This window comes from Neofelis nebulosa, chromosome 17, assembly GCF_028018385.1.
Source record: "Neofelis nebulosa isolate mNeoNeb1 chromosome 17, mNeoNeb1.pri, whole genome shotgun sequence".
NCBI classification, from domain to species: domain Eukaryota; kingdom Metazoa; phylum Chordata; class Mammalia; order Carnivora; family Felidae; genus Neofelis; species Neofelis nebulosa.
In genome coordinates this window covers 3067616-3202703 of record NC_080798.1, presented here as the reverse complement: position 1 = coordinate 3202703, position 135088 = coordinate 3067616, and the positions used below count along the sequence as shown (strand labels likewise).

General features: G+C 56.7%; 12 protein-coding genes and 2 long non-coding RNA genes across 27 annotated transcripts in view; 6 read left to right on the top strand and 8 right to left on the bottom strand.

Moving 5' to 3' along the window:
- Positions 1–976, bottom strand: part of UBE2S (ubiquitin conjugating enzyme E2 S) — a 4629-nt gene extending 3653 nt beyond the window's left edge. The window contains exons 1-2 of the mRNA XM_058706761.1: positions 762–976; positions 1–148 (exon numbers count right to left, since the gene is read on the bottom strand). Of these exons, the coding sequence (XP_058562744.1) occupies positions 1–148; positions 762–764 (151 nt within the window). The 5' untranslated portion in view covers positions 765–976. The remainder of the gene's footprint in view (positions 149–761) is intronic.
- Positions 977–1432: 456 nt separating this feature from the next.
- Positions 1433–11757, top strand: LOC131500097 (uncharacterized). The gene is made up of 4 exons (XM_058708837.1): positions 1433–1567; positions 1917–2123; positions 2734–2853; positions 11385–11757. Exons 1-4 carry the CDS (start codon positions 1433–1435, stop codon positions 11700–11702), a joined length of 780 nt encoding a protein of 259 aa, XP_058564820.1. The 3' UTR covers positions 11703–11757.
- A 2183-nt stretch (positions 11758–13940) lies between these two features.
- On the bottom strand, positions 13941–30460 carry SHISA7 (shisa family member 7). The gene is made up of 6 exons (XM_058706857.1): positions 30220–30460; positions 22589–23319; positions 21198–21352; positions 19573–19638; positions 18944–19093; positions 13941–16684 (listed from the first exon to the last, which is right to left on the bottom strand). Exons 2-6 carry the CDS (start codon positions 23266–23268, stop codon positions 16041–16043), a joined length of 1695 nt encoding a protein of 564 aa, XP_058562840.1. The 5' UTR covers positions 23269–23319; positions 30220–30460; the 3' UTR covers positions 13941–16040.
- Positions 30461–30537: 77 nt separating this feature from the next.
- Positions 30538–37368, bottom strand: ISOC2 (isochorismatase domain containing 2). 3 transcript variants are annotated; one of them, XM_058706860.1, is made up of 6 exons: positions 37236–37368; positions 33456–33593; positions 32970–33179; positions 32685–32755; positions 32433–32550; positions 30538–30943 (listed from the first exon to the last, which is right to left on the bottom strand). In XM_058706860.1, exons 2-6 carry the CDS (start codon positions 33588–33590, stop codon positions 30863–30865), a joined length of 615 nt encoding a protein of 204 aa, XP_058562843.1. In that variant the 5' UTR covers positions 33591–33593; positions 37236–37368; the 3' UTR covers positions 30538–30862. The 3 variants fall into 3 exon arrangements, with proteins under 3 accessions (XP_058562843.1, XP_058562844.1, XP_058562842.1); XM_058706861.1 differs by having other exon boundaries at positions 37173–37289; XM_058706859.1 differs by lacking the exons at positions 32433–32550; positions 32685–32755; positions 32970–33179; positions 33456–33593; positions 37236–37368 and adding an exon at positions 31488–32202.
- Positions 37369–38885: 1517 nt separating this feature from the next.
- Positions 38886–44580, bottom strand: C17H19orf85 (chromosome 17 C19orf85 homolog). Its single transcript, XM_058707781.1, has 2 exons — positions 44362–44580; positions 38886–39356 (listed from the first exon to the last, which is right to left on the bottom strand). The coding sequence occupies exons 1-2, from the start codon at positions 44532–44534 to the stop codon at positions 38900–38902; spliced, it is 630 nt and encodes a 209-aa protein (XP_058563764.1). The 5' UTR covers positions 44535–44580; the 3' UTR covers positions 38886–38899.
- A 7259-nt stretch (positions 44581–51839) lies between these two features.
- On the top strand, positions 51840–59143 carry ZNF628 (zinc finger protein 628). Of its 4 annotated transcripts, XM_058706827.1 has the most exons (3): positions 51997–52050; positions 55274–55671; positions 55912–59143. In XM_058706827.1, the coding sequence occupies exon 3, from the start codon at positions 55917–55919 to the stop codon at positions 59025–59027; it is 3111 nt and encodes a 1036-aa protein (XP_058562810.1). In that variant the 5' UTR covers positions 51997–52050; positions 55274–55671; positions 55912–55916; the 3' UTR covers positions 59028–59143. The 4 variants fall into 4 exon arrangements, with proteins under 4 accessions (XP_058562811.1, XP_058562809.1, XP_058562810.1 ...); XM_058706828.1 differs by lacking the exon at positions 55274–55671 and having other exon boundaries at positions 51840–52050; XM_058706826.1 differs by having other exon boundaries at positions 51841–52050; positions 55562–59143.
- Positions 59144–60034: 891 nt separating this feature from the next.
- On the top strand, positions 60035–62670 carry NAT14 (N-acetyltransferase 14 (putative)). Of its 3 annotated transcripts, none has more exons than XM_058707372.1 (3): positions 60035–60148; positions 60802–60918; positions 61565–62670. In XM_058707372.1, exons 2-3 carry the CDS (start codon positions 60847–60849, stop codon positions 62111–62113), a joined length of 621 nt encoding a protein of 206 aa, XP_058563355.1. In that variant the 5' UTR covers positions 60035–60148; positions 60802–60846; the 3' UTR covers positions 62114–62670. The 3 variants fall into 3 exon arrangements, with proteins under 3 accessions (XP_058563355.1, XP_058563353.1, XP_058563354.1); XM_058707370.1 differs by lacking the exon at positions 60035–60148 and adding an exon at positions 60309–60420; XM_058707371.1 differs by lacking the exon at positions 60035–60148 and adding an exon at positions 60328–60449.
- Positions 62671–63334: 664 nt separating this feature from the next.
- SSC5D (scavenger receptor cysteine rich family member with 5 domains) lies at positions 63335–86309 on the top strand. The gene is made up of 15 exons (XM_058708836.1): positions 63335–63731; positions 64274–64300; positions 64597–64912; positions 65079–65197; positions 65454–65567; positions 65920–66228; positions 67895–68212; positions 68466–68660; positions 68755–68867; positions 71414–71882; positions 73293–73901; positions 73975–74289; positions 74412–74579; positions 81441–81587; positions 84499–86309. The coding sequence occupies exons 1-15, from the start codon at positions 63707–63709 to the stop codon at positions 86220–86222; spliced, it is 4968 nt and encodes a 1655-aa protein (XP_058564819.1). The 5' UTR covers positions 63335–63706; the 3' UTR covers positions 86223–86309.
- A 7074-nt stretch (positions 86310–93383) lies between these two features.
- On the bottom strand, positions 93384–98216 carry SBK2 (SH3 domain binding kinase family member 2). Of its 5 annotated transcripts, none has more exons than XM_058706455.1 (5): positions 98130–98215; positions 97465–97600; positions 96875–97129; positions 94841–95043; positions 93384–94465 (listed from the first exon to the last, which is right to left on the bottom strand). In XM_058706455.1, the coding sequence occupies exons 3-5, from the start codon at positions 97125–97127 to the stop codon at positions 93887–93889; spliced, it is 1035 nt and encodes a 344-aa protein (XP_058562438.1). In that variant the 5' UTR covers positions 97128–97129; positions 97465–97600; positions 98130–98215; the 3' UTR covers positions 93384–93886. The 5 variants fall into 5 exon arrangements, with proteins under 5 accessions (XP_058562438.1, XP_058562440.1, XP_058562439.1 ...); XM_058706457.1 differs by having other exon boundaries at positions 97465–97617; positions 98130–98199; XM_058706456.1 differs by lacking the exon at positions 97465–97600 and having other exon boundaries at positions 98130–98216.
- A 918-nt stretch (positions 98217–99134) lies between these two features.
- SBK3 (SH3 domain binding kinase family member 3) lies at positions 99135–110384 on the bottom strand (the record flags this gene model as incomplete). Its single annotated transcript, XM_058708835.1, has 4 exons — positions 99135–101186; positions 102754–102956; positions 103469–103619; positions 110283–110384. Coding segments are annotated over 4 exons (1170 nt in total), but the record flags the coding sequence as incomplete, so codon positions are not given.
- Positions 103724–106118, top strand: LOC131498929 (uncharacterized). Its single transcript, XR_009255643.1, has 2 exons — positions 103724–105103; positions 105181–106118. It is a non-coding gene; the product is annotated as an uncharacterized LOC131498929 (long non-coding RNA).
- A 1681-nt stretch (positions 110385–112065) lies between the features above and the next one.
- LOC131498928 (uncharacterized) lies at positions 112066–116148 on the top strand. Its single transcript, XR_009255642.1, has 3 exons — positions 112066–112256; positions 114237–114374; positions 115867–116148. It is a non-coding gene; the product is annotated as an uncharacterized LOC131498928 (long non-coding RNA).
- A 7189-nt stretch (positions 116149–123337) lies between these two features.
- On the bottom strand, positions 123338–126316 carry ZNF579 (zinc finger protein 579). The gene is given in 3 exon segments (XM_058707104.1): positions 123338–123715; positions 123717–125161; positions 126196–126316. Coding segments are annotated over 2 exon segments (1689 nt in total). The 5' UTR covers positions 125160–125161; positions 126196–126316; the 3' UTR covers positions 123338–123469.
- Positions 126317–133982: 7666 nt separating this feature from the next.
- Positions 133983–135088, bottom strand: part of FIZ1 (FLT3 interacting zinc finger 1) — a 5327-nt gene continuing 4221 nt past the window's right edge. For all 3 annotated transcript variants that reach the window (XM_058707098.1, XM_058707097.1, XM_058707099.1), the window contains exon 3: positions 133983–135088. This exon is cut by the window's right edge and continues 1161 nt beyond it. In XM_058707098.1, the coding sequence (XP_058563081.1) occupies positions 135062–135088 (27 nt within the window). In that variant the 3' untranslated portion in view covers positions 133983–135061.

Below are 135088 nucleotides of genomic sequence, written 5' to 3'. Positions count from 1 at the left end.
CAGGGCCCTCGATGGTGACCTGCAGGTCAGTGAGGTCTTCCTCGTTGGGGAACACCTTGATGCCATCAGGCGGGTCAGCAGTCAGCGTGGTCACCTCCTTATACACCAGGCGAATGATGTGGGGGGGCAGGTTCTCCACATTGGAGTTCTGGACACAGAAGAGAAGGGGTGGGTAGCTGGCGGAGCCGGGGCTTCCTGGATCTAAGGATGCAGTGGCCACCCTGGTGTTGATCCCGCAGTCCCCAGATCCCCCACCCAGCATGCTCCAGATGGCCGTCCAAAGCTGACCTCCCACTAGAAATGGGGACGGGCCTTCCAAGGGGCTTGTGGATGGTTCTGCCTTCTCCAGAGGCCCCCAAGTCTTGCTCACAGTCAGGCATGGTCCCCAGTGTTTCGGGGTACGCCCGAGGCCTACCCTGGTCCCCCTCCCTACCTAACCTTGGTGAAACCATCTTCGAAACCCCAGCTCGGGCCTGGAGATGGAGGCGGAGCGTCCTTGCTCCCGGAACACCCACGGGCGAGCCACAAAGCCCCAGAGCCCTCTCCGGGACTCAGCCGGGCCTTCCCCTCTGGGGAACCTGCGGGCCGCCCAGGTTCCGCTCCTGCCCCGCCTCCAGGAGGGCCCGCGGGCCCATCCCAGGCCCGGGACCCCAGGCGGGCCCCCCGATACCCCAGTGAGTCCGCGAGAGGCTCCTGAGACCCCGCCTCCTCCTCCAGGGGGGCCCCTGACCGCCCCTCCCGGGCCTGGCCTCCGCGCTCACCATGACTGTGGCCAGCCGGGGGCGGGTCCCCCCGGCCCCCTTCCTGCGTTCTGCGGGCCGCCGGCTGGGGCGGGGGGCCCAACTGCTGCCGCTGCGGCCCTAGGGAGGCCCCGGCAGCTCCGCTCCACTCCCCGCTGCCTCCGACGCCCGCCGCGCTGAGCGCCTAGAACTCCTCCTGCCCCGAGCGCCCAGCCGCACTGAGCCGGTCGCGCGCGCACCGCCGCCCTTTTGTAGCCGTCCGTAGGCCACACCCCCCCCGCGGCCCCGGAGCGCCGCGCCTCGACCCGTGACGTCACCGCGCAAGGTCCTCGGCGTTCGGGGCGCTCGCTCCCTTCCCGCAAGCTGCGGGCAGAAGCAGGAGAAGTTGGGGAGGGGGGCGCGCGGCAGGTCGGCCAATGGGGACGCACGGGGGTCGTAATGGGGTCCCCGGAGAATGGGGGCTCTGAGGCGGGAGAGTAGAGAAGGAGAGGAAGCGAGAGGCAACGCGACCGCTGATTGGGCCGTTTGAATGAGACGCCTCCTCCGCCCGGCGTACGCGCGCGTGCCCTGACGCCCAGGAAATCGCGCACGCGAGTAACGGTCGGCCGCGGAGCCGGGGAGGGGCATGGGAGGGAGGGACTCGGGGGGTTTAAACGGATGACGGAAGGCTCCCTGGCCAATGGGGACACGTAATGGTGGAATGGCGTCACGGGGCTCGTAAGCGCCAGTCCTTGATGGAGAAGGCGGTGCCAGGGGGGCGGGAAGTAGTGGAGAGTAACCAATGGGAACCTTGTCTAGGTCGGGCCAAGCCGTTCGTAGCCAACGAAGTTCGTCGGTTTTGTATATGCAAATTAGGTGTGCGCGGCCCTCCGCGCCAGCTCCTCAGCCCGCGGTAGGGATGGGCGCTGGGAGTCGGCTGCATTTTTCTACGAGGCGCCATTTTGTGCGGGCACTGCCCCGTGACCCGTGTCGTGTGTCGCGGGCGGGGCAGGAGCAGGTTGCACGGCCTTGAGGGCTTGGCCGTCTGTGGCCTGTGACTCTGGCCAGGTGGCAATCACGACGTCGGGTTTCTGTTTCCCCACGCGGGAAGCGGGTGCCGGGCTCCCTCGGGATGTGCCGGAAGGAGGTCGGGGCCTGGCGCTGCCCGCCAGTGGTCCTCGGGTCTCCACCCTGTAGCCCCGCGGCGGTGTCCCCGTGTCCCCGACGGACCTCGCCACCCTGCAGCCCCGCGCCGGGGAATGGTGTCCCCTTGTCCTCGCCGTGTCCCGGGCGCCGGCCCCGGCCTCCCATCCCTGCCTGCCACGTGTCCCGGGAAGACCCCTGAGCCGCCTCCCTCGTGCATGCGGCCCGAGCTCCAGCAGCAGGGACCCTACTGTTGTGGTCGTAAGCAGCACCCATGGAGGATCCGCCGCGTACTGGCGAGCCCCACCTGGTCCTCAGTACCAGCCAGCCGGTTGCAGGGGACTCTGACCCGAGGGGCGCTCAAGGACACTGAGGGAAGAAGCAGGGGCCTTGCCCAGGTTCCCCCCACCCCCCCAAGCAGAGACAAGGTCGAGGTGGTATGGTAGTCAAGCCTGGCCCTGCTGCAAGGATGCATCCAAAAGACACAACCGTGCTGATAGTGACGGTCATGATGCAGCTCCTGTGAGCTGTGCGCCAGGCACTGCCCTCGTTCCATTGCAGGAGGCAACCCTGTCGGGTGGAAGCACGATGTGCACGCACGAAGCTTTTGGAATAGGCGGAGGGTAACAAGGGGCAAAACCCCTGGCGGCGTGGGGCTGACGCTCTCCTGGCGGTGCCAGGCAGGCAAGCAAATATATAATGTGCTGTGGGAGTGTGATAAAGACCGGAGGAGGGAATATCAGGGCCTGCGCTGGGAGGGCGGGGGAGACAGGGAGTGATGGGGTGGGGGGAACCTTTAGAGAAAGGGAAGAGGCAGGTCTTGGGTCCAGGCCGCAGTGAGCAGAACACTGTGTTCTTTCCTTCGATGAAGGAGGAGCCGCGGGAGGCTCTGAGCCGAGCGCGACTCCGTCTGACTTCCAGTCGAGAACAGAGAGGCCGAGGAGGAGGTGCTGGCAGCCATGGAGGTGGGGATGAAGACCGTGCTGAGCAGGTTTGTGGCAGTCGGGGTGGGTCGAGGGGTTGGGATTCGGTGAAAGTCAACAGGACCTGCTGTGGGGGAGAGGGAGGGGTCGCCTACCCCGTGAACGGTCATCTTGAAATTGAGGTCAGCAGACCTTTTCACAAAAGGCTTTCAGCTTTGTGGACCGTGGGTCTCTGTCTCAACCCACTGCTCAGCCCTGCTTTAGTGGCCTCGCCAACATGAAGAGGAAGGGGTGGCCGTGTTCCGCTTAGGCTTTGTTTACAAGAACAGGTAGTGGCCCGAGTGGCCCTTGGGTAGGTCCTTGTTTACCATCCCCTGGAATCCCAATCCCAACAGGCACTGTCCCTGCTGGAAACTTCGCAGGACCCTTCTGCCGCGCTACATTTTGACTAGACCCCAAGCTTCCAACAGCACACTCCCCAAAGCCCCCTGGGCTGCCTTTCTGTTGGTCCCTGGTATCTGCCAAGCTGTCTGACCTGAGAACATTTGGGCGTGGGTCCCTTGTACCTGGAGAACTTTCCACTGCCTTGCTTGCTGGCATACTCCACCCTCTTTGATCCCGGTCTGTCGAAATTTGTCATTTCTTGATCACTTAGGACGTGTTTATTGCTGTCACCGCTGATTAGGTGAGCTCCAGGAGATCAGGGACTCTGTCCTCAGCCCCCAGCAGGATGCCTGACAAGTCAGGGGTGTTCATTCACTCAGCAGGTGTTTGCTGAGCACCTAGTGTGTGCCGGGGACCATTCTGGGTGCTTAGGGTACCTCAGGAAACAGACAAAGATCTTTACCCAAGTGGGGTTTGCTGTAGTGGGCCAGGGCAGACATAAAACAGTCCAATAAATTCATAAGACTTGGAGTATGTAGAAGGAACAAGAACCGTGGACAAAGAAAGAAGCACAGGAAGGGGCTTGGGGCACTAGGTCCTGCGAATGTTAAGCTAGGTGGCCAGGGTAGGCCTCGGCAAGCAGGTGCCATTTGAACCCAGGTCGGAAGGAAGGCAAGAAGTGAGCTATAGGCTTATCAGAGAGCATTCCAGGCAGCAGCGGGAACAGCTGGAACATCTGAGGAACTGCATGGAGGCCAGTGTGGCTGGAAGGTAGGGAGGAGTGCGGGGGGGGGGGGGGGGGAGATGCGGTTGGGGTGGGAGGTCTCATGCAGGGTCTTCCAAGCCATAGTTAGAACTCTGCCCCTTTCTCTGAGGTAGTAGGGAGCCACTGCAGGGTTTTGAGCAGAGCAGTGCTGTGGTCTGACTCGGGTGTTTGCAGGTTACTTGACTGCTGGGTGGAGAAAAGAATGAACAGCCCTGCCTCCCTGCCAGGGAGGAGACCGTTGCAGATCCTGAGAAGGGACTGTGGTGGCAGGGAAATGATCTGTAAGTGGCCAGTAAGCATGTGACAAAAATGCTCAACAGCATTAGCCATGTGGGAAATGCCACCTAAAACCACAATGGGATCCCAATTTACACCACCAGGGTGGCAGTTATAAAAAAAGTCAGCCTATAGCAAGTGTTGGAGAGGGTGTGGACAAATTGGAACTCTTTTTTTTTTTTTTTTTTTAATGTTTATTAATCTTGAGAGAAAGAGAGAGTACAAACAGGGGAGGGCAGAGAGGGAGAGAGAGAATCCCAAGCAGGCTCCATGCACTGTCAGCACAGAGCCCAGCATGGGGCTTGATCCCTTGAACTGTGAGATCACGACCTGAGTTGAGGTCAAGAGTTGGACCCTCAGGATGCCTGAGTGGCTCAGTTGGTTAAGTGTCCTACTGAGGTCATGATCTCACGGTTCGTGGGTTCGAGCCCCATGTTAGGCTCTGTGCTGACAGTTCGGAGCCTGGAGCCTGTCGTGGATTCTGTGACTCCCTCTCTGTCTGCCCCTCCTCTGCTCACGCTCTGTCTCTCTTTCAAAAATAAGTAACCATTAAAAAAAAATTTAAAAAGAGTCAGACACTTAACTAACCAAGCCACCCAGGTGCCCCAAGAGATCAGAACTCTCACACATGGCTGGTGGGAATGATAAATGGTACCACTGGTTTGGAAAACATTCTGGCAATCCCTCAGATGTAAATACAGCTACCGTGTGAACCCATGGTTCTGATTATTACTCCAGATAATTGAAAACAGACGTTTGCGCAAAAAGTCACACTTAGGTGTTGCCAACGGCATTATTCACGATGACCAAAAGGTGGAAAAACCCAGAAGTTCATCAGCTGAGGAATGGCCACACCAGCTGTGGTGCCTCCCATACAATGGGCTGTTCTGTGGCCACAGAAAGAATGAAATTCCTGCACATGCTCCAAGATGGAGAAAATTCAGATGCCTCATGCTCAGGGAAAGAAGCTAAAGCGGTGGCCTTGGCAGTTGGAGAGAAGAGGACAGATTGGAGAATTAGTCGGGAGGTGGCCTAGTGATGGCCCTGAGTCAGTTTGGGAGAGGTGGGGAAGGGTGGGCATAGGGTGCCTTCCCTTTGCTAAATACTGGTGACCCGGAAGCTTACTCTTTTTTTGTTTGTTTGTTTTATTTTTGAGAGAGACAGAGCACGGGGGAGGGGCAGGGAGAGGCGGACAGAGGATCCGAAGCTAACTCTGTGCTGACAGCAGAGAGCCCCGTGCAGGGCTCGAACTCACAAGCCCCGAGATCATGACCTGAGCCAAAGTCGGAAGCTCAGACCGAGTGAGCCACCCAGGTGCCCCGGCCCAGAAACGTCTTCTGCATTGAAACCCAGGTTGTCCCTTCAGCCTGAATTCTAGCCTCACAGATCGATTTTCATTTCTCCTGTTTGTTTGTATTACATGATGAGAGAAGTAGGTTCTGGGGGGGAACTCGCATGGCTACTGAGGTGCAGGAAGGAAAGACGGGAGGTGCAGCTCTTGTCCTCCCCCCCAGTCACGCACACCCCCTCGGCTACCCCTGTGAGCACCCCGGGGGTCCCGGAGCGGCTGTGCTCACATCTGTGTGCGCACGTCCACACACACCTGCCCTGGGGGGAAGAGCGCCCACACTTTCTAGCACTCTCCGACCCGTGAGCGTTTACTCCAGGTCCAGTCCTTGGCTACAAGCTGCAGGGAGCACACGTGAGCATTTACCTTTGGGCAGTGTCCTGAGCTTTCCTGAGGGAGAAGCGCCTAGAAGTGGCCCTTGTTTGGATCCTCACCTGTTTAACAAGTGTTTTACTGTTGTTGTTGTTGTTGTTGTTGTTGTTTTTAACGTTTATTTATTTTTGAGAGAGCGTGTGAGCGCAAGCGAGTGGAGGAGGGGCATTGAGAGAGAGAGACAGACAGACAGACAGACAGAATGTGAAGCAGGCTCCAGGCTCTGAGCTGTCAGCACAGAGTCCGTCATGGGGCTTGAACTCACAAACCGTGAGATCATGACCTGAGCCGAAGTGGGACGCTCGAGTGTCTGAGCCACCCAGGCTCCCTAACAAGTGGTGTTTCTTTTTTCTTTTTCTTTCGTGAGCACCATCCGTTTGCCAAGCGCTGTTCTACGTGCTTGGGACAGATCCAAGAGCAGGACAGGAGACGAAACCCTGCCTTCCCGGGGCTTTCGTTGTAGGGGGAGATAGGTAGTAAACGCCAAGCACAAAACCCAGGTGCTCAGCTGTCCTGGTTTGCGCAAGACACAGGACTTCCGGTGCTAAAACTGGGAAAGTCTCGGGCTAGTGCGTAAGGAAGGTTGATGGTGTGAAATCAGAGCAGGGTAAGGAGCATTGGGAATGGCGTGGGAGGGCAGTTTAGGCAGGGTGGCCACGCTGGGCTTTCTTGAGAAGGAGGCTTAACGGCGGTGAGGGAGCAAGTTTTGTGGAAATGTGGAGAAAGCCGTTCCGGGCAGGGGTGCAGCCGACGTCGATGTCCTGGTTCAGGAATGAGCCTGGATATCGGCGATCTTCAAAATGCATGATCGATCGCGGGCAGACCACGGTGCTTTCCCCTTCAGCCCTGTCTCCTTTCCTCCCGGTGTGGCTGAGCATTTTCCACGTGTAAATACCCCCATCTTCATTTCTGAGGCCACCGTCTGTGGTGGTCAGCAGGTCCTCTGCCCCTGGGGGGCTTCGCACCTCTAAGCACTTGGCCGTCTGCGGTTGACTCAGTAGCTGATTAACAACACCGCGTGCCCTTGTGTCCCAAGAGCAGGAGTTCGAGCTCTCCTGGGTGGGAGGGACCTTCACTGATTGGAAGGATGCCCCGAAATGGATCAGGCAATGGACACGCTGGCAATGACCCGCTTCTTCCGCCGGCTAGTTCCAGGCACTAGAAACCCTAGAAAGCAGTGCAGACATCACGTTGGCTGAAAACACACTTTCGTGCACCAGGGCCTTCCTTTACTGGCTGTAAAACCAGTACAGACCAAGCAGGGTAATGATCAGTGCCGGCGAGGACGGAGGCAGAGAGATGTTCTCACATCCACGGACCCGGCAGGACTTCTGAGGCTGCAGCGTGGCATTTGAGTAGCAAATGTGTAAAACACACCACCGTGCAACTCAGACATTCGTCTCCTGGGAGCTCATCCTAGGAAACAAGAAGCGAACGCACCAAGCGGTTTGTGAAAGATGTTCCTCCAAGCATTGTTTACAGTAATGGAAAAGGGGAAGAACCCAAACGTTGTGTGGGTAGGGACGGGAGTCTGTCACTTCCATGTGCCATTGAGAGTCCTGGTGAATTTGTTGTTGGAATCAGTGGTGTCTCACAGAGTCTGACGGGGGTACTGAATCCTGTTCCCCTGGAATGATCGTGTGCAAATGCTAAGTAATAAATGCCAGAGGAATGGTGAAATTAGAAAATTATCATTCGGCAGACACCACAGTAAGAATCACCCAGATTCTAGGCAAGAGAATCACCCAGGGAGGCTTGAAGCAGCAGGTACAAGTTTGAGGAGGAACAAGTCCGAGGGCCCTCAGGCAGGGTACTTCCTGTTTACCGAGGGGGAAACAGCCCCTCCTCGGTGCCCCGGCCAAGTGGTCCAAGCCAACAGCAGCAGTCCCAGCTGGTGGCCAGCACAGGCTGTCCCCATGGTGATGTGCCAAGAGGTCGGTGTCACCGCTGAATCTCCTGCCGGACGTGCACAGCCTGGACCTATTCATGAGGAGACCTCGGACCGGGTGCAGGGACATCCTGCAAAAGAGCCATCCTGGACTCCTGAAAAGCATCAATGGCGTGAAAAAGACAGAGGGACTGATCAAACTAGAGGAGCCTCAAGAGACATGACAATCACATGCAATAGCTCGTCCCCAGACAGCACGGACTGCAGAGAAATTGCTCCAAAGCAGGGTTGGGACAGTTGGTGAAACCGGAACATGGGCTTCATCAGCGTGAAGTGCTTGGTTTCGGTCCCTGTGCTGTGGATGTGGAAGAGAACGTCCTTGTTCTCCAGAAATGCCCCTTCGCGACAAAAGGGTAGGACGTGCGCAACTCACCCTCACGTACCTCTGGAGAAGAAAAAAAAGGTGTTTATATGGAAAGAGAATCCCGAAGCAGTGTGTTGCAACGTTAACTGGTGAATTGGCGAAGGGTGTACAGGTGTTCTCTGACTTATTCTGGTAGCTGTTGAGCAAGTTTGAAATTATTTCAGAACCCAAAGTTAATGGTGGCAGAGGGGAAGGCACATGGACACGGCATCTGGTGTAGATTTCAGGAGCTCGCAGGCCCTCCCTGTCAACGGGTTAAGAATAGTCTCGTGGGAGCTGTATTTATTGACACAGCGGAGTTGCAGACTGAGCAAGTGTTAGGCTACGAAGGCAGAAATGCTCACGTCAGACCATAGCCTTGACTTGCCCATCCAAAGCACGGTGTGTGTGGATCAGATTGTTCTTTTCTGGGTGGAACACAAGTGAAGAAGGTGACTGGACTGGCACACGGAGGCCGTGTCCAATGAAAAGTACGTGCCTTTAAGCCCTGGCCTTGCAACTCAGTGTGGTCACTCTGCAGGGCTGAGGAGTGAGACTGGGACCTCCCATCTTGCAGTCCCTCCTGGGCACACGCTCAGCGAGGGGAATGCCAGTCAAAGCTGACACCATTTAGGGGCGCCTGGGTGGCGCAGTCGGTTAAGCGTCCGACTTCAGCCAGGTCACGATCTCACGGTCCGTGAGTTCGAGCCCCGCGTCAGGCTCTGGGCTGATGGCTCGGAGCCTGGAGCCTGTTTCCGATTCTGTGTCTCCCTCTCTCTCTGTCCCTCCCCCGTTCATGCTCTGTCTCTCTCTGTCCCAAAAGCTGACACCATTTACATTTAAATTTATATTTGATTTTAGGGGCGCCTGGCTGGCTCCGTCGGTCGAGCGTCCAACTCGATTTCAGCTCCGGTCATGATCTCACAGTTTGTGAGTTCGAGCCCTGCGTCGGGCTCCCCACTGACACAAAAATTCAGAAGCACAAAAGAGGATATGTCGAAAAGCCTCTAGGCACCCATTCCCCCCCCCCCCCCCCCCCGCCACAGGCAACCTGTAACAGCCAGAATGGACTACACTGTGCTGCAGTAACAAGTAGCCCCAAACCCCCATTGTTAAAGGAACAGGGTTTATTTCCCACTCACACTGCATGTCCATCGAGGTTTGGCTGAAGTCGCTATTTGGGGCCCTGGCTGATGTGTCTTGGATGCAGGCCCACAGAGTAGGCATCACCTGAAACATTGCCAGTGGGGAAAGGAAGAGTGTGGGGATCTGTCTGCACATGGGCTCTCAGAAGCTTCTACCTACCTCTGTTCCTACTTCAAGCATATCACGTGGGAACATCTGATCTCAAGGGGACAGGGGAGTACTGTCCTTCTGTGTCCCTACGGGGAGAATTGTTGCGTGCTCAGGGAACCCATACTTGGATGCGCAGCATGGTCACCTCTCCCCCACCCCCTCCAGTTATCTGCAGACAAAGACGCCAATGAGAAGAGGTGATTTCTAAGAATATGCAGCCAACCCTTGCGCTCACCAGGTGACACATTTAACGAGGGAGCATAACACCAAGATTCGAGTGCACTGCACGCGTCCCTCCTGCCCCACTAATCTACAGCCAAACAAATAAACCTGACTAGGTGAGCTCTGGCCAGTGCTGAACAGTTGACCACACAGAAGGGGATGAGGCTTTCTCCAAAGCAGATCACACTGTCCCTCCAGCAAGCTAGGAGTGACCACTTCCCCACAAGGACAGTGCAATGGTTAGATTTCATGTCCACTTTGCCAGCCTACTATTCCCATTTGCTGGGTCAAACCCCAGTCCAGATGTTGCTGTGAGGTATTTTGTAGATGTGATTAATGTCTACTATCCGTTGACTTCAAGATCACATGGGTGGGCCTCACTCAATCAGTTGAAGGCCATAAGACCAAAGATAAAGTATCTCAGAGAAGAAGAATTTTGTGTCAAGGCTGTAACATGGAAAGCCTGCCTGAATTTCCAGCCTTTGACCTGCCTCACAGACTTTGGATTTGCCAACCCCACAATCACAGGAAGCAGTTCCTTAAAATGAATACACACACACACACAGTCTTATTGGCTCCAGTTTTCTGGAGAACCCTGACTAATCAAGTAAAATCTAAAATTTGGGAAACGGGCTCCTGGGTGGCTCAGTTGTTTAAGTGTCTGACTTCGGCTCAGGTCATGATCTCCTGGTTTGTGAGTTTGGGCCCCATGTCAGGCTCTGTGCTGACATCTCAGAGCCTGGAGCCTGCTTCGGATTCTGTGTCTCCCTCTCTGTCTGCCCCTCCCTCGCTTACACTCTCTCAAAAAATAAATAAATGTTAAAATTTGGGAAACAAATGCACCAGAGAGGAAGGGATTTTCTTTTCCTTTTTAATAAAGGATTTTATTTTTAAGTAATCTCTGCACCCAACATGGGGCTCAAACTCACAACCCCGAGATCAAGTGTCACACACTCCCCAGGAAGTGTGTTATCTTCGAGATGAAATTAGGCTTCCCAGGAAGGGGTTATCTTTGAGATAAAGTCAATACGGGAATGAACCGCACACACAATCCACCCCCAGAGGGATGTGCAAATGAGCCCTTCAATGTAAGATGGAAGTCTACGATTCATGAACAAACACTTTGGTGCCCCTAGGGGACAGGTGTCCTAAAGTTCATAAAGCCTTGCAGGCACCTACTCTCCCCAGTGTGGCTTATTGTCAGCTCTTGTCCTCATTATGCAAATATTTTAATGTACGGGGGGGAAAAATCCTTCCTTGTTATCACAAAAACTGGTAATTGAAGGAACCGTGCCATGTAACACCCCCTGTTATGGCTTGAATTGTGTCTCCCCCTCCCCCCAGAATAGAGACATTGAAGTCCTTCCTAATCTCCAGGACCAGTGAAGGTGACCTCTTTTGGGAGTAGGGTCTTTACAGATGATCGGGTTTAGAAGTCACTGAGGATGGGCCCTATTCCAACATAACTGGTGGTCCTTAGAAAATGGGGAAGTTTGTACCCAGAGATAGAAAAGTACAGAGGGAAGATGATGTGTGTGTAGAGTGCCAGCTGTTGCCAGCAAGCCACCAAAAGCTAGGAGAACGGCACAGCACCAGTTCTGCTCTGCCTCAGAAGGAACCAACACGGAGACCCTTTGCTCGCAGACCTGCAGCCTGCAGAACCAGGAGGTGGCACATTTCTGTTGCCTGAGCTGCTCGGTTCAGCGGCCCCAGCAAACCAACAGCACGGAGCACCCCGCTTGCGCCAGACTCAGCCAAAGGCCTCAGGTAGAAGGAGGTGCAAACACATGCTTAAATGCACAGGGGGAAGAGGCTTTCTTTGGAAGAAACCGAGGACTTTTCAAGGTGCTGTACCGGTCCCTCCCACACCCAGCTCCTTTCTTGGTGACAGACTGGGGGGGGGGGGGCAGCCCTGACCACCTCTATGGACTCTTAGATGCCCACCCCCGCCTCGGCCAGTGACACAAACGCAGTGGTGGAAACCCATTTCTTCTCGACAGTAAACCTTGAGACTGGGGCTCAGGAAACATCTGTTTATTCCAAAAAATACCAAGTTACCACTCCACCGCTGTCCTCACCAAGGAACTGGGGGGGAGGGGGGTCTGGTGTAGAGCCCGGGAGGGGCAGGGATAAAAAGCTGTCCAGCACTGTCTGGTCCAGAATTGTTTGGCTTCCCTCTGCACCCCTCCCCTTGCCCCCTCCACCAGAAGTGGGGGGTGGGGGAAATGTGTGAGTGCGCGCGCATGCGCATTTATCAGGGGCGGAAGACTCAAATGGCGAGGTCCCGGCTCCGGAAGCATCGAGGGTGATCTGGCAGGGCAGGGCTGCTTCCTCACCCCCTTGAGACCTCTCCCCACTATGGCTTATTTGAGATAAGAGGTCAAGGCCCCGAGGTCAGGCGGCCTGTGGCAGAATGAGTGCGGGGAAGGGGGAATGAGATTCCTGGAATCCAGGCCAGGAGAGCGCAAGTTGAGGTGTGTGGGGGCGAGTACAAAAGCTGAAAGATCCCAAACCCCCAAATTCTGGGGGCTGGAGAAAGCTGAGTGCTCAGTGGGGAAGGTGAGCAGAGGGTCTGCAAGGGGGGGCAGGTGCCCAAGCTGGCTCCTTTCTTGGGAAGTCACAGTCTGCCTGAGGGGCACTGGGCGCGGCGAGGCCCTAGGAGGGATTGGAGGAACCCAGAGGAGCAGCCATAAGCATGGAGTCAAAAAACTGGCACTGGGGCCCAGGTAGATGGGGGTGGCGCCCCAGTTCCCTCGGTGTGGTGGGAGCTGAGGGCCAGTTCTCTGCCCCAGGCTCCTGACGGGAAGGGATGAGCTGAGGTGCCAGTATTGGGGGGAGAGACAAGAGGGAGAGGGACGGCCCAGAGAAGGGAGAAGAGGCCCCCTCGCCTTGCCTTGGGGGCTGGGGAGGGGGTATGTAGCCCTTTAAAAGTGGGGGAATGGCCGCCCCCCTGCAACATGGCTATATACAAAGGGAATTGGGGCAGATTGTGCATTGGGTGTTGAGGAATCCCCAAAAACCCTGGAGGCTCCCTGGTGTGTGAGGGGGAGGGAGGGGGAGAACACTACCTCTCCGGCGTCTTGAGATGATGCAGATCACCACCCCACCATGGCACTGGCAGTGGCTGTGGCCCTCAGGATGGGCCTGCTCCACGATCAGGCCAGCAGAAGACATGATTGAAGGCCCCAGAGGGGCCACAGCTGCCCACCCAGCCCATGGGGTCAAGTCTGGCCCAAGCCAATGGAGTGCTGATTTGGATAGGGGTCCAGGTAACAGGGGCAGTGATATCACCTGAGACCTGTAAAGCCCCCCCCCCCCCCCCCACTCCCTGGTGATGATAAAAGGTATCTGTGTTGACCCTGTCACCGATGAGATGGTTGGGTGAAGGGCTGTGAGTTACCAGGAGGGGCCTGGATGCCCTCACCAGGGGGGTGATGGGGTCTGGCCAAGACCAGGTCTGTGGTGGGGTTGATGCAGGCATCAGCTTAAGCCAGGGGAGAGGCAGTGACATCATTAAAAAGGGGCAGACTAAGGATGATGTCATCAGAGGGGTCCTCGCCTTACTCCATTTTTGAGGGAATAGGAAAATGGTGTGTTATTGTGCTAGTTCCCCTCACGGGAACGATTATGGGTGCCGTGGGACCCCAGAACACAACTGAAATGCAGCCATTGTCGTGCTTGGCCCTCAAGACGATGGATCCTGGAGGATGACGATGTGTATGGTTGAAATGGATCCTAGTAAACGATGACATATTTGGGCGTCATGGGTCCTAGGAGATGATGATGCTATGGTTATGGTGGGTCCCGGGGGGTCATGACCCCATTAGCTCTCATGGGTCCCGGGGGGTGACGACACCACGGTGGGAGTGGATCCTGGGGGGTCATGACCCCATTAGCGCTCATGGGTCCCGGGGGGTGATGACACCACGGTGGGAGTGGATCCTGGAGGGTCATGACCCCATTAGCGCTCATGGGTCCCGGGGGGTGATGACACCACGGTGGGAGTGGATCCTGGGGGGTCATGACCCCATTAGCTCTCATGGGTCCCGGGGGGTGATGACACCACGGTGGGAGTGGATCCTGGGGGGTCATGACCCCATTAGCGCTCATGGGTCCCGGGGGGTGATGACACCACGGTGGGAGTGGATCCTGGGGGGTCATGACCCCATTAGCGCTCATGGGTCCCGGGGGGTGATGACACCACGGTGGGAGTGGATCCTGGGGCGTCATGACCCCATTAGCTCTCATGGGTCCCGGGGGGTGATGACACCACGGTGGGAGTGGATCCTGGGGGGTCATGACCCCATTAGCTCTCATGGGTCCTGGGGGGTGATGACACCACGGTGGGAGTCGGTCCTGGGAGGTTATGACATCACGGTTGAAATGGATCCTGGGGGGTGATGACTCCATTAGCGCTCATGGATCCCAGGAGGTGATAACCCCATGGTTGAAATGGATCCTGGGAGGTGATGATAGCATTGGCTTTCATGGGTCCTGGGAAGTGATGACACCACAGTTGTCAGGGACTACGGGAAATGGTGGCATCATCAGTGCTAGTGGATCCTGGTAGAGGATGCTACCATCAGCCATTGAGGATTCTGGAAGGTAATGACATAACATGTCATGATGGGTCCTAGGAGATGATACAATGGTTGTGGTAGATCCTGGGAGATGGACACCGTAGGTCATAGGGAATCCTGGGAAATGATGTCATCATCAGACATGGTTAGCATTTGACCCCAGGTGCAATGCCATCACGAGTGGTGGAAGTCTTATGGCACCGACGATATCATCAGCCAAATCAACAGTGGGCACACCCCAACCGACCCCATCCCACCTCACCCCCAACAGAAATCCAGGAGTTTGTTGACAGAGGCAATGATGTCTCTCGTTATGGCAGAAAGAGACGAGGCCAGCTTTCGGGCCACTGTGAGTCCCACGACTCTGGGAGGCTGGTGGGCCAGAGTGGCCTCCTTGAGGAGTCACACAGGAGGTGACATCACTGCACAGGGATGGGGTCTGAGGCCCAGCCACCCTTTAGAGGGAGAGTCTGGTGGAAGTCCTGCAGGGCATGTCCTTGCTGTCAGGGACAGGAGTGACCGAGTGAAGTCATGGCAGGACAAGGCAGAAACTCGGGTGACACCATCACAAATGATGGCCCTCCAGAGCAGGCAGTGTCCGTGGTGATGTCATCACAATCCCGGGACAGAACCTCAGCGGGGGCCTGCTGCCAACAACCTGCAGTCAGACCATTCTCTCCGGGTGGCGTTGCCTCTGCAGCAACAACATCCCTCAGATGTCTCAGCTCAGGGCACTTTCTCTGGTGACCCTGGGGGGGTTGTCATGGATTCTGGGCGTGCCCTGCCTTCTCATGATAGGGCAGGAGCAGTGCAGGTGTCTTACAGCATCATCTCCGAGCAGGCAGAGTCCAGTGGTGATACCACAGAAGGGGCCTCATCCTGGAGTGCCCCAGGGGCAGGTTGTCACCTCTGGTGATGACATCACGGGAAGAGGCACGGTCCCTCTGATAATGTCATAGGGCAAGGCACCTTCTCTGGAGATGGCATCACAGGAAGGAGGCAGAGTCCCTGTGACAATGTCGTGGACAGTCCTATCGATAGCGAGGACACAGTTGGCAAGGCATTTTGTTTGCGATGTGTCCCAGGAAGATGGCTTTGTCTGTAGCGACAACATCATAGACACAGGCATCTTCTCTGGAAGAAAATATTTTCCTGGCGATGATGTCAGAAGAGGCCTTTTGGTGCCGGAGATGACATCATAAGGGTGAGACTTGTCTCTGCAATGACATTCACAGGAAGGAATCTTTGTCTCTAGGGATGATGTCATAGGGTAAGGCATTGCCTCTGCTGTGACCTCCCAGGAAGAAAGTCTGTGATGACTTCATGGAACATAGACATGGCCGCTAGTGTTGACTTCAGGAGCGGGCCTATTCTTCTGTGACGGATTAATGGGGAGGAGGTTTTGTCCCTGTGATGACATCACAGAACACAGACATTTTCACTAGTGATGAGCTCACAGGCAGGGCTCTTCCTCTGTGATAACGTCATGGGAAAGAGGCCTTGCCTCAAACGGTGACATAGGAGGAGGGATCTTATCTACCGTGACATCCCAGAAGGAGGTTTTGTCTCCGGTGACGATTTCATCCAAAGCAGTGTCCTCGGAGGCAGCCCCCTGGCCACAGGCTGATCCTGGGTCCCAGGCCCCTGGAGTGTGTTGAGGGATCCGGGCTGGGATGGGGGCCCCCGCGAGGCCGCAGCCCCCAAGCCCCCGGGCCTGGCCTCAGACGGTCACCTCGTTCTTGCTGGCGGTGCGCAGGTGCTGCGGCAGGTGGTGGCCGGGGATGAACTGCAACTGCTCCAGCGTGCCCTGGCGCTGGAAGGGCGGCCTGCGCGCCAGCGTGCCCCCTCCCCCGCCGGCGTCCGACAGCCAGGCGGGCTGCGGCGAGCCGTGCAGACCGTGGTGGTGGTGCGGGTGCAGGCCGGGCGGCGGGGGCAGCCCGTGCAGCGGCGTGGGGGGCCCCCCGGGTCCCAGCAGCAAGTTGGAATGGGACGCGGCCAGACCCGCGCGGGCGGCGGGCTCGGGGGGCAGCGCGGGGCTGCGCGGGGGCGACAGCAGGTGCTCCCGGCTCTGGCGCAGGGCCTCGGGCGACGAGAGGAGCAGGTGCTCCTGCGACACCAGGCGCGCGCGCGGCAGGGTGAATTCGTAGCGCGCGCGGCCCGCGTCGCCCAGCAGGTGCTCCTGGGACATGACGCGCCGCGGGTTGGGCGCGGGCGCCAGGCCCAGCTCCTCGGGGCCGCCCCAGGCATCCATGCGGTAGCCGCCCCCCGTGCCAGGTCGCCGAAGAGTGTGCAGGGGCAGCGTCCCGCGGGGCATGTCCCCCAGGTGCCGGCGCTTCAGGTAGGCCTCATCCAGATCCTTCTCGGCTGGGGGAAGAGGGGGAAAGGCCATACAGGTAAGTCCCCAACCAGTCCAGAACGTGCCCCCGCCCCCTGGCTTCCGTACATCCCACACCCACGAGGACCCCAGGGATCACCAGAATGCCCTGGTCATTATTAGCCTGGGCACAGGTAGGTGACATAGGTGACATAGGTGGAGGGATCTTATTTAAATAAAAAAAATTTTTTTTAACATTTATTCGTTTCTGAAAGAGAGAGAGAGAGACAGAGTGCAAGCTGGAGAGGGGCAGAAAGGGAGACACAGAATCTGAAGCAGGCTCCAAGCTCTGAGCTGTCAGCACAGAGCCTCAGGCGGGGCTCGAACTCACAGACCGCGAGATCATGACCTGAGTCGAAGTCGGCGCAACCGACTAAGGCACCCAGGCGCCCAAGTGAGTCTCAAATTTTAGTCGGCCAAAACCATCAGGCTTGCTGTGTGACCAAACGCACATTCCTAGGCCCGACACAGATGGTGGGCCAGTAGATGTGGGGGGAATTTCCTTCCCCCCGCCCCCCGCCCCCCGCCCCAAATTTGGAGATGTGACCTATTCGTGCGTTATGAAGTCAGTTTTGTAGAGGGTGAATGGCATTTTAAAATTAACTAGAATAGAAAGTTTTCAGAAAGCATCCACACAGGGACGCCTGGCTGGCTCAGTCCGTGAAACATCTGATTCTTGGTCTCGGGGTTGTGCATTGGAGCCCCACACTGGGTGTAGAGATTACTTTAAAAAAATAAATAAACATTTTAAAAAGTTATTAAAAAAGAAGCATCGGTATACTAGGGGAATAAGGGTAAGTAACCTGTTCCTAAAATTTTTATTTCAGTTATGTTTGTGTTATTGAAATATTAATGGATGCAGTGATAGTACCTGGGGTTTGTTTTAAAATAATCCGCTAAAAGTGTGCTGAAGGGAGTCTAGATTAACAAAATGTTGCTCATTGTTGAGTTGAGCGATGGGAACATGGGGATTCGTTTTACAGTGTCTTCTAATGCTGGGCATGTTTGAAAATGTCCATAACAAGTTTCAAAGTTTTGCTGTAACTAAAAATTATACATATTGTATGTGTCTCAGGGGTCATGATATAAAAAGCATTTCTTAATGTGGCTCTCAGTTTAAATCTTTTTTTTTTTTAATGTCTATTTTTGAGGGGGTGGTGGAGGGCCAGAGAGAGAGGGAGACAGAGGATCCAAAAGCCAGACTCAGGGCTTGAACTCAGGAACCGTGAGATCATGACCTGAGCTGAAGTCAGATGCTTAACCAAGTGAGGCACTCAGGCGCCCCTGGCTCTCAGTTTAAACTGTTTGAAGGCTTAGGGTGCTTGAGTGACTCAGTCAATTAAGCGTCTGACTCTTAATCTCGGCTGGCATCATGATCTCGTGCTTTGTGGGTTTGAGCCCCACATTGGGCTTTGCACTAACAGTGCGGAGCCTGCTTGGGATTCTGTCTCTCCCTCTCTGCCCCTCCCCCACTCTCTTTCTCATAAATAAATAAATAAATAAACTTAAAAAATAATAAAATGTGGGGCGCTTGGGTGACTCAGTTGAACGTCTAACTTTGGCTCAGGTCATGATCTCATGGGTCATGGATTCAGGCCCCGTGTCAGGCTCTGTGTTGATAGCTCGGAGCCTGGAGCCCGCTTTGGAGTCTGTGCCTCTGCCTCTCTCTGCCCCTCCCCTGCTTGTGCTCTGTCTCTCAAAAATGAATAAATGTTAAAAAAAATTTTTTAAAAATAATGAAATGTTTGAAGGCTCTTGCCACTGACCCAGAAATGTCCAGAATCACAGTGATTGGTCCAGGGATGAGCGTGTGACCCAATTTGGACCAGTGGGATCTAGACCTGGGAATGCTGGAATCATTGGGAAAGACCCTTTTCTGCTGGCAGAATAGCATCTTGAAATTTCTCAGGTCAGTCTTTGCTACCACTAAAGAAGAATCTGTCTGAAAATAAAGAAGAGATGTAGAATCCTGGAGATAGCTTTTGAACCCCTGGATCCAGCCATACCTGAAGCTCATGATTCATAGACTTTCCCGTATCAAGCCAATGTAGTTGCCTTTTGTTTTTGGCTTAAGTTGTATTTCTGTTAATTGTAAATACAAGTCCTAATGAATACAATAGAGCTTAGGGGGGCACGGATATGCATTTTTAAAAAGCACTGTCAGAGGCCTATTGGGCCACTGTCCACACTCCTAAACCCAGACCCTGGCCCCACCCCATCACCTTCGCCCTCCCCTTCCTGGGACTCACCCAGTCTCTTGAGGGAGGAGTAGCGGTTGAGTTCAGATTTCACAGCGGCCTCATAGGACGGGGGCAGATGTGAGAGGTTGTGGAAGGACCGAGAGCAGGACAGCGTGGAGTAGTGCAAGGAGGGGCTGGGTGGCGGAGCGGCACGCCAGTCTGGGGCAGAGGGGCATGGCAGGGGTCAGTCCAGCCCCTCCTCCCTCAGACCCAGGAGTCCAGGCTCCCAGCCCCTTCTCCCTTTGACCCAGCAGTTCCAGCCCCCAGCCCTTTAGGGAGTGGAAACCAGGGATTCTGGCCCTTCAGGGATACTTGCTCCCCCGACCTCAGGAGACAGGCTCAATGCTGGGGAAGCAGGTCATGTCACAGGAAGAGAGGTAACTGGCACGTGCTCAGCACCTGCTGTGTGCCTGGCCGGAGGCTGGAGGGGCCGTCCACTCCACACATTTCCCCACAAGCCCAGGCAGGAGAGAGATGAGACTGGGAAACTGAGGCTAGCTTGGTCACCTGGCTGGACTGGGAGGCCAGGGCTCACAGGATCTCACACCTGCTCTATCCTGGGCACCCAGCTCAGGCTTAATACAGGCAGGGAAGGAAAGGAGCCTTTGTCCTCCCCCCAACCCAGCCCCAGTCCCTACCCATCGTGGCGGCATGGTGCTTGGGGCTGTTGACGTTGAGGTGCAGGTAGTTGTGGTGCAGATTATCTGTGGGGACCAAGAAGGGAAGTGGTGTCACTGCCATCACCCACTCCCAGCTGGCACTGCTGTCCTGGTCTCATGGGAGGATTTCCACTCATGTCCACTGGGTTCCCAGCTCTGATCCCTCCTATCTCCTGAATCTCTGCTCTGACCTTCCTCACCCTTCTGGATCATCAAATCGGCTTCCTGGCCATTTGGCCAGCCCATCTTCCAGATCAGCACCTCCCCCCCCCCACCCCCCCGCCGCCTTGGTAGTACTCCTGACACCCACACCTGCCCCTGCCCCTATGCTGCTGGAGTCTCTTCCCACAGCTGACTGTCATCCACAGGACAAAATCTAAGCCGGGAATGGTGTTTGAGGCTTACTCGGCCCTAGCTGATGCCTTGCCTGAATGAGCCTAGCTCAGTCCTGCCACAGAGCCTTTGCAGATACTATTATGCTGTTCTCTCTGACTTGAATTCCTTCCTCCCCTTCTTTGCCTGAAGAACTACTCATCCCTCAAGATCCACCTCAAATGTCTCTTCCTTATATTACGATTCAAACCCATCTCTTCCCTACAGTTCTGACCCCAGCTCAGGCCTTGTCCTGTATAGCCTGCATTACTACCCAGCCTCCTCCTGCACCTTCTTCCTCTCATCTCTCCCCCTTCACATGAGTTCCAGAAATATTCTTCCACTCACTTCTGACTTTGTGGCTCCCCTGTTCTAAAGTCCTCCGTGGCTCCCATTGCCATCAGGACAAAGACAGGGCTCCTCAGCTCAGCCTGGTGCTCAGGTCCTTCCTGAGGTGTCTGCCCACCCTCTCCCTGGCCTCACAGACTATGCTTCAGAGGCTCAGACATTGCCCGGCCCAGGTAGGCCCCTCACCCTCCAGGCCACTGCTCAAACAGTATCCTGGGGGAAGTCTTCCTCCTCCTCCTCCTCAAACCAGACAAGACTCTTTTTAACCTGTTACAGCTCCCTGGACTTCTCCCTGGTGAACTCATCATAAAATATGAGAACAGCTCATATTTACATGGACCTTTTTTCTGTGCGAGGCACTGCTCTAAGCCTTCCGTCGTTAGTTCATTTGAGCTTTGCAGTAACCCTATGCGGTGGGCGCCGCGACGCTGCTTGTTTTATGGCCGGGGGAAGTGAGGCCCAGAAAGGTGAATCGTGTGTCCCAGGTAGCCAGCGGCAGAGCCAGGGTTCAAACCCAGGCAGTGTTCAGGACATTCTAATTCAATAGTTAGGTGCTTTCTTGTGTGTGTGGCTGTTAGGAGCTCTGACACTGGCTTTCTCAAGTGCAGGGGCCGAGAATGTCTACATTGAAATCACTGTGGCGTCCGTGGTACCCACCCAGGGGGTTCACGGGAGGGCAAGGAGGGGTCCTGATTCACAGCAGGGTCCCTCCAGCCTTGCCGGGAACTGGTCGGGTTCAGAGCAGGAAGAGGCTGGAGGGTGGGCTGGGGACGTGGGCGGGGCCTGGGCACCGGGGGGTGGGACTACCCGGGGGGCGGGGCTACAAGGCAGATGGGCGTGGTCAGAGGCCGCAGCGGCATTCCCGGCTCCCAGGTCCCACTCACCGAGATTGGAGGGCTTCACGGTGTTGTAGAGGGTCTTGGGCGTCCTCGGGGGCATGCTGTCGGGGCCCCCGACCCCCGGGGTCAAGGAGCTGCTTCGTGCCCGGTCCGGGCGGGTCCCAGGCCCAGCCTGATGCCTCAGAATGTCCACCAGAGCCCTAAAGGTGGCAGAGAGCCGGTCAGCGGCCTGGGGACGGGGGTGGGGGCAGGGAGAGGGAGGCCCCGGGCTTCTTTTCCCTCCCTGCTCTCCCCTTTGGGGGAGTCGGTCAGCTCGGCGGGGCTCCTCGTCTTTGGCCACGCCCATCGCTAATGTCCATCTGAGCACCGCCCGCCCCAAGGTTCCTCCGACCACATTTCTTGCTCGAAGCGCCCCTTCCCCAATTCGTTGGGACCCAGCCCCTTCTGTGGTCCTTCCCACACCGTCCTCCCTGGGCCCCCACCCCACCCTGAACCTGGGGCCTCCCTCCTGTTCCTTTAATAGCCTTCCCTTGGCGGTAAAGTGTGCCTCTTCCGTCCAGTTGTGCGGACCGAAACCCTGAGACTCGCCCCTGGCTCCTGCTTCTCTTTCTTTTCATGGCTCTCAGCCATGTTGGACTTCCAAAATAAATCCCTAGCGGACCACTTGCCACCTGTGCTGCCCCCAGTGCCTCCTCTCATTGCTGGCTCATTGCTAGTGTCCTAAGGGGCCTCCTGCTTCCACCCTGGTCCCCTGCTGTCCCCAGAGACTCCTCTGGAACCATCAGATGGCTTCGTGCCTGAGCTCCGCGCCCTCCAGACCCCCCCCCCCCATCACTCTTAGAATAAACCTGCTTCCGCCCACTGCTCCGCAGGCTCAGAGGCTCCGTCGCTGTCCCGCAAGTTCTATCAGGACGTTTATACGTGCTGTTCCCTCAGCCTGGAATACCCTTCCCACAAATACCCGTTTGACTTGCTTACTCTCCCCACCACTCACATTTAATGATAACGGGAGCCAGCGTTTATGGAGGGCTTACTATGTGCCCAGACTTGACATGAATCAACTCAGTTAATCCTCATTACAGTCTGACCTGGGATTGAAAGCCAGCTTCACCCAGCAGGGCAGGGACCTGGTTTGGTCCACAGCTGTATGCCCAGCTTCTGACCCACACACAAACGGTGCCCAACAAATAAGTTTGTTGGGTGGATAAAGGCCTGAGCCTCTCCCGTCACTCAGCAGCCGGGCCGGTTCTGTCGCCCCTATTCTTGGGACCCCTTCGGTCTCCCTGGGTATCTGCTCCCGCGCTCGCTGTGGCTGCCTCCCGCATCTCTAAGCAAGCCCGGTTCCCTGTAGCCCTGCCCTCTCCAGATGGCTCCACCCCTGATAGCCCAGGCCCCGCCCCCAGGCGCCCTGCCCTAGGGTCGCAGCGCTCACACACCTGGGCACGTTGATCTCCCGGTGCGCCCTGGGCGCACGGGACGCCTTGCTGAAGGCCACTTTGGCGCCGACGCCCACGGCCAGGGCGAAGCTGATGACCCCGCACACCACGTAGGCCGTGCTGCCCCCGGGGCCCTCGCCCCCGCGCCCCCCTGCGCCCCCCGCCCGGCCCCCTTCCAGCCACCCGGCCTGGCCGGGCCCGGGCCCCCCGCCCGCACCCCCGGCACCCCCGACGCCCCCGGCCAGCGGCGGCGGCGTGGTGGCCCAGCGCGGCGTGTCGTAGTTGGAGCAGGACGCCTGTGCCAGGCGCATGTGGCGGTGCTCGCAGCAGAAGCGGTAATGGCAGGTGCCGCAGCAGAAGCGGTAGGAGCCGGTGCTGCAGTTGAAGGTGGCGTCGTACTGTCCCATGACATCGTAGTAGCCGTGGCAGAGCTCGGCCGGAGGGGGCGCCCGCGCCGCCGCGCCGGTCCCGCTCGCCGTGCTGGTCCTGGTGCCGTTGGCGCCCGGGCCCGCAGCGCCCCCGCCGCCCGTCAGCGCCCCGGTCAGGCGCCGCAGGTGCGCCAGCAGGGCGGGCAGCGGGCCCGGGGGCTCGGCGCTTGTGGTGTTGGACGGGCGCGCCCCGGCCTGGCGGGCGGTCGAGGCCAGGAGCAGGAGGGTCCCGAGCAGCAGGAGGGACGGCATGGGGCGCGCAGGAGGTCGGACCGGGCTGCCAGGCCGGGTGGAGAACCGAGGCTGCAGCGGGGGGCGAGAGAGAGATGGCCAGAGGTGCAGACATGTGGGGGTGGGTGGCCGGACGCGAGGAGGAAGGCAGAAGAATGGCGAGAATCATGCCGCAGGGGACAGAAAGGATGCGTGGAGAGGGAGATGCCCGCGCGCCGAGTTAGCAGCCCCCCAGGGCAGTGGACGCAGGGGTGTTTGGGGAGGGGGCGGAACGGAAATACGCCCCGGACGCGCCGCAGGAGAATGGCCGTGATAATGGGCAGACGCCGGTAGGGTCAAAGCGAGCGATGGGGGGGTGGGGGGGGGATTGGGAAGGTCCGCGGAGATGTCAGACGGGCGCACAGAAGTAAAGGATGGGCAAAACCCAGAGGAAAGATGTGATGTGGGGAGAAGAAACCGGGGAGAGGAGCGAGCGAGCGATGGCAGGGGGAGCGTAAGAGGGCGAGGGGGGGGTGATATGGGGGCGTGGAGAGCGGGGGAGGAGGTTGTGGTGGGTCAGTGCGGATGGGGGAGACAATGGACACAGATGTGGGGTGGGCGGGATGGGAGGGGGGGAAATGGGGAAGGTGAGAGGAAGAGGTGTGGGTGGGGAGAGAGAGAGAGAGAGAGAGAGAGAGAGAGAGAGAGAGAGAGAGAGAGAGAGAGAGATTGGAGTTGAGAACTTGAGTTTACAGAGCAGGCAGGTGGACCCAGGTGGTCAGGACTTCTCAGCCTGACACCGCTCACGTTGGGCCCCACCTGTGTGCCACTGGGTGCCAGGAGAGTTCGCATTCTCCGCATGGTGACGACATAAGATGCCTCCAGGCAGTGCCAAGCGGTCCCCTGGGGTCACAGCTGCCCTGGTTGAGGAGTGCTGGCTCAGACCCGGCTGGTCCTCGGTCGCCCCCAAAGGCCCCTCTCTCTCCTTTATTTAGGTCTGGTAATTCAGGGGCCTCAAGCTTCTCTCTCCCTCCCTCCCTCCCTCCTCCACCCTCTCCCTCTGTCTCTGGAGCACACACACAGTTGTAGGTCTGAAGTGTCTCAGGACAGCAGGCGACGCAGGGTGGCAGAGCTGATCATGTGCCTCAGTCTCCCCATGTGTGAAATCGGGGTAAGGATGGTTATCAGGGGGTGGTTAGAAGGATGAGCCGGGTTGATCTTTGTAAGGAGCTCAGAATGCCCTGGTCTGTTGCAGTGCCGCGCACTGTGCACACTGCAGCCGCTAGTTCAGGGGGTGGCCAGGAACAGGGCCAGGGAGGAGACGGCAGAGTGAGGGGCCAGATGGGGCCGTTTCTAGGCAGCAGAACGGCAGGACAGATGCTTCCACAGTGTGTCCTGAGCCCTGAGGGTGCAGCGGTGACTAAGCCACAGCGTTCCCGCCTTCACGGGGCTTATATTCCAGGGGCGGGAGAGGGCTGGGCGCACAGACGTACACCAGGGTGACGCTTGTTGAAAACTGTTAAGGACAAATATGAAGAAATTTTGCAGGAAGTCATGACCAAATGAAAGCAGCATGAGAGAATGGGAGGGTAGGAGCGCCTGGGTAGCTCAGTCGGTTGAGCGGCTGACTTTGGCTCAGGTCATGATCTCACGGTTTGTGAATTTGAGCCCTGTGTTGGGCTGTGTGCTGACGGCTCAGAGCCTGGAGCCTGCTTCACATTCTGTGTCTCCCTCTCTCTCTCTGCCCCTCCCCTGTTCGTGCTCTGTCTCTCTCACTCTCAAAAATAACCATTAAAAAAATAAATTAAAAAAAAAAAAGAGGATGGGAGGGTGGATAGGACGAGTTGAATGAGCATCATTAGGTATTAGGTTTATCTGCTCCTTTCCACTGGGGGTGTGTGTGTTTGGGGACCATACCATTATCACCAAAAGGAGTAGGGGCTGGGCTGGGGAGAGGGTCATGGGAGCCGAGGCTCCCCACGCCTCAGTCAGCTTGCCCTGCTCCTGCAAGGGGCCTCAACTTCCCTTTTAGCTCCAGCCCTGGCCCCTCCCTTGAATCTGGGCTAGAATATCCCACTCCCTGCTTAATAGGCATCTTAGCAGTGGCTTAGCTCACACCGTGCAAAGCTGTTTGGTGGCTCCTCGAAAGTTAAGCAGTTATCACATGACCTGGCAATTCCACGCCTATGCATCTGCCCAAAGAACCGAAAACGTACGCTCACACGAAAACTTAACACGCGAGTGTTGATAGCAGCACTATTCGTAACACCCCCAAAGCGGAGACCACCCGGACATTCACCAACAGAGGAACAGATCCACACAACGCGGTCTATGCGTACAATGAAATATTATTCCGCCTTAGCGAGGAACGGGGCACTGATACGTTACATCACGGGTGAACCCGAAAAACAGCACATGAAAAAAGCCAGACACAAACAGTCACATGCGGTATGATTGCTCTTACACGAAACGTCCACAGGAGTCAGATCTATAAAGCCAGAAAATCTGGTTAGCGGTTGCCTGGGGCTGGGGGAAAGTGGAAGAATGGGCTTTGGGGTGATAGAAATGTTCTGAATTGGTGGCAATGGTGGCACATTCCCGGTGTCCTAAGTATCATTGAATGGTACACGTAAAAATAGTTTAAAGACTATCGGGCGCCTGGGTGGCTCAGTCTGACTCTTGATTTCGGCTCAGGTCATGATCTCGTGGTTCATGAGGCCGAGCCCCGAGTGGGGCTCTGCACTGACATCTCAGAGTCTGCTTGGGATTCTGTCTCTCTCTGCCCCTCCCTTGCTCATGCACGGTCTCTCTCTCTCTCAAAATAAACACATAAACATTTTTTTTAATGGTTAAAACAGTAAACTTTACGTTACGTGTATCTTGCCACAATTTTAAGAAACGAAAAACCCACCAGCATAGGTCAGATGACGTCAAGCGTTGCCCTGTCGAAACTGCCCAATGGCTTCCTATCACACCCAAAATAAAATGCAAACCCTTCTCCCTGTCCCTGTCCCTTCATGCTTTTCCAGGTCCCATGTCCAAGAGGGTCCCTTCTTCCTGCCTGTGCATTTGTTGTTCCTCTGGCCTGGGACACCCCCCCCCCCCTCCTTGTTGCAGATATCGGTCTGACCCACCCCCTTCCTTCCTTCAGGCGCCCTTCACATGTCTTCTCAGTGTCCCTCCCTGCCCTGTCTAAACTAGCACCTCCAGCCACTCTGCTCCCTGCACCTGCTTTCTGTCTAGTTATGGGTGCCATCTCTTCCTGCCGCATTATACATGCAGTGGCCCCATAGACTATGCACTGCATAAAGGCAGACTTTTTTTTTGGTCTTTCTTGTTCATGGTTGTGTCCACAGCACTATGGCATTGATGAATGTTGAAAGATGTATGACAGGTGGGTCTTCTCTCTCTCTCTCCCCCTCCCCCACTTCAGACAAAAACACTGAGGTTCATTTGCCTAAGCCTTACAGTGCCCAAGCATTGGAGCTAGGCTTTGAACTCAGGGCTCAGGGCACTGCCACCTGTAGGGCATGGGTCCCTTTATTCCATGCAGACAAACGTGGGTTGACATGCATACAGACACACCTCTTTTATCAGTGAATCCACATGCATGCAGCGATGTGGATTTCTTCATTCATTGAGGGCTGCCACATACGGTTGGGCAGGTTGTGCACTGCACAAGGAGCTCTGGTTGCGAGGCTGGAATCCAGCCAGGCTCTCCTCCTTAAGGCGTGCTGATGGGGCTGCATCCATCTGGGGGAAGGTGCACCCTTTAGAACTCACACGAGGGTGCCATCTGCCTGCCAAACCATAGCCGCAGGGGAACTGCATTGGACCAGGGGGTACCTTTGTCTCATTTGCATAAAGGCACCAAATGGGCTAGCGGTTTGCTCACTCAGTCCCCATTCTGTGCCAAGCTTCCGGCTGAGCTCCACGGACACAATTCTTCCCTCTGCTAACAGAGTCCCATTATCTCCTCCAACTGCTTACACATGCACATACCCAGGGAGACACAACTCCAGGCCATTGACAACTCTGGGGAGTGGGGGAGGGGCCACAGCATACATCCCTCAAACCCAGCAATGCACCCAGACACACACACACACACACACACACACACACACACCACCTCTGTTAGTGGAGGGACCCATAACCTCCTACCCTGTCTTATGCCTCCGGAAGGAAAGTGGACACACACCTAGGGACACAGTGGCCTGTCCAGACACAAGGATACAGGAGGACTGATTCTTCCCTTACACAACACACATACACACACACACACACACAACATGATATGCACGCAATGACGGAGAACACAGGACACCCACGCCATGTGCCAGACACAACGCACAAGGACACCCAATGTCATCCTGGCGGCACACCTGTAGACCTCCTCCCAACACACAGATACACAGCTCCATGAGGACACACAACCGTTCCACCCACAGGACACAATCTCAGTTGTGACACCCTGGGACCACACATAGCTCCCAATACAGCCAGAGACCTGCCCAAACCAGCTCTACATGGACACACGACCATACACATCACAGCCCACAGTCATGCAACCTCATGGGCACACACACACACACACACACACACACACACACACTTGCAAACACACCCTCACCCAGCGGTGGAGTCTGGAAGCAGGCACTTGACAACTCACCCCCCGCCACCCCCCCCAGCCCTTCTCGCACCCCTTACACACGCAGGCACTTTCCTCCCCCCACAGCTGAAGAGAAAAGGGGCCCTCACCCCAATCTCTTCCCTCCCTGCACCCTAGTCTCCTCCCTGCACCCCAGTGTCCTCCCTTTCTGCCCCATGCATGCTCAGCAGCTCAGGGCCAGAGGTCTGGCTGTGTCCCTTCCCCAGCCCCCCGCCTAGGACCCGAGAGACATACAGAGATCTGGGGAGCCAACTTGAGGAGGGTTTCCCGAGCAGGCTCCTGGGACCCTCACAGCACTGTGCCCCACACTCCACACCCTGCTCCTGTGCCCTCTCCAGATTCTGCCAGCTGGGGTGGGGGCCAGGTGAGTCGCCTTCTGAGATGTGTAGCAGCCGAGAGAGATGGAGCAGGACAAGGAGAGAGACTTGGGGGTTTGGGGGAGACTCAGAGAGAGGAGGAGAAAGACCCAGGGAGAGGGACACAGAGATGTGAGAGCAGGGGGAGACCCCGGGAGGACAGAGACCCAGGGAGGAGGACAGAGACCCAGAGTGGGGGGGCAGTGAGGGGGAAGACAGATACTCACAGGAGGGGCAAAGACTCAGAGAAGTGGGGTTCTGAGATCAACAAACAGAGAGAGAGAGAGAGAGAGAGAGAGAGAGAGAGAGAGAGAGAACAGAAGCCCACAGAAGGGTGAGACCCAGGAAGTCAGAAGCCCTGAGCTGGTGAACTGGGGGCCGGAGAGGGGTTTGGAGGTGGTGGTGGAGGGGGGCTGAGGGTGCACGGCAGGTATGGAGAGAGAGAGAGAGAGAGAGAGAGAGAGAGAGAGAGAGAGAGAGAGAGAGAGAGAGACGCTGGGGGCACGCAGGGTCCGGGGGGCATGATATTCCCCTAGGAATATCTGGGATTGAGGTGAGGAGTCGATCTGGGGTAGGGATGTGGAAAGCAGGAGAGGGGAGAGGGTGTGGGTTCAAGTCCAGGTGCTCGGGCTGGGGGAGCAGAGCGAGGGGGAAGGGGAGGGGTCCGGATGGGGGGGCGGGGATCGCAGTCCTGGGCGCCCACGCGGAGAGGACTCAGAGACAAGGACCCTCCCTGGGCACGCTCCCGGCGGCCGGCCCGTCCCTACACCTTCCTGTCTCTGGCACCTCTCTGACTCCGGATATCTCCGCTGTCCACCCTTCTCCCGGACCCCGCCTCCCACCGGCCCGCCGGCGGCCTCTCCTCTCCTCTCCAGCCGGATCTGCCCTGGGTCATGGTCCTCTTAGCCTGTGTCTCTCTTTCCAGGTCTCATCGCTTCCCTGTGTCCCGAGTCTCTGTCACACGTTCGTTTCCCGCCCCCCCCCCCCCCCGGCGGTGTCCCGTTCTCGGAGTCTGTTTTCTGTGTGCCAACACTTCCCTTCTTCCCCTTGTCCCATCGTCTCTGTCTCTCTCCGGCCTGTCTCTGTGCCCCCCCCCGCCCATCCCCATGTCTCTCTGCCTCTCTGACTCTGTCTCTGTCTCTATGTCTCTTTCCCAGGTTTGCTTTCTACAGATCTCTGTCCCTCTGAGTGTCTCTGTGTCCCCTACCCTCACCTCACCCCGGTCCCCGGTCTCTCTCCCCGGTCCCCCTACTCTCACTCAGGCCCAGGTTGGAGGGGCGGGGTGGGGGGGCGCTGCAGCGGGAGCTGTGTGTTCCCAGCGCAAAATAGACTCCTGTTGCCATGGCGACGCGAGCGCGGCCTCCGAGACGCGAGGCATCAGGCTGGGGGGTGAGGAGGGGGGACACCTGGATCCGGAAGGCGGGGGCCGGGGGGGGGGCCTGGAGGAGCGGGGAGGAGGGGACTCCTCGGTCCCCGGGGAGAGGGGGTGCTGGGCGCTCTGACGCCGGGTTCCGCGGACGGGGCCTTCTGGGAGGGGTCTGGGATTCCAGGATTGGCGGGGGTGGGGGTAGGGGTGGGGGCGGACTCTGATTCCCCGGTGGGGGCGGGCTGGTGAGGGCTCCGACTCCTGGGTCTCTGGGGGATTCAGAGGTTGCCTTCTTAGGTCCCCGAGGTTGGAGGCGGGGGCTGGGGGCCAAGGGCTGCGAATCTCAGGGGTTGGGGGGCCTTGACTGGGGGCTCCGCGGAGTTCCGACTCCCAGATCTCCACGGGGGCTGCAGAATTCTGGGAGCCCCCATGTGGATCCCCAGACTCCTGCGTCTTAGGGGAGCAGGAAGCACTCAGAGGAAGCGGTCTGTCCTTCCCAGCCATTCATCCACTCACCCGCATACCTGCCTCTTCCTTCCTCCCCGTCCCCGTGTCCCCGTGCCTCAGTTTCCCCCTCCGCACCGGGGTGCGGTCGCGCTCACCTCACTTTCCGGAGTCGGGACCCTTGGGGAGTCGGGGGCGGCGGCGGGCGGCCGGCCGGGGAGGCAGAGCGAGCGCGTGTCTGCGAGCCAACCGGCTGGGCGTGTGCGCGCCGGTGGGGGGCGGCAGGCAGCGTGCGGGGCGGGCGACCCGGCCGGCAGCTCCTGTCCGCGCAGATGTGGCTGGGCCAGCCTCGCCTTTGCCTCGCGCCGGCTGGGAGCAGGGGAGAGGCACCTCCCCCTCCCCACCTGCTGGGACCCCTCTTCCCCCCACCCGCAGCCCCCACTCGCCCCCGGGATACCCCCCAAATCCAAGAATGGTTCGGCCCACAGCCACATCAATGTTTATTCGGCAAGTCCGGGTCCCACAGCCTGTGACACTCCCTCCCCCTCCCCTTCCCGCCTCTTGAAGTGGCCCGGGGCCGAGCCCCGCCCCCAGCTCTGCTCAGCCAACTGCCGCCCAGCTTCCACGAGTCTCATTTGCATTTCCGGGAGCTCTGGCCCAATGGCAAGGTAGCTCTCCACCTCCCCTCCCGAGGGGGTGGCACTCCCGGTGGACTGCACCACTGTTGGGATTCCAAGGATGGGGGCAAAGTGATTCCACCGAGGTCCAGATGACAGGAGGGTGGTCTTCGGGGTGAGCAGTTCAGCGGAAGAGGGGGTTCTGGCCTTGGAAGAGGCCCAGCAGCCCGCTGTCTGGCGCGGGCTCCTTGATGATCTTCTGGATCTGTAGGGGGAAGAGGAGGGTTCAGGGAGTCAAGAGTCCCCATGTGTGTGACAATCTGGAAGGGCACTTCTTCATTTTCATCCGCCTTGCCCTCTTGGCAGCGACAGGCCAAACCAACCACTCCCTCTTCTCAAAACTTTTCCTCGGCCTCCCTTCCACCATAGCCGCCTGGGTTATGATCACCTGCCATCTTGGTCCACTTGTCTGGCTTGCTGCCAGTAGGCTCTGTCCTGGAGCTTCTGGTCTATACCCTGCTCCTGTCTCACCTCTCCCATCCCTCAGCTCCCAAATCCGGCCCACGCCTTGCCCCTCAACTCCAGACTCTGATCCAAGTGCCTCTTACACGCTAGTGTTCCCCCAACCAGTAGACCACAGGAGCATAGATGCTCAACCCGCCTCTCTGGGGCTGCCTTCTCCCAAAGCCCCACATGGCACCCATCAGCAAGCCCCACCCTGCTTGCCTCCAGAAATATAAGCACAATCTGTATCCCCACTGCCTCCACTCTGGTCTCCCGCCCACATCCATGGGCCACCCGGGACCAACCTGCAGATCTGACTCTGGCCAGCTCCCTTGTGCAAACCCCTCCACTCCGGGAAGACACGGATCTGGCTCCTCTCTGCCTCCTCCCCTGTCACGCTCACCGAGCACTCGGCATGGCCCACTCTGGTTCTTTGAATAGGGCGAGTTCTAGTCCACCTGCAGCCCTTTGCCTCAGCTGCTCCTTTGGCCAGGAACACTTTCTGGACGGCCGCTGCCCCTCCCACTGCAGGCCTCCGCTTAAGGGCCATCCCTGCTGTGAGCCCCGTCTTCTCTCTCACACACCCTGAACACTCCCTTCCAGCGCCTGACCACAACGTGGGACCGAATACACCCTGGCTTTGGCTGCTGCCCCAGGACCTGCCCCATTGGTTGGCCCATAGTAGGTGCTTAACAAATAACTCAACAGAGCTGGCCTAAGAGGAGGCACAAGGGCGGACCTCAGAGGGCTGGGGCATGTCCCTTCATCCTAAGGGCCAGCAGTGTGACTCAGCTGGGGCTACCTAGTCAGACCCGGGCACTAGCAAGGCCACCTGGTGGTGGTGGCTGCGGGGGACGCAACTGAGGGCCAGAGACGGGAGGAAGGGACGGAGGTGGGGGTCAGGGGCTCCCACGCAGGGCTTCTGGCGGACTGTTTGTTCCTGTCCGCCTCCCACCCTCACTTCGCTCTAAACCCACCTTTCACCAGGAGGCCTCCCACACCACCCGCACAACCCCTCCTCTGCACCCCAACACTCCCAGCCCCTCCCCTGCGTTCTCGCTCTCTCCCCCGCCCTCATGGCCACCGACAGCTTCCCTTGCCCTTCACGGTGTTGACGGGACTTAGAACTCGGCCGCCAGGAGGCAGCAGCCTGCTGTGCTCCCAGATGTAGGCTGTCAACCACCCCGTGGCGTGGCGGGCGCTGAGAAGGGAGACCGGGGAGGGTGGGGTGGAGGGTGCGGGGCCAGTACCTCCTTAAACTGGGGGTGGGCGGCGTCACCCACAAGCTGCAGAATGAGTCCCTCACTGGTGGAGAGGAAGGCACCGCTCTGCCGCATCCGGGCCAGCGCCACCAGCCTGTCCACCTGGCTGCGCGGGAGACGGAGGTTGTTGGTGCCTTGGCCCGCACGCCCAGATGCCCGGCAAGGTTGGCAGGGATCCCACTCCTCCTAGACACCCTACCTGCGCCCACGTGCACCCACCCCTCAGCAGGACCCCCTCACCTGCGGGAGGAGCAGGCATCCACCACCACATGGACCTGCAGCCCCCGGTCCAGGAGGTCCAAGGTCGTGTTCTGGGGGCGAGACATGTCAAGGGCAACCTCAACCCCAGACAAGAGCAGGGGCCTGGGCAGGGGGACGGGGATGAGGGAGCCTCAGATGAGGGCAGGGGGCCCCCATGTTACAGCAGGGTCCTCGGGCCCCCACGGGACCATGAGGCAGAGAGGGGTCCTGGGAGGGATGGAGGCCCCGGGATGGAGGTGCCCAGGGGTCGGCTGGGGGTCTCACCAAGATGCAGGCCTGGGTCTCAAAGCCGCAGAGGAGCACGGAGCGCAGCTGGGGCCGCGCGTCTAGCTCCTGTAGCACCGCAGGCACCATGCTGAAGCAAGTTTTGGCCACTGGCCGCAGGCCTTCAGCCCCCAGCTCGGGCACCGTGGGACCCAGGCCTCCTGGGTACTGCTCCGTCAGCACAGCGGGTACCTCCAGCAGCCTGGCCACCTGCGCTAGGGAGGTGAAACAAAGGCCTGAGCCTGACGGAGGGGCCCGTGGGGGCAGGACTTCTGGGTGTGAGGGAGGAGGGGCTGGGGGCCAGGACTCCAGGGTCTGAGGGAGGAGGAGCTAAGGGGTCTGGACTCCTGGGTCTGAGGGAGGAGGGGCTGGGGGCCAGGACTCCAGGGTCTGAGGGAGGAGGGGGCTGGGGTCTGGACTTCTGGGTGTGAGGGAGGAGGGGCTGGGGGCCAGGACTCCAGGGTCTGAGGGAGGAGGGGGCTGTACCTTGAGCATGCGGGCGGCCACAGAGACTATCTGGGGGAAGTAGGCGACATGGCGGAACTTCTCCTGCATGTCACACAGGAAGAGGATAGAAGACCCAGGGAGGACTCGGCCCAGGTTGGGCCTCACAGCTGCCATGTCCTGGGGGTGAGCAGAGGTGCGAGAGGGAGGGGCCAGTCAGGGCAGGGGCTTTGACTCCCTGCCCAGGGTCTGTGCACTCAGACGCGTGAGGGTCCCACACAGTCCTTTGGAAACCTCCCCCTTCCCATGTGCAGCGTGTCCGCAGATCCCTGGGCCCGGAATCCATTTGTTTCTTAATACGTCCTACTCGGCTGGGAGGTCACTTTCCCTGGGAAGCCTTCTCTGACCTTGACCAACTGGTGCTCCCAACCTCACTCTCCCAAGGTCCCTGGGAAAGCCTTTTCCTTCCAAGATACACGGCAACATCAAGGTCACCCTCTGCCCTCCACAAGGAACACTCCAACTGTGATCCTCACCCTGCCCTTCGGGGTGGGGGTGGGGAACAGAGGAGGGAGGTGAAGGCCGGAGGGCCCACAGCAGGTAACAGGGCGCGGGTGTGATTCTGGATGAAAACCAGAGTCCAGGTGCAGTGGCAGTGTCCTGAGTGAGGCTCTTCAAGTCTGACTCCCCCTACGCAGCCTCTGAAACTCAGTTTACCCTCATGCAACATGCAGGCTGCACATCCCTGCAGGTCGTAGAAGGAAAGGCCGGTGCACCTGCACAGGGGACTGTTATTCATCCGCAGAAAGAATGAGACACTGCTACATGCTACATCACGGGTGAACCCCAAGATCGCCGCGCCCACGAGCGAGGCCAGTCACCAGAGGCCACACGTTGTGGGAGCCCATTCGCATGAAACGTCCACAGGGATCCAATCCAGAGACAGGGAGCAGACTGGTGGGGGGCTGGGGAGGGGACAATGAGGGCTGACTGCCTCCTGTGTGCGGTGTTGCTGCTGCGCTGATGAGCACATTCTCAAACTAGGTGGTGGCCACGGTTCTGCAACATCACGAATATTTGTTAACTGCCACTTAATGGTACGCTTAAAAATGGTCAAAATGGTCAATTTCGTGACTTGTACTTTAGCACAATGAAAAAAGGGGGGGGCGGGGCTGTTGGAATCACCTGCCCAGCAGCCCTGTTACAGGGGAGGCCACTGAGACCCGAGGGGTCCACGACTTGCCCCCGGTCCCGCAGGACTAGAGGACAGAACCCCCCCCCCCCCCCCAGTCAGAGCGGCTCCCTCTCCAGCATCTGGGCCCCGCCTCCGAGAGTCTCGGCATGTCCCAGCCCATGTGCCCAGGAGGCTTGAGTCCCGGGGTCCCCAAGTTGCTGCTCAACTGGGGGTTCTGGCCCCGCTTATGTCTGCACGTCTCACGCCCTCGGCGTGTTCACTCATTTACTCGTTAACTTATGTGGGACATGGGAGACCCTGCAGACCCAGGGGAAGGTGAAATGGTTAATACGGGGGAAGTCTGGAGGCTGGCTGGTGGGCGCACAGGCTGTTTATGACGATTCTTTCAAATGAACACATCTACTGTAGAAAATGTTTTCTATGGGCAACATAGTGCAGAAACAGTGTAAAAACTCATGGGTGGTTACAAGGAAGAATTTTATGCTATGTGAATTTTGTCTAAAAAGAAAAAAAAAAGGAATGGAAACTCCCGCAAAAACAAAACCACGCTGAATGAATTAATCACATTAATTACGACTGCGATCAGTGCTGGGATTTCGAGGGAACCTGATATATCTTGGCAGAGTCTGCAAAAGTCTCCCCCGAGGAAGTGGAGGGAGAGAGAGAAAACAATCTTTCGGAAAACCCAAGGTTGACTCTGTTACTCCCCTGTCTTAGCCCCCACCTTCCAGGGCTGCTCTCAGGTCTTCAGGACTAAAATGTAACCTGCTCAGGCAAGGCGCCTGGAACCATCCCAGTCAAGTCCTTCCCCTATGTGGTTCCCTCCACCCGCACTGCTCTCCTCACTTCCCTTCTAACTTTTCAGGAGACAGGAGGGACAGGGTCAGATCAGGGCTATCATGGCTGAAAGCCTAGGTAGGGCAGGGTGTCTGAAGCCACAAAGATCTCCCTTTCAGGCTGGTAGGAGTGTGTTTTGCAAGAACCCCCAGGGAAACACATGTGGCCAAGGTTTCTCAAAATTCTAGTTACATGAACCCTGTGACCCAGAAAACGTGCTAAGTATTTACCCTGCAGACATACACATGAAATGACACAAGGTTATTCCCTACCAGACTTTTTGGTTATTCATTATGGGACTTTTCCGCTGAGCAAAGGAATGGAAATACATGTAAACGTCTATGGTTAGGGTTCTGGTTATGTAAGTAATGGTATAGCTGTACTATGGAATTCTTTGTAGCCAGGGAAAATTACAAGGAAGCTCTTTGAGTAACAAGAGATGTTAACAGTGAAAAGAAGCGGAACAGTATACACAGCAATGCTTCCCTCTTCGTCTCCCCAAAGAAGAGAAAACGTGAGTTTTCTGCTCCTATATTTGCTGTCTCTGGTGGGTACACGTGGAGGTGCTTCAGGTGGGGGGGATGGGTCACTGAGGGACAGGGTATGAAGGAAATCTTATTTTCACTGAGTACTGTTCCTTTTGAAGTGTGGACAGTGTGTGATAGGTTGTCTGGTCCGTAATATATACGATAAAATACTTAGATAAGCTGAGAACCCAGCAAAACCAATCTGTGTTAGTAAAGTTATAATGGTTATCATTGGGCAGCAGTAAAGAAAGGGGCACAAGGCAGGGGGGCTTCTGGGATGCAGTGGGGAGTTCTACTTCTGGATTTGGATGTTGTTTACACCAGAGCGTTGGCTATGTGAAAAGTTATTTGAGGTATTTGTGATTTGTATGTATGGCTTTCCCCCCCCTGGATATGCAGTATACCTCCATAAAAAGTTTTTAAAGTATCAGATAAAAGGGTGGAGGCGAGGAGAAAACCGGGGCTGGAGTCTAGGTGGACAAAGGTGAGGCCTGGGCTCCACTTTAGGCAGAGAGAAGAGAGAGGAGGAGGCAGGACAGAGAGATTCAGGGGGCAGGTGCCGCTGGCTGTGGGGGAAGGGGCAAGGAGGAAGATCTACAGGTTTCCGGTCCATGGGTGGTAGGTCCTAGGGACTAACTGGGGACCTGGAAAGGGGAAGTGGTTTGGGGGAGATGAAATACTGAGGGTGGAGGGTGGGGAGTGTGTGTGTGTGTGTGTGTGTGTGTGTGTGTGTGTGTGTGTGTGTGTGTATGCGCGCGTGTGAAGGTGGAGAGGTCTGGGCTGGAGACTGACTTAGAAATGCTGTTAGGGAGAGAGAGATCTGAGCTCCAGGTGGGGGGAGTCAAAGGCCGGAGGAGGAGGGGCAGTAGCGGGGGAGGGTGGGGCGTGCAGCCCTGCAGCCAGGATTCCCTGAGTGTGACCCTGGGCAAACTTCACGCTGTCTGAGCCTCAGTTGCGTCATCGGAGAAATAGGGGTCAAACTAACCCACCCCATAGGGACGATGCAAAACTCGGCCAGTGATGCACAAAGGGCGGGCGCGACCCGTGGAAGGTTCGAGTCCCCGGTCAGCCAATTCTGTAGGGCCGGCAGGGGTCCTCGCCCTGGCTGTGTCACCTCGGCCCGGACGTCCTGGCAAAGCCTCAGTTTCCCCACTTGCAAAGCGGGAAGGTCAGCGCCCCCGAGGCGCTGGGGGACCTTACCCGGAAGGCGCTGGTTTCCAGCCTGGCCCGCCCCTCCGCTGGAGAGGCCTGGGGGACACTCACCGCTCCGAGCCGGGACTCACGCCGCTCCAGTCCTCACGCCCCTTTCCAAGGCAGGGTCACCGTTTTGCACTGTTCCGACACGTGGCCCGCCCCCGCGGTCCGCGTCCCGCCCACCCAGGCCGAGCTGCCCAATCGGCGCTCGCCAAACTCTGCCCCGACCCTGAGTCCGGCCAACCTACAAGCGGAGCTGCTTAGCCCTCCTTGGAGGGGCGGTGCCGGGCAAGATGTCCATCCTGAGAGCGTGATTGGTCCGCCGGTGGGAGGGGGCGGAAAGGCAGCGCGTCCGACCAATGGGGAGCCGGGAAGGGCGTGAATGGCGGGCCCGGGACAGAGCGGCTCGGTGGGTGCAGAGACAGCGAATTCCAGCTGGGGCGGTGGGTCGCCCTCCTGTGGTCTAGAGGAGACCCCTGAGGCCCAGAAAGAGGCAGTGACGGGTGTGCCCAGGGTGGAAGCAGGCCTGGGGTTCCAACGCTGGCCTTTGAGTCAAGAGTCAGAAGCTTATCAAGAGACCCAAGCACTTTACCAGAAAGGGAACTTAAGTCCTTGCAACCCCGCTCAGTCTCAGTTTCCCCATCTGTACTGCACCTGCCTCCCAGGGTGACGTTTGTAATATTTAGACTCTGTGCTTGGGAATGGGGTTGAGAAAAAAATCTCGGAATGAAATCCAAACTACTCCCAATTCATGTCGGCCCTTTTGATCTCTGTGACCTCATCTCTTACCGCGATCCCCCTGCTTACTCTGCTTCAGCCACCTCAGGGCCTTTGCACATTCTGTCTCCTGTGCCCAGAACCCCAGACCTTTTCTCAGCCAGCTCCTTCTTGTCATTCAAGACTTTCCCTGAGCACCAGATGTCAGACAGCCACTCCATCAGGTCTCTGCTTTATTTTCTTCACAGCACTAATTCCAATCTGAAATTGGAAGTTTATGTTGCATTTAAAAAAAAAATTTTTTTTTGACGTTTATTTATTTTTGAGACAGAGAGAGACAGAGCGTGAACAGGGGAGGGGCAGAGAGAGAGAGGGAGACACAGAATCGGAAACAGGCTCCAGGCTCCGAGCTGTCAGCACAGAGCCCGACGCGGGGCTCGAACTCACAGACCCTGAGATCATGACCGGAGCCGAAGTCGGACGCTTAACCGACCGAGCCACCCAGGTGCCCCTATGTTGCATTTTAAAAAGGTACCGGCATATTCATTTATTGTCGATCAACCCTACCTGTGCCCTGCCCCCCAAACCCCTTAAATGTTTATTTAACAGTTTATTCACTGCCGAATCCTCAGCACCTAGATGGGGCCTGACACGTAGTAGGTGCTCAGTACATATTTGAGAATAAATGAGACAAGGCCAGACATTAGGCAGAGATGAGCCAAGGTGAGAGGGAACTGGAGAGGCAGACACTGAGAAGATGGGGCTGGGGAAAAAGAAGAGAGAAGTTGGGGATGTGGGAGAGTGTAAGGGGCCCCTCTGGCAGAGGCGGAAGTGGGGGACATGCACCGGGGAGCCCTGTGAGGCCGTGGTCATAGGTGGGGGTCTGGGCTTGATTCATGTTCCCAGGGGCTTCCGGGAGGGGAGTGGATGGGACAAGGGGTTCCTGGGGGTGTTTGCTGAGCTATCATGAAGGGGACCTCTGATTTGTCCCGGGGTGGGGGTGGGTGGGTTGGGCATCATGGGGAGCAGCCCCCCCAGCCCTCAGGGGTTCCCTGAGAGTGACAGGCACAAGGCACCTCCCACCTGCCCACCCAGTCCCCCTCAGGAGCCCAGAGCCCGTCCACTTCCTCCAGTGCATTCGGGGTAGGGGGCAGGCAGTTATAGAAATGTGAGGCCTGCCTCAGGTCTGGCTGGCCCCAAGCACAGTGGGATAGACCAGATGGCACTGAGGGACACTCTGGGGTGAGTGCAATGTCATCAAAGAGGTCGAGGGTGGAGGCATCCAGGGCGGCGAGACTTGGGCCGGGGCTGGTGCAGGGCTCCTCAGTGGGGGCCACAGCACAGGCCACCCCCAGGAAGGGGGACGGAGGCGGCAGGGGCGGCCTTCGGGGTGGCGGTCTCTGGGGAGGTGCCTTCTGAGACAGGATAGACAGGGCCAGGCGCTGGGTGGCAGCCTCAATGTTGGCAAACTGCCTGCAGAGAGACAGACATATGAGCTGTGTGGCCGTCAAGCATTCGCCTCCTGTTTGCCCTCCCGGGAGTGGTTTCCCTCTTCCCTTCCTCTCCATCTTTTTTCTCTGTGCTAGTCTCCCCGCCCCTGGGTCCATTTTCTTGAGTCTGACAATTCAGTTTTTCCAATCCCGTTCATAGGGGAGCCCTGAACGGCTGTGGGGTTTGTGTACTGCACAAGGCAGCAAGTCCAGTTCCGCTATAATGCACGTCTTTTGTCATTTACATTTATTATGGCCACATTCCAACATATAAAAGTGAAAAACGGGGGCGCCTGGGTGGCTCGTCGGTTAAGCGTCTGACTCTTGATTTCGACTCCGGTCACGCATGGTCTCACGGTTTGTGAGTTTGAGCCCCGCTTCCGGCTCTGTACTGACAGTTCAGAGCCTGCTTGGGATTCGCTCTCTCTGCCCGCCCCCACCACCCCCCCCCCGCCCCCACCCCCTGCTAGCTCTCTCTCTCTCTCAAAAAAACAAACTTAGGGGGAGAAAAGTAAAAAACATCAGAAGGAAAGGATGCTGTAACAAATGTTTTTCACACAAAGGCGCACTGTGGGCTAGGGGTGCACCTGTAACACTGATGCCCTGTGACTTCTACTTCCGGCAGAGCTCTTAAATCTGCCCACCTCTCATCTCCACCAATTCTTGGTTCAAGTCGCCAGCATTTCCCACCTGGATGACTACAGCTGCCACTGCACTGGCCTCCCCCACCCAGCATTCCTATCCCTCAAGAACTATACGGATGGATCTGACAGCGATGGGCTCAGTATTGTCCCCCTAAAATTCGTATGTTGAAGTTTTAGCCCCCAGTACCTTAGAATGTGACTGTATTTGGAGACCCCTGAGGGTAGTCTCTCATCCAATGAGAGATTAGGGCCCGTAGAGGGAAGACCACGTGAAGACACAGGCCACCTACAAACCAAGGAGAGAGGCCTCACCCTGCCAGCACCTGGTCTAGGATTGGGTGAGAAAGTAAATTTCTGTTGTTTCAGCCGCCCAGCCTGTGGTGCTCGGTTCTGGCAGGTCGATTTCTGTCTCTCAAAGCTAAACATTAATTTTTTTTTTAAATGGGGTGACCCAGTGACAGAGAAATCACGATGGCAGCTTCTGGGAAGGAGACACGATGAGGGCCTCCAGGGGCCAGAAGTGCCCTGTTCCTGGATCTGAGTGTTGCTTACACGAGTGGGCTCCTTTTGGGAGCATTCATCAAGCTCTATGATGACAATGTGTGCATTTCTTGTAGTTGTTTTTTTTTTTTCCTTTTTTTTTTTTTAAGTTTTGTTTATTTTTGAGAGACAGAGCACAAGTGGAGAGGGGCAGAGAGAGAAGGAGACACAGAATCCGAAGCAGGCTCCAGGCTCCGAGTTGTCAGCACAGAGTCCGACGTGGGGCTCCAACTCACGAACCGTGAGATGGTGACCTGAGCCGAAGCTGGACACTGAACTGACTGAGCCACCCAGCCCCCTCTCCCCCAAAGGTTTTATTTAAAAATGAGTCTGATGGGGGCGGCTGGGTGGCTCAGTCGGTTGAGCGGCCGACTTCGGCTCAGGTCACGATCTCGCGGTCCCTGAGTTTGAGCCCCGCGTCGGGCTCTGTGCTGACAGCTCGGAGCCTGGAGCCTGTTTCGGATTCTGTGTCTCCCTCTCTCTCTGACCCTCCCCCATTCATACTCTGTCTCTCTCTGTCTCAAAAATGAATAAATGTCAAAAAAAAATTAAAAAAATATATATATATATTTTCTAGGGGCACTTGGGTGGCTCAGTCGGTTAAGCGTCCGACTTCGGCTCAGGTCATGATCTCACGGTCCGTGAGTTCGAGCCCCGCGTCAAGCTCTGGGCTGATGGCTCAGAGCCTGGAGCCTGTTTCCGATTCTGTGTCTCCCTCTCTCTCTGCCCCTCCCCCGTTCATGCTCTGTCTCTCTCTGTCTCAAAAATAAACGTTAAAAAAAATTAAAAAAAAATAAAAATGAGTCTGATGTTGTATGTTTCTGTTTACATGAAATGTCCACAATAGGCAAATCCCTAGAGACAGAAAGCAGATTGGTGTCTGTCAGGTTCTGGGGAAGGAGGGGTGGAGAGTGACTGCCTACTACTAATGGGTATGGGATCTCCTTTGGGGGTGATGAAAATGTTCTGGAACCAGACAGAGGTAATCGGTCGCCAAACATTACGAACGTAGGAAACACCCACGAAGCGTCCACTTTAAAATATTCGAAACGGTGAATTTCACGTCGTGTATATTTTACCACAAGAAAATAGGCTTATAAATAAGTTAGTAAGAGCTGACACTCTGGAATTGTCTCTGGAGCTAAGGAGGATAGTTCTACTCTGAGTGCCCCTGGGGAAAGTTCAGAGAGGGCAGGTCAGGTTAAATGACAGAGAATGGGAGGGGCAGAAGGGGGAGCTGATTTGAACAAACTTAAGTGTAAATGACACTTAGGGCCGAAGAGTCATGACGTCTGTGACTTACTACAGCTCTTTTAGGACGATAGGTGAAGGAAGTAGGCTAAGATGTCATCGGCAGTAAAGTGTAAGCAGTGGTGCGTGAGTGGCAGCATTTCTCAAACTTGAGTGCCCGGCCTAACACCCGGAGGGCTGACGGGAACACAGGTCCTTGGGCCCCGGAACTTTGGGTTCTGCAGGCCCCGGGGTGGCGTCCAAGAAGCTGTGTTTCTGGCACATCGCCACGCCATGCTGAGGTGCTGACGCTGCTGGTCTGGGGTCCAGATGCAGACCAGATGCCGCAGGTCTGCTGCATCAGACAACTGTCGTGACGTTTCTGTGGGCTGGAAATCCTTCACAACGAGAAGCCAAAAATCCATGTCCAGGGTGGGAGGGGGGCTCCTGAGGGGGCAGGGCCTGAGGGGACCTGGGGGGAGGAGGAGGAGGACGTGGGTGGGAAGATGTGGAAGGTAGTTTGCCTCTGACCTGGATTTTCTCAGGGTGAGCCCAGGCGCGCAGGGGAATATACTCCATAGCTGCCTGTGCCGCCTCGTGGGTGGCCTGGGTCTCTGGGGAGTATGTGGCAGGGCCAGGCGTGGGGGTGGGAATATCTGGGATGCTATAGGAGAGAAGCTGGCCCTGGGGAGTGGGGAAGCTGAGCTGGGGAGGGTAGAGGGGGGACGTGGGAGGTGAGAGACAGGCATTAGCACAGGGTCCAGACTGGGAGTGGGCAGGGAGCCCTCCAGGTTGGGGCTGCAGATGGGGAGGGGTCCTTGAAGTGGTTGACAAGGGGGGCTGGGGAGGAGTTAGAAGGCTCGCTCTGGGACGAAGGGCTGGACCGTGTTTGGGGAGATGCATGTTTTCCTCTTCGATAATGGGTTTGTAGAGTGGTGGTGGTGGACATTCTGGGCTGGTCAGGGCTGGGCATTCTGGTGGGAGGGGGTTTGCAGTGTGGAGGCAGGAGTTAGGCTGGACGAGGCACCTATTTGCTCAAATTTGGTCCCAAGACCTCCTGGGACAAGATTCTGGGCTGGCTGGGAGGAACAACCTACTTGCAGAAAAGCAGGTCCTTGGACGAGTAACTTCGTCTCTCTGTGCCTCAGTTTCCTCTTTGAGAAATGGGGATTGTAATAACATCTACTTCCTGGGGTTACTATGGGGGATTAATGAGTTCCTATTCATTGTGAGTGAGTATTACCAGTTACCACTAAAGTACTTAGAACAAGCACCCGGCACATATGAGTGTTGATCACCACCATCATCACCATTATTATCACCACCATCACTATCACCATGATGAGACTCCTTGTCTGCAATGTAAGGACAAAGTCAACCTACTGTGCAGGTCTCTTGGGAGCATTAAGTGACATATTATATGTCAAAGCCTCAGTGTGGTGTACCTGACACCTGAAAGTGCTCAAAAAATGGTCACTGTCACAGAGTGAGGAGAGAGCACAGGGTAGGGTGGGATGGGGCTGAGCGGGGTGTGAGAGCGGGGACAGGCTTGAGCAGAGAACTGAGGAGCTGAGGTTCCCATCTACACTCCCAGAGATGGCGAAGGACATTGCCCCACAAAGCGAACAGGATGGGCAAAGGCCAAGAAGTTGGATGGTCAAGTGCTAAATGGGGAGCTCCTGTTTCTTTAGAACCTAATTCCCTCCTCCCTGTCCCCCTTTCACCCTATTCTGGCCACATTGGTCCTCAAACATTCCAGGGATGTTCCTGCCTCAGGGTCTTTGCACTTGCTGCCCCTTGCCTGGAATGCTCTTCCCTCAGACATCCACAGGTCTTATCCTCTGGCTTCAGTCAGGTCTTGGCTCTGTTGGCACCTTCTCAGCCGAGCCTTCCCTGACACCTTACCCAGTCCTTCCCCCACCCCCGCGTGCCCTCCATAGCACTTATCACCTTATAACATGCCATATCATTTTAAAAAATTGAAGTGAAATTCACATAACTGAACCCCTTTACACGTGCAGTTCAGTGGCATTTAGGACATTCACAGTGTGCAACTACCACCTCTAATTAGTTCCAGAACTTTTCGTCACCCCGGGAAGAAACCATGAACCCCCTGCCAATCACGCACCACCCCCACTTGCCTCCAGAGGTGCCTCCTCTGGCCCCGCTACCCCGCTTTCTGGCTCTGCCTGTTCTAGACATTTCACACAAATGGAGTCATACAACAGGTGGCCTTTTGTGTCTGGCTTCTTTCACACGGGATCGATTAGCTTTCCAAGGTTGGTCCATGTAGCGTCATACTGTGTCACTGACATTATGTGGCTGTCCCTTGCCGGCCACCTTCCTGCTGGAACACAAGCTCTATGAAGGCAAGGAATTTTGTCCGCCTTGCGCTAATGGATCTCGGGCCTGGCCCACAGTTTATGCTCAATAAATGCATCCTGAGTGTTGATTGCGTCCAGCCCTGGGGTCCCCTTCTCTCTGTTCTGTCTGAGCCTGGTCTCCCCGACTCTGAGGTGTCTGACCCCCGACCCCTCCCGCTCTGCCCATCTCCCACCCTCCACCCCTCCTCACCTGCAGATCTGGTTGTGCAGAAACCTCCTGTGGTTGGGCCTCCTTTTGGGGGGCCGGGTCCTCCGAGGGTGTAGGGCGCGTAGCACGTGGGCGGCTGCCCCACTCACGAAGGCACACAGCTCCCGAGGGCTGGGCTCAGAGCCCCCAGAGGCTGTGGGGGCCCCGGGGTGCATGGCTGGGGTGATCTGGAATAGCCCTTCCACAGTATTGCTGCTGGTCAGAAAGCTGCTTTCACATCTGAGGAGAGAGGAGCAGCCGGGGCTGGGGGCTCGGGGCTGGGGAGGCAGACAGGAGGAGAGAGGGCTCTGGGCAGGGTAGGCCGACTCTGGAGGGGGGCCACCGCTCTGGTTGGAGGAGACAGGGCCCCGAGAATTAGGGCAGGCCCTCCCTCCGGTGCCTCATCCCCACCTCCTGGAGGCTGGATGCTGAGCTTTGAGGAGCCCGTGGGTGGAGGCTGATATAGGAAGGTGGGGGGGGGGCTTTATGTGTGCCCCCCAGGGGCCCAATTAGCACATAGTTGGACCTGGGATATGGGACAGGGCAGCATGGTGGGGGGCAGAGAAAGGCGCCTGGAGATAGCCAATTAAGGGGACAAAAGCCTCGTTAGGGAAGCGAGGCCAGGGGCTGAGTCAACCGGCAGCGATTAGCGTGGAGGACCTTTAATTGGAGGGGAGGGGAGGGGGCGGCAGGAGGCTTGGGTGCAGGCTGGGAAGGAGGGGGGGGGAGATGACCCCCGGGAGGGCTGCCGGGAGCCTTCAGCTGTGGAGCCCGATGCTTGGACACCGACTCTGCCCACCTACCTCCAGACGCACCTGCCTGGGCCTCCCTGCCTCTCTGTGCCCCGGGCCCAACCTCCTGGGGAAACTGAGGCTCAGAGAGCAGGGCTTGCCTGTGCCCAAGGCCTCCAGCCAGCCGGAAGGGCTGGCTTCTGTGCAAGAGGGTTGATCCCCAAACCCTGACTTTCCGCCAGAGCGGCTAGTGAGTAGGGGAGAGGGGAGGATACACGTGCTGGCCCAGCTGGTTGCTCAGGTGGGTGACGCTAGGGACTGTTTTTGGCGCAGCCTGGCTGTGGCCGTGGGAGGGGAAGACAAAACATGGGTGTGTGGTTTCCCTTCAGGCATTTTACTGAGGGACTGGGGGGCCCTTGGTATTCGGGGAGGCAGAGAACAGACTGGGGCATGGCGGGGTGGAGAGGGTGGCTCCGGCGGGGGCGGGGGTGGGGGTGGGAAGGGGGTCCTCTTGTCTCTGGAAGGGTGCTGGCCGGAGTGGGGGGGACCCTGGTCTGGGCTGGTGTGGGGATAGGTGCTGCGGCGCTTGTTGTGAGGGGCCCGCGCGGAAGGTTCGCGTTGGGGGGCGTGCGGGTCACCTGTGGCTACACACTCACACACACCTAGTGCCTCATAACCACGTACACTGATTGTCTTGCACTTCTGGAGGTCAGAAGTCCGAGGCGGCTCTTACGAGCTGAAATCAAGGTGTTCCATCTGGAGGCGGCGGAGGGAGAATGTATCGCCCCCCACCCCCACCCCCAACCCCGTGACTTTTCCGGCTGCCAGAGGCGCCGGAGACTTCTCCTAGCTCACGCTGCGAGTTAAGTGGCAAAGCCCGGACCCGGAGGTGGCTCAATGTGGGCCCCACACCGTGTGTTTGCACGGCAGGTCTGTCTGCTGCAGGGCCAGCAGCAGGGGGTCAGCGCAGGGCTCCGACGGGGACCACCAGGCAGGCAGGCTGTGCCAGCAGCGGGCGGCCGCTTGGCCTCCCTCCTCAATCTCTGTCTTGGCCTGGGCAAGTCGTGTGTGTGTGTTTGCCTGTGTGCGCACAGCCTGGACGCGCATGTAGTGTTGTGGAATCGCCTGGAAGCTTTCCCGTCCTGTTACTTTCAGGCCCCGCGGGGAACGCAGAAGGTCGCTTGGCAGGGGGCTGTTAAGGGAGTGGACCCCGGGTCTCTGGAGAATTGGAGGTCAGCGCTCAGGCTCAAGGACGGCCGCCACTGCGTGGCGGGGGCCCGACCTTTGCTAGCCCACCTCCAGGAGCGGGCTTGCACCCATGCCACTAGGAGCCGAGGGCGACATCTGCTAGCCAGCCCTGTCCCACCGACGGGCAGGGTCGGGAACACACGTAGGGCCACTGACCATTCTGGCTCTGGCCTGGGGACGCGCCACCAGGGGGCGCCAACATCCCAGGCAGGGCCGGGAGGCCGTGCGGAAGCAGGCTCACCCTCACTCACCCTTGGGCCCCCCTCCTCTTCTCTGGTGGTGGATAAGAGCCACCCACAGGTGGGGACTGGCTTCATCTGATGTTTGTTGAGGACCCGCCCTTCCCGCTATTACAAGATATATACACAGGCTCCCTTCCCCTCGTCCCAGCCCTTGCAATCAGAGGCGGGTTATTTCATAAACATTTATTGAGCACCTACAGTAGACCGAGAATGTAGCAGTGAGCGAGACTAGCACAGTCTGTCCCTGGAGGAGTCTGGGAGTGAGATGCCGACAAACAAGAAAAGACCGGTTCAGGGTGTGCTGGACAGTAAGTTGGATGCTGGATGGGGGGAGCGTCCTGCTTCAGATGGAGAAGCCCTCTCTGAGAAGGTGACAACTGTCCTGCAACCTGAGCGGAAGAGGGGGCAGCCAGGAGCTTCCCAGGCAAAGGGCACAGGGCATGCAAAGGCCCTGAGGCAGGAGCAAGCTTGAATGAGGTGAGAGAGAGGGAAGGATAGGAGGAGGTGAAGTCAGAGAAGGGGACAGGGGCCAGACCTGAAGGGCTTTGTAGGCCAAGTAGGAGTTGGGTTTTGAAGGTAAGAGTGACGAGGGCCATGCTGAGTTCAATGTAGGGGTAGCGTCGAGACCTCAGGGCCCTGCCCAAAACTTCCTTTGCTGTCTTTACACCTAGAATGTGGAGACCCCACTCCTAAACCCCCCTCTAATATGGGGAGGGGGAATCGAGAAGCTGAGATGTCAGGGCCAGGCCAGGAGCCCAGGCAAAACTTGTCTGTCCTTGCCCCCATTGTGCTCATCTCCCAGTCCCAGAGGGACTCTGGTTCCCTTAAAATTTATTGTGAAAATGTACAGGTGGCAGGTTCCTGGTGTTTCCAACCCAGAACTCTGAGAGGCCAACACTATTATATTTATTTCCCATGTTTTCTTCTGAGAAGAGGGATGTTATGGGCTAAATTATGACTCCCCAAATTCGTCCGTTGAAGTCCTAACCCCCATATCTCAAAATGTGACTGTGTTCAGAAATAAGGTCTTTATTTTTTAAAAATGTTTATTTTTGAGAGAGAGAGGTGGGGAGGGGCAGGGAGAGAGGGAGACAGAATCTGAAGCAGGCTCCAGGCTCTGAGCTGTCAGCACAGAGCCGGACACGGGGCTCAAACTCACAGACTATGAGATCATGACCTGAGCCGAAGTCGGACACTTAACCAACTGAGCCATCCAGGTGCCCCAGAGATAAGGTCTTTAAAGAGGTGATTAAGTTAAAATGAAGTCATACGTCTGAGCCTAATCCAATTTGCCTGGTGTCCTTATAAGAAGAGGAGATTTGGATACAGACAGGTGCAGGTAGACCATGTGAAGACACGAGGAGAAGACAGATGTCTACAAGCCAAGGACAGAGGCCTCAGGAGAAACCAACCCTGCCCACACCTTGATCTTGGACTTCTAGTCTCTGGAAATGTAAGAAAATAAATTTCTGTTGCTTAAGCCACCCAGCCTGTGGGACTTTGTTAGGGTGGCCCTAGCAAAGTAACACAGAAGTGTATTAGTTATCTATGCTGTGTAACAAACCCCCACAAATACCATGGCATGGAACAGTGTACACTAATTTTCTCCCAGTTTGCATGGGTCAGGAGTCCAGGCACCACGGCTCACTGGGTCCTCTGCTCAGGGCCTCGCGAGGCTGCAATCAGATGTAGGCGGGGGCTGCAGTCTCATCTGGGGTTCAGGTCCTCTTCTAGGCTCACAGGGAAGTATTCATTTCCTCACATCTATAGAATTCGTGGAGGTGGATGGCTTCAAGGCCAGCAGGAAAATCACTGATGTTTCACATCTCTGACTTCTCGACCCAGTTTTAAAGTTTGCCTGATTATATCAGGCCCACCCGGAACAACCTTCCCGTGTTAGGGTTCTTCGGGGAAGCAAAACTAATAGGATCCATATATATCTGTATCTACATCATCTATATCTATATCTACAGCTATCTGTATCTATTCTATCTATACATACAGTCAGAGACACACAGAGATGTTATGTATTTTTTATATATAAAGAGATTTACTATAAGGTATTGGCTTGTGCCATTATGGAGGCTGAGAAGTCCCATGATCTGCCATCAGTGTGCTGGAGCCCAGGAAAGCCGGTGGTGTGGTTCCAAGTCTTAAGAGCCAGACAGTCCATGGTGGGGATCCCAGCGTGGGTCTGAAGGTCTGAGAACCAGAAGCGCAGAGGGCCGGCAAAGATCAACGTTCCCGGCTCAGTCAGGTAGAGAGGGAATCCAACCTTCTGCCCTTTTGTTCTAGTCAGGACCCCCGTGGATTGGGTGATGCCCACCCACCCTGGGGAGGGCCGTTGGCTTTACTCAGTCTACTTATGCAAATGCTAATCTCTTCCGGAAACACCTTGGCAGACACGCCCGGAAATCGTGTTTCACCAGATACCTGGGCATCCTGTGGTTCAGTTGGTGGACATGTAAGATTAATCATTACATTTCTTTTTGATTAACATCAGCTGATGGGGAGCCTTGATTGCACTTGCCAAAATCCCTTCACCTTTGCCAAATCACATAACCTATCGCAGGAGTGCCATCCATCATGTCCGCAGGCCACCTGAAGAAAAGGCACTTGGTGTACAAGGACATGGGTCATTGGGGATCATCACGGAAAGTGGCGGCCACTCCTGGGGAGGGCAGTTAGTGTGTATCTGTCTCTGGCCACATTTCTGTACTTAAAACAGATGAATCTGTTTTCTTTCCTTTTTACTTTTATTTTTATTTTTATTTTTTTTAAAAATTTTTTTTTCAACGTTTTTTATTTATTTTTGGGACAGAGAGAGACAGAGCATGAACGGGGGAGGGGCAGAGAGAGAGGGAGACACAGAATCGGAAACAGGCTCCAGGCTCCGAGCCATCAGCCCAGAGCCCGACGCGGGGCTCGAACTCACGGACTGCGAGATCGTGACCTGGCTGAAGTCGGACGCTTAACCGACTGCGCCACCCAGGCGCCCCTTTACTTTTATTTTTTTAAGTTTATTTATTTATTTTGAGAGAGACAGGGACAGCGCAAGTGGGGGAGGGGCAGAGAGAGGGAGACAGAGATTCCCAAGCAGGGCCCCCCCACACTGCCAGTGCAGAGCCCGGTGCGGGGCTGGAACTCACCAAACCGTGAGATCATGACCTGAGCCGAAACCCGCAGTCAGGCGCTTAACTGACTGAGCCACCCAGGCACCCCCGGAATCTGTTTTCTAGGTACAGATGGGACTGTGTGACCTGGTGTCAGCCCTGGTTCCCCCAGGGATGGGCGAGGAGGCTCCTCTGGCTCCCATGCACTGGGCCATGACCAGGCATGTGGGGACCTGCCAGATAGGGCTTGGATGGGGGCGGGTAGACTCTGGGGCTGGAGACACCCTCAGTAAATCACTTCCGGGTTACAGGAATCACTTCCTGGCTGTAGGATGTATATCACTTCCTGGTCCTGTGTCTGGCCAAGAGACTTTAGAGGGCCTCTATTTGCCACCCCCTCCTCTCACCCCCGCCCCGCATTGAAGTGAGGATAACACCCCTTCCCTGGAAAGAGGCCCATTCGGGCAGGGCTGGCTGGGCACCCATGGGAGCCACAAAAGATGTCAAAAAGGAGCATCCTTAGTCTGTGGGAGAAACAGGCCAGCCCTCTTGGCTCCTGCCCACACCCCAGCCCCCCTGCTTAAAGTGCATCTCTGCTCTCTTCCTGCACTAGGGTGAAAATGGATATTTTACTTTTAGTCTTTGGCCCTGGGAATCCTGTCTTTGGTCCAGATACCTCCTGTTGTGTGTCAGGGGGAGACCGGTGCTCCAGGACAACCCCCACCCCAGCCCCTAATCCTCTCCTCTCTAAGCGCAGGTGGCGCCATTACCAAGGCAACGGACTGAATGGCCCAAACCACGATCCAGTGTCCACTCAGCCCAACACCACACACCTTCTCCTTCCAGAGGGAAGGGATGTGGGTTGGAGGGCTTAAGCATGTGGGGACCAGGAGCATTGGTGCGGGCACAGCGAGTGGGGTCTGAGCCCTTCCCCACCCTGTGATCAAAAAGACTCTAGTCCTTGTTGGACCACCTTGGAGCTGGACTGTTCCAGAAGCCCAGGACACACCTCCCACCACCCACAGTATGGCTGGCAGGGTTGGTTGGGGGGGGGGGGGCGTCTAGTGTGAGGAAGAGGGAAAGGTCCAGGTTCCCCACTTACTTCCAGGGTTTCTCTTCTCCTTTGACTACCAGTGAGGGTGGGGCTGCCTTTCTCTGGAAGTGTGTGTATGTGTCGCCCTTATCAACTTTTCTTTGGCTGACAGCTTTAGGATGGGGATAGAGAGGGACAACCCCCCATGCACACAGGCCTTTGGGGCACGAGTAATAGCCTAGGTCCCTGGGAAGGGTCAGGTAGGTTTGGGCTGCCTTCAAAGCCTGCAGTCCCCACTCCCAGCTCTGTCCTCTGGGATGAATGGTTCATCTGGCTGGCCAGGTGGGGGAGAAGGGTTCAGAGGGACTGGGCTGGATAAGATGCCTGATCTAGTTGGACGGGGCTAGTATCCCCTGGAGAGAAGGTGGAGGTCAGGGACAGGGGCGCTGCTAACCACCCTACGGTGCACAGGACGGCCCTCAAAACAAAGAACAATCTGGCCCAAGCGTCACTAGTGTCAAGGCCGAGAGACTGTTGGGTGACATGCAGAAGTCACCAAGGCTGAAGCCGTGGTGGGGTGACTTGGAAAGGAGGGAGAGGGGATCCGGGACAACTCAGTGGTTCCCTAAGCCCCCAGGCCTCCAAGGAGCAAGCACAGCAGGGTCCAGCTTCCCGGGACAACCGCACACTCCCGGGAACTGCGTGCACGTGGGACCTCTGCAGGGTGGGGGTGTGGGTGTGAACAGAAGCCCTGCGGGCCTGTTTCCCCGGCAGGGAAATTTTAGAGATCCAGGGACTGGGCGTGGCGGTCAGGCCAGGAATGACCACACCCTTGATGGGCTAGGCCCGTTCGGAAACCGCGCAGCTGGAGAGCAATTCTAGGACAGACGAGAGGGAATCGGTAGTAAAACACGGGGAACGTGAGACCCCGCCTCCGGGCGGGTCTTCCCGGGCCTTGGGCTGACTTCGGACACAGCCGAAACGACGGGGCCGTCGAGGTCCGGGGAAGACTACAACTACCACGATGCCGTGCGCCGCCTGCGCCGGGGAGCGAGCGACGGCCGCAGGCTAGCGGGAGGGGTGGGGCGGGGCCTCGGCGCACGTGGCGTCGTGACGCGCCGACGGCGACGTCGGGGTTTGTGTGCGCGAGAGGCTGCCGATAAAGGTTGGGTGCCTCGCGCCGGGGGCTGTTGGGAGGGAGCGCGCCCCCGCCCCCCTCCCACGCCCCCACTCCTCTCCCGCCGCTGCCGGGGCCCCGTCTTCCCGTCGGCCCCCGCGGGAAGGCCCTAGGTCTCTCCCGCTCATTCCCCGGGTCGGGGCCGCAGGTGAGAGACCGGAGGGGTGGGGGTGGGGGGAGGGACCCGAGGGCGGAGACGTTGGGGAAATGGGGAGCGTGAAACCGGAAGGGATGCCTTAAAGGGAAGGGCGCTACTTCACCTCCGATTTTGGTCCACTAGGCCGGCTCCGCCCTCTTAAAGGGCAAGGGGCTGCTTTTCAGAGGGGCGGGGCAGGTTCTGCAGTTCCCCGCAGCTTCCCGCTTTTTATTCTCTGAGGAAGGATTATCTCGCGAAGGAGCACTGGCAGTGCCCCAAACTTTGAAGGAAGAGCCTCTGAGTCCCGGTGGCTTCCAACCAGACAGTAGCTTAGCTCAACAAAGGTGGAGATTGGTGTGCCCTAGGAGCACCCTCTTAAAGGGGAAGTCGGGCCTGATGGAAGGGTGTGGTCCGGCCTTTTGAAGGGGATGCTCTTTATTGGACTAGATGGGTCCAGCTCTTCCAGAGAGCCGATGGCTCCTGTCTAAGGCGTGCTCGGCCTTCTGAAAGGCACGTGCAGCTTCCTGGGATAATTAGTGTCTTAAAGGACTTGCTTACATTTTAAAGAGGATGTTCATCTTGGTTTTTTTTTTTTTTTTTAACTTTTTTTTAACATTTATTTTTGAGAGAGAGAGACGCAGAGAGTGAGCGGAGGAGGGACAGAGAGAGAGGAACACAGAGAATTTGAAGCAGGCTCCAGACTCGGAGCTGTCAGCACAGAGCCCCACATGGGGCACAAACTCACGCAAGATCATGACCTGAGCCAAAGTTGGACGCTCAACCGACTGAGCCCCCCCAGGCGCCCCGAGGATGCTAACTCATCTTTTTTTTTTTTTTAAGAGAATCTTTATAGCCTGTCCAGAGGGGATGCCCAGCCCTTTTACATTCAAGATGTGTGCTCACTCTGTGCCAGACGTTATTTTAGGCTCTGGGGTGCAACAGTGATTGAGATGCCACTAACATTTAGAGGGGAGAGGCTAGGGATGCTGCTAAACACTGTGCAGTGCTCGGGACTGGTCCCTCCACACTGGTCCAGCCCCGGATCGCAACAGTGCTGAGGTTGGGAAACCCTGCTTAAAAGCAGGTTAGAAGGTGCTGAGTGCTAGAGAGAACAATAGAAAGAGGGGAAAGAGAACGGGGAGTGTTGGAAGGGGTTGCAGATGTAGGTCCAGTGCAGGGAATGTCTCCCTGAAGCGACCTGTCAGCAAGGACACTGTCGGGAAGGGGCTCCAGGCGCCGACTAGATGGCGTGGGGGGAGAGGCTAGAGGAGGTCAGGGAGGGGAGGAGGCTGTGGGCACGTATGAGATGTATCTCCTCTGAAATGGGAGCTGTAGAAGCTTGTGGCACGTTCCCTGCAGCCTCTGTGTTGGGAACATACCAGAGGTAGGAAAGGAAGAGGGGTGGAAACACGGAGATCTGTTTTGGGAGACTGTTGCAGCTGTCCAGGAGGGACACGTTGGTGCCCTGGACAAAGGTGACAATGAGGGGCTTGGAGAGAAGTGGCCAGGTTCCAAATATGTCCCTGCTGGAACAAGGGAACTGGCTGACGGATTGGTCATAGACGGTGAGAGAACGAGAGGGTGGTGAGGAAGAATAGAGGAGTTTTCGGGGATGGAGAAGAAGGGAGAAAGCAGGAGCAAAAAAGAAAAAGAGATTTGGGGCATGTTAAGTGTGAGTTGTCTGCTAGGCGTCCCTATGACAACTGTAGCAGGGTTTGGAGTTCAGAGGAGAGGTGTCAGATCTGCATTTTGGAGTCCTTCTGTTTAGACGGAGATCCTGAGGGTGAGTGAGGGCTCCCAGGGACAGAGTGTGGATGAAGAAGGAGTCCAAGGGTCGGCAGAGCCCTGGGCTCTCCCACATTCACAAGTCAGGGAGACGAGAAGGAACCAGTGCCCGAAAGCGAGGAGAGTGGCTTAAGGAGGGAGGGACCCCGTAGGGATTGAGGAGGGGCCGTGGAATTTAGCACCAGGGAGGCCATGAATGGAGTGGAGGGTCTGAGTGGTGGGGTTTGAGATGGGAAAGAGCATGTATTGACCGCACGTTTGAGTTGCTTTGCTGCAAAGGGGATGGGGAGAAATAAAGCCATAGCTAGAGGCAGTAGTGGGGTGAAGGCTTTTTTTTATATTTTTAATTTTTTTAATGGTTGTTTTTGAGAGAGAGAGGGAGAGAGCATGAGTGGAGGAGGGGCAGGGAGAGAGGGAGACACAGAATCTGAAGCAGGCTCCAAGCTCTGAGCTGTCAGCATAGAGCCCTGTGCGGGGTTCAAACCCACAAACCACGAGATCATCAGCTCTTAACCAGCTGAACCACCCAAGCGCCCCTGAAGGGTTTTAAGTTTATTTTTGAGAGAAAGTGTGAGCAGGGGAGGACAGAGGAAGAGAGAGAATCCCAAGCAGGCTCTGAACCGTCAGCACAGAGCCTGACGTGGGGCTCAAACCCACGGACCATGAGATCATGACCTGAGCCAAAATCAAGAGTCAGTGCTTGCCAACTGAGCCACCCAGATGCCCCTGTTGGTTGTTAAGGGAGGTGCAGCTTGTGGGTACCCAGATGGGAATGGCCCAGGAGAGGAGGAAAGTAGGTGGGAAGTCCGAGTCCGTGGGCCAGAGGCAGGCAGGTGGGAGGGTGGTGCATGGATTCTCAGCCTCAGCACTGCTGCCGTTTGGGACTGGAGCATTCTTTGCTGTGCTGGGCCGTCCCATGCACTGTAGGGTGTCGACCAGTATCCCTGGTGCCCCCCTCGCTAGATGCCAGGAGCACCGGCCCCTCCAGTCGTGACAACTTAGCGTCTGCAGGCTCTGCCAGATGTCCCCTGGGGTGGGAGAGTCGATCTCCTTGAGAATCACCGCTACAGTGGTTGGGATGGGGCGACATTCTCTTCTGATTGCATTTATGTTTTCAGTGACCAAATCAATGGCAGGATCACCTGCTAAAAGCAGGAGGGGAGAGGAGAGGTTTGAGGGGAACAGAAACATGTCTGAGTACCACCTGTTGGGTGGGAGTGAATGGACTAGAAAAATGCAGGTATGAGCAGTGCCGGGAACTTGGAGATTCGTGGGCATGAGTGCAGAGGGAGACCCGGACTAGGGGTGCCTGGCTGGCTCCGTGGTAAAGCATGTGACTCTTGGCCTCGGAGTTGTCAGTTCGGGCCCTATGCTGGGTGTGGAAGTTATTTAAAAAAAACAAAAAACAAAAAAAATTTTATTTTATTTATTTATTTATTTTTTTTTAAAGGGAGACCGAAGGCAGGCAGGAAGCGAGGAGGTGGATGGGTGTGGAAGGTGCAGCGTGGCTATGGATCTGGTGGAGTCTAGGGATTTTCGATTAATGTGGAGAGGAAATAGGCAAGCAGCAGTGGGGGGTGGAGTGTGGAATGCTCGAAGGGGCTCTAGTTACAGTGGCTGGGAACTGGCGTTGAGGCAGGGTGGACGATGAGCTCCTCAGAGGGAGCGGGCTCAGGCATCAGAAGCCGGGGTGGTAGAGAGAGCCCAGGCCATCCTCAGGGACAGTGTCTGTCTTTAGAGGGGAGGAGCTTGGCCCTAAAGTACGTGCTTGGCCTCCTAAAGACCACGCCCAGCCTTCTCACACTTGTCCAGCCTCCTGGCGAGGGGATGACCAGCATGCTGTAGCCGGTGAGCACTCCTCCCAGTTTGCCAGAAGTTTCTGCGTTGGCACCTAAGGTCTTGCTTTGGCGCAGCCCTGGGCCACCGGGGGCCCCTAATCCTGAGGGAGGCGTCCTGCGGCACGCGTGGGCCGGGGACGCACCCTCTGCCGCTTCCAGGGCGAATGTGTGCGTCCAGGTTGAGAGGACCGGTGTTGGGGCGGAGGTGGGATGGGGTCCCGCCTTCCCCTGACGCCGAGTCCCCCACCAGGTGTGATGGTCGGCTCCCACGCGGACATGGCGCCCGCCTCCACCTCCGAGGGGCCGGCGGAGAAGCCGGGCCCCGCGGCCCCCGCCCCGACGGCCCAGTACGAGTGCGGGGAGTGCGGCAAGTCGTTCCGGTGGTCGTCCCGGCTCCTCCACCACCAGCGCACGCACACCGGCGAGCGGCCCTACAAGTGCCCCGAGTGCCCCAAGGCCTTCAAGGGCTCCTCGGCCCTGCTCTACCACCAGCGGGGCCACACGGGCGAGCGGCCCTACCAGTGCCCCGACTGCCCCAAGGCCTTCAAGCGCTCGTCGCTGCTGCAGATCCACCGCAGCGTGCACACCGGCCTGCGGGCCTTCACCTGCGGCCAGTGCGGCCTGGCCTTCAAGTGGTCGTCGCACTACCAGTACCACCTGCGGCAGCACACGGGCGAGCGGCCCTACCCGTGCCCCGACTGCCCCAAGGCCTTCAAGAACTCGTCCAGCCTGCGGCGCCACCGGCACGTGCACACGGGCGAGCGGCCCTACACCTGCGGCGTCTGCGGCAAGAGCTTTACCCAGAGCACCAACCTGCGGCAGCACCAGCGCGTGCACACGGGCGAGCGGCCCTTCCGCTGCCCGCTCTGCCCCAAGACCTTCACGCACTCGTCCAACCTGCTGCTGCACCAGCGCGCCCACGGGGCGGCGGCCGCCGCCGCCCCCGCCCCGCCGCAGCACGAGCCCGGCGCCAAGGTCTTGGTGTCCGACGCCTACCTGCACGCGCCCGCGCCGCCCCCGCCCCCCGCGCCCCCGCCCGTGGTGCCCGAGCTCTTCCTGGCCGCGGCAGAGACCACGGTGGAGCTGGTGTACCGCTGCGATGGCTGCGAGCTGGGCTTCGGCAGCGAGGAGCTGCTCTTGGAGCACCAGCCCTGCCCGGGGCCCGAGGCGGCGACGCCGCCCCAGGACGGGCAGGCCACCGCGGCGCCCAAGGCGGACGCTGCCCCGCCGCCCTCGCGGTCCCCGCCGGCCCCTCCGCCGCAGCCCCCGCCTGCCGCCGCCGCCGCCCCGGGCTTCGCCTGCCTCCCGTGCGGGAAGTCCTTCCGGACGGTGGCCGGCCTCTCCCGCCACCAGCACAGCCACGGGGCGGCCGGCGGGCAGGCGTTCCGCTGCGGCAGCTGCGACGGCGCCTTCCCGCAGCTGGCCAGCCTCCTGGCGCACCAGCAGTGCCACGTGGAAGAGGCGGCCGCGGGGCGCCCGCCCCCCCAGGCGGAGGCCGCCGAGGTCACCTGCCCCCAGGAGCCCCTGGCCCCGGCCGCCGCCGCCCCTGCCGCGCCGGCGCCCGCGCCCGCGCCGGCTTGTGCCGAGCGGCCCTACAAATGCGCCGAGTGCGGCAAGGCCTTCAAGGGCTCCTCGGGGCTGCGCTACCACCTCCGGGACCACACGGGCGAGCGGCCCTACCAGTGCGGCGAGTGCGGCAAGGCCTTCAAGCGCTCGTCGCTGCTCGCCATCCACCAGCGCGTGCACACCGGCCTGCGGGCCTTCACCTGCGGCCAGTGCGGCCTCACCTTCAAGTGGTCGTCGCACTACCAGTACCACCTGCGGCTGCACTCGGGCGAGCGGCCGTACGCCTGCGGGGAGTGCGGCAAGGCCTTCCGCAACACGTCGTGCCTGCGGCGCCACCGGCACGTGCACACGGGCGAGCGGCCGCACGCCTGCGGCGTCTGCGGCAAGAGCTTCGCGCAGACCTCCAACCTGCGGCAGCACCAGCGCGTGCACACGGGCGAGCGGCCCTTCCGCTGCCCGCTCTGCCCCAAGACCTTCACGCACTCGTCCAACCTGCTGCTGCACCAGCGCACCCACTCGGCCGAGCGCCCCTTCTCCTGCCCCATCTGCGGCCGCAGCTTTGTCATGGCCGCCTACCTGCAGCGGCACCTGAGGACGCACGCCCCGGCCCCCGCGGCCCCTGCCGCCGGCTCGCAGCCCCCCGCCCCGCCGGCCGCCGCTCCGGCCCCACCTGCCACCCAAGACGTCCACGTTCTCCCCCACCTCCAGGCCACGCTCTCCCTCGAGGTGGCCGGGGGCCCGGCCCCGGCCCCGCCCCCGGGTCAGGCAGCCCCCAACTCCCAGACGTTTCTCCTGGTGCAGACCGCCCAGGGCCTCCAGCTCATCCCCAGCAGCGTGCAGCCCCCCGCGCCCCCGCCCCCACCCGCTCCCGCCAAGCTCATCCTGCTGCCCTCCTCGGGCACTGCGGCGGGGAGCAGCCGTGGCAGGCAGGGCCCACGGGCAGCTGGGAAATCTGGGCAGGGGCCTGGAGTCGTATGGCTGCCAGGTCCTGGGGGACTAGGGGTTCAGGGAGGGGGCAACGCAGGGGCCAGCGGGGGAGGGCAGAGCCTCATCGTCCTGCAGAATGTGGGGGGTGGGGAGGCGGGGGCACAGGAAGTGAGCGGGGTCCAGCTCCAGCCCCTCCGGCCAGCCCCGGAAGTGACCACGGTCCAGCTCCAGCCGGCCCAGGAGGTGACCACGGTCCAGCTCCAGCCGGCCCAGGAGGTGACCACGGTGCAGCTCCAGCCTGTGGCAGGCCAGCTGTCCAATCCCAGCGGGGCAGCTGTGACCACGGAGGCCCCCAATCTGCTGGTGGTTCAGAGCGGTGCGGCCGAGGATTTGCTGGCCGGTCCCGGCCCTGGGGAGCCAGGTGACGGTGAGGCCGGTACTGGTGTCGTCCAGGATGTGCTCTTTGAGACGCTGCAGACGGACGAGGGCTTGCAGAGCGTCCTGGTGCTGAGCGGGGCAGATGGGGAGCAGACCCAGCTGTGTGTGCAGGAGGTCGAGACGCTACCCCCTGGGCTGGCTGAGCCACCTGCCCCTGGTCCGCCGGGACAGAAACTGCTCATCATCCGCAGTGCTCCCGCCGCTGAACTGCTGGAGAATAGCAGTGGTGGGGGAGGCGGTGCCACGCTGCAACTGCTGGCCCCACCCCCACCTGGCCAAGCCTCTGTCCCAGTGGGCATCTCCACGGCTCCCGCCTCCCAGATGGTACAAGTGGTACCCACCGGCACTGCACCTGGGGGCATGGCCCCGCAGACCCTCCCCTCCATCCAGATTGTCCAGACTCTGCCCGCAGTCCAGCTGGTGCACACGTTTTGAGTAGAACCACTGGTATCTCTTCTTGCCCCACACAGAGAGACCCGGACTCACTGCTTGGGCTGGGCTGGGGGGAGGGGAGCTGCAGGCTGGGCTTACTAATAAAGACCAGAATCTCCTCCCCTGTGTTTTGTTTTCTTGGCGATGGGTGGGATGAGGGGGAATGTCGTGGTCATAGCCACCGCTTGGGAGCTCAGAGTCTTGTAGCTTTTGCTTCCTGGCTCCCAGGTGACTGACTGCGATTTGGGGCCAGCCACTTCTATGTGAGGTTCAGTTCATCCTTTTAAAAAGATGCAGTGGGGGGCGCCTGGGTGGCTCAGTGGTTGGGCGTCCGACTTCGGCTCAGGTCATGATCTCACGGTTGGTGAGTTCAGTTCGATCCCGCATCGGGCTCTGTGCTCACAGCTCAGAGCCTGGAGCCTGCTTCAGATTCTGTGTCTCCCTCTCTCGCTGCCCCTGCCCCTCCTCCGCTCTGTCTCTGTGTCTGTCTCTCAAGTAAACATTAAAAGAAAGTAAAAAAGGGGCGCCTGGGTGGCGCAGTCGGTGAAGTGTCCGACTTCAGCCAGGTCACGATCTCGCGGTCCATGAGTTCGAGCCCCGCGTCAGGCTCTGGGCTGATGGCTCGGAGCCTGGAGCCTGTTTCCGATTCTGTGTCTCCCTCTCTCTCTCTGCCCCTCCCCCGTTCATGCTCTGTCTCTCTCTGTCCCAAAAATAAATAAAAAAGCGTTGAAAAAAAAATTAAAAAAAAAAAAAAGAAAGTAAAAAGATGCAGTGGTCACCATAGTGGGGAAGCATTAGAGTCTAGAATCCTGGTTCTGTTTGTTCGCTGTAAGTCACCCCACCGCTCCCCTCATCTGAAAAATGGGTGGGTGGGAGTCCTTATCCCGAAGGTCCTCCCAGAGAGCCCAGGTGGGCTGGGGTGGAGGTTCCTGGGGCGGGTCCTCTGGGAGCTGGTGGGCCCAGGATGCGGCCCCTCCCTCGAAGGCCCCGGAGCCAACGAGAACTAATCCGCTCCCATCACCGCCTCCCCTCCCCCGCCCCCTGTCCCCCACGCTCGGCTCTCCGCTTGTTTAGCAACCAGGGAAGGTCGGGAAGAGACCGTGCGCTCCTCCTCTGCCGGCCGGGTAAGTACCTTGCCCGCCGGGACCCGCCTGCGGCTGCCCCTGTCTCCGCCCCCTACCCCACCCCTGGCGGGGTCGCCGCGTCCAGCTCTGGTCCCTCCCGCCCCCCCCCAACCCCCCGCGCAGAATCCTGCCAGGACGCTTGGCAACCGTTGCTAAGGCCGAGTGCAGGCCCCGCCCCCACTGTGCGCGAGCTTGACGTCACTTCCGCAGGCGACCCCTTCCCGACCCTGCCGCCCCCACACCTAGTGGGAAGATTGCAGCCACCTGCAGAGGTTCTTGCGGGCCTGCTCCTGCGGCGCGGGTCGGGGACGACTGTGGGGCAGGGAACGGGGTCCATGCCCTGGCTGGGGCGGGGGGCGGTGTTCCGCTGACTCCCCAGGGCAGTCCCTGAGCCTGGGAGCGAGCCCCGGCTTGCAGGGTGCTGACGTCCGCGGGCGTTTAGGGGGAACCGATTGAGCACCGCGGCGGGCGGGGGCGAGGGGCCGGGAGACTTGACAAAGGTCGCTGGGTGGAGGGTGCATCCCGAGCTGCGCTCGCTTGGGGGCCCCGAGCGTTCCCAGTGTCCTGATCTGGGACACGCTGCTGCGGGTCCCCTTCCCTGGGGCGCGGTGGGGACCAGAGGTGCCCTTTAGTGACCTGCTTGTTTTCACCAGGTGCACGCCTGCTCCCTTGGGGGGCGCGGGAGCCTGGGGGTTGTCATGGCCCCCAGCCACCTGTCCGTGCGGGAGATGAGGGAAGATGAGAAACCCCTGGTGCTGGAGATGCTGAAGGTGAGAACAGGCGCGAGGTGGGGGGCGGGGGGGGGGGGGCGGGCGGCGGCATTGGGGCGTCTTCAGCCACCTGCCTGAGCCAGCCCGGGCTCCTGGGAAGGGATCTCTTCCTCCTAAGCGTCTTCTTGGCTCGGTCCCTTTTTCTAGTGCCTTCTTCCCACCCTTAGGGTCAGAAAGGTTTTCACAGCTGGAGGGCCGTGGGGCGACCCTGGCACACTTGCCTCCTCGTCTCAGACTTTGAGTCTGCCCTGCACCAGCCCGCGGAGCCCGTCCTCCTGCCCACACTCTGCAGAGCAGAGCCCTGGGGCCCCCGCCTGGGACCGCATCTCTTCCCTCCCCGGGTCCTGCCGCCGGCGCCTACTCGGAACTGGGGCTGTCCTCTGTCCTGTTCAAGGCCTCAGCCTTCCCTGAGCCTCACACCTGCAGCCCCCCTGAACTGGGCGTCCCCCACAGCTCCTGATGCACTCACTCGCTCCGGGTGCCGGGAGCAGATTGTGTCCTGTCCCCTGCCTGTTCCTTGGCTGCAGGGCCCTTGCCCATCTGGGGGCCCCTGTCTCCAGTGCCCGGCACTGTCCACTCCCTCTCTTTTTCCCTGGTGTCTCTTGCCACCGGGCCCCCCTCCTCTGACTGCTCCTTCTGCCCACAGGCTGGTGTGAAGGACACAGAGAACCGCGTGGCCTTGCACGCCCTGACACGGCCACCAGCCCTGCTCCTCCTGGCCGCGGCCAGCAGTGGCCTGCGCTTCGTCCTGGCCTCCTTCGCCCTGGCCCTTCTCCTGCCCGTGTTCCTGGCCGTGGCGGCCATGAAGCTGGGCCTGCGGGCCCGATGGGGCTCACTGCCCCCACCAGGCGGCCTGGGGGGCCCGTGGGTGGCAGTGCGCAGCTCGGGTGACGTGTGTGGGGTGCTGGCCCTGGCCCCAGGCTCCAGTGCTGGGGACGGGGCCCGGGTCACCCGCCTCTCTGTCTCTCGCTGGCACCGCCGTCGAGGTGTGGGCAGGCGGCTGCTGGCCTTTGCCGAGTCCCGGGCTCGAGCCTGGGCGGGAGGCATGGGGGAGCCCCGGGCCCGGCTCGTGGTCCCAGTGGCTGTGGCAGCTTGGGGCGTGGCAGGGATGCTGGAGGGGTGCGGCTACCAGGCTGAGGGCAGCTGGGGCTGCATGGGTTACACGCTTGTAAGAGAATTCAGCAAGGACCTGTGACCGGAGCCAGTCGGGAGGGAGATCACTTCTCGAGCACTCACCGTGTGCAGGTCCTCCCTGTGTGAACCCCCAGCCCTCTGGGGGCCCACAAACAGGCCTGCAGAGGGCAAGTCACTCTGCTGCAGGCTGATGTCTGTGTGTAGTGCGTGAACTTCTCAGAGAGGTCAACCTGTGCGGGGGTTTTTGCGCACTGAGAAATCTCGGTCTGTCCGCAAAGGCGGCCCCCTTTGTGGTACGGGCCTGGGAGAGATGTGCGGGGAGGAGGAGAGGGGGCCGGACGAGCGTGCCTGCCTCTTGTGTGTTAAGACTTGGGGCGGGGGCACCCCAAATGGGGGACACAGCCCTCCTGGGAACGGGGTGGAATGCGATGGCTGCAGGGGATGAACAGAGCCTCTGCAGGGGAGGGTCATCGGCTCAGAGAGGCCTGGGCAGGGTCGGGGTGGGCGCAGGGCTGCCCGAGGCGGTCCCCTCCCGGGAAGGTGAGCCGAAAGGAGCGGCCAGACCCATCTGGATTTTTACACCCGATTGTTAATAAAGCCTGGTCTCGCTCTCTCTGATGCCTTTTCCAGTCCGTCTCTGCACACCACCCCCCTCCTTCTGTCTGGCTTCTGCTTTTCCCTGAGTTGACATTAATTGTTGCTGGGGGTGCTGGACGGGGAGAAGGGGCGGCGATGAGCTCACGGCAGCCCCACTCCCTGCCAGCCTCTGACTCACGCTCCCCATTACCGAATTTTTTCCGCCTCACAGCTGCCTGGTGCAGAGAGAGTGGGGGCCGGGGGGAGCAAGTGTGTGTGTGTGTGTGTGTGTGTGTGTGTGTGTGTGTGTGTGTGGTGGCCCCCTCCCTCAGCCAAGACTGGACCCCCTAGTCCTTCTGCCCGCCCCCCCCCCCCCCCCCGGCTCCCTGGAGTTCAACCACAGCTCCCACAGACAGGGGATCAAAGAGTTTGCATTGAACCCCATCAGGGGGGACAGACAGGGGTTTCTGTCTCCTTTTCCAATCAGGAAGTCCTTCCTGGTGTCTGGCTGCAAGCCTTCTTGCTGCTGAACCATGAGCCCCAGATGTACCGGGTCCCCAAGCCCAGCTGCTAGTTTGAATCCACTCCCAGTCCGCTCCCTCCTGGTCTCCCCGTGTTCTCTGCTGGACAAGAGAGGAGCAGATGGGCGGGTGCTGGTGCGTGCTCCCCCCCCCCCCCCCCCCCCCCCCCCCCCCGCCAGTCGGGTCCCTTTCCTGAGCATCTCTAAGCACAGCGGGTTGCCTGGCCTGGAGTCTCCGGCTCCCAGTGGGAGTTTGCAGTTGGACACCCTCGCTCCCCGCCGCCACCCCCCTCCTCGCCAGGCCTCAGCTGCCGGCCAGTCCCCTCCCTCCCCCCACTCCTGTCCCCTGCTGCCGCTCCAGCCTCGGCAGGCAGCCTCTCTTCCTTCTGGCAAAGCGTCCAGCCCCTGCCTGCTCCTCCCCGGTCCAGGGCGCCTCTGGCAGGCGCTCCCCTCGCTCCCGCCCTCCCTCTCTCCTTCCCTCCCTCCGGTGGCCGCAGCCTCCTCCCCTCTCCAGCTTGCGTCCCCTTTCACCCCGTCCCTGCCTTGGAGTCTGCAAACATGAGGGTCTTGGCCTGCCTTATCGGTGAGTGACCCCTTCTCCTTGGGGACTCAGGGACCTCTGACCCCTGAGCTCATCCACTTGAACGACAGACTTCCGGGACCCTGTCTCTGGTGCTTGGGATAAGGGACATCTGGTCCTCCTTGCCTGATTCCCCGAGGGACCCAGCCTTCTGCACAGCCAGCCCTACCCTCTTAGGACCCCAGGGACCTACCCTCCTCCCCCACCGGCCCTGACCCTAGGGGGGGGTGTCACCCACCATTTGACCTTAGCCAGGCCCCTGGGGGGAGCACAAAGCCTGGCTCCCAGCCCTGACCTGAGGCTTGTGGGGCCCCGCCTGTCTCAGGGACCTGAGTCTTGCCCAGCCCTCTACCCAGAGTCCTGCCTTGCAGTAGTGGGGTTTTTGGTTCAGAGGTGTGCACGTTCTGTGTGCGTGTGTGTGTGTGTGTGTGTGTGTGTGTGTGTGTGCACATGCGTTGGGGTATTTAAGACGAAGGGTCTGCACTGGAGAAAGCACCCCTTCGGGCCTGCCCTCACTCTACCCTACCCCTCCACCCCCCTTCCAGCAGCTCTGATGGGGATCCAGGCTGTTGGTAAGTGGCCCTGAGCACGGCTGCCTGACCTTGCACAGTTGCAACCCACCCCTGCCCAGCCTCACCCTCCACTGCAAACCTGGCTGCCCTGCGTGGGCCCATGACCTCGGGCACTTCTCCCCCCCAGAACCACCGCTGACCAGCCTCCCACTTCCTGTGGGGGCCACTGTTCTCCTGGGAATTCAGGAGCTGGGCGGCTGGCCTCACACCACACCCTACAGGACAGACAGCCCCCCACCCCGCCTTTCCCGGGCCCCGCCCCCCCAACTGTCACAGCCTTTCCTCTGTCCCCCCAGAGAGGCTGCGTCTGGCCGACGGCCCCCACGGCTGTGCCGGCCGCCTGGAGGTGTGGCACGGCGGGCGCTGGGGGACCGTGTGCGACGACGGCTGGGACCTGCGGGACGCCGCCGTGGCCTGCCGCGAGCTGGGCTGCGGGGGCGCGCTGGCCGCCCCCGGAGGCGCCTTCTTTGGGGAGGGCGCGGGGCCCGTGTGGCTGAGCGAGCTGGCCTGCCGGGGCAGTGAGGGCCAGCTGGGGCTCTGCCCCCATCGCGGCTGGAAGGCCCACATTTGCTCCCATGAGGAGGACGCGGGCGTAGTCTGCGCAGGTGAGGGGCCCTTGACCCTCCTTCGGGGGCGCTCCCACAGACGCGACCTAGAAGTCCGGGCACCCCCAGCCCCAGACGCCCCCTCCAGGACTCCCAGCTCACTGCCGCCTGCCCCTCCTCCCCGGGTCTGCCTGTCTGGGGCGCCCCGGCCACAGCTTCTGTGCTGTCCTCAGGTCAGCGTGTGCCAACTCCAGGGACGGGGACGATCCACCTTCGATCCTGGAGGGGGACCCCTGGCCGGGGCTGTCTGGGGAGCTGAGCCCTGGCTCGGAGGAGCCTCCAGGGACACACGGTGAGCCCACCCTAGCCACGCTCTCTCCCCGCTTCCCAATGTGAGGGAGAGGGGTCTTCCACTAGCGCCTCCCAGGGGACAGATGGAGGCAGCAGCCGCGTCCCCCGCAGGGCCCCCGTCACAGCCCCCTGCACATCCTCCTGCACCTCCTGGGGCTGTCGGGCGGCGTGGCCTGGTCCCCCCCCCCCCCCCGCCCCCGCCCCACCGCGGGAGGGTGAGCGGCTCCCGGCTGAGGTCTCCCCGCTGTCTCTCCCAGCACCCCGCCCGGCTGGGACCCCACAGAACAGCTCCAGGAAGAAGGGTCCCCGGCCACCCAAGCAGGCCAAATCCACCAGGGCCCCTCAGCTGACAGCCGGAGCCCCCCGACACGGTAAGGCCCCACCACACATCTGGACCAGCCCAGCGACCCCTGGGTGCCCTCCTCTTCACCTGTAACTGGCAGGCCCCCAGCGCCACTACACCCCTCGGGATCTAGCAAGGCCCAGCGCCCTGTCGTCCCCCGCCCCCACCTGCCCACCTGATCAGGAGGCCCAGGCACCCCACCCCGCTCAGATCCTGGCACCCCTCTTCACGGCCTGGCTGGCAGGTGCATCTCAGGCCACCGCCCCCTCTGGGCCTTGGTTGCCCCGGATGGAAAACGAGGGCTGTTTGAATCTGCTTTTCCCAAGCTGCCCCCCCCCCCAAACAAGACTCAGCACTCCCTTCTTCCCTGCCCCCCGCAGAGCGGCTGCGCCTTGTCTCGGGCCCCCACGGGTGCTCCGGTCGGCTGGAGGTGTGGCACGGCGGGCGCTGGGGAACCGTGTGCGACGACGGCTGGGACCTGCGCGACGCCGCCGTGGCCTGCCGCGAGCTGGGCTGCGGGGGCGCGCTGGCCGCCCCCGGAGGCGCCAGATTCGGCCCGGGGTCAGGGCCCGTGTGGATGGATGACGTGGGGTGTGGAGGCGGAGAGCAGGCTCTGCGGGACTGTCCCCGAAGCCCCTGGGGTCGGAGCAACTGTGACCACAGCGAGGATGCGGGGCTGGTCTGCACGGGTATGTCCCCCGCCTTCTGGACGCTTACCCGAAGCTGCTGCTTGCCCCCCCCCCCCCGCGTCATCTGCCCCTACTCACAGGCTGCGGTGCCCGCACCTGCTTGATAGAGCTCTCCTCGACTCTCTCCTTCCTCCTGCCCCTTCCCTCCTCTCCCTCCTCCCTTCCTTCCCCCTCCCCCCTCCCCCTCCCTGCCCTGCCCTCCCTCCTCCCTTCCTTCCCCCTCCCCCCTCCCCCTCCCTGCCCTGCCCTCCCTCCTCCCTTCCCTGCTCTCCCTCCTCCCTCCCCTGCCCTCCCTCCTCCCTGCCCTCCCCCTCCCTCCTCCCTGCCCTCCCCCTCCCTCCTCCCTGCCCTCCCCCTCCCTCCTCCCTGCCCTTCCCTCCCCTCCCTGCCCTCCCCCTCCCTCCTTCCTCCTACCACTCTCCCTTCCCTTCCCTCCCCTCCCTGCCCTCCTCCTCCTACCTCTTCCTCACTCCCTCCCCTCTTCCCTCCTCCCCTCTCCCTTTCCTCCCTCCTTCCCCTCTCTCTTCCCTCCTTCCCCTCCCTTCTCCCTCCTCCCCACTCTCTACCCTCCCCCTCCCTCCTTCCTCTCCTTCCTCCCCCTCTCCCTTCCCTCCCCTCCCTCCTCCCTCTCTCTCTTCCCTCCTACTCCTCTCCATTCCCTCCCCCTCCATGTCCCAGGGGGAGGGCAGGGAGGAGGGAGGGCAGGGAAAGGAGGAAGGAGGCGGGGGTGGGGGGGTGGGGGGTGGGAAGGGAGGAGGGAGGGAGAGGGCAGGGAAGGGGAGGAAGGGAGGTAAGTTAAGACTCCAGGGAGGGCTAAGTTGCTGGGGAGAAGTGAACCCCATGAGGCGCCTGGGGAAGCTTGGTGCCCACCACACCTTTCATTCCTGGGGGGCCCCCACAGGGGAGCCCCTCGTTTCCTAGGAGCAGATGCAAGTACAGGCGTGTCTGACCCCTCTGGTTGGTTCGTGTCTCTAGAACACTGACTGGGGGTGATTTGCCCCCCAGCCCATCTGGGGTGGGGATGGAAAGATGGACTCCACGCTCCCCAATGGGCCCAGGCCTCACCCCAGAAAGACCTAACAGAAATGTACCCTGAAACCAGAAGAGGTTCCTATGTAGCAGGTGGTTCTCAGTGGTGGCTGGGGGGTGGTTTTCCCATCCCCCACTCCCCAGAGGACATTGGGCGAAGTCCGGCAGTCACGCTGTAGATGCTACTCTCATCTGGGGACTGGAGCCCCGGGAGGCCGCTGGACATCCTACAGTCGCAGGACGGCCCACAGCAAGGAATGACCTGTCCCCCGATGTCCTCGGTCCCGAGCTTGAGAAGCCCTGCTTTACAGGACTGAGGCAGGCGGGGAGCGGGGGGCCAGGCCAGGGCGGTGGATGGAGGGGACCAGGGCCAATGTCACCAGGGCCTGCCCCCGGGGAGGCAGGGGCATTGCAGGCAGGTCACAGCCGGACTCTTGGCGAGAGACTTCCCATCCTGGAGCCTTTTCCTCACCGGCAAACTGAAGTTGGAGTGCCTGCTGCGCAGCGTCACCGCGGCCCGGACGACGGATGGCTCGGCACCCGCGTGTCTGTGCTGGTTTCCTGCACGTGGGGCTTACACCTGCTCACCCGTCACAGTCTCCCCGTCTCTCTGTTCTCCCCGTCTCCCCACATCCAGGCCCAGCCCCCCGGCTGCGTCTGGCCGACGGCCCCCACGGCTGTGCCGGCCGCCTGGAGGTGTGGCACGGCGGGCGCTGGGGGACCGTGTGCGACGACGCCTGGGACCTGCGGGACGCCTCCGTGGCCTGCCGAGAGCTAGGCTGTGGCGGCGCGCTGGCTGCCCCCGGAGGCGCCTTCTTTGGGGAGGGGGCTGGCCCCATCCTCCTGGATGACCTTCGGTGTCGGGGTAACGAGACAGCCTTGCGATTGTGTCCAGCACGGCCCTGGGGCCAGCACGACTGTCACCACCGGGAGGACGCCGGGGCCGTGTGTGACGGTGAGGAGGACAGCAGGGACCGCCTGGCCGGGGGTATGCTAGAGCCACCAGTAGAAGTGCGGAAAGCTGGGGGGGGGGGGGGGCTCGCGTGGTCTCATAGCGTACACCCCACGGGCCCCTCTCTCCTTCCGTCCTGACTGCCGCCTCGCCCCATCTTGTCCCCATCCGTGCAACCTCGTCCTGCAATGGCGGTCCTGGGCTGGAGGCCGGCACGTGGTGATCATCGTCCCCCCCCCCCCCCCCCCCGCCCCAGGGATGCCTCTTGGATATGTCCCTCCCACGGCCCCGGTGGCGGCCGCGGACGGCAACCACTCTGCGTCCCGCGACGCGGCGTCAGGGCCCCCGCCCCCCACGGCGAGCCAAGCCTCGCGGACCGACCGCGGGCGCCTCCCCTCCGCCTGCCTCCCCCTCCCCCACTGCCCCACGGGAGCCTGGACGCCTGAAGCTGGTGAGTCTGGAATGCTCCCAAGGAAGCGGGGTCTTCCCTTCTGCCTCCTCCCCCTTGGTGCCCCCCCCCCCCCGCACCCTTTCTCCCTGCTCAGAGACCCTCTCATCAGGGGTGGAGGAGAAAACAGAGCCCCACACCCAGAAGGGTCTGTGCTTGCTTGAATACTCTGCTGTCACCATCCTGAATGTTGCTGTCACCATCCTGAATGTTTGGAGGTTGTCTCCTCACAAACGCTAAAGGGACCCACTTGATGATAGTTGTCATTTTCATTTTTAAAAAATGTGTATTTGGGGCGCCTGGGTGGCGCAGTCGGTTAAGCGTCCGACTTCAGCCAGGTCACGATCTCGCGGTCTGTGAGTTCGAGCCCCGCGTCAGGCTCTGGGCTGATGGCTCGGAGCCTGGAGCCTGTTTCCAATTCTGTGTGTCTCCCTCTCTCTCTGCCCCTTCCCCGTTCATGCTCTCTCTCTGTCCCAAAAATAAATAAAAAACGTTGGAAAAAAAAAAAACTTTAAAAAAAAATGTGTATTTATTTATTTTGAGAGAGAGTGAGCATGAGCAGCGGAGGGGCAGAGAGAGGAAGACAGAGAGAGAGAGAGAGAGAGACCAAGTGTCCCAAGCAGGCTCCCAGCTGTTGTGCAGAGGTTGATGCGGGGCTCGAACCCCCAAACCGTGGGATCATGACCTGAGCTGAGAGTCGGAGGCTTAACCGACTGAGTCACCCAGACGCCCCTCGTTTTGATTTTTTAAATGTTTACTTCTTTTGAGAGAGAGAGAGCTAGTGGGAGAGGGGCAGAGAGAGAAGGAGAGAAAGAATCCGAAGCAGGCTCCAGGCTCCGAGCTGTCAGCACAGAGCCCCACGCAGGGCTCAATCCCACTAAGCATGAGATCACGGCCTGAGCCAAAATCAAGAGCCAGACACTTAACCAAACAAGCCACCCAGGTGCCCCAGTAGTTGTCATTTTTTAAACACCGGCGTTAGTAGTGTTCAGGGTTGGTGCAGCCAGCCGATCAAGACGGGACCGTCATTGGAAAGATAGTGGGTTTCTCTCCCACCCACGGGCAGGGGCCACCCAGGGAAGCCCCAGGGGCGGCCAGCAGGCAGAGGGAGTGAGGGGCAAAGGCCAGCAGGAGCTGTGACTGTGGTTTCTGTGGGAAGGATCGGGCAAGGCCAGGTGGGCAGGGTCAGGACCGGCTCGCTGGAATCACTTCAGGGAGCCGTGGGGCGGAGGGGCTGCCCCTGGTTGTGGGGCACCTGGCCCTGGGGGGCTGAGGGCAGGTGGACGGTGGCCCAGAGCGTGAGAGCCGCGTGGAGGCAGTGGTGGGGGTGGGCCCCAGACGGGCTGGCCTGCACAGACAAGGCACGCTCCGGCGGCATCTCTAGGAATCAGCCAACCCGCCGAGGGACAGGCTGTCCGGGTCAGCAAGGCCCGACATCACAGCAGGAGAAATACAGAAAATAAGAAGGCAGGGTTGGCGCAGGTGTCTCCTCGAGAACAAGAGGAGAAAGGCCTCTGCGGGGAAAGGCCGGAGAGAGGGCAAAATTGGTTCTCCTACTGGAGGCCTCTTTCCCCTTTTGCTGAATGACAACAACAACGAGCATTCACTCAGCACTCGCTGGCTTGTGTGTGCGAGTACTGTTCCAAGTACTCTACGTGTCTATGCCAGGTGACGCTCCCAGCCACGCGGGCCCTGGGTGCTGTCTTGTCTCTGTGTCACTCATGAAACCCCGTGATTAAAAAAATATGGGAGGGGTGCCTGGGTGGCTCAGTCGGTTGAGCGTCCGACTTCAGCTCAGGTTATGATCTCGCCCTCCGTGAGTTTGATCCCCGCATCGGGCTCTGTGCTGACAGCTCGGAGCCTGGAGCCTGTTTCAGATTCTGTGTCTCCCTCTCTCTCTGACGCTCCCCCGTTCATGCTCTGTCACTGTCTCAAAAATAAATAAACGTTAAAAAAAATTTTTTTTTAAATATGGGGAAGTCAGGACTCCAATGAAAGCAATTTGTTCCAGGGCCCATATTCTCTCTTTTTTTTTTTATTATGGTACAATATATACATAATATAAAATTGACCATTTTAGTCGCTAGTAAGTGTACAGTTCAGTAGCATTAAATACATTCGTAAGGTCGTGCAGCCGCCAGCATCCAGCTATAGAACCTTTTTGTCATCCAGACAGACACCCCAACCCATTAAACACGGACTCCTTAGTCCCCCAGCCCCTGGCTTCTACTTTCTGTCTCTATGAATTGGACTCCTCTGGGGACCTCGTAGTATTTGTGCGAATACCCTCCAGCTTCATCCATGTTGTGACATGTGTCTGAATTCCCTTCCTTTTAAAAAAGTTTTGTCTTATTTTATGTTTGAGAGAGAGAGCGCGCGAATGAGGGAGGGACAGAGAAATGAAGACAGAATCCGAAGCAGCCTCCAGGCTCGGAACTGTCAGCACAGAGCCTGACATGGGGCTCAACGAGCTCAACGAGCTCACGAGCAGTGAGCTCATGACCTGAGCCGAAGTTGGAAGCTTAACCGACTGAGCCCCCCAGGTGCCCCCAAGTTCCCTTCCTTTTCAAGGTGGAATCATATTCCGTTCTGTGTGTATACATACCTCATTTTGCTGTCCCTTCAATCTAGTGACGGACGTTTGGGCTGTTTCCAAGAACAGTGCCGCTGTGAACATTTGTGTGAATAGCCATTTTCACTTTATCTGGGGTATATCCTGGGGAGTGGGATAGTAATTCTATGTTTAACTTTTTGAGGAACCGAGACTGTGCCCGACCCTATCCCTGTGCCTAAGGCGGACGGTGGCCCAGCGGAGGACTAATATGCGGCTGGATGGAAGGCAGGTGGAGGGACACAGAGAGCTGGACGGCTTCCTGACTCCCATCCTTTGGGTCTCTTCCATCCTAGGCTCCCCCCAACTGCGTCTGGTGGCAGGGCCCAGCAGGTGTTCGGGCCGGCTGGAGGTGTGGCACGCAGGGCGTTGGGGGACGGTGTGTGACGACAGCTGGGACCTCCGGGACGCTGCGGTGGTCTGCCGCGAGCTGGGCTGTGGCGGAGCTCGGCAGCCGGACCCTGCCGCTGGCCGCTTTGGCTGGGGGGCCGGCCCCATCTGGCTGGACGACGTGGGGTGCTTGGGGACTGAGGCTTCGCTCTCTGACTGCCCCGCTGCGCCCTGGGGGAAGCACAACTGTGCTCACAATGAAGATGTTGGAGTCACCTGCACTGGTAAGGAGGCCCCTGGTAAGGAGGCCCCAGCCACCCACTAGTTCCTGGAGGGCTTCCTGGAGGAGGGAATGGGAACTACCATCTACTGAATGCCCGTCTCCTAAGCCCGGGCCCTGGGCTGGGTGTTTTCACACATGTGACCTCACAATAGGTCCAAGTTAGTGGATGTTATGCTCAATTTACACGATGAGGCTGAGGCACAGAGAGGTTAAGTAACTTGCACAAGGTCACACGGCAACGAAGTGGCAGAGTTGGGATTCTTTCTCCCGCTCCCATTCCCAAGAACGCTCCCCAAGATGAAAGGAAGTGAAGACAGGGCCACTGGGAGATGCACAGAAGCCAGAGTGAGGGCCAGCTGCAGTAAAATCAGGCTTCGTGTTCGCCGTTCGCTTCCAACATTTATCGAGTGCCAGGCACTGAGCCAGGTGCTGGGGCCTCCGGATGCAAAGAACACAGTCCCGGCCTTTGGGAAGCTCGCAGCTCACTGACGCAAAGATGTACCAACAGATCACTGCAAACCTGTGTGACATGTTACCATTTGGGAGGTCCCCAAGACCAACTTCAGGTTCCATAATTTCCTAGAAGGACTCACAAAAGTCAGAAAAGCTGTCTTAAAACCCAGCCAAGGGAGGCAGCACAGGGGGCAGGTTCAGGAGAGACCTTCATGGAGCTTCCAGCCACCCTCTCCCAGGGGAGTCATGCGACATGTGACAGCACATATGAAGTACTGCCAGGCAGGGATGCTCCCCAGACTCGGTGTGCAAGGTTTTTATAGGAGCTCGGTTACAAGCTGTGCCTGCCCACCTATCACCTGTCCACGGCACAACGTGGGTACCGATTCTCTGGTCGCCCCAGGAGCCGGGGGGCAAAGGGCCCAACCTTCCTCTGGGCACAGTGAACATTTTCCTGCACACAGTGCTAATCCGAGACATGAGAGAACCGTGGCAGCCGTAGCAATGGAGCCCCTGCACCTACGCCCTTTCCCTCTCCTCTGGAGGCTGTGGGAGCCACGGCAGGGTTTTCAGCTGGGGAGTGAGCTGTCGGATCTGGTACCACCCTGGTGACTGGTGAGAGGTGGACAGTGAGAAGTCACAGGAAGTGAGGCCATGCGTGGCCAGAGAGAGGAGGACGACAGGTCGGATGTGAGAAGGGCACAGAGGGCCAGTCACATCACTGTACGAGACAAGGAGGCAGGGGGTGGGGTCAGTTTGGCTGGCCACAGTATCCCCAGGGTCTGGCACAGTGCCTGGATTGCAGAAGATGCTCAACAAATGTTTGTCACGTGAATGAATGAATGAATAATGAAGGGATTAATGGAAACTTGGTGATTGCAGAGAGGGGAGGTGTAGACAGATAATCTTGTCATTATGGTGTCCGCCATCTTCCCTGTCCTCTCCTCGCACCTTCCAGAGACCCCTGGCCTGGACTCTATCTCAGACCCCTTCAGTTGGAGCTGGATCCCTGGCCTGGGTAGAGATCCAGACGCCTGGCTTCCCGGGGAGCTGGCCACCAAGCCCTCTGCAAGGTTGACCCCCAGCGTTCCTGAGAAAACCACCACCAAGGCCCCAGGGAAAATGCCCAAGAGTACTAAGAAGTGGGTGACCAAAAATGCAAAGCGACCGACCACTCAGCCCCCCGTGATGCCAACCACTAAACATTCCAGGGTCCTGAGCACCCAGAGGCCCCTTGAACTGACCTCACGGACCACCACAACCCTGACCACTGAGGCCTCCCACAGACCAGTTTCAGAGTCTACTGCAAAGCTGACCACTGGGGTCCCCCACGGGATGACCTCACATACCACTGCAACACGGACTCCCCGGGCCCCCCGAGAACGGACCTCTAAGGCCGTGGCAACGTCAACCACTCAAGGCCCCCGAGAGGTGACCTCTGAGGCCACCGCAACGCGAATCCCTCTGACCCCCAAGGAGTCATCAGCTGAGATCCCAGCACAGGGTTCTCCAGAGTCACCCAAAGACCCAGCCCCCTCCCCCACTGGGAGCACCACTCGGGGATCAGGTGAGTGGAGGGAACACAAGAGGTGAGGCTGGCCCCTCTTGACCCCTCCTGACTTGGGGCCTTCTACCAGCAGGCCCGTTCCGCGTGCGTCTGGCTGATGGGCCCAACCGGTGTGCTGGCCGGCTGGAAGTGTGGCATGCTGGGCGCTGGGGGACAGTGTGCGATGACAGCTGGGACCTGCGGGACAGTACCGTGGCCTGCTGGGAGCTGGGCTGTGGAAGGGTCCGGCCCCGAGTGGGCAAAACCCACTACGGCCCCGGGACGGGCCCCATCTGGCTGGATGACATGGGCTGCAAGGGAATCGAGGCCTCGCTGAGTGACTGCCCTGCTGGGGCATGGGGCCAGCACAACTGTGACCACGAGGAAGACGTGGGGCTCACCTGCACTGGTACTGGGGATGGGGTGGGGGACCCAGAGTCACTGCAGGAGATTCTGGAAGGGTAGTTTGGAGCTGCAGCAAGGACCTTGGAGACAGGGCAGGGCTCAATCCATGCCCCACTTTCTCCCAAGGCTACGCCGATGAGGATGATTATCCCCCCTGGACCTGGGATCCCACCTCGGGAGAGGACCTGGCCAAGGGGACCACCGCCGCAGGGGTGCCTGGACACACGCTCTCCTGGGGCACCACCAAAAGCCCAGCGGGACCCTCCCCAGCAACCAGGCGTCTTCCACACACAGGTGAGGGGCACCGCCAGGGTGCGGAGGGGGCCATCATCGACCTGTGTGCGCCTCCCCAGGCAAGTTTTCCGTGGCCCTAGGGCCCCTAAAACGTTCCCTCTGGAACTCTTCGTGGAGAGGCTTGAAGAGGAGACCCCCCCCCCCATTCCCACCCCAGGCACCATGTGTCTCCGAGAATCAGACCAGACTTCGCAGGGTCTGAGCCCACGGTCCTCCCGCAAACCAGCCAACCAGCAGTGACACCTGAGCCTGGGCCCTTCCACCCCGACAGCCCCAGCTGGCCCAGGTCACCGCGTTGTCATCCCCCCAGCGCCCTCCACTTGGTCCTCCCCTCATGCTCTGGTCTGGGTCAGGGAGTGGTTCAGTGGCGGGGTGAGGAGCCCCGAATGGAGGGTTCCCCTCCCTTTGGCCAGTGGGGCGGCCTTCAGCCCCACAGCTCGGCCCGCGACCCCTCTCGCTGCAGCAGGAACTGTCCTTTCCACCTCTGTGGCCACACCTGGGGGCGTGGGCCTCAGCCCGGCTCTCTCCGGCTTCACAGCGCCTCCCTCCCGGGCCAGCGCCCTTGCGCTTGCGAGTACGTGCGTGCGCGTGCTTTCGTGGGCGTCTGCGCGGCCCACGTCCCTGCGCGTAGCGTGCTGTCGCGGGTTTCTCTGCGGCCCGCGTCCCTGCGGGTGAGTGCGCTCCCAGGCATCTCTGTGGCCCGCCCCCGCGTGCGTGTTGGTGCTCTCGCGAGTTTCTCCTTGGCCCGCGTGCGTGCGCGCGCACGCGCCCCTCCATCCTCTCGGCCCTCCCCGCTCTCCCATGCACGCCGCCCCTCCGTCTCCGCATCTCCGCGTGTCCGCCTCCTGCTCTCCGTGGCTCTCGCGTGCTCGCATCCAGTGCACGCTCCCAGCCTTCCTGTTTTCCACACTCCACGCCTCCGCGTCCTCTTCGGGTTCCGCTGTTTCTCAGGCCGGGTCACTACTTTCCCCATCTGACCTTCCCCCCCCGCGCTCCTTGTCACCCTCGTGCTCCTTGCCTCGCACGGTGGCTTCTTCGTCTTCTCCTCACGGCTGTCTCCTCCTGCCCCGGCCCCACCTTTGCCGCCCAGTCCAGCCTGCCGCACCCGCTGCGCCTCGGGCTGCTCTCGCCCTCTGCTTCTCCGTGTGCCCTCCCATCTCCTGAAGGTCCCACTGCTGCCTGTCGCCCCGCGCTCCTCTGCCCCTCTTCTGCGAGACTCGTCCCCTCAGGGCCACCCCTCCCCTCGCCCCCTTTCCCGCTTTTTTGTGGCGCGCAGCACGCACGCGCACTCCGCGGCCCTTGGCGAGAGAGCCTGGCTCCAGCGGTCTCACGCCGTGTGACGTCACAGGCGCTCTGCGCCTCCTGATTGGCCGGCCAGCCCCCGCCCGCGGTAATAAAAGCCGGGTGAGGCGCTTGGGGGGCGGGGGGGCTTCTAGAGCGGCCGCCTGTCTGCGAGGCTGGGCTTCTGTTGCGAGCGAGAGAGGGAGCGGAGGAGCAGGCCGAGGGGCGGCCGCGCTGTAGGGTGGGGGACCCGAGTTGTGAGCCAGGGCCCGTCCAGCCCAGTTTTAGAGGTGCTGCACCTCGGTGCATTGTGGCCAGGGTTCTAGAGCTCTTGTTCTCTGCAACCCGGAGCGGGACCCCTGCCTGTCCCGTGGCGCCCCCTCGCGGTGGAGACCGTCACACGCTGGGCGGGGAGTCCCTTCCCTGGGAGTGGGGGGGTGCGGGGTGAGAAGGCATTGCTTGAGCACCGAGAAGTGCGAACTGTGCAGGGGGAGGCTCGGGGTAGTCACGTGTACCGTCTTCACAGTGAGGCCAGCTGGGGAGTGGGAGCAAGCATAGACGTGGATTCCTGTCCTCACTGCAAGGTGACGTCGAAAAACAGGAGTCCACCTCTTCGAGCCTCACTTTCTTCCTCTGAGGAAGCAGTGCAGGAGAGCTCACCTTTTCTGTGCTGGGCACGCGTGGTTCCAACAACCGGGAGACCTGCGTCCTGTTGTTAACGCTCGTGTTTCAGGTGGGGGAAAAAAAACTCCGACTCAGAACTTGAACTCAGGAACCCCCATGGCGATCCATTTGAAACGATTTCACGCACAGTTTGCTCATTGGGTTGGGAAAGATTACTGAATTACTGAGGGAATTAGCGCTGAGTTCTGGAGTCCAACTCCTTGGGTTCCGGTTGTGGCTCCACCAAGATGAGAACTAGCTGGGTGACCTCCGGTCGCAAACCAACGAGCAAAATGTGTGTGAAATAGTTTAAAACCACAGAACGTTGGCTGTTAGGTTTATTTACCGTAAATGAACAATCCTGGGGAAGGAGTCGTTCTTTCTAGCAGAGCAATCGGGAAAAGCCTCACAGAGGAAGTAGTATTATCCCCAGCAGCAGACACCAGGAGGAAAGGATTTCTCAGAGGAGCAAAAAAGCTGACGTTGAGAAAATTGCACTGCCAGTCTGGGCCATTGTCATCTCCATTGGACTTTTAGTTCTGTCGTGTGTTTAACTGTCCGTTTGTATTGCTACCCTGACACAGAACCACACATTTAGTGGCTTAAAACAACACAAACTTATTTTGCAGTTCTGTAGGCCAGAAGTTCAACAGGGGTCTCCTAGGGCCTAAAACCAAGGTGTCAGCAGGGATGTGTTCCTTCTGGAGGCTCTAGGGAGAATCCATTGCTGTACCTTTTCCAGCCTCTAGAGGCGCCCACATTCCTTGGCTCTTGGCCCCTTCTTCCATCTTGGGAGCCAGCAATGTTGCATCTCTCCGAACTGCCTTCAGATCTTTCTCTGTCCTGATTTTAAGGAGTTGTCCCAATTGGATTGGGTCTCCTTGGACTGATGCAGGACAATCTCTTCATCTCAAGGTCTGGACCTTTAATCACATTCTGCAGTATCCCTTTTGCCACATTAGGTAACATATTCACAGGTTCTGGGGATTAGGGCATGGACATCTCTGGGGGAGCGTTATTCTATCTACCACAGAATCTGTGTTGTAGAGACTCAGTAGGAACTTAAATGTTTGTTGAATGATTGGTTGAATGAATGAATGAATGAGAAACCACAGTGTAAGTCTGGAGACGGCATACAGCCGAAGCTAGACAAAGTCTAGCTGAAACTCACAAAGCTTGGATTTTCACTTCCTAGTTCACTGAAGTAACATTTCTTGAGGCTTCTCAGAATTTGGAGACACGGACATTAACTTTCTGTTAAATGCCCACTGTGTGTCAGGCACGAATACTAACCCCTGGGAACGTAGCAGTGATGAGCAAGGGAAAGGGAGGCTGAGATTTACAATTTAGAGTAGGATGGGCAAGAGATTCCTTACTGAGAAAGTGCCCTGTAAATGATGACCTTAAGAGAAGGGCCAGGACATCAGCATGGCTGGAGCAGAGTGCGCCGGGCAGGGGGAGAGTGATAGGAGAGGAGGCTAGAATTTGAGTTTTGTTCTGCATGCAGTGGTGGAGAATTTTAAGTTTGGAAGGACATGATCACATGTGTATTTTCAAAGCAGTCACTGAGGATGCCAGATGAGAAATGGTGGGAGAAGCTAGAGTGCATGGAGGGAGACCCGGAGGTCTATGGCGAGGTGACAGTGGTCTTGACTGGGGTGGTGGTGGAGACTGAGGGAGAAGTGGATGTATGTCAGCTGTATGGTGGGAGTTTTGAGCTGAGGTATTTGAGTGATGGGTCAGATAGGGTGTGAGAAGAGGAAGGTAGGGGATGGGAACCCACCTTCCACTGGATCTGGGGACATTGCGGCTGGATGCAGAGGACCACAGTGGGAATATAGATCCATTGGGGATGCATTGGACACGCTCAAGTGGACACATTAGATACGCAATCCTGGAGCTCTGAGGTGTGCCTGGGCTGAAGCTATAAGTCGACAGATGGAATTTGAAGCCGTGGGGATGGATGAGGCTATGCAGACGGACAGCTGTGCCTAGCGGACCTCCCACACCCAGCTCGGAGGGTGGGATGACTCATGGATTTGGGCTGTTGCCGTATGTTATGGCTGCATGAGGCCGTGCAGAGGGGAGAGGACCCAAGATCGAATGCAGGATTAAATGCACCCACCCTCTCCGCATGAGATTGCCAAAAATTAATATGTCTGACAGCACCAAGGATGTGGGATAAAGGTGGGCATGAGACTCTGTTCCTGGGTAGGAGAGCAGTTTGACACTAGGGAGATGCATTTGCCTTTCACACAGCAATTGTACAACTAGGTGTTGAGCTCTCACTCATGAGCCCAGGGACACAAGTATAAATTCACTACAGTTGTATTTGTAACCGCGGAACATTGGCCACAGCCTAGCCCTCTGTCAACAGGGGCGTCGATGAACCAACAGATGTGTATTTCTATAATAAAACATTATCCAAAGGTTAAAAAGAAGGAACCAGAGATATATGGATTCAATTCCAAGAATAAGCTTATCACATGCCATTCAGTAGATGCCACCACGGTACCCACTTTACAGGTGAGGAAATTGAGTCGTGGAGAAATTGGTGGCTTGTTCACCCAGCTAGGAAGGGACACGCCCGAGAAGTAGCTGCCCAAGGACATGTACGGGATATACGTGGATGTGCATGGTCTTAAACTAATCGTAGGAAGTGTGGAGAAACAATATGGCGTCGGGGAGTACTTCCTCTGTAGCCAAGCTGTAAAGACATGTTTGGCAATGATAAGCTGGACTTTGAGCAGAGGCTCCCCCTGATGCAGGGAAGGGATGTGGTTGGGTCTCATGAGGGCTATAACTCTGCCATGCTGCTTTTTTCAATTAAAAATGCATATATTTCAATGAAAAAAAAATCAAATCGATCACACACTAATGGACCATGAGCAGGTGGCCATATCTTAGAGCACATTTCAAGAACACAGAGACCCAATGCGTGTGCTTGCAGTTGGGGGACTGACACTTTAACAGGAAGAGAGCTTCCATTTGTGTTCTTAATGGAGCCCTCCTAAAACCCAGCATCCTGAGAAGAAGTCTTCACAGCTAATGGGTTTTTTTTTTCCCTCTAAACTCTTTTTTCCATTTTTAATTTTTAAATTAATAGTGCTGCTAATGTTTTTTAAAATTCCATGGGGCGCCTGGGTGGCTCAGTCGGTTAAGTGTCCGACTTCGGCTCAGGTCACGATCTCACAGTCTGTGAGTTCGAGGCCCGCGTCGGGCTGTGGGCTGACGGCTCAGAGCCTGGAGCCTGCTTCTGATTCTGTGTCTCCCACTCTCTCTGCCCCTCCCCCATTCATGCTCTGTCTCTCTCTGTCTCAAAAATAAATAAAAACGTGGGGCGCCTGGGTGGCGCAGTCGGTTAAGCGTCCGACTTCAGCCAGGTCACGATCTCACAGTCTGTGAGTTCGAGCCCCGCGTCAGGCTCTGGGCTGATGGCTCGGAGCCTGGAGCCTGTTTCCGATTCTGTGTCTCCCTCTCTCTCTGCCCCTCCCCTGTTCATGCTCTGTCTCTCTCTGTCCCAAAAATAAATAATAAAAAAAAAAGTTGAAAAAAAAATTAAAATAAATAAATAAATAAATAAATAAAAACGTTAAAAAATTTAAAAAATAAAATAAAATTCCTAACGAGTATGACCATCAGGTAGGATTTCATAGCTAGCCTCTTAAGGTATTTATCAGGCATGGGGAAGGTATTTAATTAAGAACAGTTAACAGGGAGACATGAGTATAGTATCTGCAGTGCTGGGCATCGGGATGAAGACCCTTGTTCTGTTGGCATGCAGTGTATTAGGTGACAAAGCCAGGGATTTCTGCACCTGGAACAGCTAGCCACAGAGCTCAAGGCGACCAGGACAAACATGTCCAGGGTGGCAGACACCATCCTTCTGAGCACCTCAAGGTTTGGGGTCCAGTGTGAGCAGCAACGTGTGGAAGGTGCTGGAGAGGTGGGCAGGGACAGTTAATGAAGGGATATGAGGAACGTGGACTTTATGGTTGCACAGTTTGAATACACTAAAACCCACCGAATTGTACAGTTTAAGGTATATGAATTATATCTCAACAAAGCTATTGTTAAAATAAGTTTTTTTGATCAAGCTAGAAGACTTATTTCAATCTTTCTAGTCTCCCTATATAAAATGGTATATTTTACATTTATAAAATGGCATATTTTTATATTACACAGCTGACCATTGAACAACATGGGGGTTAGGGGCACCGACTCCCACGCAGTTGAAAATCTCCATGTAACTTTTGACTCCCTTAAAACTTAACTACTAATAGCCTACTGTTGACTGGAAGCCTTACCAATAACATAAACAACACACATTTTGTATGTATGTATGTATGTATGTATATATGTATGTATATATGTATTACACTGAATTTTTAGTAAGCTAGAGAAAAAAGTTACTAAAATCATAAGGAAGAGAAAACACATCTACAGTACTGTACTGTGTTTATGGAAAAAATCCACATATAAGTGGACCTACACATTTCAAACCCACAGTGTTCAAGGGTCAGCTGTATATTATACATTTCTATGTTATATAAAATTGTCATGTAGAGATTATCTAAGAGACCTAGGAAAAATATTATGGAAATATTCCTGGTAGTTCATTACTAAATATATTACAGGGTTTTTTCCCCCTGGGAAAAAAAATAAAGAATGAGGAAGAGCAGGGACTTCAGGAAAGCAAAGTAATAACTGTTCTTATTTTATAAGCTAGTTTAGTCCCAGTTTCTGTTATTGGTAGTTGAAAGCATCTCAGCTGAGTCACCAGGGTGGCTGTGGGGTCAGGGAGGAGATTGGGGTGGTGGTCCAGGTGACACAGGATGAGGCCTGAGTTGAATTCCGGGATGAACAGAGGGTCAAAATCAAGAGACGTGAGACTCAGTTTTCCCTATATCTCTTAAGGTGACAAGGATGGTTATGAGTCTTTTCGGACATGGGATACACCTTCAGGAGGGGCTCTGCCCAAGGGGACACCCACCACTCTTACCACTGGCACCACCCGAGACCCAGACCATCCCTCTCCAGCTCCAAGGATCCGTGGAGACACAGGTGAGGCATGTAGCTGTGGTGAGGGACCAGGGTGTTTGTGTTGTGGGGCAGAGATGGACTGCACATTCCCCAGTGGTGACCCCACTCTTACCCCACAGACCCAACAGAAATACACCCTGAAACAAGGGGTTATTATCTACATCAGTGGTCCCAACTGGGGATGGTTGGCAATATCAGAATATGTTTGGGATCGTCACAACTAAAAGAAGGGAGTCTACTAGAACCTAATGGGTAGAGGCCAGGGATGTTGTTACATATCCTACTCTGCACAGGACAGTCCCCCACAACAAAGAATCCCAGCTCCAAATGTCAACAATGCCCGGATTTGAGAAACCCTAACCTATACTATGCAGTTCACTCTGACAAATCGGTAAGAAAATGACAGGAAACGCTCTAAGAAAATGGGTAAGAGTTATGAACAGGTGATTCACAGAAGGGGAAGCCCAAATGGCCAACAAGTTTATGTAGAAACATTCACACTCAAAAGAAATCAGGAAATTCAAATGAAAATGATGACAAGCTTGGAAAAAAATGGAAAGGTAGCTAATATCAAGTGTGGGTGAGGACGTAAGGAGACAGACATCCCCACTGGATACAGCGATTCGATAAAAACAATTCAGCGAAATTAGGGGCACCTGCCTGGCTCAGTTGGAAGAGCGCACAACTCTTCATCTCAGGATCGTGGGTTCAAGCCCCACGTTGGGTGTAGAGATTGCTTAAATACAGAAAACTTTTAAAAATTTTAGTGAAATTAAATATGATTGCACATTATGACCCAGCAATCCTGCTCCTAGATATGTATTTCAGAGAAATTCTTAGATAGGCTTATAAGGGAAACATATATGAAGGTGTTCTTTGGAATGGTGTGGTATCAGGGAGTTGGAGGCAAGTTAAGTGTCCGACAGTGGGTAACGAGAAATGCAATGGGTGCATACGATGGATCCATGCAATAGCTAAAAGAATGACTAGCTGCACACACAGTTCATGGTAGGTACGAACAACATGATATGGAGGAAGGAAGTCAGAACCAGAGTGAGAGCTCCAGCAGAATGTGATTTACAAAAACTCAAAGCACAAACACAAAAATACATGTACACTTAATGTATTAACATACGCACTTATATGGATTCTATATTGTGTGAGAACATACATACCTTTAAGGACATATGTCAAATACATTAAAGGAGGTAGCTATGGGAGAAAGTGAGAGGGATGGAGGTCGGGGAGGAAAAAGAAGAAAAAGGAAGAGGAGACCCTGTAGGACTGTTGGTGACAATGTACACAGGAGTATGATTAGCTTAGCTCTCTGCACCGTGGGTCTGAAAAATTAAAAATCAATACCACTCTAGATATCTGAACCCCTACAATACCTAAGCAAGCTGAGATTCTTGAAATAGTAACTAAAACCAGCTAACATTTACTGAACAATATGCCGCATGTCAGGTATTATTATTCTAAGCAATATATATATATATATCTCGATAAAAACAATTCAGTGAAATTAGGGGCACCTGATATATATATATATATTACCCCTTTAGCCCTCATAACATCTACATGAGCCCTATGATGTAGGTGTTAATGCCCATTTCACAGAAAACAGAAATTGAGGTACAGACATCAAGGCCTATGACAGTATTAATAGTCATGAGAGTGTCTATTATGTGCTAGGCATTGTGATAAGTGCTCTGTATACACATGAGCTCCCTGAATCCTCATGACAGCTCATCTACAAACCGAGATTCAAGACAGTTTTGTGACTTGTCCACAGTCACCCAATTAGGAAGCGATGGAGCCGGGGTGTAAGCCCAGGCAGCCTGGCTGGAGGCCAAGCCCTTTACTTAACTGCTTCTCCAACGTTGTAAACACAAGGCAGGAACAAGATGCACCTAAAAAATCCTACAGGAAAACTGGAATCCTCTAGCGCTGTGTCATTCAATGTGGTAGCTACCAATACAGCTATTTTAAGTGTAAATGAATCCAAACCATTTCCTTGGGCAGACTAGCCACATTTCAAGTACTCAGTGGCCACGTGTTATCATTTCCATCACTGAGAAAGTGATGTTTAATGGTCTAAACTCTAAATGCAGAGGACCTTGCTTCGCATCTTTTCCCTGCAATTTGTGAACTGTATCCGTGCCACCTATGGCAGGTTACCCACCATCCAGGCCTGATTCCCTGCATCTGCAAAAAGGGATACAATCCGTTCTTACCTGGAAGCTAGGCCAGGAAAAGAGGGCGAGGCTTCTCACACTAACTCAGTCCCTAAATTTAAGGGGCTGCCCAAACACTCAGCAATCAAGGTAGATAATACCTTTATATTTTTAAAATAACAAATTAATGCAAAACATTCACAGTGAACTAAATATCAAAAATTTAACTAAAGGCAAAAATTTAAGTCTCTTTTTTGGATCTTTTGCGATAATTTTACTTACAACTGTGACATAAAAATCTTGATTACTGAGATTGCGCTTTGGAACCGCTCTGCATCCCCCCTCACACTTCTGCCCCTTCTGGCATTTCCCACATCCCTCCCCCAAATACCCCTGCGGCCCCTCCTGCATCCCCAGGTAAGCCTCCACATCCCCCACGCTTTCGCATCTCCCTGCAAGCTTCCAGTCCTCCCACCGTCTTGCTGCCCCCCCACATTTTCGCTGCCTCCTGCCTTCTGAGGTAGCCCTCTCCGTTGCGTCCCTCATGCGCAGTGGAGGACGCCAGGTGGCGCCTGGAGACATTGCAGGAGGTGGGGAGGTGGGGCGCTGTGGGGGGGGCTGAAGTCTGCCGGCGACCCAAGACGTCACGAGGCCTTGCGCCTTCTCATTGGTCAGCTCTTCCCTGGAGGGGCGTGGCGGGCCGCGGGAGTAGGTGGGGCGGACTGACCTCGGGCCATCTGTCTTTCCTCCCCCTCCAGGTTCCGAGAGAAAACTGTGGCCCCAGCGGAGGCTGCTGCGCCCCACATCGTCCCGGACGGTGCCACCTGACCCTTCCCCAGATCCCTCCGCTTCGTCAGAGCCCCCGGGCTCACCGGTGACCTCCGTGACCTCCAACCCTGCGCCATGGTTCATTCCTGAGGCAGCTTCAACGCGGAAGGTGACCTCTGACCCTCCTGACACTTTGCCACCCAGCCCGGACCTGGCCTCCTGGATGAGCTCTGACCTCACCTTGACAACCCCTGGCCTCACTTTGTCTACCCCTGACGCCACTGTGATTGCAGCATCGCCGTCTGATCTCTCACCTACCCCACCACCCGCCTTGCCCAAAGAGCTGACCTCTGACCCCTCTGCACCAGAAGTGGTGACCCACCTTTTTTCTACCTCAGAGTTGACTACAGAATCTGTCACAATCCCAAACTTGGACACAGCTCCATACCCCAACTCAGTTCCAGATCATTCCAGATCCCCAGACCCCTCCACAAGCCTCTACCCCACTACCACCCCTCACTCTGCCTTGACCTCTCACCCCTCTACCTCCACTACCTCTCAACCCACTACCACCCTTCCCCCAACTACAACACCTCACTCCACCGCCACGCCTCACTCCACCACAACCCCTCGCTCCACCACAACCCCTCGCTCCACCACAACCCCTCACCCCACCACCACCCCTCAACCTGTTACACCCCCTCAACCCACCACACCCCCTCAACCCACCACACCCCCCCAACCCACCACACCCCCTCAACCCACCACACCCCTTTACCTTACCACAACCCCTCACCCCACCACAACCCTTCACCCTACCACAACCCCATACCCCACCACGACCCCTCAGTCCACCACACCCCCTCATTCTACCACTGCTCAACCCACTACAACCCCCCACCCTATCACAACCAGTTACCCTGCCACGACCCCTGACTCCACCATGACCCCTCATTCTACCACCTCTACTCATCCCACCATGACTGCTGACCCTACCTCAACCCCTGTGGTTACTGTCAAATCCATTCTAACTTCCTTGGGAACAGAATTCTCTCCCACTCCAGCGCCAGCAGTCAAGCCTAGCCTGCACCCCTGGTTGACCTCCATGGGAGCCGCTCATCTCTCTCAGATGTCCAGCCTAGCGCCTTTTTCAGCCTCAGAGTCCATCCACCCCAGGTCTTCTCCAGGCCCAAGCATGGACACACTGTCCACTGAGGATTTCCAACCACCAAGAAGCCAGAGCCCCAAACCAACTCCACCACCCACCCAGACCCCACACTCAGCCTCTGACCCCACAGGGACCTCTGACCTCCATCTGTCTTCCATGGTCCACCCCTTGGATCAACCTCCTCCTGACCATTTCACCCTAAGGCCAACCCCTGGGCAGGACCCAGACCCCGTTGGCCCATGTGTGACTCCAGCACCACCGGTAAAGGTCATGGCCTGTGAGCCGCCTGCCCTGGTAGAGCTAGTGGCTGCTGTGAGGGATGTGAGTGGCCAGCTGCAGAGGCTGACCCAGGTCCTGAAGCAGGACCAGCAGCAGCGCCAAGCTCTGGAACTGGGGCTGACTCAGCTGGTGGAGGCCACCAGGGGTCTGGGGCAGCTGGGTGAGGTTGTAAAGAGACTGGCCGAGAGAGCCTGGCCGCCCAGCACACCTGCACCAACCACCACCACCCCAGAGGAGGAAGAAAGGCCTCTGAGGGGAGATGTGTGACCCTATATGGGATTTGAGGGGCTTAAGATGCTCCCAATCAAAAAATGAAAACCAAAGTATCTAATTAAAAACAAGATATCAATGACATTTGTGGGGACCTAGGGGAACCCCAGGGAGATGGAATCACAAGAGTGACCTTGATTTATGAATGCCACAGGCACCATGCAAGGCACTGATTTTATGATGAGGATGTTGGTGATGATGGGTGATGATCATGATGGTCATAGTGATTATATGTAGTGAGAATGATGATGGTGATGGTCATGATGGTGACAATGACAGTGGTCACAAGGATGATGGTGATGGAAGTAATGTGGGAGATGATCATGGTGGTGATGATGACAATGGAAGTGATGATGACGATGAAGGTGATCATGGTCGTGGGCATGATGTTGATCATGGTGATGAAGATCATGGTGGAGAGGATGATGATGGTGGTGGTCATGGGAATGATGGTGATGATTGTGGTGATGAAGATCATGATGGAGATGATGATGATGGTGGTCATGGGCATGATGGTGATGAAGGTCATGGTGGAGATGATGATGATGGTGGTCATGGGTGTGACGGTGATGAAGGTCATGGTGGAGATGATGATGATGGTGGTCATGGGCATGGTGGTGATGAAGGTCATGGTGGAGATGATGATGATGGTGGTCATGGGCGTGACGGTGATGAAGGTCATGGTGGAGATGATGATGGTGGTCATGGGCGTGACGGTGATGAAGGTCATGGTGGAGATGATGATGATGGTGGTCATGGGCGTGACGGTGATGAAGGTCATGGTGGAGATGATGATGGTGGTCATGGGCGTGACGGTGATGAAGGTCATGATGGAGATGATGATGATGGTGGTCATGGGCGTGACGGTGATGAAGGTCATGGTGGAGATGATGATGGTGGTCATGGGTGTGACGGTGATGAAGGTCATGGTGGAGATGATGATGATGGTAATGGGCGTGACGGTGATGAAGGTCATGGTGGAGATGATGATGATGGTGGTCATGGGCGTGACGGTGATGAAGGTCATGGTGGAGATGATGATGATGGTGGTCATGGGCGTGACGGTGATGAAGGTCATGGTGGAGATGATGATGATGGTGGTCATGGGCGTGATGGTGATGAAGATCATCGTGGAGATGATGATGATGGTGGTCATGGGTGTGATGGTGATGAAGATCATGGTGGAGATGATGGTAATAATAGTGGTGATGGGCATGATGGTAATGATCATGGTGATGAAAATCATGATGGAGATGATGGTGATGAAGATGATGCCACCATGGGAGCTGATGAAGCCCTATGAAGGCAGAAATCTTTGTCCTATTCACAGATGTATGCCCGGCTCTTAGAGCCTGATGCAGGGTACACACTCCATAAATATCTTTTGAATGAGTGAGTACATGACAATAATAATAATGACTAATATTTGTTGGGTACTTCCTTTAGGTCAGGCTCTGTTTTCAGGGCTTTATGTGCCTAACGACACTTTATCTTCATGAACACCTGCTGAGGAGGGTACTGTTACCACAGCTCAGCAGAGACAGGGTGAGCTTTGGAGCCTGAATGCCTGAGTTTGAGTCCTTGTGCGTGTGAGACTGAGCCAGTTTCTTAATTTCTAGGTGTGAGTTTTTCCAGCTATGAAGGAGGGATAATAAAGACACACCTTATGGGTTGCTGTGCCGATTAAATGATAAATTAATGCATATGTAAGTGTGGATAACACAGGGCCTGGCTCTTGATAAGTGCTCGTTCTGGGATAGCTGTTATTGTACGTATCCCCTTTTTTACGGATCAGGGCACCGAGGGCCCGGGTCATTCAGGGCATACATAATGGAGCCATGACTGGCACCCAGGCTTGTCTGACCCAGGGTTCTTGCTCATAAGTCAGAGTATCCTGGACTCGAGACCGTGACCAGGCAATGGGACTCTGGTGGTTTGTTTCCTTTCTCTGAAAGGGAACTTTCTCCACCTCTTCACTGGTGCACAGAGATAGTCATAGTGTCTGCCTTTGGGGTGGTGGTGGTTGTGGGGATTAGATGAGGTAGTGTGGGCTAGGACAGAGCTCGGCACATCATGTGCTCAGTTAACAAGAATAATCACGATCCCTTTCTGAATGCACTTCTGTGTGCCTGACCCAGTGTGCCCTCTTAACACACTACATTCCATCCTCACCACAGCCCTTTGCAGGAGGAACTCGATCCTCATTTCAAAAAGGACACTGAAGCTCAGAGAGGGCAAGCTCTTTGCCTAAGGCCACACAGCAGAGTAGGAACTCAAACAGAATAATACAATGCATACTCGCCTGCTTTGACATTGGCCTGGGGTTCCGGGTTAGGACTCCCATGATGGCCCCTCTCTGAGTGACCTTGGGTGTGCCCCTTCCCCTCTCTCGGTCTCGGCTTGTAAACTGGGGACCGTCTTGAGAGATCCAGCTCTGATTCGGCTCCTGTGGCCTCAGGCAGGAGACGGTTCCCTCCTCCTCCTCTCCCGGGTTGGGAGCCTGGCTCAGAGGTGTTGGAAGGTCATGGAGCTGGCGCCCCCACAGTCCTGCAAAGGCCAGCGGGGTCCAGTTACTTGTTGGGGGTGGGGAGGGATAATGTCTGGGGGTCCTGATAGATGGACTCTCTGCCCCCGTCAACAGGCGAAGGAGCACGCGGAGAATTCTGTTCCCTGGGTCTCATTAAGCCCCAGACTTACAGAACTGCTGACTGGCAAACTAGGAGGGGGCTGAGGGGGGGCCTCTGCCTGCCTTCCCCTTCCCTCCTGGGTAGTTAGGGGCTCACAGGACTGCACACCAACTTGGAGGCAAAAGGTCTGCTTTCCCATTTGTAGATTGGAGCAGGTGCACCCCAACTCTGGGTCACCCCCCAGAGGGCCCCACGGGGTTTTAGGCTTCGAGCTCCCCCGTCAGTGGGCTGAGGTTGGGGAGGGGACTCTGGCCCAAGGTCCCTCCACCCTCTGCTGCCTTCTGCCAGCCCCAAAGAGGCGAGTGCTTAATTATCCGGTCACTCTATCCCTGCTTGGCCAGGCAGCTAAGCCCAAACATCTGGCCCCGGGGCCCAAGGCCAGGGTGGATGGCCAGCCTCCACCTACTGCTGGCCCTGACCTGGACACCTCCCACGGGACGGCTGAGCCCTCTGCTGTGCCCGCCAGCTTGCACCAGGCCCAGAACAGTAGCTGCAGAGGCCTAGCAAGGTCAACTGATGCAGAAAAAACATTTGATAAAATTCAACACCCATTCACGGTTTACACACATACACTCTTAGAGTCGGAGAAGAGGGGACTTCCTTAATCACACAAAGGGCGGACAGAGAGACACAGATCTATCCTTTCCTGTGGGCAATAATGACAGTCCGTGTAGAAAACCCCAAAGAATCCAGTGCACAAATGATTGGTGTTAGTAAGAGTTCAGCTAGGGTGCAGGATCAGTACTCTCGAGTTGTGTCCCTTGCACCAGCAAGTGTGAACCGTGCTCTGGTGGCATGGGGCTCACCAGCACCGCCTCAGACCCACCAGATCAGAATCCGGGTTGTAACAGGGAGGCAGGTGATTCATGGCTGGCAGCCTTCATGTGTGAGAAGGATGGCCCAGGCCATTTGCATATCTGTGTGAGCACTGAACTGCTGAAGACTACTGCCAAAGAGCTTGTTTCTTTTTTTTTTTTTTTTAATTTTTTTTTTAACGTTTATTTATTTTTGAGACAGAGAGAGACAGAGCATGAACGGGGGAGGGCCAGAGAGAGAGGGAGACACAGAATTGGAATCCAGGCTCTGAGCCATCAACCCAGAGCCCGATGCGGGGCTCGAACTCACGGACCGCGAGATCGTGACCTGAGCTGAAGTCGGACGCTTAACCGACTGAGCCACCCAGGCGCCCCCAAAGAGCTTGTTTCTAGAGGCTTCTCTGCTGGCCCTGCTCTGGCCCGAGGCAACCCCCCCTCCCCTCCATGCGAGCAGGGTGCAGGTTGGGTGCGGCCGCAGGGGTTTGATTCTCTGCGGCAACTGTCCTGACGTTCCTCATGAGTTTTCGTTTTGTGTTTTGTAAGTGAGGTGGATGGGACAGTGAAGCATGAGCCTGGGCTCAGGCCAAGTCACTTCCCTAATGGGTTCTGGTGGCTGGATCCTGGTCCCATCCCCGTGAGGATCTACCAGCCAGTACCCCATGCAGAGAGAGAGAGAGGGGACAGAAATACTTTTTTTTTTTTTAAACGAGAAACTCCACATTTTCACTTTGCACCGGACACCCACATGACCCAGCTTGCAAGCTTGGGGTTCCCCAGCTGGTGGGGGGCAGAATGTCCTTTGTGGCCACAGGCCCGGGGAACACTTTAGAATTGCTGGGTGGGTTTTAAGAACAAAGACTGTGGAATCAGGCCAGAGCTGGGATGGAATTCAGGCTCTTTGGAAAGTAGGGTGTTCCCTATCGGGGCCTCAACTGTCTTTTCTGTAAATCGGAGGAGGAGTAGGAAGTGGGTCCTGAATTTAAGGGCTTGGTTTGTGATTAATTCAGAGCTATTGCAAAGACAGAAGGGCTTTTTTCCTTTCTCTTTAATGGGGATTCAGGGGCCGGAGAAGGAAAGAAAACCGATCAAGGCATGAGAACCTGGGAAAAGCCTGTTTTGTGGTGTTTTGTTTGTTGTTGTTGTTGTTGTTGTTGTTTTTCATCTCATTGAGATGAAATTTACATGTCATAAAATTCACCCTTTCTCCGTGTACAATTCAGTGGCTTTTAACATAGAGAATTGTGCAACACATACCACGATCTAATTCTAGAACGTGTCCACCACCATCACCACCCCCAAGAAGAAACGCTGTGCCCCTTAGTGGCTGTTTCCCATTGTCCCCTAACAGCCCCACCCTCAGCAACCACCAGTATTTCCTCCTCTGTTGATTGGCCTATTCTGGACATTTCCACAATGGAATCCTACGATGGATCATCTTCCATGACTGGCCTGTCTCTTCCCGTGGTGTTTGTGAGGTCCGTCCACGCTGTGGCATGTATCAGTGCTCCCTTTGTCCCTTTTCATGGCCAAGTAATGTTCCAGAGTATGGATGGACCACATTTTGTTCATCCGCTCATCTGTTGATGGACATTTTGGTGGTTTCCGCTTTTTGGCTCTTGTGAGTAACGTTGCTGTTAGTATCTGTGTGGACGCACGTTTTCGTTTCCCGTGGGCACATACTAGGAGTGGAATTGCCGGGCCACGTGGTAATTCTGTGTTTAATGTTTTGAGGAACTGCTGACTGTCGTCCACAGTGGCTGCACTGTGTCACATCCCGCCAGCATGGCACGGGGGCCCAACTTCTCCACGTCCTCATCAACACGTGTCAGTGGGTCTGGAGGCTCCTGTGACCTCCCATTTCTATCTCCATCATTTACTCCCGACCCCCAATGCCCGTGTCCTCCCAGGAAAGAGTGTCTGCCTCACAGCCACAGGCATACACTCACACAAGCCCCCATGCACACTCACGCACACCCATATACCCACACACACTCCCACACGCTGACTCACGCTCACACAAACCCCAGCCTGCTGTGCGGGACCCTTTTGGTGCTGACAGCCTGAAGATGCAATCTGGGTTTGACTCCTGGCTCCGCCCCTGCCCCTGCCCCCAAGGTGCTACCTTGGCTGCCCTGGCTGCCCCTGTGGCTCCTACCTGTGAAATGGGGAGGGTCCTAGCAAGCGGGCAGATGTGTCTGCAGTGGGCGGGGGGGGGGGGGGCGCTGCTGCTCGAGGAGCATGGCTTCTTCACTGTTAAGGTTTATGATCAGTATTAAGTTTTATTTAATAAGTAACTAATATTAATTAGCACTGCCCCTGCCCCTTTCAGGCCTTTCCTGGGAATCTTGGTCCTCCTCCCCTGCCCTGGGGCCCCCGACTGGGTGATTATCACTTCCAGTTAATCCTCAGCTGCTGCCACCAATTAACACCCTCTGCCATGCCCCGTTGGGGTGGGGGGGCCTGCCTGCCCCTCCTATCTCCACTCCCCTCTTACCAGGCTCCACCCTGCCCCAGCCACCTCCAGCTTCTTTGGGACACATTCTTGGCCTGATGGCTCAGGCTATTTCAGATTCACGGATAACATGGCAGGAGGTCCTGATCATGCCCCCCTCCCCCCCCCCCCCCCCGCCGCCATTTATCTACCTCCCTGTCTGGTTCTCTCCAGTGGTCCCCTACTCCAGTAAGCTCACCTGGGTTGCCTGGGACAGGGGCCATGTCCCTAGTCCTCTGGATTGAACCTAGATTGAAGGGCTTTGGGGGTCACCCCAAACCCTACCCCCTGCCCATGTAGCGCCTTGAGGCCACAGCAGGGGCACTGGAGGGGGTGGTGAGGGCCTGGGAGAGAGTGACACACGATCCAGCTCTGAGTTGTAGCCTTGCTCTGGGCTGGTGGCCAAAGAGGGCGAGGAGAGGAAGACAGAGTGTTTGCAAACAGGGCAGCTGCCAAGAAGGGGCCTGGGTGGAGGGGGGAAGGTGTGAAGGAGAGAGGGGCCCAGCCAGTGACTGGCAGTGGCGCCTGGGTGACTTTCCTCCTGTTCTACACACACATACTCAAGGTCTCGCGGACACACAAACAGGCCCGACGTCCACACGCACGGAGCAAGGTGCGTGCAAACTTCCACCCAGTCCCCTCACACACAGGCTCAGATGCTCCGACACACGCAACACAATCACATCATCCACAGAGACACAGTCATGCCCTCACCGTCCTCCCCCCCCCCCCCCCACAGGCTCAGACATTCACGGCCACGCTCCAGGCCAGCTCAGGCTCCTATCCACGGATGGCTCTGACACTCAGTGCCTCTGCTCACACACAGGTCCTTGCAGAAGCAGGCTCACTCACAGACGCGTGCGGCTGGCCTCTGGCATGCAGCACGGCCACACGGGACCGTTTTCTGCCATTCTTTCCGTCTCTCCCTCCCTCTCTCTCTCTCTCTTCCTGACAACACGGTCCAGCATGTGCATTGCCCTTCTCTTTCCCAAGGTGACAGACCAACAGCATCATGGAGACCTAGGTGCCAGATGAAGTTGGGTGAGAGAAGAGAGGACACATTATCAAGAGGGCGACAGCCTGGTGTGCAGGCAGAAGAACAAGGCAGCGGGAGTAAGTGAAGCCCAGCCTGGGAGGAGAGAAAGACGGGGCAGGAAGACAGGGACACAAACCAGACGGGTTCGTTTATTGAACACGCATTCCCCGGCCCCTTGCTATGGGCCAGGACAGTGACAGCTACGTGGGGGACCCCCCCCCAGGACAGGCTGGACCCCTGTCCCCCAGAAGGACACAGACCCACGTGTATGTCACAGAGGGAAGGGGGGGCAGAGAGTCAAGACATGCGGCTGCCCGGTGGGGGGTGGGGGGCTTCACTGAGGAGCGGGAGGTGAGGAAATGAGCCATGAGACCACAGGCAAAGGCAACGGCGTTTGCCAAAGCCCCGGGGCAGATGGCGACGGTGACACGGAGGCCCCCCAGGCCACGCGAGGGACACGGAATGCCCACGCAGGAGGAAAGGAAGGCCGAGAGGGGCAAAGAGGTGAGAGGGAAGCCACAAGCCACCCCGTGAAGGCGGAGGAGACCTCAGGATGTGGGGCCCACCCGGCTCCCTTCGAGAGTCTCTGCAGGAAGGTGGGCTCAGGCTGTGCCCGCTCACTCTCTGTCCTCCTATCCGTCCCCCTCGTCCACCTCCTCAGCCTCCCCCTCCCGCTGCCTCCAGGGACGCCCCAGGTAGTCCTGGACGGAGCCCACGGGGCTCCTCTTGCGGGGGCGAGGATCCAGCAGCCCCCACAGGAGACTGTCCGCCGCCGGCGTCAGGCCGAACCAGGGCTGAGGACGGTCCTGGGGCTGGCCGGACGCCTGCCAGATGAGGAAGTCGTCATAGAAGGGGTCGGCCTCTGCCAGGGGCTGGTCCCAGGGGAAGTAGCCGGTGAGGAGGCAGAAGAGCAGGACCCCCAGCGCCCAGGCGTCCAGGGCAGGCTGGATGGGCAGGCCCTCGGGGAGGGGCGGGGGGCAGCAGAGCTCGGGGGCCGTGTAAGGGATGGGCGGCCCGGTCAGGCGCAGCAGGGTTCCGCGGGGCCGCGTGTGGCCGAAGTCGGTCAGTTTGACCCGCTGGCAGGCAGGGTCGCACACCAGCACGTTCTCGGGCTTGACGTCCCGGTACACCAGGCCGTGGGAGTGGATGTGCTCCAGGGCTGAGGCCAGCTGAGCCGCGCAGCGCTGTACGGCCGGCTGCGGGAGGCCCACCTGCGGGGGACCGGCGTCAAGGCCCTCCGCCCCGCCCCGCCCAGCCCCAGGGACACCCCGGAGAATGCACGACCTCAGATAAGTCTGCCACGGTGAGGCCTAGCGTGTGACCCCGATGGGCCCAGGGGGCCCTAGTGTGACCCCGTGAGGGCTCATGTGACCCCCATGAGGCTCAGTGAAACCGAGTGAGGCCTGGGGTGAGTCCATGAGGGCCGGTGAATCTCAGTGGGGGATAGTGTCGGTTCTCTCTCCTCCAGGGAGGCTCCATGAGCGGCCTCGGGGGCTACAGTGAGGCTGGGTGAAGCCCAATTCGGTGAGTGCACTCCTGAGCCCCAGAGGGACCCTCGGAGGCCTGCTCGGGGTCTACCTACCCACCTTGGGCTGGATGAAGGTGATGAGGTCCCCACACAGGACAGGCTCCGTCAGGAAGCTGTAGGAGGTGGCGGACTCGATGCCGATGCCATAGGCCGCTACTATGGCCGAATGTGTGCCCAGCGAGAGGCCCACACAGAACTCATACAGGAAGCCACGGAGAGACGTGGAGGCCTTTGGGAGTTCCTTCAGGGCCAGGGTAGTGCCTGGGGGCAGCAGAGACAGGTGTGGAAGGAGTGTGAGAGCCCAGGGTCACCTTGCCAGCCCCTCAGCCCAGACTCGTCCCCACATGCCGTCGCCGTGTCTTCCAATCCCTGCCTCCCTACCCTGCCCACCCCAGATGGCCACGAAAACACTGCCAGCGGTAATGACCGTAATAATGCAGGCATTCGGTGAGTTTCTGCCCCGCTGTCTCAGAGCGGACGGAGGGGAGCCCCGTAGACCGAACTCAGAACCTCACATGACCTAGTTTGCAAAGCCCCTCATCCCAACAAAACCCCGGGCACAAAAGCCACGTCGAAGGCAGTGGGAGAAAAGACGTCCTGCACTGGGGAATCGATCTGATCAAGGAGGAATCCTAAGGAGGTTGTCACCCATGCAAGCCATTTCCTGGAACGAAGTTCCCCGAAGCCAGGAACTCTGGTGACTTCCATTTTTTGATTCCCCAGCAGCCGTGAGGGCCCAACCTCCTGCATCAGGAGGTCATGCGTGATGGAGAGAGGTCACCTCCTCACCTAAAACGCTGACCATTCTCTTCCCACCCCCCAGCCGGATGCAGCGGTGCCTTTTCTGACCGTCTGCAAGTACCCTGGATTCCCGCCATCATGGCACATGCCACCTTCTATTTTGATGGCACCCGTCCCTCTGTGCTCGCTCTGCGCCGTGAGCCCTCAGGGGCTCTGTGTCTCTACCTTGATGCCCCCACTGCCTCAAGGCAAGCGTGGGGCGGGCACCCAGAAGGTCGAATGAAGCAGTGCCCGCCCCCCATGTCCCCATTACTGCCGGTGCCTCGACGTTCTGCGACGACTCACGTCTGCATCTCTGTCTGCCTGTCTCTCCGTCATGGGCTGAACCGTGCACCCCCCTCCCCAAATCCTGACGTCGGGGTCCTCACTCCCAGTTTCACAGGACATAACTGTATTTGAAGATAGGGTCTTGAAGAGGTAAAATGAGGTCACAGTCCACCGCGACTGGCGTCCCTATAAAAGGAGGAAGCTGGACAGAGACACGCACATGTGAGGACACTGGGAGAAGACGGCCGTGTGCAAGCCAAGGAGAGAGGCCTCGGAGGAGACTGAGTCTGCCCACACCAGGGTCTCGGACTTCCGGCCCCCACAGGTGTGAGCAAACAAATCCCTATGTTTTCAGCCGCCCTAGTCCGCGGGGCCTTGTCTGGGCCGCCCAAGCACGCCAGTACTGTCTCTGTCCCTATCCGTCCTGGAGCTCCTCCTTGAAGGCAGGGCTGACTCAGATTGATCTCTGGCTTCCAGGCAGCAACCACCCAGGACAGGGCAGAGCCCCCAAGGTAGCCTTGGAAGCCCGAATTGACACCGACTCTGAGTCCATCCATACTGTCCCTGTTTCAGGGGAAGGACAGAGGATGTGTGCACACTGGCAGAAAGGTAACAGACAGGGGGTGGGGGCAGTGTGCCCTGCAGGCCCACTGTGCACCAGCCTTGCTAAGTACCTGGCAGACGGCATGAGTCCGCATCATCCCCATGGCGACCGCTAAGCTGGCCACATGTGAGCGCCAGAGGGAGGGACTCTGTCTTGCTCCCCTTTCTACCGGCAACTCGAGCCATCGACATATGCTCAGAGAAAAACACAGTCTTTCCAGAGAAGGAATCATCACCCGCATTTCCGAAGGAGGAGGCCGAGGCTCAGAGAGGGTAGGGAGCTTCCCAAGAACACACAGCCCGGAAGGGGCAGAGGCAACGCTTGGTTCATGTTTACGGACTCCCCGGCCTCGGCTTGCTTCTGCCGGGGCCCAGTCCGCCACCCTCTGCCCCTCCAGTATCTGTCTCCAGGCCCTGGTACCTTTCTGGCGATGGGTGACCAGCAGGACCCGGCCGAAGCGGCCCTGGCCCAGGGGACGCACTTGCTGGTAAAGCTCGTCCACCTCGGCTCGGACCAGGGTCTGGGCACTTAGCGCCATCATGTCCTCTAGCTCCAGGGCTGCCTCCTGGCCCTGCCGGAGCTCCTCTGCCGTGAGGCCCCCTAGGTCCTCCTCGGCCAAGTTCTCCGCAGCCCCCGTCTCCACCTGTTCCTCATCTGACTGTTTGCCGGGCATCTCTGCAGGGCAGAGTAGAGACAGTGACCCAGGGCCGAGGTCCTGCTAGACCTGGGGCCCACGGGACGAGGGGCTGCGAGTCTGGCCTCCTGGGCCTGAGGGAGGAGGGGGCTAGGGGGGCGTCTAGACTCCTGGGGCTAGGGGCTCATTGGCACTTCCCACTGTGATTCAGTCTCTCTCTTCATTAGCCGCATCTGAGGAGTGGGGAGACCAGTTGCGGGTTGGGGTGAGGTCAAGCCTAAGGTCACAGATATCTCTTGCCCCTGCCCCCACATCCCTGCGCCACCCAATGGCCCAAGGGTGAAAGATGAACCAGATAACTCGAGACACCCCCCACCTTGTTTCCAAAGCAAACAGACTTGGGCCCTGGGGGTGGATGAGTAGCCTCTTTCGCCTAAGAGCAAACAGGTGTTCTCTGCCTCCAGGGGCTGGGGAGGGCGGCTGCGCACGCCGGGCCGTGGGGACGCTGGGACCTGGATGGGAGCAAGCACTTGGGAGAAGTCCCCAAGTCCTTGAGACGCCTGGGGTCCAGCTCTGACCTTACTCCTCCTCCCTCAGACCCAGGAGTCCTGGCCCCCAGTCCCTCCTCCCTCAGACCAGGAGTCCTGGCCCCCAGGACCTCCTCCCTCAGACCCAGGACTCCAGGCCACCACCCTCCTCCCCGCTCAGACCCAGGACTCCAGTCCCTCCAGCACCTCCTCCCTCAGACCCAGGAGTCCAGACCAACCACCCCCCCCCCCCCCCAGCTTCCTCCTCCCTCAGACCGGGAGTCTGGACCACCAGCCCACCCCTCTCCTGAACCTTATATGTCTCACACATCTTTTGACTCCCAGACTCTCTTTCCCTAACACTCAACCACCCTATGGCCTCAAAGTTCAGCCCCGGCCCTCTGAGGGACCTAGGACTGTGGCCAACTGCCCGGCTTCACTATCAGGTGCTGCCCACCTCACGCGGCTTAACCCTTGCCTCCTCCTGACCTGGGCTCCGGCCTCCAAGCCTCACCTTCTCCAAAGCTTGCCCGACCCTTCGCTGCCTGCTGTGGTCAGTGCCCAGCACTAGATCCCATGCCAGCAGAGGCCTGCCCGGGAGCAGACCCCGCCCCCACCTAGGGGGTCGTAGGCCCCGCCCCTGGCCCCGCCCCTTCTACCCCACTGGGGCCAGAGCGACATCGTGTGTTGACTCCTAGAACTGGCTGCTGTCAGAAATGTGTCCCAGACCCAGGCCCCCAGCCCCCTCCTCCCTCAGACCTGGGAGTCCAGGCTCCAGCCCCTCCTCCCTCAGACCCAGGAATCCAGACCCCCAGCCCTCCTCCCTCAGACCCAGGAGTCCTGCCCCCCAGCCCCTCCTCCCTCAGACCCAGGGGCCCAGGCCCCCAGCCCCTCCTCCCTCAGACCCAGGAGTCCAGGCCCCCAGCCCCTCCTCCCTCAGACCCAGGAGTCCGGGCTCCCATTCGCCTCCTCCCTCAGATCCAGGAGTCCAAGCCACCAGCCCCTCCTCCCTCAGACCCAGAAGCTCAGGCCCCCAGCCCCTCCTCCCTCAGATCCTCCTCCCTCAGACCCAGGACTCTAGGACCCCAGTGCCCCCTCCCTCAGACCCAGGAGTCCGGGCCACTGTAGAGGATGACATCATTTCTCTAGCTTGCCCCTGCCTTGACCCCACCCAGCTGCCCCATCAATGTCCCATTGACAGGTCAGACACAAGTGTTTGGTGAGGGGTGTCCAGGGGATGAGACACTGGGGTCCTGTTTGGGGAAAGGATGAGACAACGAGATTCCAGAACGATGCAGTGAGAGATGATCTCAGACTTGGGGCAGAGGGGAAGCAGGTGGTGGAGCAACTGGGAAGGGAGGGGAGGGGAGGGGAGGGGAGGTCTGCGTTCTGAGTCCGAAGACTTTAAAGTTGGAGGGAGGGGGTAGGCAGAATCTCCAGGGTCTGAGGGAGGAGGGGCGGGGGGCCTGGGATGTCACATCTCCTCGCCAGGTTTACAGCAAGAGGACCACTGTGGACTCACTTCATTTTTTTTTTTTTAATAAACCTTTATTTCAGAATAACTTTAGATTTCCAGAACAGCCTGAAAGATGGTGCTGAGAACTGCCGGGCCGTCCGCCGCTCCCCACCAGGTTGATATCTGACACAGCCAACGACCCCACATTTGTCCAAACAAAGAAATCATCACTTAGACGCCTCCGCCAACAACCTTACGCTGTCCCCGGGTCCAATCCAGGACACCACACTGTGCTTGGTGGACCCACGTGTTTAAGTCTAGAAGGCACGAGGGACAGATTCCCGTGGAGGGAGCAGTTCCCGTTCCTGACTCTGCCGGGTGCCGGGGCCAGATGCACGCAGCCCCTGCCCTGCAGGTGTGAAGCATCATAAGCAAGGGGTACGTGTGCCTGCGTGTGCGTCGTGGGGCACACGGCTCCCAGTCTGGCCCAGGTGAATGCACGGTCTTCCAAAGCAGCTGTGGCCCTCCACATGGACGGCTCTGAGGTCCACACGCCTGGGACAGTCACACACCTTGGTGCTCTGTGCTCGTAGGGAGCCGGCGCAGGGCGCTCGCCATGTGGGAGCGGAAAGGATGTCGAAACGGAAAACAAAAACAAAAACAAAAGTCCATCCTGGACAGCACAAGAGGTGAGGCCGAAAAAGATGGGAGACACAGGTCACCCGGATAAAAGTTCCTGAGGCTGGAGAGGGCCTGGGGAGAGGTCCACTTCTTGGAGGCACTGAGCTGTGACAACGGCATTCTTGGGGAGGACGCAAGAAGTAGCTGCCGGAAGTGTGTGTGTGTGTGTGTGTGTGTGTGTGTGTGTGCGTGTGTGTGTGTGTGTATTTAGGTCCAGAAAGAATGAGTGACTTCCCTAATATGTCACTCAGAGCCCCGGGAAATGGGAGAAGGAAATGAGGTGTCCATCATCAGGTTTCAGTCAGATCCTGAAAGCCCAGATTTAGTGACAGGGACAGTGAGCGTCAACCGGGTCTTGGTGGGGATGAGTGACCCCATCAGAAGTCCATGATGAGGATCCAGCATGTCCCTGCACTGCAGAAATGCGTCTGCAGAAACAGTGCCTTCCTTCAAGAAGACACATTCAGGACAGAAGGAAGAGGGGCTGAGGGCCTAGACTCCCGGGTCTGAGGGAGGAGGGGCTGGGTCTCGGGCTCCCGGGTCCTCAGCTGAGAGGGAAATTGTGCGCCCCAGTCCAGCCCTCAGCAGGGTGAGATGCAGTATGTTCCATCCCTATCCTCCCGGGAGCAGCTGTCTCCATCCAGGTGGCCAGGGTTGGGGGAGGGAGGCTGCGGGAGGGGCCTCTGGCCCAGGCTGTGGCCACCTGTCTCAGTCACCTGGTCAGGGAGCTTCCCCATCTGTCCCCATCCTCCTGCCACCTTTGCCCCCCTGCTCCTCCTCCTCCTCCTCCTCCTCCTCTTCCTCCTCTGTCCCCTCTTCCAGGCTTGCTCCCCCCTCTTCCTCCTCCTCCCCATCTCCACCAGACATGTCCCCCAAGCCCCCAGACCCCTCTCTGTTCCTCTCTAACCCCCAGTCATCCCCCAAGAAGTCCAGGACAGCCAGCGGGGGGCTCCTAGTCTCGGGATCCAGGTCTAGAAGCCCCTGGAGCAATGCCAGAGCTGGGGGAGCAAACTGGTCCCAAGGGGGGGGTGGCTGAGGCGGCTGGGGCCTGGTGGTCAGCCAGCCAGCAAAGGCCTCGAACTCGGGGTCAGGGGCCAGTGCCACATCCCAAGGGAAACAGGCAGTGGCAGCGCAGAAGAGAAGCACCCCCAGGCCCCAGGAGTCCACTGCTGGGCGCAAGGGCAGGGTGTCAGGTGGCAGCAAGAGGCAGAGCTCGGGTGGGGCGGAGGGCAGTGGCCCTGGTGGGGCAGGGGTTGGACTGCCCTCGGGCCGGGTCAGACCTAGGTCACCTAGGGCCACACGGCTGCAGACAGGGTCAAAGACCAGCACGTTGTCTGGCTTGACATCCGCATGGACCAGCCCCCGGCCATGGAGGAAGTCTAGGGCTCCGGCTAGCTGGGCCACCACCCTCTTCACCAGCAGCTCTGGGAGGCCCTGGGGTCAAGGAGAGATGAAAGTCAGGCTCTTTCTTTATTTTGGTTCTTGGGGTTCAAGAGTTCAGAACCTCAGACCAGTGGCTACCTCTAGTGTCTCCACTGCACCCCTAACACCTTCTCCAGATTATCCTCAGCCACAATCTGCAGTTGCCCTGCACTCTAACCCCCACGTATGTCGTCACTGGAACCCCAGACTGAACCAGAAGCTCTTTTAGCTTCCACCAAGGTTTCTCCTAACCATGATACTCAGACCCACTCCTTACATTTCTTGTCTCCTCTAGCCCTACCTCCCAGATCTCCAATGGGAACCCAAATCTCATATTTTATCCTAATCTTAGTCCCTACTAATTTAGATCCTGTATCTAACTCAGACCCCAATCTAAAGTCAGTTTATTTCATCAGTCAATTGAGAAATCTATCTATCAAGCTAGCTGGGCAGCTAGTCAGCAATCCCTCCATCCAACCTCTCATCCAGTCAACATTCTACACAGCAGGGTTTCTGCTTAACATCCTTTCCACCAGCCAGTCAGCAATCCAGTGATTTATTCAAATATTTAATAACTAAAATCCATCCATTCTTCCTTGCTTCCTTCCATGTATCTACCATCCACCCATCCACCCATCCATCCATCCGTCCATCCATCCGTCCGTCTGTCCATCCATCCATCCGTCCATCCATCCGTCCATCCATCCACCCATACATCCTTCAATCCATCCATCCACCCACCCACCCATCCATCCGTCCGTCCGTCCGTCCATCCATCCACCCATCCATCCTTCAATCCATCCATCCACCCATCCACCCACCCACCCACCCATCCATCCATCTGTCCGTCCATCCGTCCGTCCATCCATCCACCCATCCATCCTTCAATCCATCCATCCTCCCACCCACCGATCTTTCCACCCACCCATCTTTTCATCCATGCATCTTTCCAACCATCCATCCATCCACCCATCCATCCATCCATCCATTCATCTGTCTCCCTCCCTTCTCTTTTTCCATCTGTTTATCTCCAACCCTATCTCAAATCCAAAATCTATTCTTAAAGATGGTCTCACTCTAATCTTCAAACTCACGTGCCCCCAGAATCTCATGGATTCAGTCCTGACCTGGTCTCCTCACCAGAGGAAACCTCAGTACAGCCCATCTCCAACTCAGTCTGTATACCTATCCTTACCCATCCCTGTCTCACTCTGCAACCCCATCAATACTTTTCACACCCATTACCATTCTATAATCAAACATAAACTCAACCCACCCAACTTCACCCACTCCCACACTCCCAACCCCAGTCCCAATTAAAATCCCACCCCTAACTTCACCCCCAACCCCAAATCCAACCCCCTGCCCGTGCAAACTTGCATTGAGTGGTTGGGTGGCTTAAGGTTAGAGTTAGGCATGGGATTGCACTGACAATTAGAAATAAGGAGGTTGTCTGGGGGCTTAGGACAGAGCGAGCTTGAAGACGGATTTGGGTGTCAGGATTGGTGATAGGAGTGGGTTAGGGACAGAGTTGTACATGGGATAAGCAGTCCCGACCTTTGTCCCCAACCTGCCTCACCCGTTCCTGCAGCATCCCGCTGAGGTCTCCATATGGTGCATACTCCTGGGCAAAGGCAAAGTGTCGGGGGGTCTGCAGGGGTCCTGCTAGGGTCTGGAGTAAGCCTGGGTGTGATGAGACACAGCGGCCCACACAGAACTCTCTCAGAAAGGTGGTTCTCAGGACCATGTCTCGACGCAGGAGCTTCAGGGCCACAGCAGGACCTGCCGGGGAAATGGGTGCAGAAGGGAACTCAGGGAGCCCTGATCTTTGCTGTGGGGCCTTAGGCAAACTGTCTAACCTCTCTGAGCCTAGGATGTTTCATGTGCAAAAACAAGAGTGGCAGTGTCTGACCTCTCTGTGCTTCCAGTTTGTCCTTGTATGAAGTAGGGGTTGAAGGTGACCTTCCCTGAGGACTCTTCCTGCTCTGTGTGGCCTTGCACAACGGTCTTACCCTCTCTGAGCCTCAGTTTTGTCTCGAATAAAGTAGGGGACGTGGTGACTTGAGTTCCAATCCAAGCTGCCTTCCTGCCTTGCTGCGTGGCCTCAGGAAAGTCTCTTACCTTCTTTGGATGAGCTCTGTTTATTGGAGGACCAAAGAGCTCTTAACTTTCTGAGAACCCCCATCCAGATGAAGGGCTCCCATCATCTCCTGAGGATGCTCCTTGTCTCAGTGGCTTCTGAGAACCCTATTATGGGGAAGTTCTAGGGTCTGCCCTTTGGTGGTCCAACTCACCTCCTTGGCGAGGCCGGGCAAGGAGTATGCGGCCATAGGAGCCAGAGCCAAGCTTTCGGATGAGGCGGTACTGAACACGCAGATTTCTCAGTGGGGTCACCCTGGTGGCTGTCAGCTCCACGAGCCGTTGGAGGGCCGTAGCTGTGTCCTCCTGTAGGAGAGGAGTAGAAGTGGGGAGGGGGTGAGTCTGGGGCCCACTGAGAGCAGTGGGGGAAATTGGAGGCCCAGCCCAGGGCTGATGTGGGGTGCCAGGGTTATAGGGTCATTGTCCCCGGGGAGGAGGATGAGTCATAATGACTCACTGGCCTTAGGGCCACCTGTTTTTGCGTCCTAGCGGGGTTAAGGGTGATTGTCTCGGAGACCCTGCCCACCTCCATCAGTGGGAACCACCAGGAGCCCCCCGCCCAGGTTGGGACTGCGCCCTCAGCCGACACAACCCCCACCCCACCCGATTCTCTCTCCATCCTCCTCATCCAGTGCTTTGTTCTTTCTTTCTGAGCCTATTTCCCTGGCAGCCTCGGTCTTGGTGTGTATCCTTGGGTTTGCGTCATTCTGGGTCTCTGATGTTTCTGTTTCCCGGTCTCTTCCACTGCTCTCTGTGTCTGCTCACTGTCCCTCCGCGTGTCTATCTCCGACTCTGTTTTTCTGCATCTCTGTCTGCCTTTCCCTCGTCTCCCGGCTCTCACCTCTGGGTCCCCATCCTCATGGTTCTCGGGGTCCCTTAGCTCCATGTCAGGGTCCCCTGGTGTCAGCTGGCCCTTGAGCAAGCACCTCCTGTCTGGGTCCAGAGAGCCCCACCGGCCCCACAGGCCCAGCAGAGCTGAGATCTAGAGCCCGTGTCAAAGGGCCTGTCTCGATCTCCCCCTGCCTGGTCAGGATTTCTGGGACATCCTCTGCCCGACTTTTGCCTCCTTGTCGGCCCTGGTCTCTGTGTGTCCGTCTGTATTATCCTGTCAACCTCTCTCTCCCTCTCAAACCTCCTTGCCCTCTCTGACCTCGCAGTATCGTTGCTTCTGTGTGATTATCTTTCTCAGTCTCTCTCTCCTCCCTCCCTGTCCCGGCTCTCAGGCCTCAGGGTGGGTCTCCCTGTCCCTTCTCTCGTCCCCACTGTTGTCCCCACTGTCTGTCATTCAGGATAGTCCACACTCCGTGGCCCCCCGTTCTTCCCTGTCTCTACTTTTCTGTTCTCCCGCTCGGCCTCACTCTGGCCTGCTCTCCCGAGTGTCTCTCTGTCTCACTCCTCCTGCCTTTGTTCCTGACTCTCTCTCTCAGAGCCTTTGTCCCTCCCTTTCTCTGAGCCTGGGACAGGGGTGTGTGTGACAGCTCAGAGACATCCTGTCCCCCCCACACCCCTCCCTCACCCCCTCTGACCCGCTGCCCCCCTCCCTCCCCCTTCCAAACTTAGACCAGCTTGGACTCTGGGCTCTGGTCCCAGGACAGAGGGGACAAAACGTATTGTGAACCCCCAAGGGCCAGGCCTGAGGGCAGTGGGAAAAGGGGAGACAGGCCCCTTCACATACCTTACTTGGGATGGGATATCCAGAGCTCCGTGCATTCTGTCTTCCTCCATGGGATGGGGGTCTGGCCTCCAGGAACCAGAGAGACCATTCCCAAAGTCCCGTTCTTTAATACTGAGTCCCCAGCCCCCTCCTCCCTCAGACCAGGAGGAGTTCAGACCCTCAGCCTCCTCCTCCCTCAGACCAGGAGTCCAGGCCCCCAGTCCCTCCTCCCTCAGACCAGGAGTCCAGGCCCCCAGTCCCTCCTCCCTCAGACCAGGAGTCCAGGCTCCCAGCCCCTCCTCCCTCAGACCCAGGAGTCCAGGCACCCAGACCCTCCTTCCTCAAACCCAGGAGTCCAGGCCCCCAGCCCCTCCTCCCTCACAGGAGTCCAGACTCCAGACCCTCCTCCCTCAGACCCAGGAGTCCAGACCCCCCAACCCCCTCCTCCCTCAGACCCAGGAGTCCAGGCACCCAGACCCTCCTTCCTCAAACCCAGGAGTCCAGGCCCCCAGTCCCTCCTCCTTCAGACCCAGGAGTCCAGACTCCAGACCCTCCTCCCTCAGACCAGGTTGTCCAGAACCCAGCCCCTCCTCCCTCAGACCCAGGACTCCAGGCCCCTAGTCTCCTCCTCCCTCAGACCTAGGAGTCTTGGCTTCTCTTCCCTCAGACCCAGGAGTCCTGCCCCCAGCCCCTCCTCCCTCAGACCAGGTTGTCCAGAACCCAGCCCCTCCTCCCTCAGACCCAGGAGTCCTGCCCCCAGCCCCTCCGCCCTCAGACCCAGGAATCCAGACCCCCAGCCCCTCCTCCCTCAGACCCAGGGGCTCTAATAGCCAAGAGATGCACCGGGCGAAAGGACTTCTTTCCTGGCCTCAGCATCTGCTCTGAGCCTGGCTCCGTGCAGGGCGTGGGGTGGGGCTTTACCCTGGATCCTCCCAGCCATCCAAAAAAGGATGGACATTTAGCCCCAGTTTTCAGAGCAGGAAACTGAGGTTCTGAGCTGGGATCACCTTACACAAGGTCACAGGGGGAGGAGGAGATCGTGGGACCTGAGCCAGGTCCGAGTGACTCACAGCCCTGTTGTGTGCCCAACTCGGTTTCACTACTACTACAGCCCTGCTATTAATAAAGACACAGCAACAACGTTACCCAGACTCTGGAAGGATCCTGAGAAACTGGCTACGGCGTTGCCCCTGGGAACCCGGGAGGGGGAGGGGGAGGGGGGCGGTGCTGGCAGAGAGAGAGGCAGAGAGAGAACTCTTCCCTCTTTGATTTTTTTTTTTTTGGGGGGGGGCGTTGGTTGTGAAAAGTTGCAAACATGCAGAAACGTCGAAAGAATGCCACCCTGACCAGACTTTACATGTTCACTTTCTTCAGCACTGTCTTTTCTTTTGGGGGGAATGAAGTATTTTAAAGTAAATTACAGCCTAGGGATATCTTTCTGGGTTCAGGGGTATGCTGCTGGTGTTTGCTTTCAAATATTCCAGCGAGAGAAAATCCAAGAATGCATGGAGGGTTGGAGGTTGGGGGGGGGGGGGGGGAAATGCCGAGACAGGAAGGGGACTTGGGCGCGTGGCTCAGCGAGAAAAAAGGGATTTCTTTCACTCTTTAGTTCTGGTTATGCTAGACATTTTTCCTCCTAAAGAGCTAAGAGTCGCCAAATACACCGCAAGTGTCATAAGAAATTCTTGCAACACTGGGGTTGACATCTCTATGAAAGCAAGGATCATTTCCAGGTCAAGCGCAATGCTATTATTGCCTCTAATAGCATTAGCAATAATTCCTTAAAACCAGCTCAGAGGCAGTCTTATTCCCTTTCCCCCTGTTTGTCCAAACAAGTCCCCCATTCCTGCTGCCGTTGGGTCCGTAATCAGTGTCAACACACAGCTTTGGGGGAACTTGTCATTGCCGTGCCTTTCATCCTGTGGATTTTTTTTCCCCCACAGCGTATGTTACCTATTCAAAAACCAAAGCTGAAATGAATAAATACAGTGGTGACTATTCAATGCTTATCAGATGCCAAATGCCAGGCTCTGGCCTTTTTTTTTTTTTTTTTTTTAATTCAAGATTGTGGAGTCCTCCCTACAAGCCCTGGACGGGTACAGTGATGCTTTCCAATGTACTGGTGGGGAAACTGAGGCCAGGAGCAGCGGAGCCATTGGCCAGCAGACAGAGCCTGGGCCAGGACTCCGTGCGGTTCTGAGGACTCCAGGCCGCTCTCCGCTCCCTGCCCAGGTAGCTTGAGTGAGCCAGAGCCCTGGTGTCCCAGCAGAGCTGAGCTTCTCCACTGCCCACTAGGACCGGACTTGGGGCCGGATGTGTGCACGCAGGGGGCCGAGAGGACTCTGCAGCTGTTCCTCCTGGGTCTCCTGGGAGGGGGGTGAGAGGGGACACTGGTGCAGGGCTCTGGCTCTCCCCAGCCCCCTGACGGGCTCACCGATGATCCGGGGAGCTTTGCACTTCCCCATTTAGCAACGCCACCCCACAGGGTCACCCGGAGTGACCCGGAGGAGGCAGGTGTGGGTGGGGGAGGCTCCAGTCCTGGCCCCGCGAGGCACACGCCCCTCATCAAAGCTGGCCTCTAGGCCTCCCGCCTGCCCTCTCCTGTGTCTCCTGTCTGCCAGTCCCCAAGGGCTCCTCCGGTGACTGTCCTCCCGGCTCAGTCCCTCCTGGCTGAGTGAGTACTCTTCGACAAGCGTCCAAATGCCCCCATACCTCAGCGTCCTCCTAATGAAATGGGAGTAATTGCACATTCTACCCAGAGCATTATTGTTAAAGAAACACTTGACATGCTATATTTTAAATATGTCATATATCGTATATAATAATCTATGTAATATACATGACCATGTGTATAATTATATTATGTATTATACATATCATTATCTATTATATAGAGTATATATCTTATATATATAATATATATATTAAGTTTTTATTTATTTATTTTGAGAGAGAGAGAGAGGCAGAGAGAGAGAGAGAGAGAGGGAGAAAGAATCCCAAGCAGGCTCCACACTGTCAGTACAGAGCCCGATATCGGGCTTGAACCCATTAACCGTGAGACCATGGCCTAAGCCGAAATCAAGAGTCGGATGCTCAACAGATTGAGTCACTCGGGTGCCCTGTTATTATTATTATTTTTTTTATGTTTATTTATTTTTGAGAGACAGAGCACGAGCAGGGGAGGGGCAGAGAGAGAAGGAGACACAGAATCCGAAGCAGGCTCCAGGCTCCGAGCTGTCAGCACAGAGCCTGACTCAGGGCTCGAACTCATGGACCGCAAGATCGTGCCCGGAAACAAAGTCGGACACTGTAACCGACTGAGCCACCCAGTCGTCCTAGGTGCCCTGTTATTCATTTCAAAATGCATTTGTGGGCGCCTGGGTGGCTCAGCTGGTTAAGCAACCGACTCTTGGTTTCTGCTCAGGTCATGGTCTCGCAGCTCATGAGGTCAGGCTCCTTGCTAACAATGCCGAGCCACCTTGGGATTCCCTCTCTCCCTCTCTCTGCTCCTCCCTCGCTCCTCCCTCTCGCTCCCTCACTCTCACAGTAAATAAATAAATAAAACTTAAAAATGCATTTGCTACATATGTATATACGTATAACTGCTGTAGCCGGTCTCCTTGCATGTTGTTAAATGTTGCATGAATAGTATCACGTCTGTGACCTTCTGCAGCTTGCTTTTGTTTGTGAGTTTCATCTGCACCGGTACTTGGAGCTCAAGCTCTTTCCCTTGCAAAGATGTTGCATATTCTAGTGTATGAACACGCACTCGTTGATGAACCCGTTCTTCCGATGAGGGACACTTTACCTTTCCTCCAATATTGTGCTCTTTCAAGCAGGGTTGCAAAAAATATTTGCAGACACGTTGCCTTGTGCTCAAGGGCCCACTTTCTCTGGTCCTGCCGCATGCTCTCCAAGGCGGTTGTATCTGGCATTGACCTTTTGTTGTTATTTTTTTGAGTTCACAGGCCCCTTTGAGAATCTGAAGAAAGACATAGAGACTTGCACTGCCCAACACAGAAGCCACCAGCCACGTGTGGCTCTTAAGCACTTGAAACGTGGCTGGTCCAAATTGAGAACTCCTGTGAGTGTCAAATTGACCTTGGATTTCAAAGACTTAGCACCAAAAAGAGAATGTAAACGATCTCCCTGATGGTTTTCATATTAATTGCATGATGACCTGATAATGTTTGGGATGTACGGTCGATCGCGCCAATCGTGGATTTCGTGTTTGCAAACTCGCCTGCCCCCTAAAAATTTTCTGTAGCCCTCATATCAAGTCCTGGCACTCTGATGGGCGTCTGCGGGGCTGCGAAAGATCTGAGCCACTGACACCCACGTTTCCAGCTGTGGCGGTGCACGGAGACCCTCTGCCTTCTTGCCTCACCTCTCGCCCTGTTAACAAGTGTCCTTTCTGCAGCCTGGTTAGTGCCACATTGTCCGCAGTCTGGTGCCTTTCGTGGCTGATTTTGCGGTTTAAACTGGCCCCCAAACACAACGCTGTAGTGCTGTCTGGTGCTCCTGAGCTCGAGGAGGCTGTGATGTGCCTTTCAGAGAAATATCTGTGTTAGGTAAGCTTCGTTCGGGGGCATGAGTTCCCTGGGCTGGTGGCTGGGATTTAAATGTTAGCGAATCAACAATATATTAGAAGTGAGGCGTCTTTACACAGAACACACGTAAAACAAGCTTGCGTGTTGATCCGTTAACGAAAATACTATGACTTGGGCTCCCAGGAACCTAATCCCGTATCCCCACCCCGGGGGGCAATGGTTCCATATTCACTAATTCAGCATTCACTTCATAGACCATAACTGGCACGAATACGGAGAATCAACTGTGTCAAGTAACTCCAGTAACAAAGAGACACTAAATTAAATGAAATAAAACATCAAAATTATTTTTGCCTTGTTTCTTCTTTTACTATTGGAAGAACGGAGGCACAATTTGGCAGACAGCATCCAGGATTACCGACCCTGCTGGATCTCTCTAGAAGTCTAGAGACCATGGGTTAAAAATCATTGCTTTCTCCATGTCTACGGGGCTTCAGGCCAAGGTCCCTCACTTATGTGGACCACATATGGACCACCTTCCTCCTGGCCTCCTGTCTCTCCCCCCTGGAGGTCTCACCCACCACCCCAAACACATCTGATACCCAGAGACTGTCCCTCTCCTTCTCATTAGCCTCCCATGGCTCCCTATTACCCTTGGGATCGAGTCCAAGCTCCCCAGCCTGGCCTCTGAGCCCTTCTGGAGTTGGAATTTGCATCTTATCTGCCGCCCCGCCCTATCGCACCCGACACCAGAGTTGCACTTACGGTCCCCTGGAGCCGGCTGGATTCTCTCGCCCTGTCCTCAGGAAATGTGTGTGGAATGAGACTGACGGATGGCCGGGGTGCACTTGTAATGGCTTCGTAAATCCCGCGTGATTAACGATAATTATAGCAGCATTTACTGAACTCTGTGTATTACCAGCCCCTGTGCTAATCCTCACAGCAGTCGGGAAAGGTAGGCCCTATTATTAGCTCCGTTTTATAGTTGAGGGAAGGGAGACTCTCACAGAGATTAAATCTCTTGCTCTGTGTCCCGCTCGCTCGGGGTCAACGGCACAGTTGGACTCCACCTGTCACCCCCACCCCCTCCCCCGGCCGCTCTGGGGTGTAGAGATGTTTGCAGGCCAGGAGCTAGGGACCGATGCACGTCAAGGTTGCTGAGTTCTCGTTTCCACTCAAATTCAACACGCGTTTCCCGGGGACTGAGCTGGAGCAAAACCCAGCAGATGGGTTCTGTCCCTGCCGGGGGCGGGGGAGGAGTCTAGAAAGTGGCCTGGACACGGATGTAAGCAATCATGAAACAAGGTGTTATCTGTTCTCATGGAGGTGACGGAGCGGGGCCCAGAGGTGATTCTGAAAAGTCCTGATGGGACGACGGGCTGGGGAGAAGGAGGCCTCTGAGCAGAGGCCCGTCCTATCTGGGATTCCAATTAAGACAGGGGCGCCTGGGTGGCTCAGTCGGTTAAGCGTCCGACTTCAGCTCAGGTCACGATCTCGCGGTCCGTGAGTTTGAGCCCCAGGTCGGGCTCTGGGCTGACGGCTCAGAGCCTGGAGCCTGCTTCCGATTCTGTGTCTCCCTCTCTCTCTGCCCCTCCCCCATTCATGCTCTGTCTCTGTCTCAAAAATAATAAAATAAACATTAAAAAAAATTTTTTTTAATAAACATTAAAAAAATAAAACATGCTAATTATATCTATGAATATATACACGTAGTATATATATATTTCTATATGTATTCTGTATCTATATACATATACATATATATTTAATATATATTATATCTAAAACTCCATGGTAACATCAGCAGCAAAGGTTCAGAACTTAGACCGATAAAAGATGTTTTGCACAGAGAGGTCTCTATCCCCGACACTGTTTACCATTGCTGGGGCATGACCTAAGTGAAACATGGACCCAATGTTTAGTTTGGTTTTATTCTTGTTTTTAAAAAAAATTTTTTAATGTTTATTTATTTTTGAGAGAGAGAGAGACAGAGACAGAGTGTGAGTGGGGGAGGGGCAGAGAGAGAAGGAGACACAGAATCCGAAGCAGGTTCCAGGCTCCGAGCTGTCAGCACAGAGCCCAACATGGGGCTTGAATTCACAAACTGTGAGATCGCGACTTGAGCTGAAGTTGGACGTTTAACCGACTGAGCCACCCAGGCACCCCTGTTTTTTTTTTTTTTTTTTAATGTTTATTTTTGTTTGAGAGAGAGAGACAGAGTGCAAGCGGGGGAGGGGCAGAAAGAGAGGGAGGCACAGAATCCGAAGCAGGCTCCAGGCACCGAGCTGTCAGCACAGAGGCCAACATGGGGCTTGAATTCACAAACTGTGAGATCGTGACTTGAGCTGAAGTCGGACGTTTAACCGACTGAGCCACCCAGGCGCCCAGTTTTATCCGTGGTTTTATATCCGACGCGCCCTGATTGCCTGCATCCAGGGCGGGCGGCTCCCCCTGCTGCCCCGATGGCCCACCACTGAGGGGAGATCCCACTCGGCAGGCAGAAAACAGGAAGTGGTTGAGGATGTGGGGAGACAGGCCCCCCACCCCCACCCCCGGGCTCTGCTGCTGGGCATGTAGCTCGCCCTTCCGGGGAGTGGGGTGAAAGACCTGAGTGAACGTGGGAGCCCCACGTTTGAGGACTCCTCCTGTGGGTGTATGGTTCCTGACAGATTCTCCCACAGAAGGCGATCGCGTGTGCTGGCTACCTCCCCTCCGTCCACCTGTCTCCTCTCTGTCCAGGTGAGCCCTTCTGACCGGACCAGGTGGGCTTCTGCTAGGCTCAGCCAACGGAAAGCATCACTGGTGGAATGTGATTGGAAGGTAGGGGGCAAGTGACAGTAAGGTCTGCCGCCAGTTTGGCACTGAGTGGCCTTGAACAACTCACGTCCCCTTTCTAAGCCTCAGTTTCCCCCTCTGCAAAGTGGCGGTGGGGTGAGTTACGGCCTCAGGTCATTTGTCGAACAGCTGTTTGCCGTGTATCTACTGTGTGTCAGGCAGGGTGCTGGGTGCCGGGGACCCAGTGATGAGCCACACGGGCACCTTTACATTCTAGCGAGGGGTGGTGGGTGGCCAATTTGTAAACCAAACGAATTAGTAAATGAGGAGAGAACAGTGAGGGTGGTGGCCTTATCCTTACCCAAAAGATGTGGAGAGAGTCGCTGAGAAATAGTTCGTCAGATGATGTACCAAAGAACAACAACAAACTTAAGTGCCTGCTTTGCACCAGACGATACCCTAGGCTCTAGGAAGCCAGTGATACCCAGCCAAGATCTGCACGCTGCTAGACTGCACATGCGGACAGGGCTGGCGCTGGGGATCAAACCCCCCACCAAAAAACAAACAAAACAAAACAAAACACATGGGTTGAGCCCCCAGTACCTCGGAAAGTGACCACATTTGCAAATAGGATCACCAAGGATGCAGTTCGTTAAGGGGAGGTCATAAAGGAGTCGGGCGGTTTCCTCCACGATTTCCCCCCACAACACAGTGGGAAGACGGTCATGTGAGGCCACCGGCACGTGGAGCTGCAGGTGGGTACAAAAGTGATGAGTCTACAAGCCACAGATGGCTGGCAAACCACCAGGAGCCAGGCAGAGGCGAGGAAGGATCTCCCTGCGGGTTTCAGAGGGAGCTCAGCCTTGCTCCCTCTTGGACTTCTAAAGGCAACTGTGAGAGAGGATACATTTCTGTTGTTTGAAGCCACCTGGCTTGCGATGCTTTGTTGCAGTGGCCCCGGCAAACTACTACAGCCAGATAGACGTATTTGAAACAATTAAACAATTAAAGAAACCGACCGACTTTAGACAGTGAGTACCATCAAGGAAACAAAACAGATCACATTTGTTGTCTCTGCTGTGTAGCAAATGACCACAAACATAGCAGTTTCAAAGAACCAACCCCCTCCCCATCGGCTCCTAGCGCCTGTGAGTCAGAAGCCGAGGCACCAGGCGGCGCCTGGGTGGCTCAGGTCATGATCTTGTGGTTCGTGGGTTCGAGCCCTGCATTGGGCTCTGTGCTGACCGCTCAGAGCCTGGAGCCTGCTTTAAATTCTATGTTTCCCTCTCTCTCTGCACCTCACCTGGTCGCTCTCCGACTCTCTCAAAAGTAAATAAATCTTTTTAAAATTTTTTTAAAAAAGGAAGCTGAGACACCAATGACTAGGTTCTCTGCTCAGGGAAAACTGTGAGAGTCTCATTTCCTTGCTGCTTGTTGGGCAGAATCCACTCTCAGTTCTTGGAGGCTGCTTGCATTCCCTGGGGTGGCGTCCCTTCCTCCCTCAAAGCTAGGAACGGAGCATCTTCCTCTTGTTGAATTCCCCCTCACGCTCTGAATCTTTTCTTCATCCGTTTTATGGGGTCAGCTGATTAGGCCAGGCCCACCAAAGATCATCTCTCTAGCTTTTTTCTTTTTTAAGTTTATTTTGAAGGAGAGAGAGAGCAAGTGGGGGAGGGGCACAGAGAAGGGAGAGAATCCCAAGCAGGCTCTGCCATGCAGGGCTCAAACCCATGAACCATGAGATCATGACCTGAGCTGAAGTCAGACGCTTAACTGACTGAGCCACCCAGGTGCCCCATTCATCCTTGTGACTTTTATCTGTTTGTACCTCTTATTCCTTTTATCTATTTCTCCCGTCCCTCTGCCGCCCTGCCCCCTGGCAGCCAGCGGTTTCTTCTCTGTGTTCATGAGTCTGTTCCTGTTCTGTTTTGTTTTGTTTTTTAGGTCCCACATATGAGTGCCATCACCTCTCTTGCTCTGCCTGACTTATTTCACGGAGCATAAGGCCCTCCAAGTGCATTCACGTTGTCTGATTTGGAATCTTAACACCATGTGCAGTGTCCCCTTCACAGCAGCACCTATGTGAGCTTGGGGAGGAGGCGTGTGTGCCCCGGGGTGGGGGTGAGCAGGAATCTTGGGAGCCATCTGAGAATTCTGCCCTACAATGAGGGATCGGTGGAGACGGGAGGAGGTAGGGAGGGCCTCCTAGGGGAAGCATAAAGGGAAAGACAAGGGAGTCATCCCAGGCAAAGAGAAGTGTCCATCCAAGGCCGCGAGATGGGAAGGCTGAGAGGTGCCACGAGCCTGCAGAGCTGTTCCGGGGAAAAGAGCAGCCAGTGCACTGGAGAATGGGCGTGATAGTAAATAGTAGCTACAATTGTTACCCTGATACTAGAAGTCTGGAGGCGGCCAGTCTGGGAGGACTCGCTTTCTCTCTCTGGCACCCCCCCTCCCGGTGACCTTGGGCGGGTCACTTCTCTCTCCCTGGCTCCACGTCTGGTGCCGGCAGCGCCTCTCTTCCCCCCGCCCCCCCCCCCCACCTCCTTGAGACAACAGAGCTGAGTCGGGAGGAGGGCACAAGTTGGGCACGGCCCCAGCGGTGGGAAAGGAGGGCGGCCGGGGCTCGGGAAGCTGGGCGAGTGGCAGCAAATATGTGTGTGGCGCAGGTCTGTGCCAGGCACAGTGCTGGGCGTGGTGAGATAAGGGGCCCAGGAAGAGCCCGGACTTGGCCTCTGGGGCTGAATTCCAAACCGCCCCCCAGGAGGCCGGGAGCAGGCAGTGGAAACCGCCCACCGTGGGCTTGGTGCCCGGAGGAAGGCAGAGCCTCCGCGGTCCTGGATGCCTGTGGGTCCGCGGCTTGGAGCCTGGGAGCCTCAGAGCCCCTCTGCAAGGGGAGGGCGTCCCTGCTCCCGACTCATGTGCTGGGTCCCCTCGCTCCTATGGACCACATCTCAAAGTGCCCCTCCTCGGAAGCCCTCCAGGACCACCGAGCCAAAATCACAGCTTGAGCCAGAAGCCCCTGCTTCTCCAGCAGCACCGCCTTATTCTTTCTCTCTCTCTTTTAAATGTTTATTTATTTTTGAGAGAGAGAGAGAGAAAGAGAGAGAGGGAGACACAGAATCGGAAGCAGGCTCCGGGCTCTGAGCCGTCAGAACGGAACCGGATGCAGGGCCCGAAGCCATGAGCCATGAGATCATGACCTGAGCGAAGTCGGAAGCTCAATCGACTGAGCCCCTCCAGGCGGCCCTGCTTTATTCTCTCTTGATGGCATTGATACAGGTGGATCTCAATGTTGTATGGGACCATAATATACATTTATATGAAATAAATAACATTGTATGGGAGTGTAAGCATAAACATCCCTGAGTGCATATGGATACAAATAAGTAAATAAATAAATAAATAGGGGAAGGAGACAGAACAGTCTTCAAAACTGTATCTGGATGCTTCTCCCTCCCCTCCCCTCCCCTCCCCTCCATGTGGGCTGTGCCTCATGACTTGTGCAGAGTGAAAGGGGGAGGGGTCGCTTTACAGTGAAGACACCTGGCAATCAGCACACGTCCCTGTCTGCCAGGTGACCAGGGCGGCACCATCAGTGGTCAGTCAAGTGGATCCACGTGCTCACCCTCCCCCCACACCGCCCCCTCTCAGAGGACTTGCTGAGAAAAGCACTTAGCCGGCTGGCTTCGGGTTTCTCCCCAGGACGCCCCAAAGCGGTGAAAGTCCTCAAAACCCAAGGCAAGTTTGGGAAATGATCACAGACCAGTGGAGACTTGAGAAGGCATGACAGAGGCCAGGTGGTACCCCGGGTGGGGTCCTGGAACAGAAAAGGGGCATCAAGGGAAAGTGAGCTAAATCCGAGCCTCGCGTTTGGTCGACAGTCTAGTGGCTTTGGTTCCTGGGTTTTGAGAGCTGCGCTGTGGTAACGGGAGAGGGTAGTGCGAGGGGGCCCTGACTCGGGGACACATGGGAAGTCCCCGTACTATCACTGCAAATTCTGTGAAACCGAAAACTGTTCTAAAAAGAAAAGGTTATTTATTTTTAATGTTTTTTTATTTATTTTTTGAGAAAGAGTGATGGGAGACAGAGCATGAACGGGGGGAGGGTCAGAGAGAGGGAGACACAGAATCCGAAGCAGGCTCCAGGCTCCGAGCTGTCAGCACAGAGCCTGACGTGGGGCTCGAACCCACAAACCGTGAGATCATGACCTGAGCCAAAGTCGGAAGCTTAACTGACTGAGCCACCCAGGTGCCCCAAGGAAAGCTTGTTTAAAACGCAAACCAGGTGGGCTTAACAGAACCTTTGCCCCCCTCCTCACTAGTTAATTCGCCAAACAGAAGCCAGAGGGAATCTGTTAAATCAGGAGAGGAGTCTGTGCCATTCAGGGGGTACGTATTCCCCAACATTTATCAAATGGTAACATGGAAAATGCATGCATTTCACCGTATTTAAATTTTTACCAAGGACAAGACGCTTAAACAAATATTTGATATCTTGTTACAATATGCATGCCGCCGCAGTGTTTAGGCGGTGATACGAACTAATATTTGCAAATTGCTTTGAAATGATTGTTTTTTATTTTTTTTTTTTAATTTTTTTTTCTAATGTTTTTTAATTTATTTTTGGGACAGAGAGAGACAGAGCATGAACGGGGGAGGGGCAGAGAGAGAGGGAGACACAGAATCTGAAACAGGCTCCAGGCTCTGAGCTGTCAGCCCAGAGCCTGACGCGGGGCTCGAACTCACGGAGCGTGAGATCGTGACCTGGCTGAAGTCGGACGCTCAACCGACTGCGCCACCCAGGCGCCCCTGAAATGATTGTTTTTTAAAAGCAGATATACGGGGGGCGCCTGGGTGGCGCAGTCGGTTAAGCGTCCGACTTCAGCCAGGTCACGATCTCGCGGTCCGTGAGTTCGAGCCCCGCGTCAGGCTCTGGGCTGATGGCTCGGAGCCTGGAGCCTGTTTCAGATTCTGTGTCTCCCTCTCTCTCTGCCCCTCCCCCGTTCATGCTCTGTCTCTCTCTGTCCCAAAAATAAATTAAAAACGTTGGAAAAAAAATTTAAAAAAGAAAAAAAAAGCAGATATACGGGATCTGTCTGTAATTTCCACTCAATTTTTCTGGAAACGTAAAACTGCTCACCAAAGGAAAGGGTATTAAATTTTAAAAAGATGAATGTTGGATAGATTGCTGGACGGACAAATGAAAGGATAGATGGATAGGACATGAAGCAAATAGAGCAAAATGCTCATTGTAGACTCTCTTGGGTTAGTGTATGTATTTACTTTCTAATTCTTTCCACTTTTTTTTTCATTTTATTTATTTTAGAGACAGTGTGAGCGAGCAGGGCAGAGGGGCAGAGGGAGAGAGAATCCTAAGCAGACTCCATGCTCAGCACAGAATCCAGTACAGGGCTTGATCCCATGACCCTGGGATCATGACCTGAGCCAAAATCAAAAATCAGACTCTCCACCGACTGAGCCGCCCAAGCACCCAATTTTTTTTTTCCATTTTCTATGTGTTTTAAGATTTTCAAATGTTGGAGCACCTGGCTGGCTGTCAGTGAAGCATCTGACTCTTAATAACAGGGTCCTGAGTTTGAGCTCTATATAGGCATAGAGTTTAGTTTAAAAAAAAAAAAATTTTTTTTAAGGGCACCTGAGTGGCTCAGTCAGTTAAGCATCCAACTTCAGCTCAGATCATGATCTCACGGTTCACCAGTTCAAGCCTCACATCGGGCTCTAGTGCGGACAGCTCAGAGCCTGGAGCCTCCTTTGGATTCTGTGTATGTGTGTGTGTGTGTGTCTTTCTCTCTGCCCCTCCCTTCTCATGCTCTCTCTCTCTCTCTCTCTCTCCCTCTCAAAAATAAATAAACATTAAAAAAATTAAAAACATTCTTTCCCACTATTAAAAGTCTAAAGTGAAGTCAACTTTAGGTGTGCCAGCCTCCACATGATCCCCACCCCCCAGGGCTCTCTTCCCATGTCATGTGGAGTAGAAATCAGACTCTTCATGGTTTCTCTACCAGATCTGGACCCCCCGATTCTCCCTGATTTCTTCCCCCTGTCTCCCTCCTTCTCTCTCCCTCCTGGTGGCCTCTGTGCTCCCTGAACACATCAGTCACCTTCCTGCCTAGAGTCTTTGCACCAGCTGTGCCCCTTCCTGGGACTCATCTCCTTCAGTTCCTGCTCCAATGCCTCCCCCATCCCACACCTTGCTCCACACCATGTGTCCCTCCTAAGATGTTTTTTTTATTTTAAAAAAGTTTATATATTTATTTTGAGAGAGAGAGGGAGAGCGCCCAAGAGAGGGAGGAAGAGAATCCCAAGCAGGTTCTGCACAGTCAGCACAGAGCCTGATGTGGGGCTTGATTTCATGAGCTGCCAGATCATGACCTGAGCTGAAACCCATAGTTGGATTCTTCACCGACTGAGCCACCCAGGTGCCCACTAAGATGTTTTGTATAGTTTACCTTCTTTGTTTGGCTTTGTGTCTGTCTCCTGCCACTACCATGGAAGCCCCATGTGGGCAGGGATTTGGGTCGGTTTCATTAACCAGGGAGTGATCAGCACCTAGGACAGTGCCCAGCACATAGTGGGGGCTCAGTAAATACCCGCTGAATCCGTGACCTACCTGTATTGGTCAATCTGTGCTTCTTGCCAAAACGTAACCTTGTCTGATGTTTTCCCCACCTAGAGCCCAGTACTTTGCACAGAGCCAAGAGTTTTAAGATGGGGGCACCGGGGTGTCTCAGTCGGTTAAGCATCCGACTTTGCTCAGGTCATGATCCCTCAGTTCAAGGGTTCTTATCCCCGCGTCAGGCTCTGCGCTGACAGCACGAGTTTGCTTCAGATTCTCCATATCCCTCCCCCCCTCTCTCTATGCCCCTCCCTACCCTCTCTCTCTTCCCCCCAAAATAAATAAATATTAAAAAAAGAGTTTTAGGATGAATGAATGAATGAATGAATGAATGAATGAACGAATGAACAGGGTAAGAATGAATCTTTGTATAAGGGCTAAGAGCACAGGCTTTGTCATTGCAATGCTTGGAGATGTACCCAGATCGGCTCCTTACCAGCCAAGAGACCCCGGGCGTGTCAGTTCACTGAGCTTCCTTCTCCGGATAATGGAGCCCCCACGGGGAACCCTCATATCTCCCTGATGGGATGTAAGTAGTGTGGCCGCTTTGGGAAACAGTTCTGACAGTTTCTTAAAAAGTGTATCATGAACTTTTCACACAGCCTAACAATTCTGCTCCTGGGAGTGTGCCCAAGAGAACAAAACCCATGTCCGCAGGAAGGGTCGTCCCATGTGTTCACAGTGGGACTATTCATAACAGGCGAAGAGCAGACACGACCCAGGTGTCCATCAGCAGATGAATGGCCGAACACAATGCGATATGCCCTGCAAGGGGACGTTACTCAGCCATAAAGAGAATGAAGTACTGGTAAAATGTGCAGTGTGGACGAACCGTAAAGACAGTATGCTGAGTGAAAGAAGCCAGACATGGGAGGCCACCTATTGTATGACCCATTGATAGGAACTGCCCAGGGAAGGCGAATCCGTTAAGACAGAAAGTAGATTCATGGTTGCCTGGGGCTGGGAGTGGGGATGGGAAGTGACTGTTACCAGGCACAGGAGATCTTTTGGGGATGCTGGATATGCTCTATCATTTGATTTTGGTGATAGTTGCACAATCCTGTAAACTTACTAAAAGTCATTGAGTTGTGCACTTAACATGAGCAAATTCTACGCGGTGGGGGAGGGAGGGGAAGATATCTCAATAAAGCTGTTTAAGAAAAAAAAAAATTGGAGAGTGTCTGGCTTTGGCTCAGGTCATGATCTCTCAGTTCCTGGGTTTGAGCCCTGCGTAGGGCTCTGTGCTGATGGCTCAGAGCCTGGAACCTGCTTCGGATTCTGTGTCTCCCTCTCTCTCTGCCCCTCCCCTGCTCGTCCTCTGTCTCTCTCTCTCTCTCTCAAAAATAAACATTTAAAAAATTAAAAAGAAAAAACTTGGAGCCCATAACAGCGTGTACCTTTTGATGGTGTTGTAAAGATTAAATGAGACGTAGGGTAAATACCCAAGAAATGTGTTTGTATGATTATGAACACACGTGATTGAGGTCACGTGTGCAAACTGCTCAGCGCAAGGAACGAGTAGCCTACAGGGTTTGATTCATGAACAGCAGTACTTCACCCCCCAAGAATAGTAACCATGCGTGTGTTCTATCATTTTCTGTGCGTGTCCCACATATCAGTTTTCTCGTCTGCAAAGTGGGAGACCTGGGCTTCAGCTTTAGGGAACTTTTCTCACCCTAAATTCTGTATTTTCTTCTAGGAATGTTTCTCTCCAATACAGCAGATCCTCAAGGCTGAGTAAGTGGGGATGGGGGGAGAGGAGGAGGGTGGTAGGCAAACCCACGGAGGGGTGGGGGTATGATGCCTTGGGGCCTGGAGACCGGGATGCATGTAAGGAGGGGATCGTGTGCCTGGGCGCTGATCCTAAGGGTTATGTCGGCCTGGTTAAGGGTGTTCAGGGTGTAGAGCTGGTCCAGCCTGGGTTCAAATTCCATGCCCGCTATTTCCTAGCTATGAGATTTTGGACAAGGGACTCCCCTCTCTGAATGTTGTTTTGCCCCTAGAAAAGGGTAAGGATGTTTCCTAATTCCCAATGGAGTGGTGAGGATTCCCGAGATCGTGTCTATACCAGCCTGGGAAAATAACAAAGCAACGACAGCAATGACTTCCCTCCCTGGTGGCAACCACTATTTTTCAGCCTTTTCCACAAAGTACCCCGTTGAATACAAAGGACTCAATTCATGGTGGTGATTTCCAAAGTAGGACAAATGACTTCACTTTAATCCTGTTTGCCTCTTCTGTAAAGTGGGCTATATAACCCCCTCCGTCAATGAGCTGTATCAGTGTGGTTGTGCTGAAAAGGTGTCTGGCCCTTGTAGGTGCTCGCTAAATGGTAGCCCCTGTTTGGATGCAGTAATAGGGAGTCGCTGAAGGTTCCTGGGGAGGGAAGTAGCTTTGATGTCATGAACGCACATCCCAGCTCCCCAGCTGCTCACACCTGAGGCTTAGTTGCAGGATCTAGTTTGTTGGAGAACTGTCTCATTTGGGAACCCTAATTTATTTGTGCCAATATTTCATTATTGTCCACATCGTCTGCTGGTCTTCAGTTCCATGAGGCTGATGCCCAGGTGGTCTCACTCATCACTCTGCTCCTAGCATCCAGGCCTGGGTGGTGCAGTGACAATCAAACAGATGACCTTTGTTGAATGCCTACTATGTGCCAGGCACTGTTCCAAGGGCTCAGCCAAGATGTGTTAAATCTTTCACAAGGGGGGAATTCTGCACAGCTCTGAGTCAGTTATCTCCCTTCCTAGACCCTCAACCTCCATCCTTCTGGCTTCCCTCCCTCCTGCCTGCTCCTGCCTGGTGTTTCCGTCACACCAGGGCATGACCTTCCCTCCCAGAGCCTCCATTTGTTGCCCTGGAAAACCAGGATGATCTCACCCCTCTTTTCCTGGCCTTACAGGCATAAAGATGCCTAAGTGGACGATGTCATTGTTTGCAAAGGGCAAGAGAGAGCCACTGAAGGTGCTAGAGGAAGGCAGGATGTCAACAGAAGGAAAGGGAAGGGGTTTAAAGAAGATTGGCTTGGACACACCCTTCCCCCTCTACTCAAGACCCAAACAAATGGGTATGTGTGTGTGTGTGGGGGGGAACATTAGAAAGTTTGCAGAAAATGACACTTCCCCCCCAACCCCCAATTCCTTGTGGTTTCTCAAACATGCAGCACCAACCCACCTCACAGCATTTGTCCCTGCTGTTCCCTCCACCAGGTTCTTCATTCAGGTCAAAGGTCATCTCACCAGAGGGTGAGATGTTCACTCATCACAGCGCCACGTGGTTTTCTCAGAAACCCTTACGATATCTGGTGCTCTACAGCAGATCGGTTTATTATCTGGACCAGCTCTGTCCCGAGACAACTTCTTGCAATGATAGAATGTTCTAGATCTGTGCTGTCCAACAGGGCAGACCCAGCCGCCTGCCACTCGGGGCTCCTGAACACTGAGGAACTGAGCTTGTATCCGTTCGTAACTATTTTATTTCAAATGTATTTACTTGTTCTAAATCTAAATAGAAACAGCCATGTGCGGCTGGTGGCTAAACTCTATTGGGTGGTGCAGATCTAGAATCCCAGCTCCTCATAGTGGGGGCACTGGTTTTCTCTCCAGCACCCCCAGGGCCCATCGTTGTGCCTGCCAGATGTTTGCTGAAGGAACGCACGAAGAGCGGGCGCCTGGGTGGCTCAGTCGGTTAGACGTCTGACTCTCGGTTTCCGCTCAGGTCATGATCTCACGGTTTCTGAGTTTGAGTCCCTGTTGGGCTCTGTGCTGGCAGTGTGGAGACTGCTTGGGATTCTCTCTCTCCCTCTTTCTCTCTGCCCCTCCCCCCCCCCAGTTCTGTCTCCGTCGCTCTCAAAATAAGTAAATAAAATAAAAAAGGAATACATGCAGAGATTACACAAGGGGGGGGTGCCTGGGGCTCCCCAAAGATGCCTGGACGGATGGTGACCTGGGTTGTCTCACTCCCATTTCTCCTCCTGAGTCTCTTGCTGGCTGAGCCCCTCCCTCCCAGTCCCTGATGTGAGTGTCTGGATCCTTCCTGCTTGGAACCCAAGCTCAGGGTCTGCGCCCCCCTGCAGCCCCCCCCCCCCCACACACAGACAGCCTCACTCTCTCCTGTTTCACAAACTCACATTTATTCACAGACAGACAAAGGGACAGGGATGGACCTTTGCTCACTGGGGACCCCCAGCGTCTGGCAGTTCCAAAGAGGTGACGGTGTCCAGTGTGTATCATGGGGGACAGCCAGGCAGGGGATCCCCCCCACCCCCAGTCTCCATATCTCTGGCCAATATTCTCCGCCTCCTTTTTTCCGAGTAGTCCTGCCTTCAGAGGCCTGCTGGCGCAAGCAGTTCCTAACCAGGGTCGGGGGGCCTGGGGGTGGGCGATGGGGAGGGAGGGTCGGTCCAGGGCCCCCCCTCCTTAGTGTTGAGGGCTGGAAGGGGACGGGTGGGGAGACAGAGGAGGCGCCTGCTCTTGGACTTCCCTCCTCCGTCTGGCAAACCGGGAGCCAAATGGAGCGGCCGAGAGTGGGTGTGAAGGTCAGGAGGCCAGGCCGCCCGACCCGCGCAGGTGAGCCTTGCTGTCGAGCTCTTCTTCCTCCATCTGGAAGGCCGAATGGTCCTGGCTGTCGAAACAGGAGGCGCTGAGGAAGACAGGGGGAGCCGGTGGCGGCGACTGGGGTGGGGACCCTGGGGAGGGCGGCTCTTCCTTGATGTGTGCGACGGGCAGCGGGAGCCCTTCCTCGTCCTCCTGCCCGGCTGGCGGCGGCGGCGGGGGCGGCGGGGGGCGACGGCGGGGCCTGGGCCTGGAGCGCCTGCAAGGCGGCGGCCCTCTCCAGCTCAGCGCGGTGGCAGCGTTGGTGGCGCAGGAGGCTGTAGGCGCGCGAGAAGCGGCGCGGGCAGCGCGGGCAGGGGTGCGGGGCCGGGCCCCCCGCGTGCACCTGCGCGTGGCGGGCCAGGTCAGCCAGGCGCTTGAACTCCCGCTGGCAGCGCACGCACTGGAACGGGCGCGCCCCTGAGTGGGTCACCCCGTGCTGTCGCAGGTGCGCTCGGCGCCGGAAGCCCTTGCCGCACTCGGGGCACCAGAAGCGGGGCTCCCCGGCGGGGGGCCGGGCCGGGGCGGCGTCGCCTCCGTTCTGCCCGCCTTCTCCCCCCTCCGAGGCGCTCCCGCACTCGGCCCCCTCGCCCCCCTCGGGCCCCTTCCCTGAGTTCCGTCCGCCCGAGGCCTTGTCGTCCTTCCTGCCCGCCGGGGGCAGCGGGGCCAGGAGGCTGAGCGCGCCGTGGACGCGGCGGTGCTGGCGGAGGTAGGAGGCGAGGCGGAAGGCCAGGCCGCAGTCCGGGCACACGAAGGGGCGGTCGGTGGAGTGGACCAGCCGGTGGCGGGACAGCGACCAGGGCCTGGCGAAGGCCTTGAGGCAGATGGAGCACTGGTGGCGCTTGGGGCGGGGCGGGGGGCCCCCTTCCCCCTCCTGCTCCCCCTCGGGGCGCAGACACGGGTGCGCTTTGAGCTCGCCCTTCGTGGCGAAGGCTTCGCGACAGCGGAGGCACAGCAGCGTCCAGTCGGCCTGGAGCAGGACCTGCTTCTCCTCCTGGCGCCCGGCCGCCAGCGCCAGCTCGGCCCTCAGCTCGGCCGCCCCGGCCTCGGCCTCCTCCTCCTCCGACTCGCGGGGCTCCGAGCTCGCGGGGGCCGCCAGCGTGGCCGGCTCCCCCGCCGGCCACGTCTCGGGCCACGCTGCCTCCTCCTCGGCGGCCCCCGCCGCCGCGGTGCTCGGCTGCTCGGCGCTGGCGTCCTGTGGGCCCCAGCTGGTCTCCGCGGCCTCCTTGGCCGCCCTCTCGATGGCCAGCTCGACCTCGCCGCCCGCGTGCTCCTGGGCCAGGTGGCGCCTGAGCTGGGCGGGCTCAGGGAAGGTGCGGGGGCAGGCGGCGCAGCGCAGCGGGGGTTGGGGCCCGTGGCCACGCAGGTGGCGGGAGAGGTGCGCAGGCCGGCGGAAGGCCTTGGGGCACAGGGGGCAGGCGTGGGGTCGGAGGCCCGAGTGGCTCAGCCGGTGCCGGGAGAGGTAGTAGGGGAAGCGGAAGAGGCGGCCGCAGGTGGGGCAGGGCAGGGGGGCCCGAGGGGCTCCAGCGCCCCCCCTGCCACGGCCTCGGCCTCGGCCACGGCCCCGGCCGCGGCCCCGGCCCCGGCCACGGTGAGGCGGGCTGCCCTGGGCGGGTGGAGGGGGCTGCGGATCCATGCCTGTAAGGAGAAAGGGGAGACAAGGAGACATTGTGGGGAGGGTGTTGGATCAAGGGAGATGTGGGCAGGGAAGCAGAGACAGAGAGCCAGACGGAGATGCAGAGATGGTCAGGTGTTTAGCCAGGCAAAGGAGAGAGCCAGCAAGACAGAAGAGACACAGAGAGGTGGGGACAGAAAGACAGACAGCAGGAGAAGCGGTCAGACAGGATGGTGGGAGACAGCAGGAGAGAGAGGTGAGGACTCCCAGCAGAGACAGAGATGAGGAGAAAACAAAGAGGTTTGGGGAGAGAGGGTGCAGACACAGAGACCAGAAGAACCTCAGCAGGGTGGAGGTGGGGAGAGACAGCGAGACAGCGAGAGGGAACAAGCCAGAGACACGGACAGGAGAGGAGACAGGGAGACAGTGAGCCAAGCGCTCTTCCTCAGGGGCCGGGCTGGAGCGTTTTGGGAGGGGCTGGGAGCCAGCCTGTGGTGCCCGAGTGGAGGGGGTGGAATTCAACACTGGGAGGCCCCGGAAATGGAATGTGGGTACCCAGACCGGGGTCTGGGAGAGGCCAGGAGTAAGGAGGGCTGCCTCAGCCTCTCAGCCCAGGAGAAGGCTGGGCGGCCACACTCCTGGGACTGAGGGAGGTGGGCGCTGGGGCCTGGGACCCCAGGTTTGGGAGGTGGCTGGGATCCACTCCTGTGTGGGAAGCGGTATGGATTCCTGGGTCCCAGGGGCAGAGAGGATTGAGGGAGGGGGCTGGGCTCCTAAGACAAGGGAGAGGAGGGGACTGGGGGCTCCACTGCCGGAATGCTCCAGGGAGGAGGCTGCTGGGGGCCAGGCCCCTGGACGCCTGCCCCCCACCAAGGCTGCTGGGGTCCCGAGCCCTAGGTGCCCAAGGAGGTGGGGGGGGGACGATCTCCCCACTGGGCCCAGCCTGCGGTTCCCCGCAGGCCTGATCAGCAGAATTGGGGCCGCAGTTCGAGGCTTCACAGATTTCTGGGCCCAGGGCCTGGGGCTCGGCCCTGATCGCTGGGCGCAGGGTTCTTACCTCCGCCTCCTTCGCTCCTTTCTTCCTTCCCCGCGGCCGGCCAAACGCGGACGGTGGTGGCGGGGAGGGAGGGAGGGAGGGCCCGAGCGTGGTGGGGGGTGGAGGAGGCTGGGCTCGGTGTCACTGCCTAAGCCTTCCCCCCGGAAACCGGGTCTTTCCACGGAGCCCCGAAGAGGAAAGACTGGCTGGGAAGCCGGAAGCGGGAGGACGAGGGGACCCAGGGGGCGGGGAGGGAGGGCGGCTTGGATTCCTGGGTCCTGCACGGGGAGGGGGCTGCGGGCCTGGGGGGCCGGGTCCAGCTCCCCTCCCCACCCCACCCCAACAGACACACATATTCATTCATGGCTTCAACAAATACACATTTATCAGGTCCTGTCTGTGCCAGGCACTGTGTCGGGAGAGGGTGGTGCCAGGGGACCGCGATGAATGAGGCGGTGGCAGAGGCTTCAGGGAAAGTGGGGGCGCTCTGGACTAGAACCCGATTCCAGCCATCACTTGGCTGCCTGAGCAAGCGACTTCCCCTTCTCCTGGCCTCAGTGTACCCCTCCATGATAAGCCCTGTGCATAATCATTCGCTCCTAAGACACCAGTATTTACTGAGCACCTACTGCAAGTCCGTTCTGCATATTCCTTGCCACACATACTCACTCCATCCTAAGCTACCGAGATCCGCTGAGCACCTACTATGGGCTAGCTCTGTCCTTGGTGCTGGAGCTTCAGTGGCAAAGACACAGGCCCTTGGACCCTGTCTGCAGGAATCTCAAGGAGGACGCAGTCAGACACAGATCCAATTGCCCTCCTGGAAAAATGTGCTCTGTCGCAGGAAAGAGGGTTTGGTGGGAACACAGAGAACAGAGAGGGCACTGAGCTGATCCCACACAGGGGTGAGAGCAACCCTCAAGGTCTTGCAGGAGGCAACACTGTTTCAGCGGAAACTTGCATGAGGAAAGTCAAGGGTTAGGGATGAGAAGGATGAGCGAATGGAAAGGGTAGAGACGTGTGCCTCCACACGACACCTCAAATACCTGATGCTGAGCAGAAAAGGCACGTGGTGGAGGTATGCCTGCAGCTAGTCACCGTTGGTTTAAGGTGAAATACATGCTCAACATTGTTGGCGAGAGTGTGGGAACTGGAACCTCTTGTACACGGCTGGGGCGAATGGAATTTGACGTTTATTTGTTTTTGAGAGAGAGAGACAGATAGAGCACGAGTGGGGGAGGGGCAGAGAGAGAGACAGAGAGAGAGAGACAGAGAGAGGGAGATACAGATTCTGAAGCAGGCTCCAGGCTCTGAACTGTCAGCACAGAGCCCGACGCAGGGCTCGAACCCACAAACCATGAGATCATGACCTGAGCCAAAGTTGGATGCCTAACCGACTACTGAGCCACCCAGGCGCCCTGGGGCGAGTGAAGTTTGGAACAACCTTAACAAGTGAGCAATTCCAGGATCTTTTCTGTCAGACCTGTTTGGAAACATGCAAAATGAAATCTGTATCAGGAATTAGTGTAGTACTACATATCACTGCAGAAGACTGGAAATGAGCTAAATGCCCATCGGTGGAGGATTCGAGCGAGAAGTCATGACTGATCTGCCCAGTGGAATGCTGTGTGTCGTCGTCATCATCACCATCATCAGATTAATAAAAAAGATGAATATAACAACAACAACAACAACAACAACAACAGAATGAAGAAACTTACTAGGTAAAAATATGAAAGGCTCCAAGTAATAATGTGAAGGGAAGGCGGGGGGGGGGGGGGGGGGGAAGGCAGCTGGAAAACAGTCTGTAACCTGTTCTAACTATCTGCTCATCAGTGGTTTGCATCTGGAAGAACTGGAGGAGGAGACAGGAAACTCGCAACTTTGTCTAACTCTCAGAACTGAAACTTACTACACTCTATCCTTTTGTACTTTTTGAATTTGAAACCATGTGAATGTGTTCCATACTCAAGAAAGTAAAGGTACAAGAAATAAATGGGAGGGGGGAGGGTAATGAAAATTAAATAAAATGAAAATTAATAATAGTGTAGCCTTGTAAGCGCCTTACAAATACAAACCCAGTTGTGTCTCCTTGCCATATGGAGTGGGTCATGTTATTCTCCCATTTTAAAGAATGGTAAAGCGAGGCACTAAAACATTTCAAAGCTAAGCGAGTCTCCAGGAGTCTTTGCATCTCACAAAGAGATGGGGAAGACAACAGAGGCCTACAGCTTGATTTTTAAAAGCATCTGGTTGGGGCGTCTGGGTGGCTCAGTCGGTTAAGTGTCCGACTTCGGCTCAGGTCATGATCTCGCGGTCTGTGGGTTCGAGCCCCGCGTCAGGCTCTGTGCTGACAGCTCAGAACCTGGAGCCTGTTTCAGATTCTGTGTCTCCCTCTTTCTCTGACTCTCCCCTGTTCATGCTCTCTCTCTCTCTCTGTCTCAAAAATAAATAAATGTTAAAAAAATTAAAAAAATAAATAAAAGCATCTGGTCAATAATACTACTTTCTAAAGGATATATATGTATGAGTGAAAGTCTAAAAATACCATGGAGATAATAACTACCAAATATGGGCTAGGGGGTGCCTTCTATGTTTTATTTTTTATATTTGAGAGAGAGAGAGAACGAACAGGGGAGGGGCAGAGAGACAGAGAATCTGAAATGGGCTGACTCGGGGCTCAAATTCACAAACCTCGAGATTGTGGGGGCGCCTGGGTGGCTCAGTCGGTTAAGCGTCCGACTTCAGCTCAGGTCACGATCTCGCGGTCTGTGAGTTCGAGCCCCGCGTCAGGCTCTGGGCTGATGGCTCGGAGCCTGGAGCCTGCTTCCAATTCTGTGTCTCCCTCTCTCTCTGCCCCTCCCCCGTTCATGCTCTGTCTCTCTCTCTGTCTCAAAAATAAATAAACGTTAAAAAAAAAAACAAAAAACAAAAAACCTCAAGATTGTGATCTGAGCCAAAGTCAGACGCTTAACTGACTAAGCCACCCAGGCACCCCAGGTAGGGGGTATTTTATAGCAGGGAGAAGCAATCAGATCCTAGAGGTGCCTATGGAGAGTGAGGTATATCTCTAATGTCCCAAAACTGGTAGTATATAGGGGTGGGTGTGGCATTAATGTCAGTGGGATTAAATACATTCTCGATGTCACCATCGAGATATCAACTATGCCTACCGTCTAGTATCAGAATTTTTCATCTCCCCAAACAGAAATCTAGATCCATGAAGCTGTCACTCTCCATGCCCTTTCTCCTCCCAGCCCCTGGCAACCAACGTTCAGCTTTGTCTCTCCATGGCTTGGCCTACTGTGGACATTTCATATCGACTGAGTCATACAATACGTGATCTTTTATGACTTGTTTCTTTCACTTAGCATGTTTTCGAGACTCATCTATGTTGCAGCATGTCTCCGTGTGCCCTTCCTCTTTATGGTTGCATAATATTCCACTGTATGGGTAGACTGCATTGTGTTGGTCTGCCCATTTGTTCTTGGACATTGGGTTATTTCTACCTTTTGTTTGCTATTGTGAATAGTGCTGTTATGAACGTTCAAGAATATACTTTTGTTTCAATGGCCGCTTTCAATTCTTCCGAGTCTGTATCGAGGGGGTATGTGTGGCTATTTCGCCTTCATTATCTATATTTTACAGGCTTAACGTTTTTTTCCTTACCCCCCCCCCCCAAAAAAAAAGGAAGGAAGGAAGGAAAATTCAGGAATGGAGAGGTGAGAAATAACGTGTCAAGCAGAGAGAACAGCATGTATGGGGTGGGGTGGGATGGGGAGAGGGGTCTTGTCTTGGGGGAGACTGAGGGCCTTGGATTGGGACATCAGAGCCGGCAGTGTGGTGGAGAGAGCCCGGGAGCTGCACGAGCCACTGTGTCCAGCCTCTTAGTCCAAGCTGAATGCTGGACGCATTCCTAGCGCACTGAGAAGCCATTGAAAAGGTTTTAAGCTGGAGAGTCACATGATCCGATTAGTGTTTTAGAGAAATTCCTGTGGGACCCGCGTGGAGGCCCGGCCGGATGCAGGGGAGACCCAGGCTGGGAGCAGGGAGGAGGCGGGGCGCGGGCCCAGGTGAGAGAGGGGGGCCTGGGCAGGGCTGGCCTCTCGGGCAGGGGGCGGGACCTGGCTCTGATTGGCTCGGGGCTGCACTCCGGGGGGGCCAGTCCCACTGCAACTGCCTCCTCACTGGCTCTCCTGCTTCCAGCCTCCCTACCTCCCGGCCAGTCTCCCGCACCCAGAAATCACAGGCTGTCACTCCAGCGCTGAACAACCTCTCGTGCTCCCCATCCCTTCCTCCCGAGTTCCTCACCCCTCCCTGTAAGGCTGGACGGGTCTGGCCCCTGGAGCCTCCCTCAGCTGACTGCCACCTCTCTCTCCCTGCTTCACTCTCTGCTCCAGCCACACCGTCCTCTTTGCTCTCTGTGGACCCCAGGGCCTTTGAACGTGCTGTTCTCCCTCACCGGAATGCCCTTCCCCTAGATTTCCACGAAGTTTCCCTTACTCCCATCATTTCTTTCAGATGTCCTCAGAGACACCTCTCCTGTCCGCCTTAGCTAAAAGATCCCTCCTGTCATCCTCTGGTCCTTACTCTGCCTTAATTTCCAACCTGTACTTACAGCAAAGTAGCATTAGGCTACTTGTGGATTACCCACTGATTGCCCATCTCCCCCTCCGCAGGAGTAGAAATAATTCCCTGAGGGCAGGCTTTGCTGAAATGCTGAAATGCTCGCCCTTCAGCACCAAGCCGCGCACAGAAATGTGGATGAGGAGTGAAGAGGGGACGAGGCTGGGGCTTCAGGAGAGGGGGACCCCCTGAAGGGAGAAGACCTGAGGCGGGGTGGGGAGACGAGGAGCTCGGGTGAGCGTCCAGGTGGCCGCCTGGACGGATCAGCTGCGAGCGAGTCGTCAGCGTCAGCCCAATAATCGGCTCTCTGGAGAGCAAAATCCTCCCTCGTTCCTTCGGAGCCTCAGTTAGCACACCTATGAAATGGGGCCACAGTGAGAGGAGTTAGGTACAGGGTCCAGCCTTGGGCCCTTGGGAGGCTCTGGGGTGGGGGGGTGGGGGAAATGGGTGAGTCCCTTTCGCTGTTGTCTCAGAAGAGAAAGGATTGGATTCGAGGTGAGGTGGGAGGAGTTGAGCCTCCACAGGTCCCTCTTCATTAATCCTTAGCTGGAGGCCATCTCCATGACAACCCTGGCTCCTTTCCAGACCCTCTGCGCTCGACACCGAGCAGGTCTCCAAGTGGGCGGGTCTTGTCCCTGGGGCGGTGCCTGAATCCAAGGGGGCGGGTCTTGTTTCTCAAAGACAGATTCTCCTTTTTTTCTTTTTTTTTTTTTTTTGCCCCAGGGGATGAGTCTGGTTCCTGGATCCCGGGTTGCCTCCTTTACATTTTTTTTTCTTGTGAGATACGAGACTCATAGACTAAAAGAGCACGATACAAATGCACAGTTAGCAAAGAATCATCAATGGATCACCTGATTAAGACATGGAATGTTAGCTCCCACCCCAGAGTCCACAGAAGATTGGGCGTGATGCATCCAACCCCACTGTTCTGAGTTGTTTGTTTGTTTGTTTGTTTGTTTGTTTTTAATTTTTTTTAACGTTTATTTTTGAGACAGAGAGAGACAGAGCATGGACGGGGGAGGGTCAGAGAGAGACGGAGACACAGAATCTGAAACAGGCTCCAGGCTCTGAGCTGTCAGCACAGAGCCTGACGCGGGGCTCGAACTCACGGACCGCGAGATCGTGACCTGAGCCGAAGTCGGTCGCTTAACCGACTGAGCCACCCAGGCGCCCCTGTTCTGAGTTTTTATGGGCAAATGTTTTCTTCGCTTTTCTAGATGGTTCACGACCCGCAATACATCCTAAACAGTATTATAGTTTTGCTGGCTTTATGAATGTGATATAAATGGAGTCGTACTCCATGGGCTTCTTCTTGCCTTCTTGCATTGGGTTTCTTTGTAACTTTCATCCGTGCAAATGTGGGTTTCTGCACTCCTTTCCTTTCATTGCTGTATAGTATTCCACAGCATAATATAGCACTGTTTCTTGATCTGCTATACTGTTGATGGATGTCTTATTCTGTTCTGGCTGCTGTAACAAAATACCGCAGACTGGGTGGCTCGTAAACAACAGAAATTTATTGCTCACAGTCCTGGAAGCCAGAGGTCCAAGATGAAGGCACCAGCATGCTTGCCTTCTGGGGACGGCCCTCTTCTAGGCCCTCATGGCCACTGTCTTCTTGCTGCACCCTCACATGGTGGAGAGGACTAGGGAATCACTCCGGAGCCTTTGGAATGTGGTCACTAATCCCATGCATGAGGACCCCACCCTCGTGATTTAAGCACCTCCCAATAGCTCCATCTCCAAATACTGTCACACTGGGCTTTAAGGATTTCAACATATCGATTTTGATGGGGACACAAACATTCAGACCCTCACAGCGATGTTCCAGTTGTTCAGAGTTTGAGGCTGACCATATGTGCTGCTGGGAGTGTTTTTCTGTGTGTCTCCCAGTGCAGGTGAAGGGATTTCTCTGGGGCTTGTGCCTAGCAGTGGGATTGCTGCATCGCGAGATATGCACATCTTCAGCCTTGTTAGAGCATGCCAATCTCCCAGGCATCTTATATTTAAGAAGCTCAAATGGAATTCTTGATTCACCTAAACCCCTACCCAAATGTGTTCTCCCCCTTTTCTGTTCTTAATTCAAAATGCCACCACTCAACCAGACCCTCTTGATTCCTCCCTTTCAGTTACACACACACACACACACACACACACACACTCACATTCTACTTACAGAATTCATCTCGAACCCACCCATTTCTCTCCACCACTAAGGTCTGGCCACCCCCCCCCCCCATCTCTCCTACTGGACCTGCTATAGTCTTCTGCTTCCACTGTGCCCCTCGAGTTCCTTCTCCACTCAGCAGCCAGAGGGAACTTTGTAAAGTGCAAGAGTGATCCCATCCCTCCACGTTAAAACCTTGCTTTCGATGACCTGGAGAGCCCACCAGCCTCTGCGTGACCTGACCCCTCGACCTCAGTTCCTCCCTCTTCTCCATGCCCATCCAGGCGTCCTCCTCGCTGGTCTCTCGCCACCCTTCAGGTTTCAGATCAAATGCCACCTCTGTAGAGAAGCCCACAGGACACCCGAACTGGGATGGCAGAGTCACTTTCTTAACACCTCTCCTCATCTCCTTCAGATGCTCAAAACCATCTGGAAATTACTCTCCTTTCTTTGATTACTCTTTTCTCCACCCTATCGCCCACACACTAAACATATAAACCCCATGAGGAGTTGTTTTCTTTGCTGTTGGATCCCCAGAGAGGATTACAATGCCTGGCACAGAATAGGCACTCAGTACAGGAGTGTAATCTAGTGCACAGAAGACAATACGAATGGCTGACCCCTTCCCTGATGGGCAAATCCTATCCTAGGAATTGGATGTAAGCGTTCAAGGTACAAATTTGGACACCTAGAGGTGGAGTCTAAGAGATAGGGTCTCTGCTTAGGGGTAGAACTTTTCTTTAAGGAGATAGTTTGGTTTTTAGGGGGTAAATCTTATGGGATTGATGGTTTCTAAAGGGCATGTTTAGCCCATTGGAGATGGATGTTGTTTTTAAGGGACTGGCTTCCCTTTTGGTGAGACTTAAACCCTTTCTGATTTTAATGGTTGTGCACTCTCGACTCAAAATTTGTCAGGAGGGAGGGAGGAAAGATCTTTATTTAGGGGGCCTGTCCTAAACCAGGGAGGGAGAACTCCCACCTCTCTGGAGCCAAGGATCAGAAAATGAGACATCAGTGACTGACAGGACAAGGTTTATTGGGGTCCTGGACACATTAGGGAGTGGGATGAGGGGGCAAGGTCGAGGCTCACAGGGGGGAACCCCCTAGCCAAACCCCCTTCCTCCTTGGGGTTGAGGGGAACACAGAGACAGACAAACCAACAGAGATGGAAAGACTGACAGGTGCTACAGCAGAGTGGGAGGAAAACCCCAAATGTCCACCACCTCCCATTCAGATGAGTTCACAGGATGGGGAATGAAGTGGACTGGCCCACACTCGAGGGAGGAGTGTCTGCCGTATTCACCTAAGGAGGGGGGGGGGGCAGGCCACAGTCTGGACCAGCCCATTCCAGTGGATAGGGGTGTGTATCTGAATCAGTTCATTCTACTGGGCAGGAGGGATTTCAAACCAGCCTATTCTAGTGGTTGGGGGTGGGGAAGATCATTAGGGTTGATCCATTCTGCAGTAGGGGAGGGAGACCTAATTGGGGAGTGGGGGCTGAGGGCAGGGGACATCTACCCTGGTCCTCTTTCAGCATAAGGAATGAAATGGGGTGGGAGCGGGGGAAGGCAGATTCCGGCTATATCCATTTTTTTTTTGGGGGGGGGGGGGGACACCAGTGACTGGTGGGTAGCATTTGGAGGGGATCTAGGGAAATTCGGGGTCATGATCTCCCCACATTCTCCAGATCAAGGTCGTTGGGAATGATGGCTCTCAGGGAGAGGGGCAGCCTTCCCTTGGGGGAGGGGAAAGGTGCCCATCTGTCATTATTAGGGCCCTCAAGATGAGAAGTACTTGGGAGACCCATTTCTCACTGCTAGGTCCCCACAGCTTGGAGGCTGCCTATTGACTTGGGGGTGCCCAGCGTATATTCCAGGGGTCTCACACTCAGGGGTCCTGGACCCCGGAGCTGAGGAATCTCTCCGTTTATTTGCTGCCCTCCAGCTCAGGGCCCTGTGTGGGCATCTGGTGGCCCTGTCTCTCCAGCCAGGGTCCCCTTGCTCCAGGGCCCGTGGATCTGGATCCAGACCGGGCCGGGCCCAAGTCCAGCCCCGCCCCGGGGAGGGGCGGTTGGGCGGAGGCGTGGCCTGGCCGTCAGTCCATGCCCCGGTGCAGCTTCAG

Bases quoted from the DNA above. Each gene is read 5' to 3' on its own strand.
- ZNF628 (XM_058706826.1), top strand. From the start codon at position 55,872: ATGGGGTCCCGCCTTCCCCTGACGCCGAGTCCCCCACCAGGTGTGATG.
- SHISA7 (XM_058706857.1), bottom strand. From the start codon at position 23,268: ATGCCGTCCCTCCTGCTGCTCGGGACCCTCCTGCTCCTGGCCTCGACC. The intron at 19,639-21,197 runs GTGAGTGGGACC...TGGTCCCCACAG, and splicing joins CGTGAAGCCCTCCAATCTCG to ATAATCTGCACCACAACTAC. The intron at 16,685-18,943 runs GTGAGTCCCAGG...CTCTTCCCCCAG, and splicing joins CTCCTCCCTCAAGAGACTGG to CCGAGAAGGATCTGGATGAG.
- LOC131500097 (XM_058708837.1), top strand. From the start codon at position 1,433: ATGGTGGAATGGCGTCACGGGGCTCGTAAGCGCCAGTCCTTGATGGAG. The intron at 1,568-1,916 runs GTTCGTCGGTTT...TCCACCCTGTAG, and splicing joins AGCCGTTCGTAGCCAACGAA to CCCCGCGGCGGTGTCCCCGT. The intron at 2,124-2,733 runs GTAAGCAGCACC...CCTTCGATGAAG, and splicing joins GGGACCCTACTGTTGTGGTC to GAGGAGCCGCGGGAGGCTCT.
- NAT14 (XM_058707372.1), top strand. From the start codon at position 60,847: ATGGCCCCCAGCCACCTGTCCGTGCGGGAGATGAGGGAAGATGAGAAA. The intron at 60,919-61,564 runs GTGAGAACAGGC...TTCTGCCCACAG, and splicing joins TGGTGCTGGAGATGCTGAAG to GCTGGTGTGAAGGACACAGA.
- SBK2 (XM_058706456.1), bottom strand. From the start codon at position 97,127: ATGCCCGGCAAACAGTCAGATGAGGAACAGGTGGAGACGGGGGCTGCG. The intron at 95,044-96,874 runs GTACCAGGGCCT...TGCTGCCCCCAG, and splicing joins GGTCACCCATCGCCAGAAAG to GCACTACCCTGGCCCTGAAG. The intron at 94,466-94,840 runs GTGGGTAGGTAG...GGTCCCCCGCAG, and splicing joins TCACCTTCATCCAGCCCAAG to GTGGGCCTCCCGCAGCCGGC.
- ISOC2 (XM_058706859.1), bottom strand. From the start codon at position 31,732: ATGGCCCTTAAGCGGAGGCCTGCAGTGGGAGGGGCAGCGGCCGTCCAG. The intron at 30,944-31,487 runs GTTGGTCCCGGG...TTCCCCCTACAG, and splicing joins GGCCAGAGTCAGATCTGCAG to ATCCAGAAGATCATCAAGGA.
- SSC5D (XM_058708836.1), top strand. From the start codon at position 63,707: ATGAGGGTCTTGGCCTGCCTTATCG. The intron at 74,290-74,411 runs GTACTGGGGATG...CTTTCTCCCAAG, and splicing joins CGTGGGGCTCACCTGCACTG to GCTACGCCGATGAGGATGAT. The intron at 74,580-81,440 runs GTGAGGGGCACC...ATATCTCTTAAG, and splicing joins CAGGCGTCTTCCACACACAG to GTGACAAGGATGGTTATGAG.
- C17H19orf85 (XM_058707781.1), bottom strand. From the start codon at position 44,534: ATGCACCCCGGGGCCCCCACAGCCTCTGGGGGCTCTGAGCCCAGCCCT. The intron at 39,357-44,361 runs GTGAGGAGGGGT...GTCTCTCTGCAG, and splicing joins CTGCACAACCAGATCTGCAG to GCAGTTTGCCAACATTGAGG.